Source organism: Anolis carolinensis, chromosome 6, assembly GCF_035594765.1.
Source record: "Anolis carolinensis isolate JA03-04 chromosome 6, rAnoCar3.1.pri, whole genome shotgun sequence".
NCBI classification, from domain to species: Eukaryota; Metazoa; Chordata; class Lepidosauria; order Squamata; family Dactyloidae; genus Anolis; species Anolis carolinensis.
In genome coordinates this window covers 35,596,621-35,702,274 of record NC_085846.1, presented here as the reverse complement: position 1 = coordinate 35,702,274, position 105,654 = coordinate 35,596,621, and the positions used below count along the sequence as shown (strand labels likewise).

Genomic DNA, 105,654 nt, shown 5'->3' with positions numbered 1-105,654 from the left:
TAAATGGATCCAGAGTCACCCGCAGAACAATAACATGCCACTCAGGTTTGCAAACCAAAAATACAGGAACTTTACTAATTCCAAGAGATAAAAAAACAGTAGTATTTACAATGGTCCCTTTGATTGCTTACAGAAGTCCACAGTCCTTTCTCAGTCCACACATCTGCTTCAGAGGAGAATACAGTCCTGGTTTTTCACCCTCTTTTTCTCAGCAGCAAACAGGCCTCAAAATAGCAAGGCCTCTCTGAGTGCACACTGTTCTCATCACCAGCAGTACTCAGTCAGCACTGAAAAAACTTGTCCAAACTGGTTCTGCAGCAGCAGAACAGAAACAGTTTCAAATCAATCCCCATCTCTTTACGGGCTCAGCCAATCGGCTTCATGCACTTCATTAACACACACAGCACAGTGCCTTTGCAAACCATGACACAATATTCTTTTTTTTTTGCTTCCTCTATACAAGTGGACATTGTCATATTGAAGGTGCGCCTGGAATTAATGTGATTTCATAGAATCATAGAATCGTAAAACTGGAAGAGACCTCAGGGGCCATCCAGTTCAAGAAGCAGGAAAATCACATTCAAAGCACCCCCGACAGATACCATCCAGCCTCTGCTTAAAAGCCTCCAAAGAAGGAGCCTCTATCACTCTCCATCGCAGAGAGTTCCACTGCTGAACAGCTCTCACAGTGAGGAAGTTCTTCCTGATGTTCAGGTGGAATCTCCTTTCCTGTAGTTTGAAGCCATTGTTTCGCGTCCTAGTCTCCAGGGCAGCCCAGAACAAGCTTTCTCTTTCCTCCCTATAACTTCTCATATATTTATATATGGCTATCATGTCTCCTCTCAGCCTTCTCTTCTGCAGGCAAAATATTCCCAGCTCCTTAAGCCGCTCCTCATAGGGTTTGTTCTCCAGACCCTTAATCATTTTAGTCGCCTTCTTCTGGACACTTTCCAGCTTGTCAACATCTCCCTTCAATTGCAGTGCCCAGAATTGGACACAGTATTCCAGGTGTGGTCTGATCAAGGCAGAATAGAGGGGTAGCATGACTTCCTTGGATCTAGACGCTATACACCTATTTGTGCAGGCCAAAATCCCATTGGCGTTTTTTGCCGCTGCATCACATTGTAGGCTCATGCTTAACCTGTTGTCCACGAGAACTCCAAGATCTTTTTCACACGTACTGCTGTCGAGCCAGGCGTCCCCCATTCTGTATCTTTGCATTCCAATTTTTTCTGCCTAAGTGGAGTATCTTGCATTTGTCCCTGTTGAACTTCATTTTCTTAGTTTCGGCCCATCTCTCTAATCTGTTAAGATGGTTTTGAATTCTGCTCCTGTCTTCTGGAGTATTAGCTATCTCTCCCAATTTGATGTCATCTGCAAACTTGATGATCGTGCCTTCTAACCCTTCATCTAAGTCATTAATAAAGATGTTGAACAGAACCGGGCACAGGACGGAACCCTGCGGCACTCCACTCGTGACTTCTTTCCAGGATGAAGAAGACACATTGGTGAGCACCCTTTGGGTTCATTTGCTTAGCCAATTACAGAACTGTAGTCTTGTCTAGCCCGCATTTTGCTAGTTTGTTTGCCAGAAGGTCATGGGAAACATTGTCAAAGGCCTTACTGAAACCCAGAAATCCATGGCATTCCCTGCATCTAAGTAATAGATACCCACAAATGTAGTGATTGCTTTAGCAATGTTCAGTCAACAAGTATAACATAAGAACTCGCTATAAGAATCAACCAAGAGCCAGCAGAGTATCAACACTACCCACTCTAGAAAAAAAGAGAAGAAGACATAAAAACACAACTAGAAAGAGGAGCATAAAGGGTATACATATGAATGTACTATTATTAATTCACTTGAAGAAGACCTAGTCGAAACCGGTCGTGATCTACTGTGACCTACTTGCTCTTCAGCACAATGAACTGATTGAATAAGTGAACAATTATATATAGAACATATATTGTTGAGGGATCTACTGTGACCTACTTGCTCTTCAGCACAATGAACTGATTGAAAAAGTGAACAATTATATACAGAACATATATTGTTGAGCTACAGTCATTTTTGATGTATGGATTATGTTTATTACAATTGTGAATTCTGAACATATTGTATTTTTTTCTATATGAGTTCTTATGTTATACTTGTTGACTGAACATTGCTAAAGCAATCACTACATTTGTGGGTATCTATTACTTTTGTGCATAACCAGGAACCCATTTACTTAATTCCCTGCAGCTACCCAGCTTGTAACTCTATCAAACCACTTCAACTGCATTGATCAGGTCCTCCGCGTTTGTTAGGATGAGATCGAGAGTAGCCGATCCCCTCGTTGCCTCTTCTACCTTCTGGACCATAAAATTGTCTGCAAGGCAAGCGAGGAATTTGTTGGACTTTGTACTGTTGGCGAGTTTGTTTTCCAGCAGATATCAGGATAGTTGAAATTGCCCATGACTACTTTATCTCTTCTTTGTGCCTGTTTGGTCAATTGCTGACAGAAGTCTTCATCAAGTTCTTCATTCTGGTTCGGAGGTCTGTAGTAGACACCCACGACGAGATCTTTTTGTGTCCCGACTCCCTTGAGTCTTATCCAGATGCTTTCAAACTGGTTCCCCGGATTGCATATAGGACTACTCCCCCTCCTCTCCCCTTTGTTCTGTTTCTGTGAAAGAGGTTATAGATTTCAATGGCTACATTCCAGTAGTGGGAGTCATCCCACCCGGTTTCAGTGATGCCTATGACATCATAACTGTGGTGTTGTGCTAAAAGTTGGAGTTCGTCTTGTTTATTTCCCATGCTCTGTGCATTAGTGTAAAGAAATGGAAGCCCCAGGACCTTCACCTGGGCTGTACATTTGGGATTGTTGTGCTCTTGGTAATTGGTCCTTGTTGTGTTTGTGCAGCCGTTCATTTAGCCTTACGGCGATTCCCTGTGGTCGTGGGTAAAATACTGTTCACAAGGCTATTGCTCCCCTCCCCCAGTGGACCTGGTTTAAAGTGCGCCTGATGATGTTTGCAAGTCTGTGAGCAAAAAGGTGTTTTCCTACTTGTGTGAGATGCACCCCATCCCTTGCCAGTAGGCTGTCCTCCTGGAAAAGCAGTCCATGGTCGAAGAAGCTAAAGAGTTCCTCTGAGCCAGTTATTGACCTGTACTATTTTTTTAGCCCTTCTCCCCTTACAACAGGGAGAAGGGATGAAAAGACCACATGTATATTATATTGTTTTAGCTTTGTTCCTAGAGCTCGAAAATAATTTGTGATCTTTTGAAAAGTATGCCTAGCCGTATCATTGGTTCCTACATGAATCAACATGAGGGGAGGAGGGTGATGGGGCTTTAGGAGCTTGGTGAGCCTCTGAGTGATATGGTGTATTTTTGCCCCCGGGAGACTGCATATTTCTTGAGCCATTCCATCCGGTCTGGAAATAATGGCTTCAGTTCCTCTAAGGAGGGAGTCACCTACTACCAAGACTTGTTTCCTTTGAGGAATGACAGTGTCCCTTTTGTGCAAGGTAGTGTGTAGTTATCCTGAAAAGTGTTCCTGCTGAGGTGGATTTTGTAGGTGTAAAGTGTTGTCGTCCTCCTCCTTCTCAACATCCCCAGTGCATTCGTCAAGGACAATCCATTGAGATGTGTCCATTAGCTCATCACTCTCCTGAGTGTATTTCTGTTGTGACTGATCTACGATTGGGGATGGAGAATATGCATGATTGTGCAATTGAGAATGTAGTGAAGCATGATCCCAGTCAGGGCTATCCGCCGTACATTAACCAAGGACGGTCCACTGAGCGGTATCTAGGTAATTGTGGTCCTCTGCAAGATGTTGTGTTTCTTGATCAGATGATAGTGGTGTAAGAATTTGGAATCTGTTGTGTAACTCAAGCTGAGCAACGTAATGTGAAAGTACTTGTTGCACCCCAGGAAATTCATTTTTCTGCCACAAACTTCATTAAACAGGTGAAGGACAAAGTTTCTCTTCCCAGGGCAAAGTTTTTGCTTTCTCCTCAAGTGTCACCTTCATTTTAGGAACCGGCTGACCAGGAACAAACATCTAAAACCCGGGAACAAACCCAGATAAAAAAATCCTATATTTCTGATTTCAGAGACATACAGACATGTGAAGATCCAGATATTCAGCTAAAACCCGCTATATTCCCGCACCTGAAAATGTCATGTGTTTTGCCTTTTGTAGCAATTGCTTCCGGGTTTACAGGGAACGGCATCTGGCCACCCTCCTGATTGCTGTGGGAACTCCTGGGATAAAGGTACTGTCTGGACCAGCCCTGAGTCCAGAGTGACATATATCCCTTTGTCAGCATCACAGGTGTCCAGGACACTCTTGGCGAACGGCAGATACCTCTGGTGATTTTTTTAAATCTTTCTGCTGAATTGTGCAAAGGCACATAGTGAAGGCTATGCCATCTGCAGAACTGTATAGCTAGCCGCCTAGCATTCACTCTCATGGGTTTATGTACGACAATTATTTTTTAGTGATGGCTTATGGAATTCCTTGTGAGTAGAAAAGGAGAAGCATAAGGTCCTGTATACAGTGGCCAGAAACTCTGAATTAGGTTAGAAGTCACTCTTGGATGTCCACATGATGTCCAGGGAGTTCTTACCAGTAGTGTGGGATAAAACCAGTTAACTCAATTTGTATTTCAGGATCGGTGTGGAAAACTGGACACATTCTAATTCAAACCAGTCCACTATCAATACAGTCCCATGCTGTCAACCCCTTTACACTCCACTCTGTCGCACAGGGAAAAGAGGATGAACTTATCTTTGCTTGTCTTTGTTGCTATAATAATATAATAGTGCAGGGGGCTGGACTAGATGACCTTTGGGGTTCCCTTACAACTGTCTGAGTGTAATAATAATAATAATAATAATAATAATAATAATAATAATAATAATAATGTATAATAACAGAATAGTAATTCTAGCTTCCTGCCTGGCAGAAAGAAGGGGGCTAGACTGGATGGTGTTTGGGGGTCTCTTCCAACTGAGAATAATAATAATAATAATAATAATAATAATAATAATAATAATGCATTATAATATAATAGTAATTCTATCTTCCTACTTGGCAGAAAGAAGGAGGCTGGACTAGATGACCTTTGGGGCTCCCTTCCAACTGTCTGAGTTGAATAATAATAATAATAATAATAATAATAATAATAATAATAATAATAATAATAATAATGTATAATAATAGACTCCTGGAGTGGCTGCAGAAACAATAAAACCCTTCTTTATTTTTCTCTTGGTCGTGGGAATTTGTGTATTTGTTCCAAGTTTGGTCCAGATCCATAGTAGTTTGGTTTCACATTGCTCTCCGGATGTAGGTGAACTACATCTCCCCTAAATCACTGTCAATTCCTCCCAAACCCCCAGTATTTTTTCTTGGTTAAGGGGGTTCTGTGTGCCAGGTTTGGTCCAGATCTGTCATTTGTGGGGGTCTCAGTGGTCTGTGGACGTCAGAGCTGTATCAGTTGAAGGTACTGCAAATCCCATAATCATTGTCCATACTCTCTCAAACATATTGTTTTTGCGATTAATCTCTTTGCTTTAATTATGTTCAATTTGTAATACTAATGAAAATACATCCTGCACATCCAATATTTACATTACTATTCATAACAGTAACAAAATTACAGTTATGAAGTAGCATGTTATGGTTGGGGAGCACCTCAACATGAGGAACTGTATTTAGGTGTCACCACGCATTAGAAAGGTTGAGGACCACTGTTCTTGAGTCAAATGGGGAAATTGTTGTCACTCAAACCCCCGCCTCTTGAGAGAAAAATGCAGGGGACAGAGACAACATTGAGTGCAAAGCTTCATCCTGTTTTGACATGAACTTCTACCAGCTGATACCAGGACAAACGCTACTGATTTAAGGAGCTACTAGCTGTATTGAGGGGACCCCAGATGGCTTCAGTGGCCGAGGAAGTGGCACCGACTTCACCGTCACGATCAATGGTGAGCGTCCTGAAGGTGAAGGGAGTATTACTGTGGGCAACACTACTGCGCACCTCTGTAAAACTTAGCCGGACTTCTAACACAATCAACCTTGGGATCCAAAGGCAATAAGCACACGTGGTAACAATTCCAGAAATAAATTTATTAGAGAAAGAGACATGGTGACGTAAACAGAAGAAAGAAGAACCAAGCAAGTTCTCCTCAATCCATTGCTGGGAACCCCTTGAACGGCAACCAGGACGACCCCAGGCTGGCCACCAACATGCAGCATTCTCCCGGTCTCAGCCTGCATCGAGGTTCAGCATTCGGCTGGGATGTCAGGATTTTTCTGTCTTACTGAAGCCAAGAGGCTAATGGATCACATGCCTTTTAGATCAGCCAGCTGGACTCTTGCTCTTTCCATTCCAATTTGTTCTTAACAATGAAAGTAGGCATAAGAAAGAGGGAGAAATGATATTTTTCCCATAAAAGAAATTTCATTCCTTTAGGGTTTCTTTTGAAGGGGCAATGGGTATAGAAAAATGGGACAACTGTGCACCCCACTTAGCTTGCCTCCTCGAGATAACAATAGTCTTCCGCGAGTGCCCCCTAAACTCCACCCCCCGGGGTACACAGTGGCCCATTTCAAGTCCATTTGCCATTTGCCCTTTCTGAAAAAGGCTGTCAGAGTGGTCTAGAATTTGTGTGTTCTCAAACAAAATTCTATGTTTCCTGGTTGGGACATCAAGCGCCCCTCTATAACTGACTTCTCTGGTTGAATTAGTCTGCAATGCCTTTCATGTTCTTTGATTCATGTCTGAGCGCTTCGTTTGAGGTCCCTGTATAGACTTGTCCACAGCAGCATGGTCTACGGTAGACTCCTGTTGTGGATGGAGATCCTTCTTATCCTTTGTTAAATTTTCTTGGTGGGTTGGTAAATTGTTTGGAGGTTGTGTTTCTTCATCATCTCCCCTATGTGATCAGTGGTTCCCTTGATGTATGGTAAGAACATTTTTCTTTCAGGTGGATCTTTGTCTTTGTTCTCGTAGCTTTTCTTGTTCTTGCAGCTCTCCTGATGTCTGTCATGGACTACCCATTAGCTTGTAGAGCACAGTTTAGGTGGTTGAGTTCCCGTTGGAGCAGGTGGGGTTCACAGATCCTGTTTGCGCGGTATATCAAGGACTTTAATTGTGCTTCTTTTTTGACCTGGGTGATGTTTGGAGTTTTTATCTGGGTATCCATCAGTGTCCATAGCTCAATGGTTGATTTGTTTTGCTGTTGTCTAGGACATCTAGAAATGGTTGATTTCCTTCATTTTCTTTTTCCAAGGTAAATTGGATGTTTGGGTGGATGTTGTTGATGTGATCCAGGAACTTGTTCCGTTTTTCTTCTCCATGGCTTCAAATGGTGAAGGTGTCATCCAAATATCGGAACCATACGACGCCTTTTTTGGTGCTATTTCCAGGGCCTTTTTCTCAAATGGCTTTTCTTTCTTTTCTTGTTATGTTGCTGGAGGGACACTTTTCTTCCTCAGGATCCTCAATGTTAGCCTCTAACTTCTGCCGCTTCTTCCTCCTTTTGCTCAGATGAATGCTTCGCCGCCTGAGGGTTGCCCATCGATCAGATAATCATGGGCCGCAAATTATTCCGTTTAGAATAAGGGTGGGAAACGGTACATCCAGGTCACTGGCCTGTGGGGAGGAGAAGGTGAGAGGGTTGTTGCGGGAGGAGGGCGTGGACCTGCTCGGGGCAGGGGAATTATTTTGGCCGGGCTCCACTGGTCCACTGGAGGTATCTTTGGGAGAAAGGACTGTTGCCTTTTGACTTCTGTCTCTTCCACATTTGCCATCTGGCGCACAAACCCTGGACGGAGATCCTTTTTGATGGAATCCTGTTCCTTCTGGTCTTCCTTGTCAGTCTTCACAAGCCCGTGGGGCTTGCTTTGTAAGACGGGGGGCTCCTGCCGTTTCGGTCTTCAGAGCTGCCTCTCCTCCCGCTGCTTCTTGACCTTCTCCCTCAGGACTTCTGCTTGGGAGGCTTTTTGTGGGGCCAGTTCCCACAAGGGGCGCCTCTGCCTGCTTGGCCGCTGAGGATGGACGGGTGGCCCTGGCCACTTGACGGGGGCTTCCTCGGGCTCAGGAGGGCGCAAATAGATCACCCGGATCTCGGGAAGGAGGCAGCCGGTATTTAGCAGGTTGTATGCCTCCATTACGATTCCAAAAAGAAAAAAAAAACAACTCAAAACAAAAACAAACAAAACAAAAACAAAACAAAACAAAACAACCAAATAATAAATAATAAAAAGAAAATACGGCAAAGAAAATAAATAAAATAAAAAGAATACAAACCAATAAATAAAAGTAATAAAATAAAATAAATGTATACTATATTTGAGAAAGAAAGCTAAATAATTAAGATTCTAAACTCTAACAAACACTACAAATAAATATATTCAAAAAAACACACTCAATAACAAAAACAATTAACAGTCTAACAATACACAAACAAACCAATAATAAAAACAAATATTAAATACAACAACAACAACAACAACTAACCAATAAACCAAAACTGAACACAAATACCAGAATCGCAATGAGAGGCAAGGACAGGCTAAGGGGAGGCAGGGCAGGGCAGCGATGAGCGGAGGACGAGGGCAGAATGAGGCCAGAGGAAGCTGGAACTGGCCCAGAAGCATCTTTGCCTTCCTCTGACTCTGAGAGTGGGATTTGCACCAGGGGCTTCCAATGGTAGAATGTCACATCTCGAACCTTTTTTATTTTCCAAAATTGATAGTTTGCAACCATTCAAGAAATCAGCAGCTGCATCCCAATCATAGATACAGATAGAAACACAGGACCAGTACGGCTCCACTGCACAAAGCTTACTTGGGCATGTACAGAGGGTTGTTTCTAACAAGTATATTACTATTTCTCTCAGCATTTGCATTTTGAAAGGACCGAGGCTGGATCTACACTGCCCTATGTCCCGGGATCTGATCTCTAAGCTACTGTGTATGTTTTCCTTTTTGTAATAACTATTTGTATGATCTCAGGCTTCTGTGCCGTTCTTTGTATGCTAAATTTTCAAAAGCGCTTGCATATTTCCATATATTGGATTACTCTCTCATACTACCAGTTCTTAAAGAAAATCTGTATTTAAAATTTTAAAAAAATATATTTAAAAGTATTATACAGAGGAATACGACCCTATTTAAAATTGTACTTTTGCTTTTTTATTGTGCTTTTGGGGGGGGGGGACAGGCGGATAACAATATATCTAATTAAAATATTTAAAATATTGACACATCTTCACAATGCTGTGCTAATGTCAAACATTCAATAACATTTTAAAAATCAGAATTGAACTGAAAGCGAGTTAATGGCCAGGCTAACATCTTAGAAGTCTGTTAACATCAGAATGACAATAATATAGGTACCCAACAAGCCCTCCTTGGGACAACTTATCACAGAGTCCCATTATGAAAAAGGCCCTTTCCCCACTCTGAACCTGGCAAAGAAACTTGGGGTACTTCCAGACAGCACTAAATCATGGGTTTTAAACAGGGGTAAAAATCCCAAGACTTCAGAAGAGATCTATATACAACTGAAACGGTTGCCTAGCATAATTATATTTGGTTGTATACTGCAAGAGGAGATTCTGCTCTAAAGGGTTATGTTCTCTAATATTATCTGTATGGGGTGCCAAGTGGAACCCTTTCATTGTTGTTATATACTCAACTCAGGGTGCATCTTAAACACCCATAAACATTTCACCTCTTGGAGAAATTGAAGATATTAACTGTATATTTGGCATTTCAAGAAAGTGCATATTTCAAAAAATGAATAAAACAAGTGTTTCTTATGGCAAATACTATATAGCGCCATGATTGCAATTTATCCATTACATGTTGTTGTCAACATGGTTGTCCCAATTAAATCATTTGCAATTTATAACCAAAGCAGTTAGATGTTACACTCTGGCACTGAAACATCTTTTCACCCAGCACCACACATAAGACCAATAATCTTTCTAAGAATGTATATTGAAGAAAGCAGGCAAAAAGGGGAAAAGGCCATTCCAAAAGGGTCAGGAGAATAGCAAATACAGAAATCGCAATAATCCAAAAGGTCAAAGTACATAAAGTTAAGAGTGCCAAAATCCACAGTATTACTGCAAGCGTACTTCCATAAACATGGCAACAGGAACTTTTCCAAGGTAAACCCTTCAAGGAAACTTAGGCATGAACCTGAACAGGAAACTTGAGGATACTGGAAACATGCGAGCTGAGACAGCCAGCCTTTGGCAACATTGTCTTTTCTGAGAAGCGTAAAGCCAATACCACTTAATTTAAACCTGACCAAGTAGCCATGAAATCATGCCAAATGCACCTGGGCTTCAAGGCCTTCTCACAGATTATCTCAGACCGTCTAATTAGTCTATTTTTCACTCCCTCCATTTTCAGACCTAATCTGGCTTCTCAAGAGAACTCCCCATCAGCCGAAGGTCGTTTCCCAAGAGAACTGATTTCACTATCCCTGGTTGTTTGGAAACAATCACAGGAATGCAAAGCATCAACTTTCCTCGCACTGACAGACTCATCACTGTGAACACTTTGAAACCCATCAGTCCCCTTGTCCTCCAATATGTCAGAAAAGTCAGAGAAATTCTCAGCTGCTTGCTGAGCTAAATGAACATACGCAAATTTTATGCAACTTCTAGTGCATAAAAACAATATTAGAGGACTTTGCACACTTACACATATCTAGGTTTTCTCTTTAATAGTCTAATTGTCTCTTTTTGTTTTTGTAACCATAGTTTATCTGGAAGAGAGATTTAGTGTAGCATGATTGTATGTGCCACGGGAAATGATTGCTCAGGCCTTCACATCACACATAAGGCATATGACATTGCCCCCATTGTGTCTTTCACACTATATAGTTATAGCACTTTGATACCACTTTAAGTGCTATGGCTGTGTCTTATGTAGTTTGGTGAGACACGACATCTCTTTGGCAAAGAATTCTAAATATATTCCAAAAATACAAATTCCAGGATTCCACAGGATGGAGCCATCACACTAAAAGTGGTTCAGGTTATCTGAAATGCTTGTAAACAGAATGTGGTTTATATTTCTGGCTTTTTGGATTTTGCAAAACTTGTATTTGCATATATGTGCACAATGAGATATTTTGGAGATGGGAACCAAATCTAAACAAGTCTAAAAATAAGTTGTGTTTCATGTTCACCGTACAAACATGGTCTGAAGGTAATTCTATACAATATTTTAAAATTATTTTGTGCATTTAAAAAGTTTGTATACACTGAGTTACTAGAATGTAAAGGTGTAATTTCTCTGTTATTCATGTGGACAATTTCCCATTTTGGACTATTTCAGATTTCCAGATCAAAGATGCCCAACCTGTTTTTACATCTTTTCAGAAATAACCCTCTGTGGTAGGATACAGAACACAGGATTATAGGATGACAGTGTTTGTTTATCAGCAGGATAATAATGTTGCAACTATATTGCTCCGATAAAAGATTGGGTCTTTTAAGAGATTTCTGATAATGGAGCACTTCCATTGGATAAAACATTCAGGAGAAGTTATTTTCCATTTATGATTTCCTTTCCTATGATTCTGTAGTGTCGAGCTTTGGCTCAAGTGGTACCGAACTGCATTAATTCGACAGTGTAGATCAGGCACGGGCAAACCCCAGCCCTTCAGGTGTTTTGGACTTCAACTCCCACAATTCCTAACAGCCGGTTTGCCCATGCCTGGTGTAGATACAACCACAAAATAGTTTGAATGGTCTTCCACTGGGACAAAAGAAACCCCAGTCTGTGCACATAAAAACTACATACATGTCAGGGACTGGATTACAATCACAGCTATTTCCCTTTTTCCCCTTTCCATCTTTCTTTTTAGTAATTATTGATTATTTTCATACCAGGGAGGAGCATCTAGTTTTGCAAGCCCTTAACTGCATGTAGAATCCTAGAGTTGGAAGAGACCTCATGCACCATCCAGTCCAACCTTCTGCCAAGAAGCAGGAAAATTGCATTCAAAGCACCCCCGACAGATGGCCATCCAGTCTCTGCTTAAAAGCCTCCAAAGAAGGAACCTCCACCACACTCCGAAGCAGAGAGTTCCACTGCTGAACATCTCTCACAGTTAGGAAGTTCTTCCTAATGTTCTGGTGGAATCTCTTTTCCTGTAGTTTGAAGCCATTATTTCGCATCCTAGTCTTCAGGGCAGAAGAAAACAAGCTTGCTCCCTCCTCCCTATGACTTCCTGTTACATATTTATACATGGCTATCATGTCTCCTCTCAGGCTTCTGTTCTGCAGGCAAAACATGCCCAGTTCTTTAAGCCACTCCTCATAGGGCTTATTCTCCAGGCCCTTGATCAGTTTAGTCAGACCCTTGATCATGTGCCACAATCCAATTCGAAGTTCTGCCACCTTTCAAAATCTACTTATCTAATGCTTTCGATGGGAAACTATTTAATGAAAAGTTTACTTTGTGGGGAAAAGAATGCATTTCCTCAGAAGTTTAACAGCCTAATTGTTGTCTAGAAATTATAAATACTGTCTCTTAATTCTAGACATTATTTTAAACTGTTGGTTTCCTTATTATGGTTTTAGGCTGCTTGGAAATCAACCATCCGAATTAAAATATAAATAATCAGAATTAAAATTGAAATAAAATACTTTCTTTGTAGTCTACCAATTTCTGATTTTTTTTTGTTATTTAAAAGGACCCTGTCTTATATACTGTATTGCTGCATTTTAGGATGGAAAAATAGGGAGTGGTAATATTCAGTTTGTTTCTCCAAGGATGCATCTGCACTGTTGAATGAATGCAGTTTGACACCACTTTAATTGCCCCAATGCTATGCAGTTTTGGGAGTTGTAGTTTCACAAGGTCTTTCACTTTCTCTGCCAGAGTGCTGGAGCCTTGCCAAACTACAAATCCCAACATTCCATTCCACTAAGCCATAGCAGTTAAAGCGGTGTCAAACTGTATTAATTCTGCATTGTAGATGCAGCCCCATGATTATCACTTCATTGAGAAAAATCTTCACATGGCTAGGATTTTTTTTTTAAAAAAAATCTGGAAACTTGCTACATTTGCGTCAACAGAAATAATAATCCTATGTCTTCCGGCGAGGAAACTCCTTGCAAAGTACATTCCACGCCCATCACCTGGAACAAAAAAAAATACAAACAGGAGGCTACTGCGCTTGCGCAATGAAAGAACGGCTACAGTACAGAGAAGGGAAGGAGACGTAAAGTGCTGCACATGCGTAGTAAAAGCAGCGAGGCTCCTCTTTTAAGGGCAGAGCAAGGGAGAAGTACTGCGCATGCGTAATAAGAAGGAAAGGCCTTTAGTCGTCATTTGGGCGGATGGTTTGAATGCGGAGCGGTGTGGCGAGAGATGCCTAGTGGTGGGCCTCGATTTGGGCCTTATTTTTGCCCTCCGTGGTCCGATTTCCACCCTTATCTTCTCGACGTTGACACTGGAGACTGTGTCCTTCTTCTATTATGGTAAAAGAGGAGTGGGAAAGGGATTGTTTCAAGAAGGAACTGAATACAAATCCAACCTATATATGAGTGTACAGCTTGAGCATGCTTTATCCCAGTGGTTCTCAGCCTGTGGGTCCCCAGGCGTTTTGGCCTACAACTCCCAGAAATCCCAGTCAGTTTATCAGTTGTTAGGGCTTCTGGGAGTTGAAGGCCAAAACATCTGGGGACCCACAGGTTGAGAACCACTGCTTTATCCAAAAAGCAAAACTGTCACAATCTGAGCCACCATTCTGGACAATTTTGGAATACAGTCTCACTTATTCAACATAAACGGGCCGGCAGAATGTTGGATAAGTGAATATGTTGGATAAAAAGAAGGGATTAAGGAAAAGCCTATTAAATGTCAAATTATGTTATGATTTTACAAATTAAGCACCAAAACATGTTTTAAGGAGCCCCTGGTGTTGCAGCAGGTTAAACAGCTGAGCTGCTGAACTTGCTGACCAAAAGGTCGCTGGTTCGAATCCGGGGAGCAGGGTGAGCGCTGGCTGTTAGCCCCAGCTTCTGCCAACCTAGTAGTTTGAAAACATGCAAATGTGAGTAGATTAATGGATTAATAGATTAAGCGGGAAGATAACGGACACATGACCTTTGCGGTATCGATGAACAACACCGGCTCTTCGGCTTAGAAATGGAGATGAACACCAACCCCCAGAGTCAGACACGACTAGACTTAATGTCAGGGGAAACCTTTACCTGTACTGTACCATCATGTTTTTCAACAAATCGACAGAAAAAGCATTTGAATACACGGTAATGTTATAACGTAGTAATTGCTGCATTTACAAATTTAGCACCAAAACATCGCAGTGTATTGAAAATATTGAGTATAAAAACATTGGCTACTAACAAATTGATTACAAATAAAGATAGAATTGCATAAAATGAACTTACAATAACAACACTGTTGGAAGTTAAATCCGTAAAAAGTTCTGTCCTTGCTGCCTACAGAAACAGCTGTGGATCCAGGCAGGAGGCAGATTGGGTGTGATAATCTAGCAACAGCCAATTCTTCACCTAGCAACAGTCAAATGACATTGTGCCCATTATGTACAATAAATTATTTTCTTCCTCAATACATTCTAGGAAGTAGCAGCTATTGGCTCAGGGACTAACACTGATCCATGGACCACCACTTTGAGTGTTAGATCATAACTTCCATCCTAAGAAGATATTACAGTAGAGTCTCACTTATCCAACGTAAACGGGCCGGCAGAATGTTGGATAAGCGAATATGTTGGATAATAAGGAGAGATTAAGGAAAAGCCTATTAAACATCAAAAAAGGTTATGATTTTACAAATTAAACACCAAAACATCATGCTATACAACAAATTTGACAGAAAAAGTAGTTCAATACGCAGTAATGCTATGTAGTAACAAATTTACCACCAAAATATCACGATGTATTGAAAACATTGACTACAAAAATGCATTGGATAATCCAGAATGTTGGATAAGCGAGTGTTGGATAAGTGAGACTCTACTGTACCTTCTTAAAATAAGTTCTGCCATCATCCTCGGATATGTGATAGTCATAACACAAATCTTGTGCTCTTTTAATTTTTAGTTCCACGATAAGTAACTCTTTAAATACCTTATATGTATTAATTTCCCAAATAGAAAAACAAAATATACAAACATAAATACTCCAGCAAAAAAAGCCCTAAAGGAAAAAAGAAGTTTCCCTTTTTATTGAAATAATACTGAATAATTCAGTAATTAATACAGGCAGTAATTTGTGAATAGATCACTGTTTTCCTCCCATTTTAGCTAAACATTGAGGAATGATTCCATTAATGGAGACATGGCACTGAAACAGAGATCTAAAGGTGCTCTAATTATATAGGGTGGGTGCATTGCATGTAACGCTGGGTAATCCTGAAACTACAGCCATTCATCTTCATTAGTTAAGTTCACAGTGTATTAATATGGAATGGGGCCAAACTTCTACGGAATTCATAATGAGATAAAGAGTTTTATTAGCTTTTTTTTTTAAAAAAAGAAGCAGAATATTTTGCAAGTAATTTTATTGCTTTTCCACCAGGCTTGTGGTCTACAGAAGCTGTTTTCTGTGGAGGCGGATTTTGAAGATGAGGTAAGCGAATCAAAGCTTTTTAATGCAAAATGAATGTACTTGAGTATGCTAAAGGGTGTAAAAGTTTCTCCTTGGTTGCTGAAGGAGACATTATTTTTAATGGGATTTGTTGTAAGTTATTAATTGTTGTATATGGGAGTGTTTTTTTTCTTTAAATTGGCGTATGATATTTTTAGTTGACTATGGATTTATGTATATGTATCTGTGTTTTTAAATCCTGCTTTGAATCTCACCCACGGGAAGAAGTAGGATAGAAATGAATAAATGGTAATATAGTAATAATAATAATATTAAACATAGGAAGATCTAGGCCAAGGCACACACTGTTGATCAGATCTCAGATATATATTTCATATCCTCATCTTTACAGTGTTCCCTCACTACTTCGCAGTTCACTTTTCGCGGATTCGCTGTTTCGCGGTTTTTCAATAAACTCTAAAAGACTATTATAAATCATAAAAATTACAATTTACAGCCTAAGGAAGGGAGGAAGGAGAAGCCAAAGAGAGAGAAAAGGAGCCCAAGCAGCAACGGGAGGAGAAGGAGGCAATTTATCAACACACGATTGGTTGATAAAGACTTAAAATAGTGTATAACTACTAAAATAATGTATAAGTATTAAAATAAATATAGTGTCCCTACTTTGCAGATTTTCACTTATTGCGGGTGGTCCTGGAACCTAACCCTAGCGATAAGTGAGGGAACACTGTATTAACACTTAGGAGAATCCGAGAGCTTGGGGACAGAAAATTCAGGAAGACAATAGAAAGTCAAGGGATGGCACTTAAGCTTTTTTCCCTCTATTTTGATAGGATTTTCTGTTGGCTGTGAAGGATGTGGAAAAGGATGTGGAGAAGCACACTGTGGATCCAAATCCAAACTTAAAAAGTCTTAGACCTGTGTCAGCTGGGCTAAGAGCCCCCAGCAATGGTCATGCACTGGCTAAGGACCCTCACTCTCTTTGTCCTTCTGTAACTACATCGCCTGTCCTGATGGTTCAGAACTGCTCTAGGCTCAGATCTGAGGAAGGCCGTTCCTCTGTTGAAGTCAGAAACAACCAAAGATCTCCTCTTGTGACCAGCTTCAGTGTTCAGAGGGACCAGATAGCTTCACCAAGCTCCACTTCAGATACAAACTTCAGGTTTGTGAAGAGACAGGCAGCTGTCCTACCTACTGGGAGTACCCACTATGACAAGACAGAGAACGGGTTTGTACTGGCTGCCTGCATGGATTCTGAGGACTCTTTATGGTCACATCCAGGATCTTTTAGGTCTGACTGTGGATCTCAAGAGCAGATAAGAGGCAACAGTGTAACAACAGCCAAGAAACCTCGAGTAGCAAATTCAGTGATGCCAACCACTCCTATTAGTACTGAAATGTCAGCATTCATAAGGACCCAGGGACAAACATCTACAGATGTCATCAGCCATCTCCAACCAGTGGATGCTTCTTCAAAGTTGACTTTGCGGCCTGTTGCTGTAGGATCTTGCATGGTTCGATCTAACCTGGGAGTGAGCAGCAATACAAACATCCCTCTGAACTCTAGCTGTCAGATGCTGAAGTCTTTGGGTAAACCTACTGACTGCAACAGCCCAAGCTTATCTTTGGTTAGACCATGTTCGTCCTTCCTGTCGGGAAATACCCCTCCAGGACAATCCAAATCATGGATACCAAACCAGAACTATACTGGGCCAAGAATGACCAATAGTGGTGCTCAGCTTCTTACTGCATATGGCTCTCCAACGACATCTGTGGAAAACACACCTGCCTCTTTGAAAATCACCTCTTCTGGTGTATCTGCTGGAAACCTCCAGACACCTGTAGTCACCAACCATCTTGTCCGCTTGGTCACAGCTGCTAACCAGACACCTCAACCAATGGCCCACATTGGTTTGCGGGCTAAGACACGTCGCTTCCCAGGACCTGCCGGCATTCTACCTCACCAAGTAAGAGGATCATGAAAGGACAAGATGATGTGTGGCCTATATGTACAGAGATGTGAAATGCATTCCCCATTGGTTTTGATAAGTGTATGTTAGATGAACTATCTCACATGCACTTTATTACATTTTCTTCTCTTATCCCAACTCAGATAGAGACTTATAGCAGCCACTAAAATTAATAAAAAGCAAATAAAAGTTTCTCCCTGCTACTCCATCTGCTTTGAAATGTCCTCTACATAATTGACGCAGCAAATGGGATTGTTATGTGAAATGCTTGATAGAGTTTTCGGAGGGGGTGGTGGTGTTTGTCCAGCCATGTTAAAAAAAAAACCACATAAAAAATTCCAAAGGTAGTTCCTTCTCCTTTTCTTGTGTGCCATGTGTTTCTGTGTCTCTTGATATCTCCATTCCTTTGCCCAAGGCATCAAACAGAAATTCCCTAGTACCACCTGTTCAGTTTGCCCTGGCCATGGTATTCTTCTGCACTGTCAGAACCAACAAGGGCACTTTCCCCTGTCCAGTTTCTGCATTGGTCATCTATCAAGGTGACCAAAGCTCTTTCCATCTCATAACCTGGTTGAAATGAATCTATATCTCATCCAGAAACCCCTAAAGCTCAGGGGCCACCAAGAAAAAAGAAGAACTTATGTATACTCTACTAAGGCCACAAAATTTACTTGAGGAATTATAAAAGGGAAGTGAGAGGGCATTCATTGGCCAGATCGTTAAGCTAATAATTTTATCCTAACTTTATATCATGGCTTTCCATGCTATACCAGATGTGTAGATAGGTGTTTTAGGGGTTTAGAATTTGGCCAGCACCTGAAATTCAATGTCTTTAGAACCTCTGTTTTCATGTAGGCCAGAAAGATCAAATTCAGTGCATTTATTATATTTAGATATTTTTCCTCAGATAAGTATCTGTGCTCATAAAATATTTTTTCTTCTCTTTATCAAAAAGCCTGATGAGAAAAAATTGGAAGACATTCTCATTACAACTCCTCAGATGCCAACTCATGGGGCTTTAGCAAAACTACAAATTGAGGTAACTGCTATATTCAACTCTTTTCTCCTCTTCCTGTTAGAGCAGTGGTTCCCAAACTTATTTGGCCTACTGCCACCTTTCCAGAAAAAAATTACTCAGCGCCCCCTGGAAAGGGGAGCGTGGCTTAGAGGGGTGGGCATGGTTCCTGCTCAAATGGGTGGGGCTGAGTCTCTTCCCAGTCCTCTCCCCAGGGCTGGGAGGGGGAGGTGGGCGGGGCCACAAATGGGAGGTCAGGACTGGGATGGGCAGAGTTCCGAGCTCTGAGGCAGGGCTGAGCTTCTATCCCTGTCCTGCGGCGCCTGCCAGGACACAGGGGGCGGGGCCTCTTCCCAAGTGCCTGACGGGGCTGGACCTCTATACCCCGCCCCCGTGTTCTAACAAGCACCTCTGGGGAGGTATACAGAGGCTCTTGGGAGGAGGCCCCGCCCCTAGCCCTGCCCTTTAGTCCTAAAAGGCCTCTCAGGAGAGGTACAGAGGTTCAGCCCTGTCTTGGGCTCTTGGAAGGAGGCCCCGCCCCCTTCCCTAACTCTGCCCTCTGTGTCCCAACAAGCGCCTCAAGAGAGGTATAGAATTCTCAGCCCTGTCTCAGGCTCTTGGGAAGAAGCCACACCCACTCCTCTAGCTCTGCCCCCTGTGTGTCCTAACAGGCACCTCGGGTGCTCAGTCCTGTCTCCGGCACTTGGGAAGAGGCTCCGCCCCTCCTCTGGCCCCGCCCCTGTGTCCTAATAGGTGCCATCACTGCCCCCCTGGATCACTCAGTGCCCACCGGGGGGAGGTAGTGCCCACTTTGGGAATCACTGTGTTAGAAAAAAACATTAATTGAAATTTGTGTTTTGATATCTTGTATCACTGCTGAGAAAAAAGGTAGACTTGATGCTCAATTAGGGCCTTGGGGCCCCTAGATGTTTTGGAGGACAGCTGCTATAATGCTGGCTGAAGCTACTGAAAAATTGACCCAAACATCTGGAAGGCCACAATTCCTCATCTCTGAACGAAAAGTATAATTAGAAACTACACCAAAGATGTGGGTGGGATTTCATTGGAAGTGAAGAGAAGTATTAACTCTTATTAGATCTTCAAACTCAGCTTATTTATGAGACTATTAGGCTAAGAAAAAAACTCACCTTCCTTTTCCTAAGAAAACAACTGTACTGATGTGTCTGACAGGGATGGAATCCTTTTGATCCCACCGCTGCCACCAATTGTAAAGGACTGAGGCAGGGAGGAATCCTTTTTAATCCCACCGCTGCCACCAATTGTAAAGGATGATGTGGCAGAGAGGAATCCCTTTTGATCCCACCACACACAGTTACCACCAATTATAAAAATGTCGTGATGATGATTTTAATTATATTATTCTATGTTTTAACTATCTTCTTCGCTGCCACCAATGGAGGAGATGTCAGGCAGATGGCACTTATTCTTTTTATGCTTTCTTTGTTTATTTTACTTCAGATGGTGATGTTGCTTAACTTAGTATATGATTGTGACAGAGACTTAGATGGAATAAAAATCAAAACAAGTTTATTGCATGTACAGAGCTTAATGGTTTCTATAACTTTTTAAAGGCACTTAGATTAACGGTTACAATTGGATTTGAGGTGTTACAACTTTCAAAATATTTCCTTCTCTCAGGACTAAACTAAACACTGATCTCTTAGGTCCACTGGGATTAATTTCCCTTCTCCACAGCCCCCACAACTAGCCCTAAACAAGTAACCCAACTTGCTTAGTCTGGCTCTACTAGAGGTCTGCCTCCCTGGTTTCCTTAACCTTGGAACCAGTTTTTCTCCTGTGACTAAAAATCACAGACTCCCTAAAATAAGTCACCTTATTTTAGAATTGATTCAAATTCTCTCATTTGAGCCACCCTGATCCTCCACTTGAGAATCAGTCCTTTCTCTATGACTGGAAATCACAGACTGAGATTTAAACTTCCCTGGTCTCCTTAAACTAGGAACCAGTCCTTTCCCTGTGACTGGAAATCACAGACTGAGATTTAAACTTCCCTGGTCTCCTTAAACTAGGAACCAGTCCTTTCCCTGTAATTTCACCATTACAGACTCTCACTGACTGACTGGGTTTTTAAACATTCCCTCTTCGCTTCTCCAAACGGCGGTTGGCTCCGCCCCGTTGCTAGGGTAACCTGCCTTAGAATGCTAAGATGGTTACCTTCCTGTATTATCAACTCCAATACATACCATTTTAAACTTAGCCAAACCTGACTGTTTAAACAAAATCAAATAAACATGTCATCCATAAATCAAAACATCACACTTCTTTACAACAACCTTCACATGTGATGATTTTTACCGATTCCTAGAGGTGTTTACCATAGGAATCTCTAGGTCAGGTATCCTCAAACTTCAGCCCTCCAGCTGTTCGGACCTCTGACTTCCTACATTCCTGACCAGTTTGTTCAATGGTTAGGAATTCCGGGAGTTGGAGGTCCAAACAGCTGGAGGGCCAGAGTTTGAGGATGCCTGCTCTAGGTCTTCCAGCACAACTCTTTCATCAGCCTGCAGCAACAATTGACTGTAGAGTCACGCTGGAGGACCTAGAGTTACCTAGAAATACCATACCATATTAATAAAGTCAAACCTGGACAATTTCCATCTGATATTGTATATTTACAGACGCTAAATAGAGTCAGGCTTGGTTAATATTTAGACAGAAGTACATCAGAAAGTGCCAGGAAACTCCAGATTTCAAAGATTTTGGAAATAATCTTGCCTGAGACCCAGAACTGCTGCCAATCAGTGTTCAACATTACAGAGCAGGTTGGATTGATATTTGATTCAGCATAAGGTGACTTTCTGTGTTCCTAAGGGTCACAGTTTGGAGAAGTTTTTTTTTTTATCAGTCACCATGTTGGCTGCTGTATTGTGGGGGATAGTAGTTTTTTAAAAAGTACTATTTCCAAGCTCTGTCAAGGGGTGTTTGTAATATTTCAGGCACATATATAGGAAGTAATGCTGAATGCATTACCAGCGATAGGTTCAAAGTAAGGCTTAACCCGACCTTGTGTACTGTGCCTCCAGGAAGTGCCTGCCTCTCAGCATCGAACAGAAGATCAATTTGAACGAGGCCCTTGGGCTGCTATGAAAACTGAGTTGGGATTAGATGAGAGAGATCCATCCTGCTTCCTTAAGACATACAGCATTGTTATGGTGCTTCGTAAGGTAATGGCTAGGCATTGTTTAGGGGTCGGGGAATTCTGCTGGTTCTGTAGGTGCATTTTATTGTAGAGGTACAATTGTGAATGGTCTCGGAGCAAAAGATGCTGCACTAGTGAGATCCAGCCATAATTTTGAAATTTTTCCAAACTACCTAAAATTGGTAACTGCTATGTCCTTCAAATCCAAGCCATCTTTTATTTTTTACCCTATGTCCTTTTAACAAGGCTACTCTCTCAATGCTTGCATATGGGCTAATACAGCAAAGGACGAACTAACAGTCTTGTTGCTAGGTAATACTACCTCCTGCTTGCAGCTTTTAAGGGGTAAGTGGTTTGTGGGTGGCTGCTAGGCAACCATCCTTCTTGTTCATCTGATATTTTTTCCACTGTATTGTTCTGGAGATGTCAACAAGCCCCTTATAACCCTTTTTGAGACAGCTGTCATTCCAGAGTGTCCTCTCTTAGTATAAGAGACAGGAAAAACAGCATCCTAAAAGGCCCATGCCATTTCATCCTCTCTTGTTGATTGTTACCAAGTGGCTTTTCTTAAATCTTAAGAGAAATCCATATACTGTTCAGCTTTTCTCTCATTGTGTTTGATAAATAATATCATATCATACAGGCAGCTTTGAAGCAGCTCCCAAAGAACAAAGTTCCCAACATGGCAGTTATAATTAAGACACTGACAAGGACCAACGTTGATGCGGGTGCTGTATTCAAAGATCATACTGGTAAGAGTGAAAATTATATTTTGGTTCAGGCATGGGAAATGACCCCAGGCAAACCCAACTCACAAATGGCTACTATCTAGTTCATTTCTCAAAAGAATTTATTACTGGAGGTCAACTCAAAGATTCAGAAAAGCATGTCGTGCATTTCCCAAGGGCACCTTAGAAAGCAGGTGATCCATATTTCATTTTTCCTTCCCTCTCCATATTTCAGATACTTATTGCAATAGAAATTGAGCAAAATTGAGAAGAAAGGGCCTGGTCAAACTTCTGTCTTGGTGGTTGTCTCATGGTAGCATTTCAGCCTGTCAGTAACCCAGCACTAAACATCTGTGGTTCACAAATTTCCATTGATTTTTTACTGAGAGTAAAACCGTGAACAGTTGTATTAGATTATTAAAGTATGATTGCAAAACAAAAGTGAAACAAAAGAGAAAAACAGAAGAAGGCAGAAAGGGAAGGGGAAGTTGATAGAAAATGAATGCAGTGCAGGCATATACACTGATACACAACAAGCATACTTCGAATAATATATTTTCTTGAAGCTGGCCTCTATATAATACATGTTCATGCATAACTAAAGCAATAGTTTCTGACCTTTAAATGATAGGTATGAAAGTTAATCTTTTTTTCCTTGGAATATAAATGTTTTTGTAACAGTCAAAGCACATAAGATCCAACCATGCTGACTCTCAAATAGACTTGGTGTCATAAGAATGCAATTTGAAAGAACAAATGTCAACGGGTTTTTTTAATACAATACACACTGTCCTACGTTCAACCAAAAGCAGCTAATTACTAAACACACCTGTATCATATGTCAAAAGGAAGCATGTCTACATTACACTGCCAATATTTAATTAAAGGCTGAGAGAGGATATGATTGCTATGTTTTAATATGTGAAAGGATGTCACATTGAGGACAGGGCAAGCATATTTTCTGATGCTTAGATTAGGACACGGAGCAATGGATCCAAATTTCAGGAGAGGAAATTCCACATAAACATTAGGAAGAACTTCCTAATTGTAAACATTGTTTGGCAGTAGATTATGAAATAATCCTTCTCTAGAGATTTTTAAGCAGGTTGGATGGCCATCTCTTGGGAGTGCTCTGATTGTGTGTCCCTGCATGGCAGGGAGTTGGACTGAGAGGCCCTTGGAGTCTCTTTCAGCTCTATGATTCTATCCTAGCCCAAATGCAGTTTTGGGTCTTTGATAAGAAAGTTAGTGCAGTTTTCAATTGATTTATTGATTTTGCATTGCTTAAACTCTTGTGGATTGTTGTTTCCTCTTCCCTTGTGTGTGGAGGCCTGGATTTTGTATCTTGACATGAATACTGGGCTTTTGGGCATCTGACCTAAGAAATGAACATGAGATCAGGATGGCTTATTTGAGAGTAATTGTAAGATTATGTAGCTGAATACTTAGATTTTTCCCTCTTTCCTTAGCTCCTTTCTGTCTTGACATTTTGTGTAGGGGCAGTTATAGTTGCTAGTGTAGTGGATAACACAAATACTTTTTTGCTTTGGCTGTACTGTGTTACTGCTCTCTGATGGTCTCTTCTGCAGGGGAAATGCAGGGTACAATACATCGTCTGCTGCTGGAGGAGAAAGAGAGTGAATTTAAAGCTGGTTCAGTGCTTCTGCTAAAACAGGTACTGGAAAGCAAGGAAGCCATGTTGGCAATTTCTAGTGCCAATGAATATGTAATCAATATATAAGATCTTTTGTTAACTGCCATAATTGCATTTTATTTTCTGGAGCGTGTATTTAAATATTGCACTTTCCACTTGTTTTTGCCCCATTTCACCCAATAGAAAGTACTTGACATCTACCTTGGTTTCACAGGTGGGTGTGTTTTCCCCATCCCATCGCAACCACTACCTCAATGTGACACCTAGTAACTTGGTGAAGATATATTCACCAGGGATTAACAGCGGCAAGGCTCCATTATTCCAAGACATAAATAAAGCCATGGAGATGGTGCCATCACAGGTAAAGAGCCATCTTGACATTTTTTTAAGGGTAACCTGTTTAGAAGGATATAAAAAAATTGTGCATGCTGTATTATGGTGAAAAATATGAGGAATGCCCAGGAAAGCTATGGAAAGGTGAGAAATGGAATAAAATGTCCAATGGCTTGAGAGATTTGGATTTTTATTTAGCTGCTTGCCCCTTCCAATTATTTCCAACAAAGTTCACTAACAACAAGTGAAAAATAGATTATAGAAAATAGAAAGTTATGTAAACGTGTAATTAACACAGGCTGAATACTGTCCTTTATTTTCTTGATGTAAAACTTGCATGGCTTCACGTAGTTCACTTAGTAAATTTAATTATTCCCTTATGTTACCCTATTTCTACCCATACTTAAGAGGTGAAAGTAACGGTTAAGATTCTATACCAATGGTTCTCAACCTGGGGTCCCCAGATGTTTTTGGCCTACAACTCCCAGAAATCTCAGCCAGTTTACCAGCTGTTAGGATTTCTTGGAGTTGAAGGCCAAAAGCATCTGAGGACCCCAGGTTGAGAACCACTATTTTATACTTTGTGTTACCAGTTCATTATTGATGAATAGATGTTTTGTTTCATACTTGAAGAGAATACATTAAGTAGCAATCTTTCTCTATGTATCCAAATATGCCACACAAAGGCTCAATACACGATTTCAGTAAGCTATAAAACGAAGACTAATATTGCAATACACACATGCATGTACACACTTTAATTCCCCTATAACAAAATTTGTATTATTTATGTGTTCATTTGTCATTTTTAAACATGTCAGCACTTTTGATTACCACTTAGATTTCAACAGTATCACAGTTTGTAATAGCTCTCTTTGAGAAATATGCTTGTGAAATACTAGTCCACAACTAAGAACAGCCTTTGTTTAAAATATGTTGTTTGAGTTTTGGACCACAATTCTGGAGACTTGGGTTCAAATTCTTGCTCTGCAATGGGAGCTCACAGGTTGGCCTTGGTTAAGTTCACATTCAAGCAAATGCAATCCTGTCCCCCAACAAATTTCATCAAGAAAACCCTGTGATTGACAACCCCATCCTCCGCTTTAGAGTTGCCTTAAGGAAACCGTGGCTGCTTTAAGCTTAGGTAAAACTCCCTCCCCCTTTTTGTTTGAATCAGGTAATATGTCAGAAGTCACTTTTATTTACTTCCTGGTTGTAATTCCCCCCCCCCCCCCACACACACACATTTGAACCTTTTCTTTTTATAATCAGGAAGTAAATTAAAAAACCCCTAAATTTGAGAATGGAGACCTAAAAACAGATGGACAATTCCAGCATTCTCTTTCTTTCACACACACACCCTTGTTGTTTAAGCGACATTGGTTTTAGATAGAACATGGTTTCTCGTATGTCAAACCCTTCTGTTCATTTCACTCATATAAAATTCACTTCCTTTTACTGTTCTTTAAAATGCATTATCATAAATATCTTGCAAGAAGATCATGTGACCCTTGACACTTTCTTAGGGCCTTTGGTTATATAAACCCTCCCGCTTTTCACTCTTGCCTCTCTTTTTAATCCCTTTCTCTGCTTCTCTAATCTCCAGCCATCGAAAGGTGGTGAAATTAAGACATTATTTTCATTACTTCATTAGGATGTAGACTCCCCATGTATATGTAAACGCAAAGCCATTAATAAACTTTAGGTTTGTAACCTATACCTGCCTTATTTGTTTGCTTTTGGAGTCACAAGAGAACTCAGGAAAGCAATAGGGAGAAATTGAGATATGCTTTTTGTCCGCTGCTTTGCTAAACAAAAGTGAATTCCTAACAGTTTTAGTTTTCATACTTTTTCCAAAAAGGGACTAACACCTTAGGAAACACTACAAAAATGGCCTTTGGTAGGGGTTTGCTGTCACAATTACCCTACCCCTAACATAGCAGCATCACAAGTCAGTGATCTCAGACAAGGGCGATCCTTTTGAAATCACATGTGTTACTGAGAGCAAGTAATGGTAGAGGACCATATCTTAGTGACGGAACTGTTAAGGGTACAATACCCAGGTTTTATGGCTACCTGTGTAAGACCTGAAAACTTGGTTGTTCCAATGTGCCTTTGACTAATCGATTCAACAATTCACTTGGCCCTTCTAGCTTTAGCTTAATATCTTGCTTTTGCACTTTATTACCACCCCCCTCCTTTGTAGTATATTACACAAGCCCTGCCCCACCCTTTCAACTCTGAACATGGCCACTGTGCTCGGTTATTGGTTGTTGTTGAGTTTATGTTTTTATGATGTTTTATATGTTTTAATGTGTTTAATTCATTTTAATGCAATTGTATTTTATGGTGATATATTTTAATTTTGTTTTACTGGGCTTGGTCCCCATGTAAGCCGCCCCAAGTCCCTTCGGAGAGATTGGATGGAATATAAGAATAAAATTATTATTTTATTATGACACAGCAATCAAGATAGATATGCTGGATTTCTATTATTATTATTATTATTATTATTATTATTATTATTATTATTATTATTATTGGGTACAGGCTGAAACAGAATGTGAGCAGGATCATCCTCCAAATGCCCTTGCACCCATGACCAGAAAAGGGTGCTCAAGTGGAGAAAGATGTGAGAACGACGAGAACTCTTTACAGAGTGCATCAGTGAAACAATCATTGACACCAGTGTCAGGGATTTGTGGAACAAGCAAAATAGTTTTGAATGCATCATCTGTAAAGGCTGATGGAGCTGACTCAGGTAACTATAATATTAAATGGAAATGGATAGATATTAGCCTAATTGTATTTTTCGTTGTCACCACTCAGTGTCATGTGTCTCTAGAGCTTGAAAAATGGAAAATGGGGCTCTCTCAGGCATCTTGCTGAACCAAATATAGGCTAATATGCTGCTAACTCTTACTGCATTAAAGTTTGCAGGGTAGGGCATAAAGACACCCCATATTTCAAGGGAACACCGTGTGGGCTGTAGAGGTAGATCAGAACCCATCATAATTGGGCTGGTGAATATTGGGTTTTGCTGTTCAAGCTTATTATCATCACAACCATTCTGTGATGTGGAGAACGTTTTGTTCCTGCTCGGTTGAAATGCATTCATACCAGATCGGAAAATGATTTTGCTATGGATTTCTAATCTTTGAGCAACTGGATCCACACTGAAAAGAAAATCCCTGGCAGACTTAGAACTGTTAGAATGCCAAAAAAAGTGGAAGCTGTAAGAGCATTCACTTAACAATTGCCAAGGCTCATAAACATGCCATGGTACTGGGAACATCAAGTCAGAGTTTGAAGAGCAATTTGCATGCTGATTTAAAAATGATTTATCTGATACGATTTTTAAAACCTATTAAAACAAAACTTTTTTCTGCACATTTCAGAAATATAGACAGATTTGATTCTGGATAACTTCATTCATTTTTTATTTCCCTTCAAAATGTGGTATCTTTATGCTCCATTCTGTATTAACCTACAGAATGAGATATTCAATATAGTGCCCATATATGTGGCCACATAAGACCAAGAATTGATTCATTGTGGTAAAACAGAATAAATTACTTGACATCCTGGGAATCTGGATTGTTCCTTGGGAATTCAGAAAGTGTGGTGTGTGTTGGAGGTGACGAGACAGGACAGGACTGGTAAAAAGAACCAGAGGCAAAAATTTGTAAGGACACCCCCTTTATTCCAAGCTTAGGAAAGTTATTTTATGGACCATCACTCCAAAATTCCCATAACCAGCATGATCATTATTTCCTCCTGATCGATAGCAACCTCTGCATGGTGGACTGGGGCAACTTTTTTCTTCTTAATAACTTGGTTGTCTTCTCATACTGTCCATGTAGATGACCTAGACCAGCTTCTTGGAGAACTACCTGATGACTTTTTCTCCAGCTTGGATGCATAGAGAAGTCAATGAAATTTCACTGGAGCCAAAAATGAGACTGTCATTGTGATAGAGGACCAAGGACATAGCCCTTCTTCCCATGACATTGCCTTTTTTTCAGGCTTTTGGTAGAGGCATAGTCCACATCTTTGGTAAGATGTTGGTTGTGACAGGAGAAAAAGAAGTTCCTTCATAGAACAAGCAAAACATGGATGCAGTTCATGTGATTCAATAAATACTGGATGCCTGCTGCGATGTTACTGTTGAGCATATTTTCCCCTCCTGCTTTTTTATTGATGTAATGAATTCTTGAACCCTTTGTTCAAAGACATAGTTTGTCCAGTGACAGAATATACATTAGAAATGCTGTGTGAGGGTCTATCCAGCCTTATGGACACACAACAGACATACTTCTACCTGTACTGCACTTTGTCTTGCCTTTTTTGGCACAACACTGTCTTGCAAATAGTCTTATGTGGTATATTTGTTGACAAATTATTAAAAAAAACGTTGTTAGATGTCAGTGAATTTCACTGCTGATCATTGAAAAAATGGATCTGGTAAAGAAATATTTTGCAGTTCACCTTGTAATGTAATCCTTTTTATTTGGTTGTAACACTTGACACAAACAACTCATCTTCCTTTTGTGCAGTCTGGAGGAAAATTGGAAGAAAGCAGAAACGGAGCCAATTATTTCACCTTCCCTGTGAAATACTAAAGTGAACATAATTTGGCCACTAATTAAGTAATTTGTTATTAGTGCCAACATGTGATCAGTTTTCAGGCACTCATGGAAATAGTTTAAAAATAGTCATTGCAAATTGTTTTCTGTTTAAAACAATTTAGCCGACAGTCCAACTGTGTTGGTCCTGTTTGCTCATATATATTTCACTGACCTAGTTTTCAGGCGATATTGCAAAATAAAGTCCTAACTCATGTTATAGACCAAAGTAAACAGGAGAGGGTTGAATGCTCATTTGAAGGGTTATAACAATAGATCCTAGCAGAATGAAATAGCTAATGGTGGAGAATGCCGTTGTTGGACATGAAATCCCATTATTGCTTACTATTGACTATTTGGGCTATAGGAGTGGCAGTTCGACTGAACATTTTCCACCTCATGGCAGAGTAACTATCACTTCAATCCGGACCTTGTAAGTATACAATTTTTCTGTCTCAAAGCAAAAATATCCTCCAAAAAGAAATCAAGAATAATAGGATGACTTTGATTTGCATTCTCTAATTAGAAGTGTTAAAACTTATATCCTTACCTGTGGTCCAAAACAATTTAAACATTCCACTCTCCTGCTTCCCAATCTGTAGATCATAAGAAGTGTGTATACATCTGATTGCATTTGAAGTGCAAGAAAATGTCACCAAAAATGTAATACCCCCAAACAAACGTCCCCATGGCCAATGCTTAAATCTTCAAAAATAGTTTATTTTCTCCATTTCTTGTCTCATTTCACTATGCATTACCAACCTACAGAACCCTTGTGAAGTAAGACATCCATAAGGTTTCATTTAAGTCAAGTCCTAGCTTTAGAATTCTTTGCAGGAACAGGAATAAAGTTGTGTATGTTATCTTAGGGCCAGCTTGTTTCTATATATATCTCAGGGCATATGTAAAGATCATCATGATGGCTCTTTTAGGTCAATGAGCATTCACATCCCTCTTAGAAAAGGAGTGCTAATTGATCTTAAATAAAGTTCTCTAGAAAAATCCCCAATTGTAGAAGGATGGTCTGTAACTAGGTGTTGCAGCTCTTTCTGCTGCCTTGTGACCAAAATCCAGTTGGCTAGCCCCATACAGAACAAACGTAAATAAAAATGGGATATATATATATATATATATATATATATAGAGAGAGAGAGAGAGAGAGAGTATGTGAGTAAAATTTTATGCATACATGGTTACACTGAGTATCCTTTATCCAAAATTCTAACCAGAAATGTTTTTGGGTTAGTCTTTTTTAAATACCAGTTTTTGCATATACAGTAGTGTCACTAATCCAAGCCTCGCTTATCCAAGCCTCTGGATAATCCAAGCCATTTTTGTAGTCAATGTTTCCAATATATCGTGATATTTTGGTGCTAAATTCATAAATACAGTAATTACAACATAACATTACTGCGTATTGAACTACTTTTTCTGTCAAATTTGTTGTATAACATGACGTTTTGGTGCTTAATTTGTAAAACCATAACCTAATTTGATGTTTAATAGGCTTTTCCTTGATCAGTCCTTATAATCCAAGATATTCGCTTATCCAAGCTTCTGCCGGCCCGTTTAGCTTGGATTAGTGAGACTCTACTGTATATGCATAATGAGATCATGGAACTGGAACCCAAATTAAAACATTAAATTCTGGAATATTTCATATATACCTTATACCGTACACTTATAAGGTTGTTTTTTTTTTTGGCTAGTTCCTTCCTCTGAAATATAGCCTATAGCACTTGGTCTTTGTTACATGTTCCCCATCCATGTACTAACCAGGGCCGACCCTGCTTAACTTTTAAGATCAGATAGAGCTTTAGTGAATTTAGGCTCCAAATGTAAGCTAACTATACAACAATTGATTCTGCGAGTCTTCTATGGTCAGGAGTGTCAATTGGAGTTTGGTTTGTGTACTAAATTTCTAAAGGAAAAATAATGCCTGTGTTTCTTTTTCTTGACTTCAGTTAGTAGGCATTACTGATAAGATAGCTTGGACTACTGGGAAGGTGACCTGTGGAAGAAGAACTCCCCCAGCATCCTTATTTCTTTGCTTTATTGTCCTTAGCTTACCCTCCTTCAGATCTTCCAATGTGTTAATTGCTCTGAGATCTGAGATCCAGAAAGGAAAATGACACTGCTGAGAGAGTGAATGTTTGTGCTACTATGATGACAGTTCATTTCTATTTATAGTCAGTCCAAGGAAAGCTGGATTGTCTCCCAATTAACACATGTGGGTTTTTTGCATATGAGAGATTGAGATCCAGGGACTTTCTCCTCAAATCGTTTACACTTTGGAGTGGATTTGTTAGGCTGCTGTTAAAAAAAAACTGGGAATTCCTTCTCATTTGGGAACATGTCAAAAGAAACATTTGCATTCACCTCTTCTACGCTACGCTCCCTGCGTTTGCAACGGGAGTGGCTTGATTGGGAAGACCGGCGGAGGGCTGCATCTCGCCAGTCTGCCAGTCGAAGGTACCAGCCAGTTGCCAGGACTCTCCTTTCCCTCCCCAAGCCCACCCGGCGGCCTCAGTACTGCCGGGATCCTGCTGTCCACAATGCTTTGTACACGGGAGACTTGGCAAGAATCCGAAGCATTTTTAAGGACGAAGCCACCGCCAACTTGACTGTTGAGACCCTCAGCGAGGAACTGGTGTGGTCACCTGAACAGGGTAAGAGGGGTTGTCCATACTGCAAAGAAAACAATTTGAATTAGCTATGGATTTTATATCTTAAAACAGCTGTATGTTTGGATATGACTAGAATGATTTGGGGTGCATCTACACTGTCAAATTAATGCAGTTTGATACCCTTGATGTATTCTTGGAGTTATGAAGACTTCAAGGAACAGATAGTGTTAATGAATATAGAAAGGAGCAGCAGCAACAGCATGTGTTTTAAGATTCTATTTTGTTGAAAAGGACAAAATTCTGTACTTTCAGCGTGACACTATGTTATTCTTGGCCCTAAAAGCATTAATTTGAATAGGATTTGCTGTCATAGGAATATGACGTGTACAGAAAACTAAGGATCTGTTCATACTGTGTACTGTAAAACAAAAATTAAAAAGTGATTTTCAGATGTTAAGAACTAGGTAAGGAGAATGTTCCTTCCCTCTCAACAGTACAAAATGTGGGTGCTTGGTGAAATCAATATTTCTGCATATAATAGTGTTCTTTCTGAACAGATAGCCTTCTCTCATTTTTTGCCCTGTGACATCTTCAGATTAGCATATCAGTACTGTTTTTGTTTTGTCAGAGGAACACTATAAACTGTTCGGAGGCAGCAGGAATAGCTCTAAGGATTCTTAGTACTGCTGCCTCTTACCAAATTGCAGTTCCCAGAAAATGAGAGGAGAGAGGCCAATACACTTAATTATTTTCTCCTTCCCGTTTCTGTAACCACTTGCTTTTAATGTATTTTTTTCAAACACAACTACATTGGACTACACTAATCCAATGCAGTTGTTGAAAACAAGTATTTGTATACTAGCATGCTCTGCAACATGTCATTTATATTCTTCAGTTCTTTTTCCTCTTTTTTCTGATTCAGTGTTAAAATCAAACAAAATGAAAATGTTAATGAAATATTGTATGAATTAAAATCTAAAATGTATTGAACTTGTATCCTGCCTATCTCCAAAGTGGCTAACAATGGTAAATGAAGCAAAATAAGTACCAATACATTAAATTTAATATAAAATTTAAAAGGTTGAACAACTAATCCAAGTAAAATATTATTTAAAAACAATTTAAAATATATTCAGAATATGTGATATGTGAGATATGTTTCCAGAATTTGTGTGGATACTTAGTTAATCTGATTTGAATAAAGGTCTTCTGGCTCAAAAATAATAAGAGTGCTAAAGTATTGATTTATGCAATGAATCACATCCTTTACCATTAAAATGGAAGGCTATCCACAGAAGTGACCTTTTGGGGAGGAAAACTCCAGACTTCCCAATGTAATTTGCTTCAGAAGTTTTGGAATACTGTTCCCATCCTTAGTTATTTCATCATATTATATGTGATTTTTAATTGTACATAACTTTTATTTATTTATTTATGGAGCCACCGGTGGCGCAGCAGGTTAAACCACTGAGCTGTTGAACTTGCTGACCGAAAGGTTGGCGGTTCGAATCTGGGGAGCGGGGTGAACTCCCGCTATTAGCCCCAACTTCTGCCAACCTAGCAGTTCAAAAACATGCAAAATGTGAGTAGATCTATAGGTACTGCTCTGGCGGGAAGGTAACAGCGCTCCATGCAGTCATGCTGGCCACATGACCTTGGAGATGTCTATGGACAACACCGTTTTCGGCTTAGAAATGGAGTTGAGCACCAATCCCCAAAGTTGGACACGACTAGACTTAATGTCAGGGGAAAGCCTTTGTCTTTACTAACTTCTTTCTAGTGTGCATTGGATACTATACTATAATGTTGTAAACCGCTTTGGGTCTCTAGGAGAGGAAGGCGGTATATAAATGATGTAAATAAATAAATAAATAATCCCAGCTACACCAGACTGAAATATGCATTTGTTCTTGCACCATACAGATGATTGAGTTTAAGTTTGAAACAATATAACATTTTAAAACTTCTGCTGAAATGAAAATGGTACTACTAACTCAAGTGTCTAAAAACAATAGGAAACAAACCGAGGGTCTATCAAATTCAGCCTTCCATGTCTAGCAACTAATATACTACTGTTTCTGGGAAGCTCACAAATAGAACATTGATTGTGAAAGCTATGCTATGTTGTTTATCCCATCATCAGGAAATTGGATATTTGTTTCTTCTTCTTCTAGGTATCTAGAAGTATATCGGGAGCTTGAGAAAGTTGTGGGTTTTTTGGATTACAGATCTCAATGCCCAAACTATTCTCTGTTTCTCCATAGCTTTCCTACCTGATCCACTCTCCCTACGTCTTTTTCACTTCTGCAGGGCTGTGGGTGCTGACCCCCCAGAAGAAGCACACCTCTCCATTGCGCATCACTGCGGCCAGGGGCTACCAGGACTGCGTCAAGCACCTCCTCCTCCAAGGGGCAGAAGTTGATGCTGTTGTGGGTGGAAAAGCTGCCCTTCATGACAGTTGCGCCAACCACCGTGCTGAATGCTCTCGCCTGCTGCTCAGCTACAGTGCAAACCCCAATATTCTTTCAGAGGAGGGTCTAGCTCCACTTCACTTGTGTACCACCCAGGAAACTTTGCCGTACGTCTGAGGAGTTGGGAGGGGCTGAAGGTTGGGCTAAAGGAATATTAAAGCTATGTATCTTGAGGAAAGTAAGAAAGCTTCATTACTAGCAGATTAATGGTTACTGTGAACAAAGTGTGGAGTTGCCAACTCATCTACACACACTCACCCTATATTTTTCAAACCACTTTTTCTGGATTAAAAAAAATCTTCTGCAAGAGGCAACTCTAGAGAAGAATTATCCCCACTACCCACAATTCACTTTTTAAATATGTTGCAGGGACCCCTCCATTTTGTAATATCTCAAATATCTGTTTTTCAAAAGCAAAAGGAGACCTCTGAACTCTTATATGGTATTTTTATCTTGCATATCTTACATGTCTTGGCATCCTGTGCAGAATGTCCCACAGGCATCAGATTGGCCCCAGACCCATCAGAGTTGCATATCCTTGATATAGGAGCTTGCTGATTCAGCTACAAGATCTTTTCTCTCCACTGGGAGATAAACTTTCAGACTAAGAAGTTGTAGGTGGTGGTTCCACACATTTCTGAGCATCTTCCTGTGGAAACTTCTGCATGAAGATTTTATTCATTGGATAAGGATGAATGTATGCAATAACACCCTTCTGAATTTGCTCTAGCTACGATGGCATGAAATGATTCTGTTTTAACTTGCGGTGAAGTGAATCCTGCTCTGAAAAGTGTAATAATTATTGAAACATAGAATTCAATTTTTGTTATCATAAACATTTTCCATTTTTGTATTTGATTCCCAAGCTACTATAGAATTTGATACATTTGTGTGCATAGATATTATCAACAGAAGTATGAACAAACTGTGGCCACTAGGACTGTGTGTAAGGCACAGATTTGCACAAAACTTATTTAAAGCCTGAGAATAACACTATTACCCCTGTAAAATGCAGTTACATCACTAACTTAGTGGTGGTCCATGGACCAGTGGCAGTACACAAACAATCAGCTCCAGTCCCTGAAATAGTTGTGGCCCTTGGGTAGAAATATGTTTCTGTTTCCTGGCACATGAGAACATATGCCAGAAGATGCTAGAGCAAATCAGAAGGGAGGAGATGTAGCTGTAAAGAGCACAGGACTGTCACCTGTTTTACAGTAGAGCTCTTTGCCAGCATCGGTTGCATATTTTCAGATTTATTTCTGCAATCATGGAGGCTAGCCATTTATGTTAAACTACAGTTGGATGTCCACATTTGCATGTTTAACATCTGCAGATTTTATTGATAAGTTGTCTCTAGGAATTTCGAGATCCTACAATGTTACAATGAACAACTTGGATTTTACAGTGTTTGTATAGATGCTTGTTAAATGTTGTTTCTGTTGGTGTAAATGCATATGATCATTGGTCGGAGCATTAATACATTGATCGATTGACTGGCAACTTCTACCAGAGACTCACGCTGGAGGACCTAGAGATTCCTAGAGAGATGTTATTTCAGTTTTTAAAAGGTGTGTTTTTTATTTGTGTTTTTCCCCACTTTTGATGGGATCTTGTGTCCCAACCCACATGAAAGTCACTGGAAGCTATGGGTAGACATCAGTGGCTGGGTTTTAAATTGTTTATTTTTTCTTTTTTTTCGTGTCAGGAGCAACTTGAGAAACTGCAAGTCGCTTCTGGTGTGAGAGAATTGGCCATCTGCAAGGATGTTGCCCAGGGGACGCCCGGATGTTTTGATGTTTTTTTATCATCCTTGTGGGAGGCTTCTCTCATGTCCCCACATGGAACTGGAGCTGATAGAGGGAGCTCATCCGCGCTCTCCCCGGGTGGGATTCGAACCTGGCAGCTTTTCAGATCAGCAACCCAACCTTCAAGTCACAAGGCTTTAATCCACTATGCCACCGGGGACTCCAATTGTTGTTGTCATTTGCTTTCAAGCTCAGCCCAATGTGTTGTGGCCCTGTTCTAGTGTGTGTCTTGTGCAAAGGCACCCAGTGGTTTTCCATGATTGAGCAGGGATTCAAGCCTTGGTGATTCAGAGTTCTAGTTCAAAGCTCAAGCCTCTATACCACACTGAATCTCATTATATGAATTATAAGACAGGTGCAAAATTCTACAGTGTACCTTATTATGCTTTCCAGATGTGCCCACCTGCTACTGGAGTATGGAGCTCTAGTTAACCAGATTACAAGGGATCGCCGTGTCTCTCCATTGCATGTGGCTGCTAAGCACGGTCTAGATGACCACATACAGCTCTACCTTTGCTATGGGGCGAACATCAACCACCGAAACCGAGAAGGAGAAACGGCTCTCAATGCAGCCTGTGCCAGTGCAGATAGGCCTGAGGAGGCTGGGCGATACTATCGGGTGGTGAAGCGATTGTTGGAGAGTGGAGCTGATGTCCAAGTAGCTGGCCGAAAGAACCACACACCCCTGCACAACGCCTGCAGCAATTGCCACTTCCGTATCGTGGAACTGCTACTGCAGCAGGGGGCAGAAGTCAATGTTAGCAACTGTGCAGGTTACACACCAGTGGATTGCGCTCTACAAGCAGTGGAGGATTACTTGGATGGGGAGCCGGAGAGGGTTGTAGCCCTTTTGCTTAATCATGGTGCAGCCCCTATCAATCCCAAGGTAACTCTCCAGTAGTTAGCTGATTATATTGACCTCTGCACAGCTTGGAAGTTTGGATGACAATGCCTAAAACCTCATAGTCAGCATAACTAGTGGCTAGGTTGGCTGAAGGATTCTGGGAGTTGTAGTCCAAACTAACCTGGTAAGCTCTGCTTGAAACTGGAAGATAACTCTTTTGTACACACATTCAAGAAAAAGAGAGAGAATGTTTTTGCCAAACGGGGGCAATGAGAATGCACAGTGGTGTGCTTATTGGGCAGAGGGAAAGATTTTAAGAGTACTCAGTAAGTTAAAAAGAATTACAAGAACATCATTAGCACTTCAATATTGGCAGAACAGGAGGGTTGATAGTACTGTTTACTTACCGTAGGTACCATTAGCGGAGAACTAACTTAATGGCACATGGGTGAGGTGCAATACAAATTGTAGGATGTGTCACATGCTATTTACACAGAAAACAAGACAAATTAAGTACACCCTTAAAAGTGTTTGTATACACTGGGCTTCAGTGGGTGACTTCAGTTCTTAATGAACTTCATAGAGTGCAGCTTTAATTTTTTTTAAAGAATTATGTATTCCACTTTCTGTTGCTTCATAAATTTCAGATTTTCTGGATTTTTAAAATTTTGAATGCACAATACAATGGAAGAATGGCTTGAAAGAACTGAGAATAGACAGACATATAGACATTGAAAGGACTAACGTGTTTCTAAGTAGTTTCCCACATGTCATGCATGCAATCTATTTTAAATAGTATACTAGATGTACATTTGAGTTATACATACAATTCAAATTAATTTCTGAACTAAGGTAATAGTTCCCTATGTACTTCAAAATCATAATCTCACTCATTTACATACCCTCTTGTTTCATTTTAGGGTTTTGCATGTTCAATCTGATAGTGCTAGACTTCAGGAGTAGAATCACTATTTAAATAAAGATTTCAGCCTGGGACAGGATGTCCTCTTTGTTTCAAAAGAATCCCTTATCTTATTAAATCTTTAAGTTGTCTTTACAAAAAAAATGTATTTATTTCTCAGTACTGTCAAATTAAGGAGTTTATGGTCATGTTTTCCATAGGATGCAAGCATGGAATCAACTACATGACTTTTTCTTTCCAAGATGTTCGCACATAATGTTTCTCTGTGTACTTTCTATCTCTTTGTGTGTGCGTGTGGTGCTTTTGTCCACAGATGCTGAAGTTTTGTGCCTTGTCACCTCTGACTATGGAAATTATATTGAATTCCTATGACCGAATCCTCTCCTGTGATTCCTGGTTTGAGTCTGTGTCTCCTGAAGTGTGGCAAGTAAGTACTTCTAGTTACAGTTCTCTTCTAAAGTCATGGTGAACAGGGGCACAGACAGCAAAACAAACACCACAGTGGTGTTAACGCTTCCATAGGCTATTCAAAACTAATATATATGTATATTTGGTTGGAGTTACACTTAACAGAACCTATTTTGTTCATAACTTGGGGACTGCCTTTACAGAGAAGAGAAAGCTGTTTTCTCAATTTGTCAAAGCAATTAGGAAAAACACAGAAATTTATGAGCAAAATAGCTTGAAATGGCTTTTGATATGATTCACATTCCTTTAGTCTCTGCCTAGTAAAAAAAATTAGAAAAATACATATAGTATAGAGGTAAAAGGCCTTCATGACAAATTTTCACACCTAATTTTATGATACTTTCTTATCTGAAAATTATTACTGATGAATATGCATAAAGGGTTGTTCTATGATGTTTTAAATGGTGTAATGTTTTTATTTCCAACATTTATATCTATTTATTTCCAACATTTATATCCCGCCCTTTTCACCCGAAGGGACTCAGGGCGGCTTACAACAATTGGCAAAAATTCAATGCCTACACATAGTTAAAAATTACAAACAGTACATACAATCAATTAAAACTAGTAAACTAAAATATAAAACATGTAAAACATATGATTAGATCCATTCATCTAAGAAACCTCATGCTTTGGCCATAAATCAGTCCATGTCGTCTTTGTCATTTATTCATTAAAAGCCTGAGCACATAACCATGTTTTTAGAGCTCTTCTGAAGCCCAGGAGGGTTGGGGCTTGTCGAATTTCTCTGGGGAGGGTGTTCCAGCTGGGGAGCCACCACCGAGAAGGCCCCGTCCCTCGTTCCCACCAGCCGCACTTGTGAGGCAGGTGGGACCGAGAGCAGGGCCTCACCAGATGATCTTAGGGATCTTGCTGGCTCATAGGAGGAGATACGTTCAGACAAGTAGATTGAGCCAGAACCGTTTAGGGCTTTATAGGTCAAGACCAGCACTTTTTCATAGCCAATCAACAGAATACACAAGGTTATACATTCCTGTTCATATCCCTGTACTTAAGAAGAAAAAGCCACACTGTAAAAGCTTTTTTTCCAGGATTTCTCTCTCTCCATTCTGCAGAATGCCAAAAGCAAAGGCTAATTGATTCCTTATATTTGGAAGCTTTTTTAAATTCAAAAATTCACTGTAACACTACCACTGAATTCTCCCTGGTCTGCTCACCTTTAAGCCAGAAGCAGTATCTTTATGCAAGCATCCCTTCTCGTCAAGACAGACCTATAGAATAAATCCTTTGCTTCCTAAAAGAAAGACTTCTTAGCTATATTTTTCAAGTATCTCTACAATACTTGTCCACCTCACTGCCTCTCAAAAGTGGTGGGAGATATGTGTGCATGCAAAGCCTTACTTACCTTCGTTTCTTTCCATCTTGACAGGAGCACCAGCTGTTCTATGACTCGGCCATTGGTCTGGTGAATCAGCCTCGTCCACTACAACATCTGGCCCGCTGTGCTGTCCGAAAACAACTGGGAAAAAGATGCCACCACGGCATTGCTCAATTGCAATTGCCCTCTTCTCTGCAAGACTACCTGTATCTCCCACTTGAGGGCTATCTCAAATGAGATGAGTGCTATATGCATATGTTGATATATGCCATCTTAAACAAAAAAGAATCAATAAAATTTAGAATTATGTTGTCCATTTCTTTGAGCAAGTCATTCCTGTATCTGTAAAGACACAGATCAGTAAGTTTATAAATTGTTATTGCTGCAAAGATTATGACAAAGAGCAAACTTTTTATTTGGAGAATGTACAGTGGGCAGCCATAACCTTTACCCCTCAGTCTAGAATTTAGGACGGAAAAACGTAGCCCCTGCTATTTTAGAAAGAATTAAAAATATGTGTGTAGAATGGTAGGGTGCTCTCTGCACACCCCATACCCCAACTCCATAGGAGATAAATTATTTTGAAGAAAAACATGGCTCAGAAACTGTTTTCTCTCTAGCTCCTATAAACATACCAGCACACCTGCCCAATGTGAGATGGGGAGTACGGTGGGCCCTTGGAATCTACTGGGATTTGGATCCAGGACTACTTGTAGATAACAAAACCCACAAATGCTCAATTCCTATTACATAAAGGGGTGTGATAAAATGATGTCCCGTATATAAAATGGCAAAATCAAATTTGCTTTCGGGATTTTTTTTTTGTGAGTTTTATTTGCAAGCCATTTATGGTTGAATCCCGTGGATGATGAATCTGAATACAGAGAGCCAATTGTGTAAACTGTGCTTGAAGAAAAGTAGTAGAAGCTACAGGAAGGCAAATGATCGAATCTTTTATATTTGCTGCAACACACTGGTGCACAAAACGCTTAACAGTACAGTACCTCTTTTATCTGGGATGTGTGGATCATTTACATTGTATAATTAATACTGTTACACCATTTGAACTGCCATGGCACATCGCTATAGAAACATGGGAGGTTTAATTTTACAAGGTCTTTAGCCTTCTATACCATAGAGTTCTGATGCCTCACCCAACTACAACTTCCATCATTCCATAGCATTGGATCATTGCAGTTAAAGTGTCAAACTGCATTGATTCTACAGTGCACTCACAAGTGACTAAATTGATTAAGGCAGATGAGCCTTGTGGTCTGCAAATTCAAGTATGTTGCAGGACGCACATCCAGTATATACACTATAGTCCAGCTACTCCCCACTTTTATAGAGAAAAGCAAACTAGGTCTCACTTAGAATGGTAATCATAAGTGATTTTTTAAAGCTCTTATAAATCTAAAACATTGACTCATCAATACCAACATAGTCGTCTCTCTGCTTGGAGACGTTTACACCTGGAGTGACTTCAAAGAGCCACTAGCCATACTGTAGCTTGGAGGGAGGGTGGCTGGTTTGGATCACCTTTCTAATAGCATTGTTCACAACCTTCAGCTTTTGGGACTTCAACTCCCAGAAGTCTGCGCCAGTCCAATGAACTGTCAGTGATTCTGGGAGCTGCAGTTCAAAACAACTGAAGGACCAAAGTAGGTGCTGGTCTACTTGAACAAGTTGTTTTCGATTACACAATGTCATAAAATTTGAAAAATTCTTTACTGATTCCCATAAGACTCGCTGTACAAGGGATAACAGGACCCTGAGTGATTGGTTTGCCCTTCCTTTGTACAACCCCATGGAGACAAAGAACATTTGTCACCTGGCACTCTTCCTTGATACTGAGGTCCTGCCCCACTTTCCAAGATGCCATTTCCTCTTTCCCAAGGATGGCTTCTATAATTTCATCACTCTGGCCAATACCGACATTGACTACAATGGACATGGGCACCTTGATGCGTCACAATACAAAGGACAACCTCATAATAATCAGGGACCTGTTGGCCCTGCTGTGTTTGTCTCGAGATAGACAATGATTCACTCAAGAACCATGTATTATTTTGTCACCTTGCCCCCCCCCCCCCTCAGCTATGGGAAAGCAGAAATCTGCATCAGAAGCGGGGAATGCTCCCTGATTGGCTGGTTGGTGCCACAGTCCTGCTTCACAGAGGGAATCCTCCCAGCTGGCTGTGATGCCAAGACCGGCTCCGCAAATCAGTGTGAAGCTGGCTCCAGCTGGGCGTGAACGGGAAAAACAAAAGACTGTACAGTTTTATTTGTATCAAACATGTCAGCTTTGAGTGGCTTACCACTAGCTGTCATCCTTTCTGGCCAGACTGAATAAACTTCTCAGTAGCGGCTTCTTTAACTGGTGAGATTTTTTTTATTGGAGAACATCGGGTCATAGTCACTCTCTGTGGCTCTGCTGGGTTTCGTTATCTGCCTAACTAATCTTGATAACCAGGTCTTACTATCCACGGTCTGGATTTCACTATCTGCGACCGTATTAAATTGCTCGATTTCAAGAAGATCTTTTCATCAGCCGCCCCAAGGCTGTGGAACAACTTGTCGGTCAAAATTTAATACACAAGTGAAGCCCTGTCTCTTCCAGAAAGCCAACCCAGACAGTCTTTAAACAAACATGAATTTCAGTGCATGCCCTTTGTTTAATTTCTGCTTTGTCTGTTTTCATATGTGTTTCCTAGAGATACGTTTTGGTATGTAACTTTTATGGAGTATAGTACATTTCAGTGTGTGTATTTGGGGTATTTTTGTGTTTCCTCCAAAATCAGGACAATAAATAAAGACCAACCCTCAGAAAACAGGGGAATTCCAGACAGGAAACAATCAGGGCCAGCTAACACACTGTTGGATTTTCAAAAAGCGTTTGGTTTTTTTAAAAATTAAGAATAAACTATGGAATCATAGTAACTTCAGCAAATACAAAAGGTAAAGAAATAAGGTAAACTATATCACAAAGGAGAAACAAAGTCCTAAACAAGCAATAACAAAACAACAAATATCACAATGATACTCTTAATAGATGAAGTATAAAACAAAGATGTGTGAAAGTGTTAGCCACAATGTAATAGATTTCTGGAGTTTAGGGCAGATCTTACCGAGAACATTTGTTATATTCTAGTAATCAAACAGCTGAGAAATAAATGAAATGACTTTGTCTATGCCCACTTTAACAGGAAGCAGCCAGGCTCTGAAGCTGCAAGGCCGTTCAATGTGAATCAATCTCGCCAATTGCAACATTCCGCAAACTGTTTCCTCAAGCAGACAAGAGTTCTTTCTCCCACCTTGGGCATTCCACAGATATACAAACCCCACTTGCCTAGTTTCCAACAGACCTCACAACCACTGAGGATGCCTGCCATAGACGTGGGCGAAACGTCAGGAGAGAATGCTTCTGGAACATGGCCATATTTTCTGTTGCTTGGTTGCACTCAGTGAGGAAGTCTCTGACACACAAAATATGTTAATAAGGTCTCTCTCTCTATACGTACACACAAAACGAAAGAAACATAGAGAATAGAGAGGCAGAAAAGACTGTATAGTACATTCCTCCGGCGCGGATCTTTGACGTCATGGGCATATTCCGCAGCCGCTTCCATGGCAACCGGCTTTCCAAGATGGCGGCCGCGCGCGCTCGGCAGTGACGTGTCCAGCGGGCGTTAGTGACGTGCCCCGCTGCTTTGGCTTGGAGGGGGAAGAGAAGAAGTGCGGAAGGGAAGGTGAGTGACAGGTCCGGCTGCTCCCTCTTTTACAGAGCCTCTGACCCATTTCTCTCCCTAATGAACCCCCTTCTGGCCTGCCTCCATCACAAGGCCCTGATATACATCTCCCCAACCCTTTAAGAGCCTCTGCTGGAAATTCCTTTGCTTGCCCTCCCTTTAATAGGACACCTTTCACTCTCATTTCAACGACCCCTCCCCTTCTGTTTGTTCCCTACCTGATAAATAGTGGGCTTTGAGGCCAGCTCTTGGCCTGCTTTGGCAACCTATCCCTTGCCACTGTTATTCCCTTGTTTGTTTCTTTATTTGTTTGCATGTTATTGGCCCTGCCTCATCGGTGTGATGTTAGAAGTCCTTGAATATATTTTCCCATCCTTGCTTCCCATCCAGAGAACTTCAGCCTTGCCTCTGGGATCTTAAAAAAAGTCAGGGTGCCGCTACAACAGGCATGGGCAAACTTCGGCCCTCCAGGGGTTTTGGACTACAACTTTTACAATTCCTAACAGCCGGTAGGCTGTTGAAGTTGAAGTCCAAAACCCCTGGAGGGCCGAAGTTTGCCCATGCCTAGTGTAGATGCACTTTGAGGCCCCTTCTATGCTGCCATATAAAATCCAAATAATCTGCTTTGAACTGGATTGTATGACAGTGTAGGCTCATTTATTGTGTTAGAAGCAAATTGAGAATACAGTTATAATGTGTTGTCAAAGAGAATACAGTTATAATGTATTATAAAAAATCACAAAGTTAAAAACTTAGCATTAAAACTTAGCACTAAATTTCCTTTGACCAGAAGCTGATCTCTTTGAGTGCCTCTAGTGTTGCTATAAGATATAATCCAGTTCAAAGCAGGTAATGTGAATTTATCTGCTTTGATAATCTGGATTATATGGCAGTTTAGAAAGGACTTCAGGGAGAGGTAAAACCATAAGAGACAGATGTGGCTCTTAATGAGACATACCACGTCATCACAGGATGTCTGTGCCCTACACCGATGGAGAAATTATACTGTTTAGCCGATATTGCACCACCTGATATCCATCAGGAAGTAGCAGCCAGTAATGAAAGGACCAAGGCATTGACATCTCCGGCCCATCCTCTTTTCAGATATCAGCCAGCATGCCAATGTCTTAAATCAAGAAATAGCTTCCTGAGATCTACAGAGATGCTCGCAGGAACACCTCAGTAAGCAAGAGCCCAAAAGTGGCAGGCTAAAACCCAGAACCTCAATCAGTGGCTGAGATCCGATGACAAACTCCCTCCTGGGCACACAGAAGACTTGGAAGGCGCTGAACAGACTGCACTCTAGTACCAGGAGATGCAGAGCTAATCTTAAGAAATGGGGCTACAAAGTGGAGTTTATGACATGCGAGTGTGCAGAAGAGCAAACCACAGACCACTTACTACAATGCAATCTGAGCCCTGTCACATGCACAATAGAGGACCTTTTTACAGCAACACCAGAGCCACTCGAAGTGGCCAGCTTCTGGTCAAACGAAATTTAGTATAATGCCACGTTTTTTAACTTTGTGATTTTTAATACGTTATAGCTATATTCTCAACTTGCTTCTGGCGTGGTAAATAAAAATAGTAATATCTGAAAGGAGAGGAAGCACACATTGAGTATCCCTTATCAAAATGCTTGAGATCATAAATATTTTCGGTTTTGGGCTTTTTCAGATTTTTGAGTACCTGCACATAATAATAACAGTGACAACAACCTGCCTCTCCTCATGAGCTAGCTTGGAGATTAAATCCAATGCTAAACACATCATTCATTTATGTTTCTTATAGATATTGCCTGAAGGGAATTTAGTGGAAAATTTCTTTAATAAGTGTGTACATGCAGCAAACTGTGTGTATGTACATTGAATACTCAGAAAGCAAAGGTGTCCTTATTTCAGCCACCCATTGAGAATAATTATGGAGTTTGGGGTGTTTCAGATTTCAGATTTTAGATAAGGGATGCTAGACACCTTTTAGATAAGGTGGAGAGTTTGCTGTTCTCTTGATGTTGTTGGACTTCAGATCCCATGAGGCTAATAAGCCAGCGGAGTCAGTGATGAGGAGGATGGGAGTTTCAGTCCACCAACGTTTTTCATGAGGTCTGAAAGTTGAGCTCCCTAGAAGGGTGATCTAGATTGCAATATTTATTGATGTCACTTTCTGAAATATATTTCTTACTGGGTTTAAAGGGTAATCAGAACATATTTAACCAGAGTGAGAAACAAGTTGTGGGTAGGTCTCTTGCTGTGCTGGTAGCAGGAACAGAATAAAGAAGAAATTGAGGCAACAGGTTCAGAGAAAAAAAGAATTTGGCGGTAACAGACAAAGAGATTATCATAGAATTGGAAGAGATCAGTAAGACCATCCAGTCCAACTCTCACTGTAGAATTAATGCCATTTGACACTTTAACTGCCACGGCTCAAAGCTATGGAATCATAGGACAATGCCCTTAGTCTTGTCTGCCCAAAAGTGCTGGTGTCTCACCAAACTACATATCCCATGAATCCATAGCATTGAGCTATGGAAGGTCAAATGGGGTCAAACTGCATTAATTCTACAATGTAGATACACCCTGTCATTCTTAACGTTAACATTTATTTTAATGACTGCTTTTAAAAGAGCTATTGGGAATCTAGGGCAGACAAACCATCTGTAGATCATACATAGTAGACTGAAGGTGGAGGTGAAAACCTGTTAGATGGGATGGTAAGACATCCATATAATGGCCATGCTAATAGCATTCCTAGATAATAGTTTCTTGCTATTTTTCTTGTTGGGTCTGAAGAAACTATGTGCCTTAACTATCTTTTCCCATTTCCCATGTAGCTAATTCATGTAAGCCATTACAGTAAGACTCTTGTATTTGTGAGAGATATGTTCCTAGCTGGGTCATAGTTACCTGAAACTAGCAATTTAAATTGGACTGAAAGGTTATAGAAAATTGTAACAAATTCCAGAGTAGCAATGTTCAGGCTTCTGGTAATTTGTCTACCTTATACATTTCCACAGAGAAATTCTGTTTTGTCACAAATTGATTGTTCAAGTGAATACTTCTTTTATTCTGGAAGCAATTGTACTGTTTATATAACTCACAATGTTAATGAGTTATTTTTGTTTCCGTCTGGACAGGGAGGCTGATGCGGCAAGAGGATGTAATTTGTCGTAGGCTGCAGTCAAGTGGTCAAGCTAGAGCCTCGTTACATTCCAAGTTTGCTGCTACATATATTAGAACTAAATCTCCCTTGGTAAGTAAGAAAAAGACAAAGCTTTTTTTTCTGCAGGAATTAATTTATAGGATTAGTCATACTTGATATCTTACCTCTTACCGTATGCCAAAAAAAAAAGAGGGGGGGGGGGAAATTATACTATTATATGTAGTAGAGTTGTACCTAAAATTTCAAACTTGCAGGATTATATTTTGAGCGAGAATTCATTTTGTTGATATGAAAATACAGTATCCAATTCAGAAATTTTTTTTGCACAACTAACATATATACCTGATATTGTTCCAGTGTTAGAGGGGCTCCTGCCCCCCTGCTTTCGTTTTTTCTTTCTCTTTCTTTCCTTCCCCCTTCATACCTTTTCCCCTTTCCTTTCTATCCCTTCTCTCTTTTTTCTTCCCCCTTCCCTTTCTCTCTCTTTCTTTCCTTCCTCCCTTCTCCAGCTCTGAGAGGGCCCACCTCACAATTTTTCCATAGCAACATGACTCTCTTTGTGGTTTTTTCGTTCGTTCCTTCCTCTCATACACCTGAAACCTTTCTTTCCCAGTAACATCACCAAGGGCCACGTCACTTAGCAACAGTCTTTCTGGTACAGAGAGACATAGCTTGACATTTATATAGAGAGATATTATCCTAATGGGATTGTGCTGGTAAGAATCTGTTGATGGGGCAAGGGGCTTTTCAATTTTTTCCTTTAGTTGACTTCAGTGGACCTTATGATCCAAATGTGGTTTATATCCATCCATCTACATATGTGTGTTTAACGTATTTATACAAAAGAAAATAAGGGAAGGAATCTACTGTGCTATTTCTAGCATCCTGACAGCACCATACTGTTGCTCTTCTGGTGTTGTAGATAGATGCAGGAAAAGGAAGCTACTCATCTGTGATAACAGTTTGGCACATTGTGGTCATTATGTTAAAGTAGGCATAGACAAAGTCATTTCATTTATTTCTCAACTTTTTGATTACTAGAATATAACAAATATTATCGGTATGATCTACCCTAAACTTGGGAAATTACTAAATTGTGGGTAACACTTTCACACATCTTTGTTTTATACTTTGTCTATTTAGCGTATTATTGTGATATAGTCTCAACAGATAAGGCTTTGTGTGATATTTGCTGTTGTTTTGTTATTGCTTGTTTAGGACTCTGTTTCTCCTTTGGGATATAGTTTACCCTATTCCTTTACCTTTTGTATTTGCTGAGGTTACTATGATGCTATCGTTTATTAATTCTTAATTTAAAAAAATGCTTTTTGAAAATCCAGGAGTGTGAATATGCATATGTGAGTTCTGTTTTCAAAATTTAATCCGGTGTCTGTAACAAACAAGGAGATTTTAAAATACTGGCAATTTCTTTCCCCAGAGCAGCCATGTTAATCTGTTTGGAGTGTTTACATTAGAGTTTTGAGTACTGCTTTGACAGTCATCTTATTTTTGTATTCCTTTCACCAATTTCAGCCAACTTTTGTGCAGATTAAAAAGTAGTTCTTTATCAGCAAAAAGGGCTTTTTAAAGCTCTTCTGAGCAAGCATTGGCACTTTATGAAGGAGTTGATGAAGAAACTAATAAAAATATAGTGTAAACTGTGGCTGCTGCTGATTTGTTCAAAAACCCTTACCTTTCTCATAGAAGATCAGAATAAAACCCAAGTAGTTAAAACTATAAACTGTATATAACTCAGTCACAAATTACAACCATCAACAATACTAAATTATAACTTCTGGTAAAATACAATCTGCTAGGGTTCCTCACCTGGTCTAAAAACTTCTCTTATTATTTTGAATCAATGACCAGAAATAGGATAACAAACATGAATGTGTTGGATGAATGGAATAATCTTTTGCATCCCTGAAAGCTGTTTAATTAGGGTTGTTGTATGTTTTCCGGGCTGTATGGCCATGTTCTAGAAGTATTCTCTCCTGATATTTCGCCCACATCTATGGCAGGCATCCTCAGAGGTTGTGAGGTATGGAGAAACTAAGCAAGGAAGGTTTTTATATATGTGTGGAAAGTCCAGGGTGAGAGAAGAACTCTTTGTCAGTTGGAGGACAGTGTGAATGTTGTAGTTAATAACCTTAATTAGCATTGAATAGCTACAACATTCACACTGGTCTCAAACTGACAAAGAGTTCTTCTCTCACCCTGGACTTTCCACAGATATATATATAAACCTTCCTTGCTTAGTTTCTCCATACCTCACAACCTCTGAGGATGCCTGCCATAGATGTGGGCGAACGTCAGGAGAGAATACTTCTAGAACATGGCCATACAGCCCAGAAAACATACAGCAACCCTGTGATCCAGGCCATGAAAGCCTTCGACAACACATTGTTTAATTAGGGTTTCTTCCTGAGTTGATAGGCATGGAATCAAGATGTACTTTGCATCCCTAGAGGTTGTTGCACTGTGGCTTACTCTGAAGAACATATGCATGGAATTGAGATGTATTTTTCAGCCCTAGACATTGTTGCACCTGAATGTATTCTTAAGTAGAATTCACCTGTCCTTCATAATCTTGGTGGGAAATATCCAAATTGGGAAGTTTGTTTCAAAAATTCAGCCCCTTGACTCTATAAGGTTCTCCAGGCCATGGAAAAGCTCTGCTATCGATATCCTTTATACAGGGAGAACTAAATTATTATTATTATTATTATTATTAATAATAATAATAATAATAATAAAACAACAACAACAACAACTTTATTTTTGTATGCTGCCTCCATCTCCCCAATGGAGACTCGGAGCGGCTCACACGGGGACAAGCCCAATACAAATCACATAACATCATAAAATTAAATAGTTAAAACAACAAGCATCACATTTAAAAACGAATTAAACAGGTCATAGTTTAAAAACATAATTAAGAGCAGGAAATATAAACAATCATCCACAGCATTAAAAGGTCCAATATGGACATAAATGGGCAAACAATCAAACTGATAAAAAGAGTGTCAATATAGAAATAGAACATACATCAAATAGACAAAGCAGTAGGGAAAATAAATATGGGATGGAAATCAAACTATAACATGACAGGGCAAATTTCGATGTGGGTAAGGGCCAGAATATAACGGATTTGTCTAATTGAATGCACAACAGAACATCCATGTTTTGAACTGCTTCTGAAAGACAGCGAGGGTCGGTGCTAACCTAATCTCCCTGGGGAGGGAATTCCATAGCCAGGGAGCCACCACAGAGAAGGCCCTCTCCCACGCCCTCACCAACCGCATTTGCGAAGGGTGAGGAAGCTAGAGAAGAGCCTCCCCGGAAGATCTTGGAGATCGCACAGGTTCGTAGGGAAAGATGCGGTTACGAAGATAGGCCGGTCCCGAACTGTTTATGGCTTTATAGGTAAGCACCTGCACCTTGAATTGGGATCGGAAACTTAATGGCAGCCAGTGGAGCTGTTTAAATAAAGGGATAGACCTCTCCCTGTAACTAGCTCCAGTTAACAATCTGGCTGCTGATCCTTGAACTAGTTGTAGTTTCCGAGCTGTCTTCAAAGGCAGCCCCATGTAGAGTGCATTACAATAATCCATTCTAGAGGTAACTAGGGCATGGACCACCCTGGTCAAGTCAGACTTCTCGAGATACGGTTGCAGCTGGCTCATAAGCTTTAATTATGCAAAGGCCCTCCCAGCCACCGCTGACACCTGAGCATCAAGCATCAGCACTGAATTTAGGAGGACCCGCAGACTGCGGACCTGTGCCTTCAAGGGGAGTGTGACCCCGTCAAGCACAGGTTGCTACCCTATACCCCGATAGGTCGAGCGACTGACCAAGAGGACCTCTGTCTTGTCAGGATTAAATTTCAGCCTGTTAGCTCTCATCCAAACCATCACAGTGGCCAGGCACCAGTCCAGGACCCGGGGCTTCCTTGGAGTTTGGTGGAAAAGAGTAGTAGAGTTGGGTGTCATCTGCGTAGAGATGGCACCGCACTCCAAAACTCCGGATGACCTCACACAGCGGTTTCATGTAGATGTTGAACAGCATAGGAGATAGAATAGAACCTTGCGGGACCCCACAGGTCAAAGGCCAGGGGTCCGAGCAGGTGTCTCCCAGCTTCACCAACTGGGTACGACCCTCCAGGAAGGAGCAGAGCCACTGCAGAGCAGTGCCCCCAATACCCATTCCGGAATCAGTAAGTGGGACTGTAAACCTACAGATGCAAAGCAGGACCCTGTCAGTGAGACACTCACTTTAGGCGGACCATCCAGTTCACTCTGTGTGGCTTTTTGAATAATGGTAGAAATGGGATTGTTACTTGGGTTCCACTTTGAGATCCAATGTTTCTAAAAATAAGACTGACGGGTTTGTTGTTGCTAGATAGATCTGACCTTGTGATGTACTTGTATTTTAATTATTTGTGTATTTTAATATGTTTGTCCCTTAAGACTATGCTAAGTATTTTGTCATGAATTTACATTTTGTGAGTCACATGTAAGATTTGTAACTACTAGTGGGATATAAAATTTTAAATAAATTAGCAAAATAATGAATTCCATTTTTGAAAAGAATTAACATTCATGATTGCTTTCTGTGTTTATTAATGATGCATCCAGAGTTGAAGACTAGTATGTTTGTTACAACATAATTTTTTTGCCTCAGTGGCCTAAATCCAACATGATTGACATTAGCTTTGGGATTTCCGATGCCTCCTCTTCTCCCTTTTTAGGCTTTGTATTTGTATTTCAGAGGAAAGCAAAGGCAAGCTGCCTCTGAAAATTCCTTGCCTACGAAAGCCCTATAAAATTCATGGGAAAGCCCTATACAATTCATGGGAAGTTGAGAGGAGACTTGAAGGCACATATATACACATAAAGTTTTATAAATCTCATTCAATAATTAACTGTTTCCAGGCATAGCCTTCACATAAACTATTCCAAGCTATTCTTGAGAGCAGTGAAAGAGAGTTGAAAAAAAAAAGTAAATAAAAAAGCTATAGTTTTTTTAGAGTGATGTGCTGAAATGATTGCATTTCACAATGCAGTCCTAGCTATGTAATTTTCTGGGTCAGCTAATCTTCACTGTTATTAATTATTCCAAGTTAAAGATTTTAAAAACACTTTGTTCATTACTCGGTTCATAATGGGAAGTCCTTTTCACCCCAGGAGATCACTTTCATTCCTGTTTAATGGAGAACTGCGTCTGAGATAGACATTTGCCTTAGGCTTATTTGAATTCATGGCTGGCTGGCCAAGATGTTAGCTAGCAACCCATTATAAGACCCCCATCTCAACTCTTACGCCTATTGTTTAATAGAAACACAACTGAACTGTTTTCATGATTTGCTTGCTGTGAGACATGAGAGTCAAATCTTGATCTACTGCCATTTGAATGAATGTCTACCAGAATTGAGGGTCTCTCATTGTCTTCCCCCACTTTTAGCTGAAGCTGAGAGATGGAGCCCCCTGAAGTTACCATCATCGAGGGTGTGGGGGATGAAGTGACAGTGGTGGTTGGTATTGTGGTCCTCGGCATGGCCCTTGTTCTGGCCTGGCTTTCCACATACGTTGCAGATGGGAACAACCACTTGCTGGGAACTGTGGTGGCTGCTGATCGTTCATCCAGGATCCACCTGAACCCCATCGAGCGCTACGTGGGGAATTCAGCGTCGGAGCAGTCGGAGCCCCAGGGCGCTACAGAAGTAGCCGAAGAGAAGGCTGATGAAGGGGCTGCTTCTGGGTCAGGCCTAACATTTGAGCAAGGAGAGAGCAGTGGAGCAGAGGCCACCTTAGATGATCTGCTGGACATTCAGGGTCTGCCTCAAAGGACTTTTTCTCCTTACGTTGGTTCCCAGGAGAACCAGAGGGTTCCACAAACAGTACCTGCCAAGGAGGAGAGTCAACCAAACACAGGGCTTATCAAAGTGCGCCTCAAGTTCCTCAATGACACTGAAGAGGTGGCCATTGTGAAGCCTGAAGATACCATCGGCATCCTCAAGAGGTGAGTGCCATTGGTTATAAAAGACATGCCTTGGGTATATTTTCTAAATGTTTACCTTCAAGTTCTGTGTAGAAAATTTGGTAAAATGCCACCATTGCAATTGTTAAAATTCTGGGAACAACAAAAATCTGAGTGTGAAATTTTACATCCACAGATTAGCAGATTAAAGTTAAGGCAAACTCAATGCAAATTTATTCCAAAACATACATACATACATACATACATATATATATATATATATATATATATATATGACTTATTTGTAAAAAAAAAATTGTCTGAGTGCAAGCCGTTATAACAACAATCAATGCAAAATTAAAGTCAGGGATTTGAATCCTGTTGTTAGCCCTGATTAGTGTTGGACCCATTGAATCGATGGGATTTACGTATGTATTGACTCACCACTCAACAGTTGTTCCTGTGGGTTTCGCCTAGTTGGGATTAACCAACGCCCTGGAACAAAGCCACCCCTTCAGTTGCAAATATGCTGCTAACAATAAAACTTAGAATTTACTGAATATGGCAGAACATACAAAATACTTCACAAAATACTTTTCTTAGTTTTCTTTATAGCAGACTTTGAAGAAGTCATCTTGTGCATCATTGCAAAACAACTGGTGTGTGAATAAGTTATGGGCATCAAAAATGTTGGTGCTTATGCTCAAAGTACTTAGCTAGCACAGTTTTGGGCTTCCATGTAATGAAAAAGAAATAGATCAGGTATCCCCAAACTCTAGCCCTCCAGCTGTTTGGGCCTCCAACTCCCAGAATTCCTGACCATTGAACAAACTGCTAGGGCTTCTGGGAGTTGGAGGCCTAAACTGCTGGAGGGTCGCAGTTTGAGGATGCCTGAAATAGGTTGATTTTGACCCCTGACAAAATATAGACACCAGTTTCAAGTGTGATATCACAGACAGCATTCCCCAGTGCCTTTATCATAATGCCTTGGAAACCTTTTGGTTGGGGCATTGAATGACAGCTGGAGGAATCTCTTGCTTTTCTACATCATGGCTAATGACATCATTCATAATGGCAAGTATATCTAGGGAACTCCTGGTGCAATCTGGGAAAGTAAGTTTGACATATCCTGTGTAATCACCAAGTAAATAAATACAACATATTAGCTGGCATTCTGTTTAGTGGTTATGAGATCATAAACTGGACAGAATATGTTTGAACTTCTGGGAATTCAGGTTTATGGTTTATGATAGAAAGTGATGTCCCAGACCTACCTTTTTAGCCTAGCAACACCCCAGTTGAAGTCTCAAGGTACTGCAGATTGAGGAGCTCAGAAATGATATCTGCATCACTCTTCCAGCCATGGGGTGCCTTATGACAAGCAGTTCCACAGGACCCTGAATAGTTCTTCAGTTTGAGGGGGGGCATTGTCAGTTTCATGATTTTTTTTCTTCGTGTCAGAAGCAACTTGAGTCACTTCTGGAGTGAGAGAACTGGCCGTCTGCAAGGACGTTGCCCAGGGGACGGCCAGATGTTTTTTTTTTGTTTTGTTTTTTTGATGTTTTTACCATCCTTGTGGGAGGCTTCTCTCGTGTCCCTGCATGGAGCTGGAGCTGATAGAGGGAGCTCATCCGCCCTCTCCCCGGGTGGGATTCAAACCTGGCAGCCTTCAGGTCGGCAACCTAACCTTCAAGTCACAAGGCTTTAAACTACTACGCCACCGGAGGCTCCAGTTTCATGATGACAGAGCCTTCTTATTGTGGCTATATCTGACTATTACATTTAGTACCAGGTTGAGGTGCTAGGAAAGACAATTCTTAGCAATATGTGGTGTTATTAGAGAGCTTGATGTCAGGATGCAGTGAGAAGAGTTCTAATGAACAAGGTGTTGGAACACTTGTGGAAATGCTCTTGTGTTATCATAGAGGGTAAGTATGTGGATATCTCTGTTTGTTTTTTACTGTCTGAAAATTGGCAGAGCTTAAGTTTTAGATACATTTCTTCATATTAAAGTGAATCAGCTTTTGCTTTTTCATCATTTGACCATGGATGTAACACCAAGGAGAATGCTTTAAGTTCAGGGAACCTCTGCATTGTATGTAAGTGGAGTTTCTTCATCAGTGTCTTCATCCGCCTTAACCATGTTCCCTGTCATAGCTGCTAGCTTTAAGTATCCTAGTGTGTACTTTCTTATGGGTGATGCTTGTTCTAAAGTATCCCACAGCACATTCTCATTGGCTAATTTATGTCTTGTTTCTTCTTTTTAAAGCAAGTACTTCCCAGGCCAGGAAAGTCAGATGAAGTTTATCTACCAGGGCCAGCTTCTCCAAGACCAGGCTCGGACTCTCCGCTCCCTCAACATCCTGGACAACTGTGTGATCCACTGCCATCGCTCTCAGACCACTGCTTCTGCCACGCCTGATACTGGGGCCACACCCTCAGAAACTGGGGGCATGGCGTTGAGCATGGGCAACTTGATGATTCCGGCCTTTATGGTGATGCTGGTGATCATCTGGTATTTCCGTATCAACTACCGCCAGTTATTTACAGCCCCTGCTACCATTTCTTTGGTTGGGGTGACTGTGTTCTTTAGTTTTCTCGTTTTTGGAATGTACGGACGATGAGCTGCAACTGGAGAGGAGGGAGAGATCCCAGTTGGTTGCTCATTGTTTTGTACTTTCACTTGTTAATACTCTGTAACAAGGAAAGCACTTTGTCTAGAAAGTCTACATTGATTGAAGGAAAATATCCACAGACCCTTTGCTTTAAAATTTTTACTTGATCTCAATCTTTTCTGTAGTCATAACATTTGGAGACTTTTGAAGACTGTAGAAGAGTAAGGCAACGTGGATTGCTCTGCTCTCCCTCTACCGAACCAAACAGTTCTGTGACTCGGTCATTAGAAGCATTGCTCTCATGTTCTTTGGCTTCTATGTTTTTAGGAAAAACTTGATACAGTTGCTGTGATTTTCTTGATCATTTGGAAGATTTGGAACTCTTGAAGCCTATTGTAGAGAGCCATTGTACTGAAATGCAGTTCCTTCCCTTTTGGTCTTTGCCATCTTCTAAGCCCTGCAGTACAACAAAGGGGCATTCAACTTCAAATATCTGGCAATATATTTGTTGCTGCATTGGGAAGCATGGAAGGAATAATTTTGATATGTCCATTTTCTGCCCATTCCACTGTGACCAATTACATAGTACTTATGTAGGCTTTTTCCATAAATGCCAGTGTATAACTCCTTTCATCCTCTGTTGGAGTTGAACAAATGGAACATGTGCCTTTTCCTCCAAGCACCAAGAGATGTGCATGTTGGAAGTAGGTATTAGTGAGCTATCTTATGAAGACTATTTTCCATACTGAGTGGGCTCTGTATTTAGATACTTGTCCACCCCTTTGCTCTAGAACAAAGGACCTAAGCATTTGGCTGTTTCCCTCAGGAACACAGCTAATAAACCAAGGCATGGTGCACCTCTTGCTGGCTAAAGGAAGAGTATCAGCTGCGCTTGAACCTCCTGTCTAGTTTTCTAACCACACCATACAGCTTTTGGTTGGGTGCATGCTGGCGTGCCCCTACCCTGTCAAGCTAGAGATATATCTGGCTGATGGCATTTGGATTTGTCAACACTGTCCATTGGAGGGGGTTATGATTTTTCTTCTTCTTTGTACCAAACATGCTTAGTACATTCTGAAAGTATTAAAGCCAAAGGTACCTCCATGGAGTTTACTACAACTTTGAGAGAATAAGCTAGAAGGCACACTGCTGAAGTAGATTCTCCATCTTGTCTTTTATAAAAGAAATGCTGCTGTAAGCATTTGAGGACTGGAAGACCTGAAACATATAAGCTAAATCACCCAAGAAAGGACTCCACCCAGTTTGTGGGTTACCGTCTCTCAACTATTTAAACTTGTGTTTCAAGGGCAAGAATTATATTTCTAGGCCTCATTGTTGCAGACAGAAACTTGAACTGAATAGGAAGCTACATTTTTGATTATCAGTGCCAAGTAAATTTCCTGCTCCTGCTCAAAACCTGTCTTAAACATTCTTTTTAACTACTGCTTTAGCTTGTAAAAATCAAGGCATTTATAAAAAGGTTGCCAATAATGACTCTTAAGTAAATCTGTGCTTGACATCTATGGTCTGAAATGCAGTCTTCTTCTTTAAAAATTTCTAGCTCGCATCCTGTTTGGGAAGCTATGATGTCATGAACCAACTGAAGATTGTGTAGTCAATTGAAGCATTGCCGATCATTTTCACAAAAATGGGGGAGTATTGCCATAGCGGCTACATGAGGGCCATTGTTCAACTGTGAGCAGCATGGTCACTGAGCAACAGTCAGAACGTGCAACAATACAATACAATATAATGTGCAGGTGAGAGAGTTGACTCCCAACACAGCTATTGTAACCCAGAATGGAGGACAATGCAAAGTTGTAGGTGCCTGTTTGTGAAAAAGGACATCACATGCATCACCACAATTCTAACACATGTCAGCAACATGGCTTTGCCATCATATAGTCACAGCCTTTAATGCAGGATCTCAGCCCCCATGATATTTATATGGTTGGCTTTTTATCTGTGCAGTCAGTCCAAATTTACATTTGGGAGAAAAAGATAAAAAGGCCTGTCACTGATCCAGATATAAATCAGCAGAGGTGGAGGTATTTGCAAATTAACAGAGCTATCTCCTTCCCCTTTTCATCAATTGTATGACAGATTTTTCACAGGTAGGGAAATAAAACTACAAATTAACTTGGCATTACAAATTGGCATTTACATCCCATCAGCCATAGTATCCAAGGACATGGAGGGTAGAATCTACCATTATGAGAGCAGCAAATCATCTATCTCATAAAAAATATTTTCTTAGTAATGGCTGTAGAAATACTGATACCATTTGCCAGCCTGGTAAACTGCAGATATTTGGGACTGTGATTGTCATCATCTCTGCCAAATGGCTAGTGCTGGTGGAAATTGTTTTGCAAACATCAGTGAGTGGGGGCATAACTGTTGTATGTTCAGTTCAAATTCTGAATCGGGAAAAGCTAATGTTCTGTAAAATGGATAATTGCTTTGCCACTCTATTTATTTGGTTCACTTTTAGAAGGACAAGGAGTTCTGTTACTACCTAAGATTTTTGTGCTAGCTCCAGACCCTGCCTTCCATCCAGGCCTGCACAACTTGTGGCCAACTAAGTGTTTGGGACTCAACTTCCAGAAGCCCTAGCCTGCTTTTTCAACTATCAGGAATTCTGGGAGATAACGTCCAAAACACCTGGAGGGCCTGGTTGTGCAAGCCTGATTCATACCATACATTTGTTTGTTCAGAAATGTGTCTGAAGGTATATCTACATTGCCCTTTGAGTTCTGCTTCCAATGCCTACTCTGCTTAGAGGGAGGGAGGGAGAAGCAGCAGTCAGGAGGCTTGTTGTAGTACCTTTTGTGTGTAGTCAGCCTCTCCCCTCCTGATATCCCCATTGCCTCGGCACTATAAGGATTTCACAAGACCAGTCACTGTTATTGCAACGGTGTAGTAACGGTTTTGTGGGTCCACAGGTTGGGGACCACTGTTATAAAGGATCTTAAAAAGTACATACAGAGGCATAATCCTGTAATTCTACTGCTTTATGAAACCAACAGAATGTCAGCCAGTGTCTATTACAGTAGAGTCTCGCTTATCCAACCTTTGCTCATCCAACGCAGTCTGCCTTCACAGGACTGAACCTTTTACAGATTTAACTTCCAACAATGTTGTTACTGTAAGTTCATTTCATTCAATTCTATCTTTATTTGTAATGAATGTTAGTAGTCAATGTTTTATAGTCAATGTTTCCAATACATTGCGACGTTTTGGTGCTAAATTTGTAAAATCATAACATAATTTGACGTTTAATAGGCTTTTCCTTAATCCCTCATTATCCAACATTATCACTTATCCAACTTTCTGCCTGCCTGTTTAGGTTGGATAAACAAGACTCTACTGTATTTGGTTTTTCAGTTGACTAGAAATGTTAAGAATGTTAAGTCCAGCATGATGCTTTTTGAAAAAGAGTCTCTAGAAGGCACCTTTCAAACACCACTTTACCTCAAAAGATGTTATCAGCTGTTACCTTCTTCTATGACCCAGCAAAATCAAAAACATACCCAGAGATACCAAGCAGAGTTACAGTTTATTTACACAGGCATGCCACAATCCATGGATGGGCAGAAAAAAAATAATACAGATCTGACAGTATTTTTAAAGTCTATCTACCTACCTGTACAAGCTGAGATTACATACACAAAAAACATTTTTTTAAAAAAATCAGAGACCACAGTACAGTACTTAATCCGTTGATTTTTCTGCACGCGTTCAAAAATATCACATAGGTGCAGTTTTTAAGTTATCACTGACAAATTAAAAACCTCTCATCAGTCATGATAGAATACATGAGTTTTTTTCTTCAAGTGAAACAGGCCTATCTTAAAAAATAAAGGGTGCAAGTGCAGATACAGAGCCATATATAAAAAAGACCTGTCCTCCCCACTGCTAAATTAATGTTCAAAAATTCCCCAGATGCTATACTTCCCAAGGCATCTACAACAAGACTCCCATATGCTTCAGTTGCAATTGCACAGGTAAAGCAAGGATCTGTTCTTCCGTTCTGGCCACCGACACAATGCAGCGAGTGAGCAAAAGTGGTCAGCAATTTCATGAGTGGCCTGAACTGGTTGTCAGGCACAGAATAGAAGTGATCCTGGTTAGAATCCAAGTTTACCTCTTTCCTTCTCACCGATTATCCAGTAATTCACTTTAAAATGTGCCAGTATGAGCCATGCTTACATGGATTTCTCAGAATACTGGATTGTGATTTTAGAAATACCTGCTAAAGCATAACGGTAAGTCTTGGTATCTAGACATACAGAACTGATATTTGGTAGATTTGACCTGATGACAACAAGCTGGAACAATTTTTGCAGGTTTCACATAAGTAAGGCTACTCCTATTTTGGTACTAGCCTTCCTATCTCCAGCTCACAAAGCAAACAAGGTCTAACCTTGGTCCTGAAGATGCACTGAGTATCACAGACCTTTTACCCAGGGAGAAAAGTGTGAAGGAGGGGTGAGGAAAGTAAACAAACTTAATAGTGTTAACTTGCTGCACAGGCTAGCCATTTTCCAGTCCTTACATAGTTTTCGCCACCATCAATTACATGCACCTCGTGCTCAGGGTCTGCAAGGGCGACAGATCCACCACCAACATGGCAGCCAGCATTTGAACTACACAACCTCTGAGGGCTCAATGAAAACAGGAGGAGGCAAGGGCGACTGTCCTCTTGGTTGGCATTAACTGCTAGCACAGATGGCACAGAGGCAAGTTAAAGCAGCCACAGGGCCTGCAGCATCCAGGGAGGGGAAATACAGCAGCAAAAGCCAGCTCTGGAGAGAAAGCTGCTTAGGAGCCAGCACTCAAAGGTTCCCAACACCAATGCAATGGCTTGTTATGCCACATGAAGGAATCAATGAAATTCTGAGGAATGCAGGCAGCCTGCAGAGCAGAGATAAAGGCAAAGGGAAGAGCTTAAATCCTGCAAGAGCCCTCAGGCCAAAAAACTATTGCTGATTTTTGCCCGAATTTACTAAACCTCCACAAAACAGAGAGGTTTTGCTCACCATAGTGCTCAATCTCCCTACGTGGCTCTGGGGGAGAAGTGAAAGAGTGAAAAATGGCTAGCTACAGATTCACCATCAACCATTATGGCCTTCAAGAGTCTCCATAATGTGGCAAAACTGTTCTGCTTTAGGACTGTAGGTGAAACAGCCTACTGAGCCGGTTATAGAACTGAGCCTAAGGATTTTAGTAGCAGCCAAGACAGACCTTTCACCTAAATGTAACTGAAGGTGGTTTTTCTAGTAGAAGAAGAAAGGAGAAAAGACTAAATTGCACGGAAGTGCTTGGCGATCCTAATCCAGAGAACCAGTACAGCTAGAAAATATTGTTGCATCTTTGGATTTCCAGTGCCAACATACAAGCTATAATCCATAACCACATAGGTGAAAGTGGTCTGTTGTCTTATCCAAAGTATAAGGAATTCTGATGATAATTCTGTAGGAGGCAACCATCCTCTCCGCACACATACACACGTAGAGACTGCATAATGTGGGACAAAGGAGCAGAGAAGAATGATCAAGAAATTCCCTTGGTGTATATTCACAAGCATTTGTCTGACTTCTGCAGAGCTTGTTGGGAAGCACATGTCTTTCTATTCTAAATCTTGTTAAGATCCAGGAAGGGATGTTAAAGGAAAGCGCATGAGCGGACGGAAAACCTACCTCCAGAAGCAGCTTTAACATTTCAAGCCTATATCAATACCTTTAGGACCACCATGATTTATGGCACTAGATTTAAAACTGCAGCGGTTTGTAGAAAGGATAAAATTGGAGCCAGGAATAGGTGAAATGGAGAGAAAAAAAGTAACTACTAATCTAAAGTATGCACTTCACCCCTTTTCCCCTAAGTTTGGCTCTAATACTCCAGCAAGATTTCTTCAAATTTCCTAAGAATAAATAATTCTTTCCCTCACGCGTACCATGACAGGGAAGAATTAAAGACGAACACCGCAGACCTCAACACAGCCTTCCTGCTCGGTTTCCATGAATTTCTCTCGTGGAATGTTAAATACCGCTATTTTAAAATTCAACAACAGTTCCATTTGAAAGCCAGTTGTTGGGCACATATGAAGATTTGTATTTAAATACAAGATGTGCATAAACCAATGCCGGTCTTTACAGTACTGGCTTCTCAGGATTGCAAATGTGTGTCCCAATGGATGAAAGAGCCATCAACTGCACCAGCTTCCTGACACACATTGGGAGGAAATGCCCATATCATCATGTCCATTCTTAATATTGCTTCATACAAAATCCCATTGGTGACGAAGCACATACCGTCTGGGAAGGAAGCAATAGTGATATAGTAGCGGCAACAGTTTCAAATTCTCCGCCTCGCCCAAACTCATTCAGTAAATGGAGGAAGGCCGCAACACGGGGGGCAAAGGGGAGCAAAGTGTGGCTTAAAAAACATCCTTTTCAACAACAGAGCACCACAAAAGCTCGGCAAGGAAGAGGACAATTCAAGATCTTGTGACGCCTCTCAGAACGAAAAGGAGGCTGCTGAAGCAGAGACCTGGAAGGAAGGGCAGGTGCTGAAGAACATCCACTGTCCTTCTTTCTTCCTCGGGCCCTTCCATATCAGACACACGGGGTCACACCTCCCAAACCTGTCCAGTCAGAGTCTAGCGTTGCGAAGTGACACAATGCCACTGGATATATAATCATGATTGAACATCCACTAACATCACAATAAATAGACATGGGTTGAACATGGGGGAGGAGGAAAAATGGCTACTCTCCAACTGATGGAGGTGTCGGCCATCCTCCGGCTCCCCACCTCAAACCACCGCCACCCCTTTCCCCCCGAAAGGGTGGGTGCCCAAAAGCAGTCCGATTCTTTTGTGCCACATCCAGTGGACACAAAGGGCTGTGCAATGTGTGCTGGAGGCTTGAGAGAAGATGGGAAGACATGCAGCCACCTCTCTTTCACAGTTAATTTTTTTCTTTAAAAAAAGAGGTGTACACGAGAGCGTGCATGAGAGGACACTGTCCAGTGCCTTCCCTGTGGATTGGGTCTGAAGGGTGCTGAGGCACAACCCCTTCATCCCAGTTTTCTCATCCCAGTGTTATGATTCAATTGATGTCATCATACAGGCTGGGAGTGGGAGGTGCCAGAGGTTTAGGCTTCAGTTTCTTCTTACTGGAGCTCATTCCGGGAGCACCTCCAACCAGGCTCATGTGCGGTTTCTTCTTTTTGGTTTTTCGGGACTCTGAGTTGTTTGTACCTGGGGAGGCAGAAAGAAAAAAGGAGGACGTAAGCATCCATACAAGCTTCTGCTCTTTTCCATTTCAAAGTTTCAGTTTTCCAGATTTCCTTCCTATGGGCTCAATTGAGTGGGGCATCTTGAGTGCCTGATTGCCCTTGGCCTCAATGCATGAATTATAATTCACTGGCCAACACATATTTTGGTGCCTCAAATGTTAGTCCTCTTTCTGGGTATATGTGACTCGTTGATTCAAAAATGGGCACTAGTTTTCCCCTATCAGCTCTTGTTTTTGAGATATAAGCTATATATACCAGTCTGTCAGAAATGTTAAAAATTAACCAGGTATTTTTAATTACAAAAATGTGAGCAAAGCACTGAAAGGGTTAAGTGGATGCAATGACTCAGCAAAAGCTGCAGTTCAATATAAGCAGGTGTGCCAGTCGCTTAGTCAGTCTCCGTGTGAGGGAGGCTTCAGTATGAGTGGGCCTCGGTGTGTGAAGGCCTGGTGTGAGAAGCTTCAGTGAAAGAGGCCCCAGTTTGAAGCCTTTGTGTGTGAAGCTCCAGTGTGAAGGCTGCTGTGTGTAAAAGCTACTGTGTGAAGCTCCTGTGTAAGTTTGGTGTGAGAGGAGGCTCTGTGAGAGCGAAGCGGTTTATCTGCATGAGAAAAAAGCCCAGTGTGGAAGCAAAGAAGGAAGTATGAAGAACTTTATTTGTATTATGGAAACCTTGTTTCTGTAAATATTGCAACTATATTATTTTCCTATAAAGAAAAGCCTCCAAAGGAAGAGAGAACATTGGTCTGTGTGTTTTTGTTCTTTTTATCACTTTTGGCTACTGGTGCTGGGTCACGCTGCTGCTAATAAGTTACTCTGCTGTGCATTTATGGAAAGGGTCTTTTGTTAATAAGCCCACTCGCCTAACAAGAGTTATGGCGCCAGTATAGTCCAGGCTACTCAGTATAAACCAGTACAGACCAGTAGAGACCATATTGAGGCTGATGAACTATGGCAATGTTTCAGTTTTCCAGATCATTCCTTCCTATGGGCTCCATTGAGTGGGACACCTTGAGTGCTTGATATTCACTGGCCAACACATATTTTGGTGCCTCAAATGTTAGTCCTTTTTCTGAGTATATGTGTTATGATTGAGCCTCATGGCTCTGTTTCTGACAGACGTGGGCGTAAGACTCCTCGAGAGTCAGATACTCTCGAGGAGCGAGAAAGAAAAAGACTGCGAGACATTTTTGCAGCACCATCTGACGAAGAGTCTTTCGAGGGGTTTACGGAGAGAATGGAGGAGGGGCTGGTTAGCTCGGAGGAGGATGAGATGGATTGGACTCGGGTAAGGGAGGAATTGGGTGGCACTGGTCATGATGGGATAGAAGATGAATGGGGACCTTCAGGATTAGACCCATGGCTTAGCTGGAGGGATGGGACGGGATCCACAGCTGGAGATGCTGTGGGGCGTAGTCAGAGGTGTTCCAGCTCTGATGAGGAAAGTGATGAGGAAACGCCCGGGTTAAGGAGGACAGCTGACAGTGATGAGGATTTGTAACTGGCATAAAATGGGGCTTGGGAGCAATTGCAAATTGCGTTGGGCAAGGTAATCTGGACGAACGCTTGGGATCTGTGTGGGACGCTTTCCTGAAGACTGGTGTGTTTTCCTGTGCTGAGACGTAAGTTGTTTTGGAATTCAGGGTCAGACGGCGGGAGGAATTGTGTGGGCATTTGTTTGTGCAAACCTGTGCTTACTCTTATTAGCTTGACCTTCCGTCGTCTTCTTGACGGACGCCATCTCCTGCTTTGAAAACTCGGACTGAACTGACCACGGCTTGTCTTCCCCCCCTTCTTGGACTTGGAATCTACAAACGTCTGCTTCTGGCTTTGATCTACGGAAAGGAACTGGGTCTACTCTACTGCTACAATCCTTGGCTGATCTGTTCGTGTTGGAAATCCTGTCTGCTGTGTGTGTGGGAGCGACGCAAGTTACTCTAAGCACAGTGTTGGCAGCAGAGAGGAATCTGCTGCCAATTAGTTGCATTCTTTTGTGTCTTTTGTTCCTCGGCTTTTGTTTTGTTTATCCCCAGGCTGAAGCAAGCAGTTTGTTTTTACCCGGATTAAACTCCGGTTTAATCCGGTTTATCTTTTGAACGTTTTTCCTTGCCCCTTTTTGCTCCTAAAGGCTAATACTGCCTGGCCCTTGTATTTTACGGGCATTTTTGAGTTCTGTAATCCAATAAACTCTGTTATCTTGAACCTTGTGGCGTTCTGTCCTTGACAGATTGCCCAACGCCCATAAAAAGTTTATTGCAGTAATAAACCCGTCAGGAAGACGATGGAGGAGTTAAGGGCCAAATTTGACCAATTACAAACGGCTTTTACCGTCAGCCAAGCAGCTCATGCTGTGAAAGGACATGTTTTGACTCCTGAACGCTTTGACGGAACCAGGTGCAAGTTGCCAACCTTTTTGGCACAAGTGGAGCTTTATTTTTCCCAGCTCAGTGCTCATGCTTTTCCTACAGACACTAGCAAGGTGGCATTTATTTTGAGTTTGTTGACCGGTCCCGCAGGACAATGGGCCACTAATTTAATTTTGGGAAATGACCCAGTCAAGGACAATGTGGATAACTTCAAAAAGTTATTAACTGACACTTTTGGGGATCCTCTCCGCACGGAGAATGCTGGGTGGGCTCTGTATCGGTTGAAACAGGGAAAGGGGACTGTTTTGGATTACTTAAATAAGTTTAACTTGTATCGCCACCAGCTGGATTGGGGGGAAAATGCATTCATGCTTTTATTTACTGCCGGGTTAAGTGATATGCTCCAGGATGAATTAGCACGCTTGGAGCCGGCTGAAAATTGGGACGCCTTAGTAGCTAAGGTGCTGCGTTTAGACGCAAGGTTCGAGGCTCGTAAACACTCGAAAGCAATGTGTGCGCCACCCATGCATATTACCAGGGCACCTGTGGTGATGGGGGAAGAGCCTATGGAGCTTGGGGTCTTTAAAAAGCTGTCTACAGAGGAAAAGAGCCGTAGGAGGCAGCTGGGGTTGTGTTTGTACTGTGGGAATGCGGGGCATTTTGCCAAAGACTGTAATGTGAAACCTTCTCAGCTTTCGGGAAAAGGCCAGCCCTAGTGCGACGTGAGTCCAACGCACTAGGGCTCCTCAAGCAGTCAACTGAGGGGAGGAAGCATGTTTTCGTACCCATTACATTATCTGTTGGGGGAAGGGAACTTGTTTCTACTTTGGCACTGCTGGACTCAGGGGCTACGGTCTCTTATGTAGATATTGAGTTTGCTAAAAAGCATGGCATTCCTAGAGTGCGCAAGGCATGCGACGTGTGGGTGGAAGGAGCAGATGGGAGACTGCTGGAGACTGGGGTGGTTAACCATGAAACCTCAGCAGTAATGTGGGAGGTGCAGGGAGTAACGGGAACGTTTGTGTGGGATATTACGAGCTTGCCTAGATATGATGTGATCCTGGGGATGGATTGGCTAGCTGTAGTAAACCCACAAGTAGATTGGGCGACACGTAAAGTGATCTTAAAGAGGCAGGATTGTTGCACTCTGAATGTTACTCAATCTGATATGGAGGGAGTGCCTGCTGAGTATGGGGAGTTCTCTGATGTATTTTGTAAAAGAGAAGCGGACAAATTACCACCGCACAGGCCATATGATTGCGCCATCAAGTTAGCAGAAGGTGCGAAATTGCCAGCAGGAAGGCTGTATGCCTTGACTGTACCGGAAAGGCAAGCTTTGAGGGAGTTTCTAGATGAAAATTTAGCCAAGGGGTTTATTCGCCCATCTAGCTCTCCAACTGCGGCACCAGTATTCTTTGTAGCCAAAAAGACTGGGGAACTTAGGCTGGTCTGCGACTATCGGATCCTAAACAAATACACCATTCGGGATAGGTACCCGCTACCTTTAATCTCGGAACTGTTATCAAGGGTGCAAGGGGCTAAGGTTTTTACCAAGCTTGACCTGCGGGGGGCATATAACTTAATCCGTATACGGGAAGGGGATGAATGGAAGACGGCATTTAACACGTGTTTCGGATGCCACGAGTTCCGAGTCATGCCTTTCGGACTTTGCAACGCTCCTGCGGTCTTCCAGAGGTTCATGAACGATGTGTTCAGGGACCTAATTGACCAATTTTTAGTGATTTATTTGGATGATATCTTGATTTTTTCTAAGGACGAGAAAGAACATCGTCAACATGTCAAGCAGGTTCTGCACCGTCTGCGGGCTAATGGGCTTTTCGCCAAGGCTTCCAAGTGCGTCTTTCATGTGCCTGAAGTGGAGTTCCTAGGTCATGTAGTGTCAGGTAGGGAACTTAAAATGGATCCACATAAGGTCGACGCCGTTAACTCATGGCAGGAGCTAAAGACTAAGAAGGATGTACAAAGGTTCTTAGGTTTCGCTAATTACTACCGGGAGTTTATTCCGAATTTTGCAAAGCTCACGGTACCTTTGACGCAGCTCCTGCGTAAGAAACAGCCATTTGTGTGGGGGCGGGAAGCTCACGATGCGTTTCTACAACTTAAGTCTAGTTTTCAATCGGACAACATACTAACACATCCTGATGTTGACAAACCGTTCGTGGTAGAAGCGGACGCTTCTAGCTACGCATTGGGGGCTGTATTGTCTCAGAAGGATTCCTCAGGGACCTTGCGTCCCTGTGGATTTTACTCGCGGCAACTAACACCCTTCGAGCAGAACTATACCATATGGGAGAAGGAGTTGTTGGCGATTAAGGTGGCGTTTGAGGTGTGGCGGCACTGGCTTGAAGGGGCACGGCACCAGATCGTGGTCAGATCTGATCACAAGAATTTAGAGCACTTACAAACAGCAAAGAAGTTAAACCAGCGTCAAATCCGATGGGCTTTGTTTTTCTCCAGGTTTAACTTCAAGGTGCAGTTCGTGGAGGGGAAGGCAAACTTGCGGGCCGATGCTTTATCCCGCAAACCGGAGTTTAAGACCAATGAGCAGGTAGTATGTCAGACCATCTTGCCTACTGCCTCTCTATGTGTTGTAGATAATGAGCTTGGGTTACATGACCAGATCCTTGAGGCTCAGAGGGATGATGTGTGGACTCAGGAGCAACTGATGCTGCTATCAGCAGGTAACCGTACAATACTGCCGCATCTACAAGATCAAGACGGAGTATTGGTACGCAGGGGGCAGGTCTACGTACCAGTGGGGGCCCTCAGGTTGGAGGTGATTAGAGCCCACCATGACGAACCCATGGCTGGGCACTTTGGCAGGTTCAAGACCGTACAGCTTATCACCAGGAGCTACTGGTGGCCAAAGATGCGGCAAGACATTCTGCGCTTTTGTGACAGCTGCGCTGTTTGCCAGCAGAGTAAGATGCCTGTTGGGCGCCCTAGAGGGTTGTTGTCGTCTCTACCTGTTCCGGAGAGGCCATGGCAAATCATTTCCATGGATTTTATTTCAGATTTGCCTAAGTCTGGGGGTTATACTTGTATTTGGGTGGTGGTGGATTTATTTAGCAAACTGGCTCATTTTATTCCTTGTTCAACCATTCCGGCGGCCCCTACGTTGGCCTTACTATTTACTAAGCACATCTATCGTTTGCACGGAGCACCCGAGGTGATTATTTCAGATAGGGCTCCGCAATTTGTGTCACGCTTTTGGAAACATTTCCATGAGTGCTTAGGGACTAAGTTAAACGTTTCTTCAGCCTTTCATCCGCAGACGGATGGACAGTCGGAACGGGTTAATGGGCTCTTAGAGCAGTATTTGCGTTGTTTTTGTTTAGATCAACCCACGGCTTGGGTGAAGTGGTTACCGGTGGCGGAGTTCGCTTACAATAATGCGGTGCACACGTCTAGTCAGCATACGCCATTTGAGCTAACTTATGGTTTTCACCCACGGGGAGGTGTGGCGCCGTCGACCAATGTGGTTTCTTCGGACCCTGTATACCGCTCTTCGGAAATGGCTGCATTGCATGATGTTGCCCGTCGCTTACTGTTGGAAGCTAAGGCAACGCAAAAGACTCAGGCTGACCGCCACAGGCAGGCAGGGGAGGAGTTGGAAGAAGGGGATTTGGTGTGGTTATCTTCCAAACATATTAAACAGGCTGGGGGAGTTTGCGCCGCGATATTTGGGTCCCTTTCCTATCGTTAAAAAGATTTCTTCCGTTGCGTTTCGTTTGCGTTTACCGTCTAGTTTAAAGGTCCATCCAGTCTTTCATCGTTCGCTGTTGAAACTAGATACCTCTAGTCGTCGTGGTGCTATAGCGGAGGGTATCACTGCCACTTCTCCGCCATCGGGGGAGGAGGCCTTTGTGAGAGGGGATAGTGTTATGATTGAGCCTCATGGCTCTGTTTCTGACAGACGTGGGCGTAAGACTCCTCGAGAGTCAGATACTCTCGAGGAGCGAGAAAGAAAAAGACTGCGAGACATTTTTGCAGCACCATCTGACGAAGAGTCTTTCGAGGGGTTTACGGAGAGAATGGAGGAGGGGCTGGTTAGCTCGGAGGAGGATGAGATGGATTGGACTCGGGTAAGGGAGGAATTGGGTGGCACTGGTCATGATGGGATAGAAGATGAATGGGGACCTTCAGGATTAGACCCATGGCTTAGCTGGAGGGATGGGACGGGATCCACAGCTGGAGATGCTGTGGGGCGTAGTCAGAGGTGTTCCAGCTCTGATGAGGAAAGTGATGAGGAAACGCCCGGGTTAAGGAGGACAGCTGACAGTGATGAGGATTTGTAACTGGCATAAAATGGGGCTTGGGAGCAATTGCAAATTGCGTTGGGCAAGGTAATCTGGACGAACGCTTGGGATCTGTGTGGGACGCTTTCCTGAAGACTGGTGTGTTTTCCTGTGCTGAGACGTAAGTTGTTTTGGAATTCAGGGTCAGACGGCGGGAGGAATTGTGTGGGCATTTGTTTGTGCAAACCTGTGCTTACTCTTATTAGCTTGACCTTCCGTCGTCTTCTTGACGGACGCCATCTCCTGCTTTGAAAACTCGGACTGAACTGACCACGGCTTGTCTTCCCCCCCTTCTTGGACTTGGAATCTACAAACGTCTGCTTCTGGCTTTGATCTACGGAAAGGAACTGGGTCTACTCTACTGCTACAATCCTTGGCTGATCTGTTCGTGTTGGAAATCCTGTCTGCTGTGTGTGTGGGAGCGACGCAAGTTACTCTAAGCACAGTGTTGGCAGCAGAGAGGAATCTGCTGCCAATTAGTTGCATTCTTTTGTGTCTTTTGTTCCTCGGCTTTTGTTTTGTTTATCCCCAGGCTGAAGCAAGCAGTTTGTTTTTACCCGGATTAAACTCCGGTTTAATCCGGTTTATCTTTTGAACGTTTTTCCTTGCCCCTTTTTGCTCCTAAAGGCTAATACTGCCTGGCCCTTGTATTTTACGGGCATTTTTGAGTTCTGTAATCCAATAAACTCTGTTATCTTGAACCTTGTGGCGTTCTGTCCTTGACAATATGTGATCTGTTGATTCCAAAAATGGTACTAGTTTTCCCTTATCAGCTCTAGTTTTTGAGATACAAGCCATATATCAGTCACCATCTGCTCACCCATAAAAAATCATGGTAACTGTATTTAAGGAACTACAGCTGATGCAATCTAACCAATGTAATTTTCTGAATCAGCACCCCAAATACTCCAGGAACAGGCCTAAAAACCAAGACACTGAGAAAAAAATTGGGGGCTGTGTTATTTTTACTGAAAAGCTTAGGTGCATTTTGTGGCCTCCCAGGGCCCCCAAAATGCCTTCAGGGGATATTTTCAATACATTTTAGCTTTCCCATGGCTATTTTAAAGGATTTCTTTCTTTAAAAAGGTTTCTCCTGTGCTTAAAATCACTATGGCACCCCCTCTAAACACTTGGTGAAAATGCAACCCACATGTGCATTTAAAGGGATTTTAGGAGATATAAAAATACTTTTATGAAGGGATTGTGGCAATGGTATATCCCTCCTAAAGAGAATAATGCATCTCCAAATGCTTCCACAGTTGCCCACCCTTTGTCTAGGTCCTGCATTATCTTATGTATAGCTCTGCTTCTCCCACAGCAGTCCACACATGTGCATCCTACCATTCTGTTGCTGGTGCACATCTATGGGCGGGGGGGGGGGGGTGTCACTGCACAAAGGAACCATTGAATGCCACCTTCTGCAACCAACTTAAGATGTATAATGTCTGCATATATCACCAACAGGGTTCTGGCTAATGTGTGTTACTTGGGGCGGCTTATTCACAATGTGAACCATCAGGCAGGAGCATAATTGTGAGAATCATCGCATAAGTGATCCGATCCTTCTGCAAGAGTAATCAGTCCTGGCAGGCTGGTGGTGTGGCGTGCATAGGTGGCAGAGAAGAAGTGGAGAAGAGAAGAGAGAAACAGAAAAAGGGATGGGTTTACCCACTCCTACCTCTTGCCTAGCCACAAGTCCTGCTGCCCATTTGTGTATGGTCCTTACAGATTCCCCCATTTTTGAAGAAATGTACCACAGACAGAGTTAAAGGTTTCTAAACCTTGATGAACTACAACTGTTGTGTTAGAGAAGTTTGTTTATATCTGTTTCGCACACCTGGGTCACAGCTCAAATCAGTTCCTGGTTTCAAACCCCACCCAACCTGGAACAAGGTCAGAAGGCCAAGAAAACATGGAGAAATAGCTCCATGTGGCCTTTATGGAGAACACAAATGTAAGCTGCACGTGCCATCATTTACATTTTAATTTAAATAAATTAACATGTACATGGGGGCACATGCAGCTTACATTTGACCCATCCCTGCCCTAAGGTTCCTACTATTACTGCTTCTTCTATTTACTTTTCTCCATCTGCACACTATGTATTTTCTTGTTGTGGCCTGTAATAAGAACAGTGTATTTCTAGCCTCCTGTGCCAGGATAAGGAAACTTTGGCCCTTTATGTATCACTGAATCATACTCCCATCTTTCTGGACCACTGACCTTACTCACTGGAATTGAAGTGAGCTAAGAGGCCAATGGCATTTGGAGGACCCCAGATTACACATTCCACTCTATCCCACACAGGGAACTCTTGCCATAGTAATTTAATATGCCAATGAGTTTATGTGGAATCTTTGAACGTGGCGGAGGATTCTGGGTGAATGTGTACACAGGGGGTGCCATCAAAGTCTGGCAGGCGCAGGTGATGCCCTGAACAAACCAAAGAGTTGTCCATTGTGGAATCCATCAAATCTGCACTCAAAAAAGTAAGCACTTTTTCTGAACATATTTCTACCATTTACAGCCAGAGAAACAGGCTGAAAAGATTGTGTGATGGGCAGCACCTGGTAAAATCTGAGCATTTGTACATAGTCAGGTATGAATAACAGCACAGGTTAGGGGTCTTGGTCATATTCACTGGTTCAAATTATACCTTGGAGTGTGGTGGAGAATCCTCCTTTGGAAGTTTTTAAGCCAAGGCCATCTATTGGGGGAGATTTGATTGTGCTTTTCCTGTATGATAGGGGACTGGACTGGATGGCCCTTATGGGGTCTTTCACTCTATGATTCTATCTGTAATTTTGCTGAAATATTGCATTGCATGACCTATGGGTAACAGACAGTTCAGCCATGTACTTTTCCACTGCACACTGCTGCTCCAACTCCTCCCTAACTGCAAGAACCATACTCACTGAGTCTCCTAGGCTTACGCAATAATGTCACTGGGCTTATGCAACGATGAATACGATGTCACTATTGTGAAATCTCTGAAGAAATGTAACCGCTTACGTAATGGTATTTGTGCTGGGCTTGTATGACCAAGATATTCCAGTCTTAGCCCCTACCATTCTGACTAGTGTATTCTACCATAGAAATAATGTAAATACTCAAAAGAGTACTAATTAATACACCGAGGTCACTGGGTTGACATTCTTCTCAGGACAGATCCTTTACAGCACACAATTCACACCATCCTAGATTGCCTAACCCAAAGCATCACCATTTAGACTTGATGCAACCAGGAACCCATTCATATTCTTACTTGCTTTTGATGAGGCTGAATCAGAAGGAGAGATATCCGACGATCCGTCCCACTGCAGTCGATTCATGAGGGCTTGACTTTCTGCCATATCAAAACTGTCGTTCTCCACGCTTCCTTCTGCCTCAGGAAGTGAGCTAGGAAAAGAGGCAGACATGTGAGAAGAGGAGAAGGAGCGAGACTACCCACCTGAACTTCTGCAGATGCTTCCTAAGTTGTATTTGGTGTCTCCAGCAAAAGCAAACAAGCCATGTCCACAAAGCTTAATGCCTGCCCTTCTTGTCCCTTTCTTCTCGTTTAGCTTGTGGGTTTTTTCTATGGCCTCTTTACATGACAGCAAAATGCTATCTGGAAGTATTTAGAAACTTCCTACAAGACGTTTGGAGAACAAAACACCTCAATTCATAGAAGTATCTGAAAGTCACCAGAAATATCAACTGTAACCAATACTGGTAGCCAATATTGTTTCCTTAATGACTGAAAACACATTTTCTTTGAATCAGTTCACCTTATATATTAAAGCTCCTCAATTTTATCCTCAACTAAATGGTCTGCAAAACATTAAGATTTCAGAAATTTACACACAGTATAAAAATGATCTTTTAAAAAAAAACAAGAGCAAAGAAGACATATAATTCTTCTCTAGAATATTTCCTGTTTCATTTAGTATGAACCATATCACATATATTGCGAGAGGAGCATTATGCAAGACAATTGCCATGCCCCCATCCCGTCACACTTACGCAGAGGGTCCCAGGAGGTAGACCCTGACTGACCTCCGCTGTTCATCTGTGTGCTGGGGACAGCGCAGGGACCTACAGGCAAAGGAAAAGGTTAGATTGGGCACAGGAAGTGAAATACGTATTTCCTGTTGTTTCCCCATCTCCTATTATGCTAAACCCATCCTCTGTCCAAAACGATGTGCATATCTACATGCTGAGCACTGTAACGGGTATCCAAAGCTATCACAAGGAACGATAAGCACTTCTCCCCTGGACCAGGTATGGGCAAACTTCAGCCCTCCAGATGTATTGGACTTCAACTCCCACAATTCCTAACAGCCTACCGGCTGTTAGGAATTGTGGGAGTTAAAGTCCAAAACACCCGAAGGGCTGAAATTTGCCCATGCCTGCTCTGGTCTAAATGAAGCGCATTGCATGTTATGCAACACTGAAAAATGTGGGAGCAACACAAAATGTTGCATTTCAAGTCCCACAGATTCCTCTGACAAGCAGGCTGGTGGCTCTCATAGCTGCAAAGTTGAGGTTGGCAGGGCATCCAGTAAAGAAGGATTAGTCTCTACTATCAGAAACCAGTGGCTGCAGTGCTAGTGATGCAGAGTGGTGCAACTATCTGCTAACATAAATACACTGGAAAAGGAGGAATTGATACCTCATTTTGCAATATTTACAATATCCTTCAGAATTTTTTTTTCTTGGCACAAAATTTGATTAACATTTGTTTTAAGTGCAGGGCATACATAGTCCTGGATATTCTCTTTTCAATGCAGTGAGACACATTCATTGAGGTTTCCTGTCAAAAGCCCAGATTGGGAGATTTTACAGATATTTTCCTATAAAATAGACCCCTGCCCGAAACCTTTCCTTGTGAGCCAGGAAATGAGCAACTTAGTGAAGGTTGGGAGCCACTTTCCAGGTTGCACATATTCTCAAGGATTACAATTAGTAAAGACAACAATAAGTAATTACAATTACAATTGTACAATTATAATTACCACCACTACAGCTGCTTTGAGGGAACATGGTATTAATAATAATACAGATTGTTTTAGGGTTGTTGTATGTCTTTCCTGCTGTGTGGCCATGTTCCAGAAGTATTCTCTCCTGACGTTTCGCCCACATCTATGGCATAGATGTGGGCGAAACGTCAGGAGAGAATACTTCTGGAACATGACCACACAGCCCGAAAGACATACAACAACCCTGTGATCCCGGCCATGAAAGCTTTCGACAACATACGGATTGTTTTCATCAGAAGTGACTTTAATCAATTTTAAGGAGAAGTGTAGTTGTGTTAGGTAGTCTAGTCAAGTCAAAGTTATTTATACCACGTCCCATCTCTCTATGGGGACTCAGGGCGACTTTAGTAACTCCAGTGGTTACTGAACATGGAGCCCTGGAGCTTTGGCAAGATCTTCCTCTTGTTCCAGAAACTGAAACAAATATGTTGCAAAGTCATGTCCTGTTTTTAATTTTCTGTCCCCTTTTCCCTTGACTATTTCCAGTTGATTTTTGTTAAAATAGTACTAATAATAATCAGATTTCAAGAGTGTTTAAAGGTTAATGGATAGTCTGGGACATTAAAGGGTGATTTTGGGGCATTCTCTCTCTCTCTCTCTCTCTCTTTCTTAATGGGAAGGGCTAAAGGAGGTCTGCAAGAAAGGGGGTTGAGAATCACATCAGCCACAGCCCACACTGTCCTTACCCCATTATAGTTATGATGTACTATTATTTCTGCATTAGTAGTATTTACTAATCTTTACCAACTTGTTAATAGTAACTGGGACACTGGAGCAGATGTAACGTTGTAATGGTGATGGAGGTCGACAAAACTTTAATGGAAGCTCTGTCCTGTATCAAACATCCAGCCTTTCAGCCATGGTTAAGAAGAGAGAGCTGTGCTATAGAAGCAATGCTTCAAATGTTGCTGAAACTAAGTAGTTGTGTGTTGCTGTGAGTTTTCCAGGTTGTATAGCCATGTTCCAGAAGCATTCTCTACTGACAGTTCACCCACATCTATGGCAGGAATCCTCAGAGACAGGAATCCTGCAGCATTTGAAGCATTGCTTCAAATGGGAAAGTAATGGCAGCCTCCTATGGCCACCTGGTGAAAAAGTTATCCATAGTGTTCAGATTGTGAAATGAAGCCCAAATGCCAGCACCCTTCAACACAAACTCAGATTTCTATAAAACCAGAGGGAAGCTTCAATTCATTGGTTAAAGAAAATAAGGCTTCTACATCCCTTCTGCCTGTCATAATCTGTCACAATTTGCTTAATTAATTAGCATTAATTATCATTTCCAAGAGTAAGCAGAGACATTTTTGAATATTCAAAACTGCAGGTTCTCTATTAATCTGGAGATCATAGCATTGAGAAGGGACTCCAAAGTTTTATGTATCATAAACAACTGATGAAAGATAAACGATCACAGGTAAAAAGAAAACCATAGCATAAATGTTCTTTCTGATTGGATGCAATTGGCCTGGATTCCCACCCAACCATCCCAACCCTTGCAATCTCGTGAATACCTCCCACTCTCCTTGTGACCTGGGAACTGTTGCACAGGCAGAGGAACTGAAAGAGGCTACGGGGCTCAAGAAAGTGGAAGAGAGGTCTGCTCTCACCGTGTACACATCTTCTTGGTGTGTTCAGAGATCACCCCACATTGCTATCGAGAAAAAGAAGACAAACACATGAAGAAACAACAAAAAGGAAGAGTCCATCCAGGGTTCAAAACATGACAGAAGGTTAACCTCTATTCAGCAAAATGCAAGAGTACAAGGAGCCATTGAATTTCATGTCTCTGTGAACCTAAAGTATCCGCCCAGAGAGGAGGCTACCTTTCTGATCTCTACGTTAGTCATTTTTCCAAGTTTGCCTTTTCCCAATCTGAAAGTGCACCCAAACAAGTGATGTAAGGAAAAATACATATCTGCTGATGAATAACTGTTAAGCCTTTGAGAGTTTAAAGTACAGTAGAGTCTCACTTATCCAAGCCTCGCTTATCCAAGCTTCTGGATTATCCAAGCCATTTTTGTAGTCAATGTTTTCAATATATCGTGATATTTTGGTGCTAAATTAGTAAATACAGTAATTACAACATAACATTACGACGTATTGAACTACTTTTTCTGTCAAATTTGTTGTAAAACATGATGTTTTGGTGCTTAATTTGTAAAATCATAACCTAATTCGATGTTTAATAGGCTTTCCCTTAATCCCTCCTTATTATCCAACATATTCGCTTATCCAAGCTTCTGCCGGCCCGTTTAGCTTGGATAAGTGAGACTCTACTGTACTTAAGCTATGAGAAATTGGAAAAAACTGCTTCAATTACAGGTGGAATGTTTTTCAGCAGCAATGATGCTTACTAAAAATAAGACAAACTGACAGTGATGCCAATCCTAACCAAGAGGGGGACATAGAAGAAGGAGGAAGAACGAGTAGCAGGCATTTTGAGCCAATATAGTCATTATTATTATTATTATTATTATTATTATTATTATTATTGTCAATATCAAGCATTTTGAACCCCCAGTGGCACAGTGGGTTAAACCACTGAGCTGCTGAACTTGCTGGACGAAAAGTCAGTGGTTTGAATTCGGGGAGCAGGGTGAGCTCCCGCTATTAGCTCCAGCTTCTGCCAACCTAGCAGTTCGAAAACATGCAAATGTGAATAGAACAATAGGTTACTGCTGCTATGGGAAGGTAACGGTGCTCCATTGAGTCATGCCAGCCACATGACATTGGAGGCATCTACAGACAATGCCGGTTCTTTGGCTTAGAAATTGAGATGAGCACCAACCCCCAGAGCCTGACACGACTAGACTTAATATCGGGGAAAATCTTTACCTTTACTATAGTCTGGCTCACTGCTTCTTAAGCTGTGGGCCCCAACCCCATATGCTTAGTCCAAGGTGGAGATTGTGAAAAACCGGAAAAAACTAAGTTCTCAACACCACCTAATGGCTGCTTTAAATATTACACGAATTTGCTAGCAACAACATGCAGTGTTTACAATGGAGTCTGCAAAAAAAAAAAAAATGATTCAGCTGTACTCCATAAAAAAGGGAAATCAGCCTCTTCAGCAAGCCTTAGTAAATGTTTGATTTTATACCCATTTTATATACCTATATATCAGGTCACATAAAGATTTCTCAAGCAGAAAAGGGTCATACGTTAAAAAAAATAACAAGCCCTGGTTTAGCTGGGAAAATCATGTGAATGGATCTTGTAAGGTCCAGAAGGAACCCTTCTTTGGTCTCAAGAAAAGCTAGGAATGGCCCCAGCTGAAACATGGAGAACAAAGAGAAATGCTACTACCCAAGCGACACAGCTATAATAGGGAGGCAAAAGGACAAGAAAGGAATTTTCCTTAGCATATCTGTCACCTCTCCAAAAGGAAACTACATGAAAATTGGAAACAACGAAGAACTTGGAAGCCATTTTAATTGGGCCAGTCAGCCACACTATCATGTATCGCCGCACACTTATATATATGCAGGCATCTGTGTGAATATGTGCAACTTGTTTCCAAAAGGTACCAAATCCACCTGAACAAATGTTACAGGAATTGGAAAGAATGTACAGGCGATATGCATTATTTGGCTATAAAATGTAATTTTCAAGCCGTGTACTGAAGTGATTGAATGTATTTTGGTACAGTAGAGTCTCACTTATCCAATAAAAATGGGCCAACAGGATGTTGGATAAGCGAAAATGTTGGATAATAAGGAGGGATTAAGGAAAAGCCTATTAAACATCAAATTACATTATGATTTTACAAATTAAGCACCAAAAACATCATGTTTATAACAGGTCTGCCACTTATTTGGGAGTGTGACTGCAATTGTGCTATTGTTGGGTGTATTGGCCCGCTGCGCACTGCTGCCTAGAGAAACAGCTGTGGATCCGGGTGCAATTTGATTGCGACGTTCCTCCATGGTGGGGGGTTGGACTGGATGGCCCTTGTGGTCTCTTTTAACTCCCTGAATGATTTTTGGGCTCTGAAACTTAATGTAACAAAGCCTCCCTTGCACTCAGTCAACTCCTATTCATTGTTCTACACAGAAACTACACACAAGTTAAATGTAGAAACATCAAACTTGTAATGACCAGGCCAACTAGCCCGGTATATTGCCTGGCTTCAAGTGGCTGATCAAAAAACCCATCTTTCTCATCTCGCCTGGCTATCAATTAATAATTCTGAGGTGCAAACTGGTTGAGCAGTTGTGATGAGAAGTCATAGGCCCAAATAGATCAATCTTGCTACTTAAGGTAGAAAAAACTCAGAAAGGGACTTACCGTGGTAAGCAAAGTACGAAGCTCCTCAGGACCAAGTGTTTCATAGTTTATTCCAGCAGAGTTGTTATACTATAACAGAGAACAGAGATGAAAATATTTTAGGTGATACATCAAATCAGAGTAATTATTTCTGCATTCAAATCTCCAAAGATAATACTCTTGAAAGCTACGATACCATTGAAAGACCTCAGAGATCTTCTGAGATTCTAGTTGTCAGCAACTGTAAAAGAGCCTGGGGTTCCAGAAGAGAGACAGAACAAGTCACAAGGTGTGATGCTGAGCTAGACTCACCTTAAATGGGTCTGGGTTACTACTCAGCTCCCCTGGGGAAGAGGGGAAAAAAGAAAATGTGTAAAAGTGGGGGTACAAGCGGCCTCCATTCTACCATGGAATTTATAAATACATATACCCAAGAAGTCTGTGTTTGTTTTTAAATATAAACCTATATATATCATGATGCCATCTGAGCATCAGGCTGCAAGACCATCTCAAAATCTGATGACAAAAGCGGCCAAATTTTGCTCTTTGCACAAAAACAAATATGAGAGTTAAAAAGTATCTGCACTTTGGGTATATTAAAACTTCTGTTGGCTCCGCAGTCCTATCAGCAATTTCCATACAAGACCTCTGTCTCCCCAGTCATTGATATGTGGTTTTGAAAGTTTTACATCCGTTTATTTGTGACTGCAGTGAAAGAAAAAATGGCTGCCCCCTTCCAATCTGCACAAAAGAAGTGAAATAGTGGAACATTATCTAAAAAAAGGTCCAACACTTAAAAGTAATCATTACAGTGAGATGCTCAATGAACAGCTGAAGCCAAAAATTCAGAAAAAAATGTAGAGGACTGCTATCCAAGGGTGTTACATTGTTGCATGACAATGCAGATCTGCACACTGCTGCACTTACTGTTGGCCCTCTCTAAAAACTTTGAAGTGTTAAAAGCATCATCCCTATAGTCCTGATCTTGCCTCATCGAACTATCACCTGTTTGAACTCCTGAAAGAAGCCCTACATTGATTCACGTCTGTTGAAGAGGTGAAGGTAGCAATGCATTTGTGGCTTGCAGTTCAGCCTAAAATATTTTTAATAAGGGAATTTGAATACTTATTGATGGATTGATAAAGTGTATTGAAAAGTAGGCAGATTATGTCAAAAATGATGCATTTGTCTTTTCTGAAAGTTGATTAAAATTAATTCCACAGCCAGAGTGTGGATAATTTTTAATTAACCCTCGTAGCTGCTAACTACTGTCTCTTAAGCATTACCCACACCTACTAATGATCCATTGAAAAAAACATTCCTTCCTTTTTCTGACAAAAACACTGGTTGCATTTTTCACTTGAAGCCATAAGCCTCAAACACTTTAGCCTTACCAAACAAAGGTGTTTTTTTTTTCCAGGCTGAGAAAAATATTCTGACTTAATGCTTAACATAATTGATGTGTGAGCTTGTGTTTTGTATCTCTGCATTCCTACTGGCGCATTCTTAAAACAAAAACTCCTATACAATGCTAGGGTGCACTACTGTATAGCGATGCAAAGGCCAGTGAACAAAAACAAAAACCCTGAAAGTAGTCCAGAGTCCAACAATAGAAGGAGCTTGCCTGCTGCATCTCTGCATGATTTACTGCTCTGGTCTTCCCTCTTTTTAAAGTAGGGAGTTCTGCATCACTTTCAATTACATCAGTCAGCAAATGTACCTCCTATCTGCAAATTTGGGTGCTATGGAAGTCTAAGAAACTTCTGGTGAAATACTATTATGGTGTTTAATAAAGGCTCCTAGAAAGTGGGGTTGACTATCAGGGAATTCTCCTACAGTGGACTCACCATTTTTATGTTTCAGGGACTTGGATCTTCGAGGGGAATTGGGATTCTGAAGTAAGAGGGAAAAGAAAAAACAGTCACTTTCCAGGTATCCAGCTCCTAATGCTAGTCCTCAAATGGAGTCACTACCTGCTAAACTCAACTTTCACCGCAACATAATGCAGCCATCACTGCAGGTGTAGCAGTAAAAGGAAGCCTCCTAGTATTCCTAGGATGGGCAACTGTTAAGGTTAGGGGCAGTGCTGGCACTAGAGGGCCCACACACCCCTATCAAAAACATCAATTTTTCACCCCCAAATGCCTTGTAAGGGAGGCTGGGTGGCAATTTCGCTAAGCAATTTTGTCCTGGGCATTTTGAGCACAGAAGGGGCTTGTATTTGTTTTTGTTCTTTAAAACAGGAATAGACTTGGAAGACAGCTCAGTGGGACCCCAAAACATGATGACATTGCCCCCCACAAGTCTAGAAATCATTATGAGATAACTGGGAGGAAGAAAATGGTGGTGAGAGGACACTAGAAGCCATATGTCCACAGGGCACTACACTTTCCTACCCTGTGGTACACAGAAGTATGCAACAGAGCTACAGGTGAAGGCCTCAAATTCATTATTCTATCTAGAGTGTATTTATGAAGGCAGCAGGACTTACATAAGTTTGACTACAACCTAACTATCATCGGGCTACACTACGTGGGGCTAACAGACAGATTTAGGCTTTAAGGTTCAAACTAAAGTATTCCAAAGGAGGCCTTTTGTTCAAAACATGTTGGTCTTTATAAATATATTTCCATGCACAGAAAGGCTTCCCCTTGGCTTTTTTTGTACTGTCTAGCAGCAATCAAAGAGAAATGAACTTGTGATGACTCAAGTGAGGCAGGTCATACACTGAAAGATGAAAGTGTTATGCATGCCTGAAGACTATATTTTGGGCACCTGTATATTCAATAATTTAAAAGGAAGCTCTTACCTTATCTGATTTTCTCTTCTTTGCTGGAAAGAAGACAAGAGAGCTGTTTTATATACCACCAGAAGAATATATGCAACTCATTCCCCCTCAGTTCAAGGGCCAAGCCTGACAAATATATTCTGTTGGTCATTCTGTCTGAAATTCCAGATTTGGGACAACATGCTCTGAGCTTATGTCTGCCGATGATAACTATGCTTTGATGACAGAGTTGAGTTGCTGGGAACCTTTTACTTCTCCCTTTTCACTGTGTGGATGTTCTCAGTGACTACAGCCCAAAGCCTACCAGGCTCAACCCTCCTGCCTCATTCCACCTAAAGACTGAAATCAGGTTCTTAAAAAGCAATCAATTAGCAAGAACATGTGGAGAGCACTGTGGAAATAGACTACAAGTCTATCTATTAAAGCATTCTTTTTCACGGAGTAGGCAACTAAATGGTAAAGCCTCCAAGGTGGATAGATGAGCAACTACACCCTCACTTCCACATTCTCCATCAACTGCGAATATGCTGCCTTTGATACTACAGATAATACTAATGGCGATCAATATCATCCTTCAAACTTGAGTTCTAACAACAACAAGAGACTCGTATTGGTACTATTTATTCCATTAGCCTTCACATGACTCCAGCTTATTATCCTCTGCAATCCAGAAACTTTGTCAGGGACATACCTTTCTTCTCAGATCCATATGACCAGTCATTATCATTTATATCATCATTGTCTTCTTGATCACTCTCGGATTTATTCATGTTGTTACTGCTTGCTATCCTATAGGAACAAGAGAGAAGGAAACATTAATTTGGGAAGTATTTACAAATAAGGTGTAAGTTTAAACAGAAAACTGCAAAATACCAGTCATGGTGGACAACTTCCCTGAAAGAGAGCTTTAAACAAATTCATCTTTTTCAGTAAAAAGGGAGCACTGGGGCTATCCTATGACAGATTCATGGTTCCTACAGAGGTAGCAATAAAACCAGAAAAGCAAGGCAAATGCCCTATGTCAGGGTCCCAAACTGATTTTTGCTGAGGGCCACATCGGCCTTATGGTTACCTTCAAAGGGACATTTGTAAATGTAAGACTCTATAAATGTAAGTATGTTCCTCAGACACTGAAAGCCTTGCAGGCCACATAAATTGACATTGTAGTCTGGATTCAGCCCACAGGCCTTGCATTTGACATGTGTGCCCTATGTAAATGAGTACTTAACCTCTAGTATAGTAGTTCTGAATCTTTGGATTTCAGCTCCTAAAATTCCTGACTATGACTTCATAAACATCAAGAGAACCAAAGATTGAGAATCACTGCCCTAAAACAGAAGCTCATATCCTCTCAAATAAGTAGTTCTCTGCCAGAAAAAATATATATGAAAGACATCCAGGTTAAAAGTTGAAACCCTCCTGTATTAGGATTTAACATGATGCTGCAGGAAAAGTTGAATATGTCAACCGTAATGCACTGTGGCCAGGTACAATTATTCACATTTTAAAAGCACTGATTATTTTGAACTATTTAAAGTGCCTAGTTTCCACAGACCTCACAACCTCTGAGAATGCCTGCCACAGACAGGAGAGAATGCTTATGGAACATGGTCATACAACCTGGAAAATTCACAGCAACCAGAGACTATCCTAGCCCTCTTTTCTTTCGAATGGTGCTACTTGCTTCCACTCCTATCCTCTCGCTCTCTCCAGTCTTCCTCACCTTCGATTGGCGATGCGGCTGCTGTTCCTGCCCATACCAAGGCACTTCTCCAAATGTGGGGCGAAGCGGGAGGCAGCAATGCTTCGACTGCAGTTTGGGCAAACACATTCCTTGTTCTTCCACTGGTTATAGACTTGGCCAAAGATATCCAGCCCTGGCTGATCTACAATTTCTGCAAGCAAAACAGGGAGGGTCTCTTAGCAGGAGGAGGCAGGAAAAGATTGGCACATTCAAGCAAGTCAAGGGAGCCACTGATACGGATTACTTTGAATCTACTGCAATTTTTTAAAGATGAGCACCACTAAGAAATTAGAGATCGCCACTGAAATCACTACATACCAGACCTTCAGTCAGGGAGAAACTAGCAGGCATCATAAGTTTTAAAACATAAAATAAGAAAAACTCCTGTCATCATTTCCAAAGAGACTTCTGAAGAAAACGAAGGTATTTGGGCTTGTGGTGAGTGGGAGCATTGGCTCCTGGCATCCATGCAGTTGCCCATTCATGTTCTATTCTGGAGAATCTCTTTTGCACCTGGACCTCTGAATGAAATCTGTCCTATTCTCTACAATAGCTATCATGGTCATTCTCTATTCAGATACTAGTACTTGCACTCAGTTCCACACCGGTTCAAAATGGAGGCCGGACAGTGCCTTGTACCCCCAGCTGTGTAGGCCTCACCTCCTTAAGGCACCATAATTAAACTATGGTATGGTCCAACTATCCATGGGACTGATTATTTAGAGTTTCATTTATCCCTGTCAAACAAAATATGTCATCTCTAGGCATTTTTCCATTGCAATTCTTTGGAATTCTTCATTTCAATAGGATTGGGTATTATAGAGTTGCATTGGGCAGACCTAGGGAATCTTAGAAAGAGATCCTCTTTAGGAATTTTGTTGAACTTCCAATGTAACTGCATTCTGGGATCAGAAATAAGGTAATTTAATGATGTTCAATTGTATCTGCAGTTTCACCACTAGGAATGTATCCTCCGCAGACATGGAGGCCTTACGGTATAGAATATTTTATTTCAGAATGAACAATAAAATGTTTAGCACAAGGTGTTCACATCTTTACTGCCTCAAAATTTCTAAAAGTGTATATGAGGAAGGCTTTGTACAGTAGCAGATCTCTATAATTCTTGGTTTCTTTTTTTATTTTATGGAAATGAATGAATTATGTCTGCTTGAAATTATGGAGAACAACTGGAGACAAAATCATTTTCTCTGTTTTTCTAATGTCAATATGTTTAGGGCTTTTGTTTTGTCGTATTGGCAAAAGCAAAGAGATTCCTCATTGTTTAAGTGTTCATTATCCTTCAAAACATTGTAATTCAATTTGTAGCATTTTTAAAAGTTCAATTTACAAGGATATTCTGAATATATAGCACTGTTCCAAGCAAAATAATTTCACGCCAAAGTTATATATAATGAATGTTGTGTTCCTTTTCACATGTACAGGTGAACTAATACTGCATTTTCTAATTTTATTGAAAATATCATTTTTCATATCTGGAAAAAAGAATCAGGGAAAATTTGGCATGTACCACAACTTCAAAGTTTTCACAATTTTTTCCTGACATTAAAAAAAAACTGGTTGCAAAAAGAGACTTACCAAAGTCCTTCATACTATCAGGGTCTGTGTCATCCAGAAAAAAGTAGCCACATTTGACAGCCCGGTGTACCTCAAAACATAAGCCCAGGCATGCATCTTCAATCAAGTCTGTATAAATATCATGAGCCACAGCCTAGAAAAAGTCCAAAAAAAGACAGTGTCATTAAAATGTTATACCAGAAAGACTAGTAAAGTTTGAGAACAAATCTCCCCTGAGATCAAGATTCCTTTCTCAGAGTTGAAGCCCAGATGCCAGTCCAGACCCCAGAACCTAAAGGGTAGCAAGATATTAATTTGTACAAATGCATCCTACTGAAAGAAGGAGCTCACCAACTGCACTGCCCCAATCACTCTGGTTTCTAGGAGTATAGGGGAAAAAAACACCATTCAGGGGCTGCCCAGACTTTAACCATTTTCTTCTGCATCCAAATACCAATCGTAATATTTGAATACAAATCAATGGCTGTTTTGATCAGATTTATAAATGAATATATCAACTCACTCGTTTATTTAAAATTGATTTATTTCTACATGGCCTGCTCTATCCAGGCAAAAATACAACACAAAAACATCATGGTTGGTTCAGAATGCAAAATAGCATGATTAGGAGGTTATTGATGCAGCGGAAACAGAATATTACTTTTTCCTTCCTCTTACAAGCCACTACTCTGCAATGTTGTCATTAGGAGAGAAGCACAAGAGGTGTTTCAGAAGATATGGTGAGGAAGAAAGGAGATAATATGATACATATGTTAATGGCACTAGAAGTTTTTGTGGTCACTAGTATCTCTGAACTGTAACTTGCTCTACAAAAAAGTACAATGAGTGCAGTAGGCTGGAGGTGCAAATAAAAATACCTGCATTCATTTTTTGCTCTATGAATCTCTAAGTCTTCTGCCCAACTCTATACAGGCAAGATGAGAAGTCCTCCTGCAACCGTGTTCATGGACCTGTCCATTCCAACCTAATCTTGTTTGCACCGTTCCCTCAAAACCTTTGCAAGGAAGCTTTTGCTTTAAAGGATTAACTTACCTCCAACTTGCTGTTATCCAGGCCCGACAAAGTCATTTCCTCCATTTTCATTTGCAAAAGCTATCAGAGAAGATGCTGAGAACGCAACATGCCAGAGGCTAGGCTCAAATGGGAAGGGTTCCCCCTAAGTGAAGACAGAAAAAAGGACACTGTGATTTGGTGGGAATTTTCTTTCTAAGAGGAGGATGAGCAACTTTGCCTCCTTGCTATTATCATCATTATTTATAGTGTGTTTTGATGTGTTCACCAGATTCCACGCTTGCTTAAAACGCAACTCTTCGTCCCAAACACAGAGCTGGGTAATGCTTAGATCCCTACTAACCCTTTACAGAATAGCACAATAGTGTCAGGGGTGTTTCATTCAGCTTCCTAGTGTTAGATTAAAAACCCTAAAACCCACACAAATTTCTGATCCTTGTGCTTGAAAGAAGCAGCAATTACTGAAACCTCAGGAGCCAGACTGCTTTATTAACAAGTCTTCATGATGGAGCACCAAGGTCCATGACTAACCAACCTAAAACTAGAAGCAAAACAAAGGTACACTGTGCGAAAGAATAGATGTTAAGTTGTGACCATTTGCATAATTTTTCCAGATAACAAAGAAGATACATGTCAACTTGTGACAAAGGCTCTCAATGGCTGCTAGCCACAGTAGCTATATACATATTACCACAAGTATCAAAGGTAATATGACTGAATATCAGTTGCTGGGAAACACAAGCAGTGCTATCTGCTTGAAGGCTTCCCACTGGCCACTAAGGGAAGAGAATGCTGGACTAGATTGTCCTTTGGTTTGGTTCAGCAAGGCTCTCATAACACAGCAGCCTTTGTGTATCATAAGCAGTTTTATCACTCAATGGATAAAGGTAAAGGTTTTCCCTGACGTTAAGTCCAGTCGTGACCGACTCTGGGGGTTGGTGCTCATCTCCATTTCTAAGCCGAAGAGCTGGCGTTGTCTGTAGACACCTCCAAGGACATGTGGTCGGCATGACTGCATGGAGCACCGTTACTTTCCCGCCGAAGCGATACCTATTAATCCACAGTTTGCATGTTTTCAAACTGCAAGGGTGGCAGAAGCTCGGCTAACAGCCGGCGCTCATTCTGCTCCCCGGATTCGAACCTGCAACCTTTTGGTCCACAAGTTCAGCAGCTCAGCACTTTAACACACTGCGCCACCAGGGCCCAATGGATAGCAGGAGAATATTAGCTAACCCAGGACCATTTGCGACAAACTATCTAATGTTTTCATCTGGAAACCATTGGTCGAAGTGGAACAAAATCCACTAAATCTCACCTATGAAAGCTCCCCACATTGTATACCTTTGCAGCATCTAACATTACATTTCTAGGTATCACATTCACTGATCTTGCTGTGGATTCATAACCAGAGATAAGAACATGGGATAAAAAAGCAAATATAATTCCCAATACCTTCAATGGATCAAGATTTTAGAACAGTATATCAGGCTGAAAACAAATTAACAGACACCACCATAAAATGCCAATGTATCTGTACTTGGAAATGCCAACACTGTGTTAACAGATTGCGTATGTACAAAGTGACTGCAGCAAACAACCTGATGAGAAAATTTGATAGATTACAGAAATGCAATTTACCAAATGCAGGACAGAATGAAGAGAAAAAACAGAAATCTGAAAACAGAACTAGTTTATTTTGGGGGTTATTGCCTTCCTAACCTCCACCCCAAAACAGAAAAGATTGTCTGCCAGCTACATTATACATATATACTACCTTCCACAAATCCTAAGGAGAAGAAATTCACGCTGTTCAGAAGGGTTTCTTAAGGAAGAAGCAAGGAGTGGTCCCCTTTTCCAACCACAATAATTTATCCAGGAGGCATAGTCAATCTCTTTTTATTTTGTATCATGTTGGATCACCAAAAAACAACAGCATGGTTACTCTAAGATCTTGGGTGCTGACTCACTGTCTCTTTTGCTGAAAATATCCAGGCCCTCAAGGAAAACTGCAATCTATGTCAATATAAATGAATGCAAGAAAGCAGCAACACACAAAGCAGGATGCCTCTCAGTACTGGCTTTGGCGAAGAGAAAGGTCCTTATCCACTTTTCAGCTGCAGGTAGGGGGAGAGAAGAATCTAGATAAGTCCTAATACATTTTAGATGGCAACCGTGTTCAGATTTTTAGTCCAGTCAAACAACCACAGACAGTTGCTCAGCCGCTCCATCATGCTCTTGGGTGGGAATGTTATGTACAAAATATACACAGAAATAATGAATTTGAAATTGCCAGGCCTGGCAAACAAACAAGTATAGGTCAAAAGCTGCCTCCTTCAATTTTCATGACTACTGGTTTTAATAAAGAAAAAAAGATACCTTTTCAATTTATTCTCTCCTTGAAGTCAGGATTTTTTAAAAATAAACCAATGTACTAGCACCAGAGTCACTCAAAATTATGCACAAAATAATAATAAAACAAACTATGCACATTCTCTCTATCTCTCTCTTCTGCAGGTTTGGCTTTTTTTTTCTTTTAAGGGCACTGACTTCTAAAAATCTGCAATCTTCTCTCTGCAGAAAAAAAAACAGTCTGCCAATGCTGACTGCACTACTAAGGCATATCTACCTCCCTTCATAAGACCAAGTCTAGACAGGAGGGCAGACTTAAATTATTCCCCATGACAATTGTGGTCATGATTCCAAAACAGGATAGTGGACTACTATCATTCCAAATTTCTTTAAAAAAATATGATCTCCCTTAACTTTTAATGTTAAAGGGTGGTTTTTCATTTGGAGTAGGGACCAAGAACTGCAGTCCATACTGAAGCAAACTGAATTATGGAAAGTAATAAGTTGTTTTTAATACAACAATGGGAAGGAAAAAGCCAGCTTACAAAGAGTGAACTCAGCTTGTAAGACCCGCCAATGACTTGGGGCTCTCCCTAGCTCCCTATTGTTGGAAGGATTCCTCCAACACCAGACACAGACTTCATTAGCCTAACAAAAAGCAAACCCCAGACACCATGGGATCCCAAGATGCATCCAAGGCCTTCCCACAGCTAGCCATCTGGAATCAGACCAATACACTCACCCTATTCCTATGTCTAGACCCAGTTGCCAAAAATAAGGAGGGCGGGGAGGGAGGGGGAGCAGGGTGGTGATGGTCTCAATTGTAAACTGAACAGCTTCCTGGTTTGGGGAGCTCTTCCTCACGTCTGCAAGATCAGAGCAGGTAGATTAGCAGTTCATGCCTTAGCTATTTTTATGATTTCTCAGTCTATTTTCCCACATACAAATAATGTCCAAGGGGTTACAAATAGTAATAGATTTAATAGGCTTTATAAATTTGAACTGAGAATTCAGACAAGTTTTAACAGGTCGGAAAACACCTCAAATCTTGGCAGTGAAGCTGACTACTTTCCCCTATAGCTTTCCATGACCACCACTATTTCATCCTAATAAACCACAAAACTCTCCCCCTCAAAATGCCTCTCAGCCAACTCCCTTGCACCAATCCACCCCTTGAACTGCTCCCTGACTCACTATTACTCAATTCATCCCGCAAAGCTGTTGTTCCCCCCTCCAACTCACTTGCTTCTCTGCTCCACCAACATTCATCCCACTCGTAAACCTCTATGTTAACCAGAATTCCCCCACCATTTAGATCCCACTGTCAGAAAAGCAGTATTAATGTGTTCCTTAAATGCTTTCTTCCTAAGCCACAAAAACAATTCCTCGGATGCCGAATCCTACTGATGCTTAAACAAAGTTGGGTTTTATTAGGAGACTGCCTTTCTTTAGAACATATAGATACACTTTCTTCTTTTTTATCGTGTGAGAAGCAACTTGAAAACAAATTGCAAGTCACTTCTGGTGTGAGAGAATTGGCTGTTTACAGAGACATTGCCCAGGGGACGCCCAGATGTATTACCATCCTGCTGGGAGGCCTCTCTCATGTCCCCACAAGCTAGAGCTGACAGACAGGAGCTCACCCTGTCTCATGGATTCGAACTGGCAACCTTTAGTTCAGCAACCCAACCTTCAGGTCAGCAGTTCAGCTGGCACAAGGGTTTAACCCATTGCGCCACTGCGGTTCCTCTTTCTTCTGTGAGGCACAGTTTCAGCTCCAAATTCTTTCTAATGAAAGGAACACATCTTTATCTAAATAACAGTCATGCTCACCCTAGTTCCTCTTTGTATATAAGGTCTGCTCAACAGTAAAGAAAATACACTCTAGGGCTGCTCAGAGGCACTCTTGTCTTCACTTCCCACATTCTAGTGCCATTAAGACATTCTAGGGCTGAACTTTGTTAAAATTTTCTCTGGTGGGAGAAAAAGACACTCTCCTGGAGGAAAAGAAAACCTACCCATATATACTCGAGTATAAGCCGACCCGAATATAAGCCGAGGCACCTAATTTTACCTTAAAAACTGGGAAAACCTTGACTCCAGTATAAGCCGAGGGTGGTAAATTTCAGAAATAAAAATAGATACCAATAAAATTACATTAATTGAGGCATCAGTAAGTTAAATGTTTTTGAATATTTACATAAAGCTCAAATTTAAGATAAGACTGTCCAACTCTGATCAAATCATTATTCTCATCTTCTTCAATGTAAATGTGCTTATGTATCCTTTTAATAATAATAGAGTAAAATAATAAATGCAATAATAATAATAATAATAATAGAGTAAAATAATAAATGCAATAATAATAATAATAATAATAATAATAATAATAATAATAATAGAGTAAAATAAACGTAATAGTAGCAACAATAATAGAGAAAAATAATAAATGTACCATTTATTCTCGAGAATAAGCTGACCCAAATATAAGCCAATCAGGACCCTCACCCAAGTATAAGCCGAGGGGGGCTTTTTCAGTCTTAAAAAAAGGGCTGAAAAGCTAGGCTTATACTCAAGTATATACAGTAATTTAAAACAAAGAGATTTACCCAATTTTGCTGCTTCTGAAAATAGAGTGCAGTGGTACTTAACTGTGAATCAGTTGTTTCACACTAGACAATTTTTTTCTGAGATCAGAATATAACTTGCTGGCTAGAGAAATTATCATCCAATATTTATGAAGGAGTTTGGCTGCATCATATAATGAACTTAAGTCTCCCTCGTTTAAAATGACTCAAACACACGAAACAACAATAAACCCTCCCTGCCTTTTCTGCTCACTTACCAGGAACTTGTTTCCTCCACTGCTACCATAACAAGCTATCCTTACACTTTTTAAGATATCTCTAGATCCCCAACTGAGCACTCACTTACCATTGCCAAAAGAATCAATTTGCAGCCCAGTCCCCTTGATTCACTTACAGTCTTTGAACAAAGACTTATTAAAGACTGCTTACTCACCACCTTTGTCTTCTATTTCTGGCTTCACTTCCAGTCTTCCTTGATTCCTTTATTTTCTAATCTTTCCCTTCCTTTTCACCAGCCCCACCCTTTCTCTGACCACCACCCCACCTATTTCTGCTCTCTGCAATTTATATGGAAAAGGGAAACTGGCCCTCCAGATTGTCTTGCCTACAAATCCCATTCTCACCATCCAACAGGCAAATGGTAATGGATTATGGGAGGTTTAGTCCAACAGTCTAAGGTTCTAGTGAGCCACCATTTCCCAATCTCTGCTTCAAAGAAAGTCAGCCCAGTAAGCAACTTACCAGACACATCCTATATAGCTAATCTCTTCATCAGGAAAGCACAAATCAACTCTATTATTTGTTATCGAAGGCTTTCATGACCGGAATCACTGGGTTTCTTTGAGTTTTCTGCCCTATATGGCCATGGTCCAGAAGCATTCTCTCCTGGCATTTTGCCCGCATCTTCAGAGGTTGTGAGGTCTGCTGGAAGCTAGGTAAGTGGGGTTTATACAAGGGACCACCAAACGCAGCATCCAAACACAAATCAAGGAACATGAAAGGCATTGCAGACTAATTCAACTAGAGAAGTCAGCCAGAGAAGTTTTCGATCTCATCTGAACAAGGATGTCCAATGCCTTGAAAAAGAGCCATCCTTGTCAGCCATACCAGAGCACCTGATGAACCAACCTGGATACAACTTATTATTTGAGAACACAGAAATGCTGGACTCTAACAACCAGCATGTCAGACTACACAGAGAAGCAATTGAAATCCACAAGCATGTGGACAATTTCAACAGAAAGGAGGAAACCATGAAAATGAACAAAATGTTTCCTAAGGCAGGAAGCAGCCAACCTTTGAAGCTGCAAGACTATTCAATGCTAATCAAGCTGGCCAATTGCAACATTCACACTTGCCTCAGGCAGACAAGAGTTCTTTCTCCCACCCTGGACATTCCACAAATATATAAACCCCACTTGCCTAGTTTCACACAGACCTCGCAATCTCTGAGGATGCCTGCCATAGATGTGCGCGAAACATCAAGAGAGAATGCTTCTGGAACATGGCCATACAGCCCAGAAAACTCACAGCAACCCATCTCTATTGTCCTTCCCTGCTTGTTTATTTAGATGTAAGTTCTTCAAGCCCAGCATCTGTTTTGCAACAGAAGCCTATGATTAATTCTTTTTAAGCTTCACATTTACCTTTCCTCTAAAGGGTTCGAAGTGGAAGGTATGGTTCCTCCTCCTTCTGAACCTCCCATTTTATTGTCACAACAACTACCTTGTGAGGTTGTTCAAGCTCAAAAGGGCAATACCTTCCATAGCTTCAGGGAGACTTGAGCCTAAATCCTCCCAAGAGACAGTCCTCTAACACTTCATCCACTACATCAGGGGTTCTCAAGCTTTGGTTCTCCACCAGGTGTTTTGGATTTCAGCTTCCAAATTGGCCAAGCTAGCTGGGGCTTCTGGGAGTTGCAGTCCCAAACACCTGGAGGACAAAAGGTGGAGAAACACAGCACTACACCAATACCGACTTTCCAAGCAGATACCCTGGAAGCAGAGTTGGGAGCTGTGAAACAAGTAAGGAACCTTCCCAAGCTCTGCCACGAAGGCTATAAGCAGGGAAACAATCCTGTCTCCCACTGCAACTGATATTCGAACCAATGAAGTTTGATCAAAACCACAATCAGTTATAAGTTATTTTTCTTGCAACCATTTATTGGGGAGGATGGTGATGCCATTAACCCCACCCATGAAGCTTCAGGACGTAATGGGATTGACCCCAAGTTTCCTTAACCTGACAGTGAAAGTTCTATCCAAGGAACTTATTCAAGGGTGCATCGACATTGTACAATGAATCCAGTTTAACTGCCACGGCTCCATTACCATGGAATCCTGATGGTTGCAGTGTTACAAGGTCTTTACCCTTCTATGCCAAAGAATGCTGGTGCCATACCAAACTATGCATGCCACAATCCCAAACTACATGTCAAACTACATTAATCCAACAGAAGAGCTTTCCAAACGGTGTGTCGTGACATGTTCATGTGTTGGCTGCGGCGTGTAGGTGTGTCACGCAAACATCATGAGAAACCTCTTGAGTCTATGTGAAATAAGCAGTAAATCATACATATTTTCAAAAATACTAATGAAATTTTTCATGAGAGATGCTGTGTTCTGTACATTCCATAATTACAATGTTTATATGTGTCTGTATTTCTTATAAGGGGCTGGTTTACCCTTTGGTTTGCTAGTATAACTGAATTACTGTGTTGCAAAACGATGCATGTCTGTGCCACCAACATGAAATGTTTGGAATGCTCTGTTCTACAGTGTAGATGCACCCTATGAATGTCCCCATTCCAGTTCAGAGTATCTGAAAGAGAGAAATGCCTATTAAATGGGACATGCCTGGACCCTAACTGCTTTCCCCCATACAGTGCCCCTGGGTGCATTTACATTGTGAAATTAATGTTGTTTGATGCTGCTTTTAGTTGTCACAGAGCAATGCATCAGAATCCTGGAATTTGTAGTTTGGTGAGGAGGCAGGAATATCTGGCCTTACCTGAACTGCTATGGACTCAATGTTATGGAATTGTGGGAGTTATAAAGTTTGGTGAGGCAAGAGAAGGCGAGAAAGTAAGACTACAACTCCCATCATCCTACTGCACAAAGCTGTGGCAGTTCCAAGTGGGGCCAAACTGCATCAATTCTATAGAATGACCAGTGTTGCTGTTGTTTTATTATTGTTCTGTTTATTTATACCCTGTTTTTTCTCTCCACAAGGAGACTCAATGCGGCGTACGTTAAAAACGTTTCAATACAGTTTAAAATCTACAAATATGCACACATTAAGACAGAATTAACAGAGGGCCCTTCCACACAGCCATATAACTCAGAATGTCAATGCTGATAATCCACAATAGCTGCTTTGAATTGGACTATCTGAGTCCACACTGCCATATAATCCAGTTCAATGTGGATTTTATACAGCTGTGTGAAAAGGGCCTGAGTTCCCTCCCAGAATTGCGCTGTCGCAGTAAAAGTGGGACCAAAGCGCATTAATCCCGATGTGTGGATGCACCCCTTGACCATGGAGATGGGAGCTGTAGTTTGGAGTGGCACTGACTACAACTCCCACCACTGTATTTCAGTTTGAAGTGGGACCGAGCTGCATTAATTCTACAGTGCGGGTGCATTCCTTGAACATGAATATGGGAGCTGTAGTTTGGACTGGCACCGATGCTCTTGGGCAGAGAAAGCCCAAGACCTGGTACAAAATACAACTCCCATCATTGTGTTTCATTTTTAAGTGTGGCTGAGCTGTGTTGATTTTACAGTGCGGGCGTATCCCTTGAGCATGGAGGTGGGAGCTGTAGTTTGGACTGGCACCGACACTCTTGGGCAAAGAAAGCCCAAGACCTGGTACAAAATAAAACTGAAGTCTGAGGTGGGACCGAACTGAATTAATTCTACAATGTAGACACATCCCTTGAACATTAAGATAGGAGCTGTAGTTTGGCGAGGCACTCTTGGGAAGAATGAAGCTAGAAAGACCTGGTAAATAAAACTACAGATCCCATGAGCATGGAGCCATGGCAGTTTAAAGTGGGACCAAACTGCACTGATTCTACAGAAGGGCCAGGGTTAACTGAGGTCTCTCCCAGCATGGCTCAGCCTTGAAGGTGTGGCAGCTGAAGTGGGACCAAACTGCATTAATTCTACAGTGTAGAACAGGTATAGGCAAACTCTGGCCCTCCAGGTGTTTTGGACTCCAACTCCCACAATTCCTAACAGCCTACCGGCTGTTAGGAATTGTGGGAGTTGGAGTCCAAAACACCTGGAGGGCCGGAGTTTGCCCATGCCTGGTGTAGAAGGAGCAGGGTGAAGTGAGGTGCCTTCCAGCTAAACAGAAGCAAGGCTCCTTCCCCTCTGTATTCCCCTCCTCCTCCTCCTCCTCCTCTTCCTCCTCCATCCCTTTTGTTTCCCCTCAACGCAGAGCCCGGATTCCCGCTCCTCCTCCTCCTCTGGGGACTTACCCCCCACTCTCTCCGGCAGGCGAAGGGCCCCCATGCCCGGCCCCCAGGCGGCTTGCTGGGCCCCCGGCGACGCAGCCATGCCCCCTCCCCGCCGGGCCCGGGCAAGAAGGGAGGCAGGCAGTCCGGCCTAGCGCCTCCGCCGCCTTCCCTCCAGCTCCGGCATCGGCGGCAGCAGCAGCAGCAGCGATAGGGAAAGGGAAAGGGGAGGGGGCCACCTTTTGCAATCGGCGCGCAACCGAGCTTGCTAGGCTCCGGCAAGGAGGCGGGGCCTGGCGGGGAAGGCCGAGGAGGAGGAGGAGGAAGCCGACGCCTAATAGCAGCGCGAAGGGGACGAAGCCGGCCAATCGCCGCCAACCTTTTTCCCCCTCCTGTCATTCAAGGTTGTATGCGAGGAAGAGCTCTCTCTTCTGGTCCTCCTCATTACATGGGCGCATCAGTGTTGCCCAAACTCTCGCCTTCCAGGGTGTTTTCTTTTTTTGCCTTCATCTCCCAGAATCCCTCACCATTGTCCCAAGCAGCTGAGGCTTCTGGGAATTGGAGTCCAAAAACACCTGGAGGCAGAAAATCCCACAATATCTGCTTTGAACTGGGCTATATGGCAGTGTGGACTCAGATAACCCAGGGCCCGTCTACACAACCCTATATCCCAGGTTATCAAGGCAGAAAATCCCACAAAATCTGCTTTGAACTGGAATATATGGCAGTGTGGACTCAGATAACCCAGGGCCCTTCCACACAACCCTATATCCCAGAAGATCAAGGCAGGAAATCCCACAATATCTGCTTTGAACTGGGATATATAATAATATTGATGATAATATTATAATGTAATACAATATTATACTAATAATAACATAATATAATAATATTTATTATTATCTATATATATAAAAGAGTGATGGCATCACGGCGACCCACAAAACAACAAAACTACAGGCCCCCCAACCTCTAAATTTGACAGCACAACCCATCATCCACGGCTCTAGGTTGATACAACAAAAATAAAAGAAAAATAAAGTCCTAATTAGAGAGAGAGGAATAATTGCTTTTATCCAATTGCTGCCAGTTAGAAGGCTAAGCTCCTCCAACTTGGTCTCCTAGCAACCCAATAAAAATAATAAAAAACACTAAAAATTAATACAATAAAATACTATAACAGAAAATAACTAAAAATAATACAAGAAAATAATAAAAATATAATAAAAAGATAACTTACAATAAAATTTATTAAAAAATACAAATAACGTCAAATAAAAATTACACAATTTTTAACCAATACCACCACCACTTTGCCACAGCAACGCGTGGCCGGGCACAGCTAGTACATTATATATTAAATGTAATATTACTAATAATATTACCATATAATGATATAGTATAATATAGTAATTTAATGCTTATATTGTGCTATACTAATATAATATATTGTAGGTACATTTGATTTGTAAGCCGCTCTGAGTCCCCTCCGGGGTGAGAAGAGCGGGATATAAATGTAGTAAATAATAAATAAATAAATAAATAAATAAATAAATATATGGCAGTGTGGACTCAGATAACCCAGTTCAAAGCAGATATTGTGGGATCTTCTACCTTGATATTCTTGGATATAGGGATGTGTGAAAGGGCCCCCAGAATATCAAGGCAGGAAATCCCATAATATCTGCTTTGAACTGGATTATCTGAGTCCACACTGCTATATATTCCAGTTCAAAGCAAATAATGTCAGATTTTATTTAGCTGTGTGGAGGGGCCCAAGGTTAACTCTAGCTCTCTGCATATGCTTGACTTGCATCTACATTGTGGGTTTCTAATACAGTTTGAAACCGCTTTAACTGCCATGGTTTTAGGATATAGATTCACAGGAGTTGTAGTTTTCCCAAGTCTTTAGCCTTCTCCATTTTATGGGATTTTCTGTCTTTTTTTTGTGGGTGGGGGATAAACATTTTATTGTAGTTATGGTACATAACAGAACAACAAATCATAGATATAGTCAGGTAACAATAATTTTGATGCATGCATGCATATCTACGTTAGTCAATCAGTTAATTCTGACATTGAGTGCATATTATTAACAGTAACTTAACTTAAAGCCTATAGTCTTGCTATTTCTATGTTATCCACTATTTTCAGTCTAAGCTTTCTATTCACTAATTTTTTTTAAAAATATAAGAGTTCATCATAATATTCAAACAACAACACACAACATATTACACATGACAGACCATACACCAGGGGTCCTCAAACTTTTTAATCCGAGGGCGGGTCCACAATCCTTCAGACTGTTGAGGGGCCGAATTATCATTTGAAAAATAAAACTAACAAATTCCTATGCACACTGCACATGTCTTATTTGTAGTGCAAAACAACAACAACAATGAAAGAACAATACAATATTTGAATATAAGAACAATTTTAACCAACATAAATCTATCAGGATTTCAATGGAAAGTGTGGACCTGCTTCTGGCCAATGAGATAGTCAAGTTAATTAGGGTTGTTGTTGTTGTTGTTGTTGTTGTTGTTGTTGTGTGCCTTCAAGTCATTTCAGACTTTGGGCGAGCCTGAGTCTAAAATTATTTATTTATTTATTTACTACATTTATATCCCACCCTTGTCACCCCAAAGGGGACTCAGAGCAGCTGTATGTACAAACAATATATTATATTATTAGTATAGCACAATATTAGCATTATATATTACTATATATTGAACTATACCACTGTACTGTAATATTATATGTAATATATACAATATAATTTAATATTATTATATGGTATTATTATTAGTATTATATTGTATAACATAATATTTTATCAATATTATATGTATATATAATATATTATTAAAACTGATATAAAATATTATATTATAAAACGGAGGGCGGGGGCCAGGTAAATGACCTTGGAGGGCCGCATCCGGCCCCCGGGCCTTAGTTTGGGGACCCTTGCCATACACGAACCCCAAACCCCTATTTTACACAAAATAAAACCTCTTCCCCACACCCGTGCACCCTTCACCATGACTTCTGACGCTGAAGCACTATGAAGCCTTTAAGCCAATGTATGTATCCTTGTTCATAGTAATCCTAAATTCCTAATGGAGCTCCTCTGTGTTACTGACTCTCTGTTCAGATATGCCATGGCCAAATTCAATTTTTCTAAAAAGTCCTCATTACTTTGGTTCCTCCTATTATTGGTTAGTTTAGCCATTAGCATACATTCCTGCATTCTTTCCCTCCAATCCTTTTTAGTTAAACTTTTTCCCCCTTTCCAGTCTTTGGCTATGGTCAATCTTGCTGCGGCAAAGCTATATTGGTACAGTAGAGTCTCACATATCCAAGCCTCGCTTATCCAAGCTTCTGGAGTATCCAACACATTTTTGTAGTCAATGTTTTCAATATATCATGATACTTTGGTGCTAAATTCGTAAATACAGTAATTACAACATAACATTACTGCGTATTGAGCTACTTTTTCTGTCAAATTTGTTGTATAACATGATATTTTGGTGCTTAATTTGTAAAATCATAACCTAATTTGATGTTTAATAGGCTTTTCCTTAATCCCTCCTTATTATCCAAGATATTCGCTTATCCAAGCTTCTGCCGGCCCGTTTAGCTTGGATAAGTGAGACTCTACTGTATATTTCTTGATACTTTTGATTATTGTTTTCTCTATGTAAACCTAATAGGCACAATCCTGGGCCTTTAAAAATCTTATTATGTAGCATTTTATTTATCTCCTTAGTTACCTTGTCCCAAAATGCATGTATCGTCACACAGATCTACCACATATGGAAGAATTTCCCTTTCAGGATTTTCTGCCTTGATATTCTGGGCTATAGAGCAGTTCAGCCGGCACAAGGGTTCAAAGCAAATAATCTGGATTTTATATGGCAGTGTAGAAGGGGCTTATGACTTTCCTCGATCTGTTGATTCAGCCTAGAATTGCATTGGCATTTTTAACTGCCGCATCACAGTTGACTCGTATTCAGTTTGTGGTCTACTAAGCCCCCTTCTACACTACCCTATATTCCAATTTTGGATCCCTGATTATCTGCCTATCCAAGATTATATGGAAATGGAGACTCATATAATCCAGTTCAAAGCAGATCATCTGGGTTCGAATCCTGAGATATAGGGCAGTGTAGATCTAGCCTAAGACTCCTAGTTCCCTTTCACATGTATTGTTTCAAGACAGGGGTCACCTGTCCTATCATATTTTAATGCAGTGTATATGTGTATGAGACAGAAACAGAAAGGGGAATGTTTTGCATAGCATGTTCATTTGAGATTTGGACCACGAGTCTTGAGACCAGGATTCAAATTCCTGCTCAGACCTGGAAACTCACTGGTGACCATGGGCAAGTCATATACTCGTAGCCTCAGAAAATCCTATGAAGTCCTCCTTAGAGCGTTTATACATCAGATAGGGGAAGGCACAGGAGGACAAGGGTTTTTAACAATGCTTGGTTTTGAAGGAGGTGAGAGGACATGACAACATTTCTGCTGTGCCCTCTAGAGGTTACAAGGAGAATTTGTAAATTAACAAATAAAATGTTTTGTCTATTTACAGTAGAGTCTCACTTATCCAACATAAACGGTCTGGCAGAACGCTGGATAAACTAAAATGTTGGATAAAAAGGAGGGATTAAGGCAAAGCCTATTAAACATCAAATTACATTATGATTTTACAAATTAAGCACCAAAATACAACAAATCGACAAAAAAAGCCGTTCAATACACGATAACGTTATGTAGTAATTACTGTATTTAGCACCAAAACATCACAATATATTGAAAACATTGACTACAAAAAACATTGGCTACTAACAAATTGACTTCAAATAAAGATAGAATTGCATAAAATGAACTTACAGTAACAACATTGTCGGAAATTAAATTTGTAAAAAGTTCAGTCCAGAACGATGGATAAGCGAATGTTGGATAAGCGAGACTCTACTGTATCTGTTTTATACGTCATAACTGGTCTGTAAAGCACACTTTACTCACTCCAGATACAGACAGATAGATGGAGAGAGAGACACCCCTTATATACTTCCATATAATGCATTTTCAAACAGCATTATATGGCAATTTAGTGGCATATTCCCTGCATATTCCCTCTCCCTGTGCATTGCGCTCTGGTAGAGAGGTGACCCTTTTCTGGACTCCAAAACATTGCCAAACTCATTATATTGCAGTGTAGATGGAGCCAGGGAGTGACACACACATTCCTATCAGTGTACACCCAGTATATTTGTCAAGAACCTAAGCAAAAATGAATTTGGAAGAAACACGATGCTATAGTATGCTGTAGGGTAATGCTCTTTAAACTATGTGAAGGGTTGATAGGGCTTTCCCCCAAATTTCTGGCACCATATTTGCACCCACTGGTTACAAATATTTCTTACTTTCCTAGGAACTGGTCCACCACTTTCAGCAGGGGAGAATTTACCAATAAGATTTGGTGCAATTTTATGCTTATATTGTAGTGCATACACAATCTTCACTCCTCTGTGAAGCAATACATAAAAAATGACTTGTGCAAATACATAGCTTTGGTCCAGAGACAATGTCAAGGCATTTCACTGTGGCTATATAATGTATAGCGACCAACTCTTTATTTTAGTGTATTTTTAAAAAGCCATTTCTTCATTAATATTTGTATGATGGTTTGCACCCTGGCAGTATCCTGTAGGAAAATTAAATATTTGGGTAGATTCAAGGACTGCAACCAGAATTATTGTTGGATTTTGTTCCTATTGAAATGGGTAATTACTGACATCCCAGTGAAATCTATGGGACCTACATCATTATTAATGATATGGTTTTATATCAGTGGGCCAAGGTACAAGTAATTTAATCCTATCTCACAGTGATGGTTTCCTGGTTGTGAAAGTTTGCTATTACATTACATTAGTTTCTTTCACTTCCAAAATGGAAATCATAAGAAAAATGAAGGCAATTGAAAGAACAAAAATAATTGCAGTATGTATTTTGGAAGAAGCTATCAGGTGGTCCCTAGAAGACTCAGAATAGTTTTGTTTCCTTACTGAAGGCTTGCATGATCCGGTTGCTTCATTTCAGATGTGCATAACATTACTTGTTTGCTGATAGAAGTTTAACTTTTCAGTTTTTTTATGGAATAGGATCCCATCCATATTACCAACACTGCTGTTAAAGGGCTGGGCTTTAGCACAAGTTAACCACCAGCTGCAATCCAACTTGTCAGTCGAAAGGTTGGCAGTTCGAAGCCTGGGTTGGAGGTGAGGACCTGACCTTTAACCTAGCTCACTGCCCACCTAGCAGATCAAAAACAGCTGTAAGTAAATAAATAGGTATTGCTTAAGCGGGGAGATATTTTAATGGCACCATAAAGAAAATATCAGAAAAATGCTGGTGATAAAAAGGAGGATGTCTGTGAACAGGGCTCTTCGGCATGGAGGATGGAGCGACAGCACCCCCTGGTGACCAGAATCGAGCACAACCTCCAGGATGCCGAAGATGAGAAATGCCTATATTTTGGCATTTATACACAGACCACATGAATAAAATGCAAGACATGTGGCCTGAATCGGGCCCTATCTGTCCTGTTGTCTGTCTGGTCTGTGTATAACAGCATTGAAGGTTTGCCGTATATGTGTTCTGTGGCCTGAATCGGGCCCTATCTGTCCTGTTGTCTGTCTGGTCTTTGTATAACAGCATTGAAGGTTTGCCGTATATGTGTTCTGTGTTTTGCCCTGAGTCCCCTTTGGGGTGAGAAGGGTGGAATATAAATACTTTAAATAAAGTATAAATAAAATAAAGAAGCAAAGCCCAGGAGGATATTTAATCTGTTAAGTGAAATATACCTGTATGTGTGTCATGTCAAATAGGTGACATGACACACATACAAGTATATTTCAGTTAGTAAATTTACAGCAATCCCATTAATGTCAGTTTTTTAAAAGACAAGGAATATTCTAAGGTTATTTTGTCATTTTTTTTCTTCTGAAATATAGCCTGCAACAAGACTTTTAAAACTTTTCCCACTTGCAATCCCTTTCCATCCCAGAAATTTTTACACGACCCCCAGGGATATGAGTATGTAAAATAGGTATGAAGTTAAACATTTACTGATAATAAATAAGCATTTGCAAGACTTGCTAAACAGATTGATTTTCCCTTTTCATAAAAGTGGCGAAGTGTGTTAAAGCACTGAGCTGCTGAACTTGCAGACCGAAAGGTCGCAGGTTCAAATCCCGGGAGCGGAGTGAGCATCCGCTGTTAGCTCCAGCTCCTACCAACCTAGCAGTTCGAAAACATGCCAATGTGAGTAGATCAATAGGTACCGCTCCGGCTGGAAGGTAACGGCGCTCCATGCAGTCATGCCAGTGGCCACATGACCTTGGAGGTGTCTACGGACAATGCCGGCTCTTCGGCTTAGAAATGGAGATGAGCACCAACCCCCAGAGTCAGACATGACTAGACTTAACGTCAGGGGAAACCTTTACCTATAGCCGAAGCATTTTCTGCAGACTCCATTGTAAACAATGATTGTTATCAACAGGTTCATGTAATATCACAATTGGCCACTAGATGGCATTCAGAAACGTTTTATTATTGCCAAATTTTTGACAATCCCAACATTAAGCTAAAGGGAAACCAATTTGGGGCGAGGACCCACAGTTTAAGAAGCAGTGGCCTACAACACCGAATACACTTTGGCAGTCTCCCTCTATGTACTAACTGTTTAAATGCAAAAATGTTTTACACAATAATGGCGCCTCACAGTGGCGGTGGGAAAAATAGTCCAACTAATTTGGGGAAGCTGAAACTTTTTCCCTCTTATGGTAACAATCCTATCCTGCTGTGATGTAGATCAATATTCTCATGTCTTTCCCCATCTCTCCTTATATTTTCTGCTGCATTCCTGGTTTTCTCTCTGATCTCCTTAGTATGTAGACCACATGAATAAAATGCAAGACATGTGGCCTGAATCGGGCCCTCCACATCATTATATGTGGCCCTTAAGGTTTTCAATGCCAGGACAACATAATTACATTTATACAGTCTTGCAATTACAAACAGCCCTTTGAAGGCAAGTATAAGGCTGATGTGGCCCTTGGTGAAAATGTTTTTAACACCAATTTGTAGTCTTAATCAAGGTTACTTTAGTTCTCTAATTAAAGTGTACCTTTGCCCCTTAAATGCTTATCTCACACCCTTGTTGCTGCTAAACTTAGGTCCCATCTATATTGCCATATAATGCAATTTGAAACCATATTATATGGTCAGCGTAGACTCATATATAATGCGATTTAACTGCATTGACCTCCATTATATGAGTCTATGGCCCCTTCTACACTGCTATATAATCCAGATTATCAAAGCAGATAATCCACACTATCTGCTTTGAACTGGATTATATGAGTCTACACTGCCATATAATCCAGTCCAAAGCAGACAATCTGGATTCTGTATGGCAGTGTAGAAGGGGCCTACGCTGACCATATTATGCTGTTTCGATTTGTATCGTATGGTAGTGTAGATAGGGCCTCACTACTAACACTAACCCAGATTGACCTTATTTAACTTCTAAGAACAGGTGGGATCTGGTACTTTTGGATATGTAAGACTTCTTATTTAAATCCCTAACATCAAGTTGGGACTGATAAATTATCAGTGGAATTAAAACATCATACAATCCTAGGCAGATATATTTGATCAGAAGTAAGCCTCATTTGCTTTAGTTGGTCTTATTTCCGTATAAAGGAAATCTAGATCTGAATTTGACTATTCCTATACGGACCCTTGGAAATAAAATTTTAGTGCGTTCCTTTAATGCACAATGGAAACAAAGCTGACAAATTCAAGAAGGAACCAAACAAAACCTCTACACAGCACGAACTTTCAGTACCACGCTCACAAAGTTATATCCAACTCCCACATTTAGGTTAGAATTATCTACCTGTTGTGTCCAACTACCATATTTCACTATTAGGATACATACCTTTTCTAGTCTCTGGGTTTCCCAGTTCTAGTGTGATCTGAAAACCAGTGTCTATTTCCAGTTTGGGCTTCCTCCGTCACAGGGGTGTAGTGATGCTGATGCTCTGAAACGGAGAAGGTGGTTTTGCTCGGCAACAGTTGCCAAGCAACGCAAGTTTGGAATGATGCTTCTTCAAACAGAACTTAACAGAGCATCACTGAGCGTCCAATGGGTTTGATTTATTTTCTTTCAAATTTGAATACTGGCATCGTACAAGTTACAGTTATTCCTTGTGGCACAAACCTCCAGGATTTTAAATACGATCTTTTGAAGTAGATATATCTCTAGATGTGGCATAATCTCTGTTTTAGATGCCTTTGCACCATTTCATTCATCCAATCTGGAGACTTGCCACCTATCTTTTTTTTAAAATAATAATTTTTATAAAATGTTTCTATACATAAAAGTGAGAACAATGTTGGGTATAGGAAAGAGATGGAAAAAGAAGATAGTGAAAAAATAAGAAATAATAATACAGTAGAGTCTCACTTATCCAAGCTAAACGGGCCAGCAGAAGCTTGGATAAGTGAATATCTTGGATAATAAGGAGGGATTAAGGAAGAGCCTATTAAACATCAAATTAGGTTATGATTTTACAAATTAAGCATCATGTTTTACAACAAAATGGACAGAAAACTCAGTTTAATACGTAGTAATGTTATGTTGTAATTACTGTATTTACGAATTTGGCACCAAAATATCACAATATATTGAAAACATTGACTACAAAAATGGCTTGGATAATCCAGAAACTTGGATAAGTGAGGCTTCGATAAGTGAGACTCTACTGTAATAATAATAATAATAATAATAATAATAATAATAATAGAAGATAAAAAGTGTAAAAGAGAAAAAAATGGAAGAGAAAATAAAAAAAATTAAAAAGAGAAAAAAAATGGTTGTACTTGTCTTTTCTTCTGGGTAATAAAATTTTTTGTTTTATCATAATATTGTATCCATTCTGTCTTTATATCTTTGTAAAAAAATCTTCTTGTTCAATAAAGTTTGTCAATGAAGTCCAATCTGTTTCTTTTTCTATTTTTTTGTTTACCGTAATGGGTCTTCAAGTCATAAATTAGATTATCCATATTCTTTATGTCCATAATCTTTAATATTCATTCTTCCTTGGTTAGTATTTCTGTGGTCTTCCATTTCTTTGCATACACTATTCTAGCTGCTGTTACAAAATAGTTGAATAGATTTGCCATCTATCTTACCACTGTCCCCAAATCTTTAGGACCTAAATTTCATTTTTTTTAAAATTGTATGCCACCTTTTTCCACATATGAGATCCAAAATGGCTTACAATTTAAGTTTAATACACGCTAGTTGACACAATGTGTAATATGGACCTTATGAAAACTGTTAAAGACATCACATTAAATCAAAAATTATCTGGCCTCAATCACTAAAAAGACAAAGGTTTGTTTAAATAAAAAAAACATTCAAGCCTGATGAAAATAATCCAGAGAAGAAGCCAACTGAGCCTCCCTTGAGAGGGAATCTCATAATTTCAGAGCAGCCGCTCAAGATGTATCTGCACAATTTAATTAATATAGTTTGATACAACTTTAGGGCTGGGCTTTAGCACAGCAGTTTAAACCACCAGCTGCAGTAAACCTTGTCAATTGAAGGTTGACAGTTTGAAGCCTGGGTCAAGGTGAGCTCCTGGTCT

The 105,654-nt window shown here is 41.0% G+C and overlaps 4 protein-coding genes and 3 long non-coding RNA genes across 11 annotated transcripts; 5 read left to right on the top strand and 2 right to left on the bottom strand.

Moving 5' to 3' along the window:
• The first annotated feature begins 13,324 nt into the window (after positions 1-13,324).
• hrob (homologous recombination factor with OB-fold) lies at positions 13,325-28,939 on the top strand. Its single transcript, XM_008113267.3, has 10 exons — positions 13,325-13,516; positions 15,602-15,652; positions 16,465-17,598; positions 18,557-18,640; positions 21,682-21,822; positions 22,441-22,549; positions 24,115-24,200; positions 24,394-24,540; positions 27,063-27,273; positions 28,376-28,939. The coding sequence occupies exons 1-10, from the start codon at positions 13,514-13,516 to the stop codon at positions 28,435-28,437; spliced, it is 2,028 nt and encodes a 675-aa protein (XP_008111474.2). The 5' UTR covers positions 13,325-13,513; the 3' UTR covers positions 28,438-28,939.
• An 897-nt stretch (positions 28,940-29,836) lies between these two features.
• LOC134299855 (uncharacterized) lies at positions 29,837-43,206 on the bottom strand. 2 transcript variants are annotated; one of them, XR_010007093.1, is made up of 3 exons: positions 42,982-43,206; positions 39,644-39,757; positions 29,837-31,825 (listed from the first exon to the last, which is right to left on the bottom strand). It is a non-coding gene; the product is annotated as an uncharacterized LOC134299855 (long non-coding RNA). The 2 variants fall into 2 exon arrangements; XR_010007092.1 differs by lacking the exon at positions 42,982-43,206 and adding an exon at positions 41,448-42,958.
• asb16 (ankyrin repeat and SOCS box containing 16) lies at positions 31,491-39,932 on the top strand. The gene is made up of 5 exons (XM_016994545.2): positions 31,491-31,806; positions 34,075-34,342; positions 36,437-36,929; positions 38,123-38,236; positions 39,668-39,932. Exons 1-5 carry the CDS (start codon positions 31,491-31,493, stop codon positions 39,851-39,853), a joined length of 1,377 nt encoding a protein of 458 aa, XP_016850034.1. The 3' UTR covers positions 39,854-39,932.
• A 38-nt stretch (positions 43,207-43,244) lies between the features above and the next one.
• Positions 43,245-56,641, top strand: tmub2 (transmembrane and ubiquitin like domain containing 2). 2 transcript variants are annotated; one of them, XM_008113268.3, is made up of 4 exons: positions 43,245-43,365; positions 46,499-46,614; positions 51,988-52,545; positions 54,773-56,641. In XM_008113268.3, exons 3-4 carry the CDS (start codon positions 52,001-52,003, stop codon positions 55,125-55,127), a joined length of 900 nt encoding a protein of 299 aa, XP_008111475.1. In that variant the 5' UTR covers positions 43,245-43,365; positions 46,499-46,614; positions 51,988-52,000; the 3' UTR covers positions 55,128-56,641. The 2 variants fall into 2 exon arrangements, with proteins under 2 accessions (XP_008111475.1, XP_003222481.1); XM_003222433.4 differs by having other exon boundaries at positions 43,288-43,376.
• Positions 56,642-58,655: 2,014 nt separating this feature from the next.
• On the bottom strand, positions 58,656-103,959 carry atxn7l3 (ataxin 7 like 3). 3 transcript variants are annotated; one of them, XM_062983777.1, is made up of 13 exons: positions 103,941-103,959; positions 85,550-85,673; positions 84,518-84,650; positions 82,901-83,072; positions 81,869-81,966; positions 81,199-81,221; positions 80,237-80,282; positions 78,702-78,733; positions 78,411-78,479; positions 75,731-75,774; positions 73,108-73,179; positions 72,368-72,501; positions 58,656-62,382 (listed from the first exon to the last, which is right to left on the bottom strand). In XM_062983777.1, exons 2-13 carry the CDS (start codon positions 85,598-85,600, stop codon positions 62,231-62,233), a joined length of 1,026 nt encoding a protein of 341 aa, XP_062839847.1. In that variant the 5' UTR covers positions 85,601-85,673; positions 103,941-103,959; the 3' UTR covers positions 58,656-62,230. The 3 variants fall into 3 exon arrangements, with proteins under 3 accessions (XP_062839847.1, XP_062839845.1, XP_062839846.1); XM_062983775.1 differs by lacking the exon at positions 103,941-103,959 and adding an exon at positions 94,949-95,220; XM_062983776.1 differs by lacking the exon at positions 103,941-103,959 and adding an exon at positions 92,225-92,397.
• On the top strand, positions 63,499-64,619 carry LOC134299857 (uncharacterized). Its single transcript, XR_010007095.1, has 2 exons — positions 63,499-64,039; positions 64,125-64,619. It is a non-coding gene; the product is annotated as an uncharacterized LOC134299857 (long non-coding RNA).
• Positions 68,477-69,803, top strand: LOC134299856 (uncharacterized). The gene is made up of 2 exons (XR_010007094.1): positions 68,477-69,223; positions 69,309-69,803. It is a non-coding gene; the product is annotated as an uncharacterized LOC134299856 (long non-coding RNA).
• Positions 103,960-105,654: the final 1,695 nt, after the last annotated feature.

Bases quoted from the DNA above. Each gene is read 5' to 3' on its own strand.
- asb16 (XM_016994545.2), top strand. From the start codon at position 31,491: ATGTCAAAAGAAACATTTGCATTCACCTCTTCTACGCTACGCTCCCTG. The intron at 31,807-34,074 runs GTAAGAGGGGTT...TCACTTCTGCAG, and splicing joins GGTGTGGTCACCTGAACAGG to GGCTGTGGGTGCTGACCCCC. The intron at 38,237-39,667 runs GTAAGTACTTCT...CCATCTTGACAG, and splicing joins TGTCTCCTGAAGTGTGGCAA to GAGCACCAGCTGTTCTATGA.
- atxn7l3 (XM_062983777.1), bottom strand. From the start codon at position 85,600: ATGAAAATGGAGGAAATGACTTTGTCGGGCCTGGATAACAGCAAGTTG. The intron at 81,967-82,900 runs GTGAGGAAGACT...TTGTTCCTATAG, and splicing joins AGCCGCATCGCCAATCGAAG to GATAGCAAGCAGTAACAACA. The intron at 78,734-80,236 runs GTGAGTCCACTG...CCTCTTCCCCAG, and splicing joins GTCCCTGAAACATAAAAATG to GGGAGCTGAGTAGTAACCCA.
- hrob (XM_008113267.3), top strand. The intron at 15,653-16,464 runs GTAAGCGAATCA...CTATTTTGATAG, and splicing joins AGGCGGATTTTGAAGATGAG to GATTTTCTGTTGGCTGTGAA. The intron at 27,274-28,375 runs GTAACTATAATA...CTGTCCATGTAG, and splicing joins GGCTGATGGAGCTGACTCAG to ATGACCTAGACCAGCTTCTT.
- tmub2 (XM_008113268.3), top strand. From the start codon at position 52,001: ATGGAGCCCCCTGAAGTTACCATCATCGAGGGTGTGGGGGATGAAGTG. The intron at 52,546-54,772 runs GTGAGTGCCATT...TTCTTTTTAAAG, and splicing joins ACCATCGGCATCCTCAAGAG to CAAGTACTTCCCAGGCCAGG.